The 144,179-nt window shown below is 46.4% G+C and overlaps 2 protein-coding genes across 2 annotated transcripts; one reads left to right on the top strand and one right to left on the bottom strand.

Annotated features, from left to right (window-relative positions):
* Positions 1-24,412: 24,412 nt before the first annotated feature.
* ASCL1 (achaete-scute family bHLH transcription factor 1) lies at positions 24,413-26,881 on the bottom strand. Its single transcript, XM_081130341.1, has 2 exons — positions 25,935-26,881; positions 24,413-25,555 (listed from the first exon to the last, which is right to left on the bottom strand). The coding sequence occupies exon 1, from the start codon at positions 26,641-26,643 to the stop codon at positions 25,981-25,983; it is 663 nt and encodes a 220-aa protein (XP_080986467.1). The 5' UTR covers positions 26,644-26,881; the 3' UTR covers positions 24,413-25,555; positions 25,935-25,980.
* A 15,233-nt stretch (positions 26,882-42,114) lies between these two features.
* PAH (phenylalanine hydroxylase) lies at positions 42,115-96,901 on the top strand. Its single transcript, XM_081130340.1, has 13 exons — positions 42,115-42,362; positions 47,657-47,764; positions 58,352-58,535; positions 74,495-74,583; positions 83,561-83,628; positions 86,439-86,635; positions 88,560-88,695; positions 89,699-89,768; positions 93,304-93,360; positions 94,138-94,233; positions 94,771-94,904; positions 95,487-95,602; positions 96,298-96,901. Exons 1-13 carry the CDS (start codon positions 42,303-42,305, stop codon positions 96,339-96,341), a joined length of 1,359 nt encoding a protein of 452 aa, XP_080986466.1. The 5' UTR covers positions 42,115-42,302; the 3' UTR covers positions 96,342-96,901.
* The last annotated feature ends 47,278 nt before the right edge of the window (positions 96,902-144,179 follow it).

Raw genomic sequence — 144,179 nt, 5'->3', positions numbered from 1 at the left:
GAGCTTCAGAGGATAGGAGTTCGCATTTGGAAGATTAGAAAAACTGGGTTCTTTGGGAGAGAATAAAAACTGACCAGGAGAGCCAACTAAAACCTAGAAATGTGTCTACTTTTTATAGGGATTGGACACCATGTCTAGCAGACAGTGAATGTCAAATAAATAGTTCTTGAATTTACAAAGTGTAGAATTTACTGTTTTATATATGCTTTCCCTTGGACCCTGGAAAAGTCAATTATTGTACTGCTTTTAGATTTTTCCTTTCCAACATTACAGTTTTCTCTAATTACTCATCAACTGTTCATTAAGGGAGTCATCCCTCCTGCAGCTTTGTGTGGAGTGGCTCTGGAAGGTTAGAGGGGCAGGATAGTTAGAGAAGAGAGTGGTCTGCCCTCATCCATTTCTTTGGTGTCCTACAGTAAGCCAAGCAGTGACCAGGGAGTGACAGAGTCCAGGACACTGACAAACGGATTCCAAAGCTCAGTTCCAGGGAAACATCAAAGAAAAACTCCCACTTTTCCAACTATAGACTCAAGGAAGAAAGCCCTAGAAAGGTGGTTTGGGGAAGTGGTAGACGAAACACAATGGGGTATTAGAGTTGGCTGGTACTGACTTAAAAGAACTAATTGCTGAATTTTTCTGAATTTTGTGAGTCAGTCTTTAAATATAGCCATTATTAAAAATTAACTTAAAACAAAATAAATTACATTAAAAACAAAGGTAATAATGTCCAAAACTCATTACTTCTTATTTTACTATACCTTATCCATGCTCTTGAGATTACTTACACCTATTGTACCTGCAGCTGTGTGATGGAAATGCTGTATAATGGTGTGTCACCATTCATCCCCTCCCAACTCTGTGTTCAGTGATGTCGTGTTGATTGCTTGAAATCGGCTGTGGTGGGAGGATCTTCACCCAGATAATGGCAAACACTATAAATCAGGGCATATTTTCCCCTGTACAGAGCCAGTTGTTAAATATTCTCCAGGGTATCACTAGTGAATTCTGAGTCCAGAGCTATAGAAAGATTTACTGGAACACTTACTGTGCATGAGAGAAGGGGTGTCTCATATTTGTTAACAACATAGTGTGTGAAGGCGCCAGAGCATGCTTTAGATAAACTGTGACATTTAACAGTTCTCACAATAATTCAATAATATTATCTCTATTTCTATAGACAAGGCAATAGGAGGGATTCTTGTGGTGATGTAACTGGTCAGTGTCTTGACTGCAGTGTTGGATACAAAACCATATACGTGTGACAAGATCTCACAGAATTAAACGCACACAAAAGTGATACACTGAATAAGAGTAGTGCATTCTGTCAGTGTCAATATCCTGGCTGCGAGATTACACTATAGTTTTGCAAAATGTTACCACTGGGGGGAACTGGGTAAAGTGTACAAGGGACCTCTCTGAATTATCTTTTACAACTGCATGTGAATCTCCCGTTAACTCGTACAAATTTCAATTAAGAATAAAATAGTAGCCCACACCTACCATACAATCCAGCCATTCTACCCTCAGGTATTTGCTTGAGAGACGTTAAAGCTTGTCATAAAAGACATTTACATTAATATTTGCACAGGCTTTATTTGTAATGGTCAAAATTGGTTAAGAATTCAAATGTCCACCAACTGGTTAATGGATAAACACATTGCGTCGCATCCATACAATGAACTACTACTCAGAATTAAAAAGGAATGAACTGTTGTATTGATACACACCACAACATTGATGAATCTCAAAGTAATTGTGCTGAGTAAAGGAATCAAAACAAATAATATGATTATATATTGTATGTGTCCATTTCAATAACATTCCAGAAAAATGCAAGCTAGTCCTCCCTGACAGAGAGGGGATCAGTTGTTACCTGGGGATGGGAGAGAGGCTGAGGGGAAGAAAGGATAAGTTACAAACAGTCACCAAGAAAGTTTTCCAGGGGGTGGATACATTTTTTATCTTAACTGTGATGATGGTCCGTGGCTGCACATGTATGTCAGGCTTATCACATTATACACATTTAACACATGTAATTTATACTATGTCAATTATTCCTCAGTAAACCTGTTTAAAAGGATGCTTTAGGTAAAGGCAAGTGGGAAAAAGATTATTTCCATTAGCCTAATAACTGAGGCTCAAAGAGGTTGTTTCCCCAAAGTCCCAGAGCTAATAAATATTAGATCCAGGATTTCAGACCAAGTCCGTCTTATTCCAAAACCTGTATTATTTCCATTCCATCTTGCTGCACGGCAAGATGGACGTGTCAGCAATTACCATAATAAGACCGTGTAATGAGCCATCCCCAAATCAAACATATTCTTGATCCTTCAGGTGCAGGTCAGCGAGAGGTCTACTGATCTAGGTTTATGTTCAGTTCGGCTTGGTTCCTAGGTATAGGTTACGTCCAGGTGTGTTCCATGGAACTGTCAGTGCCCTGGAACCAAGAGGCTACCTAGAGCATGTTATTCTTTTGGCAATGTCAGAGGTGCCCATGAGCAAAGTCCAGCTGCTTAAGCACAAGTCAATCTCTGCTTCCATCACATCTGCAAATATCCCATTGGCTGAAGCAAGTTAGATGGCTGATCCCAAACTCAAGGGGCAGGAAAGTATACTCAGCCTCTGGTAGGAGGAACTGGAAAGTCACATGGAAATTGTAATAAACACAAAAAGGAGCGATGAAATGGGGTCAATAACACAGTCTCCTAACTATTGATTGATAAAGGAAGAGACAATGAGTACCGTTTCAGAATGGGTAAGGTTTGCAGAATTGGAGACCATAAAGGACTACTTCTGGGAACCTGGCTCAGGCGGCCTCAGGGGATAGGAGGTTGTCAGTGGGAAGAAGAAAGCAGCCCTCAGAGGACAAGATGACGACTTCTCTGGCTCCGCCAGCATCCAGGCCCCATTATTTTGGGTAAAGAAGGCTAATTCCTATCAAACAAGGTTTCCTACGATGCTCTAACCACAAGCAGTCCAGATGAGGCGTTCGGACTATCTCAGTGACTCCCTCTGAGTGAAGCTGGAGCTGAACTTGATCCATTGCAGAGGCAGCACTCAGGAGAGCCTTGCTCCCTGGATCCCCAGCGAAGGCTGCCTTCTGCTCTTTGCCGAGCCTGTTTGTTCTGAGAGCCTTCCCACGTATTTCCAACACACTTCTTTTCCCACCAGCTACCAGGTCTAATTTTTGTTGTGTGCAATCTAAGAACAAAATAATAAAGTCTACATTACTGTTTGGGATGCTTCAAAAACCCAGGTGTCTGGATTAAGTTTCTGGTGACTCAACAAACACAGTCCCCTCAGAGGAGCCTAGTCACAACTTCTCCATGCGCAGGACTCACTCCCTTGCTGTCTACTTCTACTCCACCTTCTCTCTAGACAGGTCCTTTCATCAGCCTCTAACTTTCTGCTTCCTGGTGGCTTCTGTTTACTGCTTTCCCTCAACTGATGCAACTTCTTGAGGCATCCCCAGCCCAACCTCCTCAAGGGAGAAGAGTTGTAAGGGTGCTGTGATCACCGTATGGCATAGAGCTCCCTTGCTAACCAGGAAGCTTACGCTACACTACTTCTTAGACTGTCTGCAGACAGCTTCCTTTCGGGCAGCACTGGTCTAAATAACTGTGATCAAATGTATGTGGATAGAGAGCATGACCATTTATGCATAAAGTTACTTCCCTGAGAGAGGACTGTAGGTACGGCAGGCTCCCTAAACACCAGCCTTTGTGTGAGTGAGAAAGGAGTGAGGGTAAGGTATAGAGAAAGGATGGGAATGGAAGCTAAAAGGTTAAGCTGACAAATAAGGGGTCCTCAGGGGTTTCAGCAGAGGAAGCCAGGCAGACACTTTCAAACCTGATGAGAGAGCCCAGTGACTACCTTGATAGACATTTGTCTTGCCCTGAGTTACTCAAGCTGAAACAAGCCTAGAGAAGCCAGCACTTGGGGATGTGAAACAACCACAGACTGGTGCAGGCTGTACAGGTCAGAGAGTGCACAAGGATGAGTTAATGAGGGACTTGTCAGAGACCTGGGGACCTCACAGAGCCTAAAATGGGCTGACAGCGCTCCCCTCCTCCAGGCAGGGAACATCAGATAGTATGTGGCAAAGGCTTTTGTCTTCCTGTGTGGCAAATCTCCAGACAAGAGAGTCATTCTGCCTTTTAGAGCTGTGCAGCAGTTAGAATTACAGTTGATGGTCAAACCTGGACGGTTATCAGTTAGAAAAAACTAAAATCAGAGAAATTGCCCTGACTTCTAAGAGCACATGATTCCATAAAAACCAAAACAAAATGCAATTTTAATAACTGGTGTTCATTAGAACTTTGCACTAAAATGCTTTTAAATACCTAACTGTAGATCATCTTTAGGACTTACTATGGCCAGATACTGAACTAAGTGTGTTAAATATATAGTCCTAATAATCTTTGTAGTAAACCTTTAAGTAGAAGAGATTATCACTTTCTTATAGATAAAGAAATGTAGGCTAAGGAAGCTTATATGACATTCCTCACATAGAGCTAAGACTCCAACTGAAAGCTGTATAAACCCCAAACCCAGCCCTTACTGCCATATTCAACTTCATCTTTCTAGATACTCATAAAAACCCATGAAGATGACATTTATTAGCTCCATTTTATAGAGAAGGGATTTCAGCAAAATTAAGAGATGAAGAGACTTACTCCACTCAGTAGAAATGGACCAGCACTAGCACCCACATCTTCTGACACTAAAGGTGAGGCACCAGGGTACAGCTGAAAGACGATGTCTTTGAAATCGGACAGATTCGCACTCAAATGCCTGTTGCAGAATGTATATACTGTGTGACTTAGTATATACAACTTTCTCAACCTCTCTGAGTTACAAAATGGGATTTTTACACCTACACAAGGGGAAACAGTAAGAATTCAATGAGACAGCTTGCATACTATCAATATTAGCTTCCTTCTTTCTATTCAAAATTCATTCTCCTTCCGTTAAGCTAGCTAAAATGAAACTCTCCCAGTTCAAACCCATAAATATATGCATAAAGAGAAGAGGCCTGGCTTACCAATGTGCCGTGTTCCAAAGATTCATTTACCAGGTGTTATGTGGAACCTGAATGAATTTTCCAATACAAGTAATTCAACAGTGTGTGCTATGGGTTGAATTGTGTCTCCCAAAAAAGGTATGTTAAAATTCTTAACCCCTGGATCCTGTGAATGTGACCTTATTTGGAAATGGACATTTTGAAGACATAATCAAGTTGAGGTCATACCGGGTTAGGGTGGACCCTAATCCAATGATGTGTGTTCTTATAAGAGGAGGGAAATTTGGACACGGATGCACAGAAAAAAGAACACCATCTGGTGACAGAAACAGACATTGGAGCTAGGAAGAGAGCCTTGGAGCAGGTTCTCCCTCAGAGCCTCCAGAAGGAGCTAACCCTGCGGACACCTTGACTTCAGACTTCTAGTCTCCACAAGTATGAGAGAAAAAGTCTCTATTGTGCTAAGCCACCCTGTATGCAGTACTTTGTCACAGAAGTTGTAGGATAATACACTGTGCTAAGTGGAATGTCAGCTTTTGCTGCCTACAGAATAAAACTAGCCCAAAGCTTAGTGGCTTAGGACAACAGCCATTTATTTGGCTAGTGATTATGTGGGTCAGCAGTTTGGGCTGGGCTCAGCTGAGCAGTTCTTCTGGTCCTGGCGGGCTCATCCTTGCATTTGCTGTCAGCTGCTCAGTCAGCCTGCTGGTCTCTGGAGGCCACAGCTGGAATGGCTAATCTTGGTACCCTGGTCTCTTGTCCCCCCTGTAGGCTTGCCTGGCCTACTTCTGATGGCAGCAGGGCAGGGTTCCAGGGGCACACAGAGCAGAAACAAAGCCTTTGGAGGTCTCAATTTGGAATAGGCACATGATATTCTATTGGCCAAACAAGTCACAAGGCCAATCCATATTCAAACTGGGGGAATAAACTCCATATCTTGATGGGAAGATTTGCAAGGGGTATGTCAGGGGTCTTGGACACAGGGAGGGGAATGATGGTGGCGGTTTTCACCAACAATCCACCGCAAGAGGTACAGAAAGCCACTCTCCCTGCTCAAGAGGGATCTCCAGTGGGTTCTATTCATCCCCTCTACCCCCGAACAAGTTACAGGACAGGAGTTTTTCCTTTGCTTTCATCACAGCCCTGTTTGCCTTCCATACATGCCCCAACCTGGGCCTGAACCCGAAACCCAGGTACATGCCCTGACCAGGAATGGAACCGGCAACCTTTGGGTGCACAGGATGGTGCTCAACCAACTGAGCCACTCCAGCCAGACAAACTGTTTTAATTATTGTAACTTTCTAAGACTCTTTAACTCCTGGAGGTTGCACCCAGATTTTTGATATAATTACTTTGTTAGGACTTCTACGTGTTTTGGTTACACATAAAAATGTCATTAACCATTAACTATTTGAGATATAAGAGCCCTGTATCTTATATATCTCATTAAATCAACAAGGTTATTGCCATCATAAAAGCTGAAGTGACTTGCCTGAGACTTCTCAGCTCACTAGAAACAGGGCCAGAACTTGAACTCAGGCCTCTACACTCAATATGGAGCACCTTCCACCACATCATACTATTTTGTCCTTACAGGTCTCAGCAAAATGCATCACTGGTGGTCTCACTTCAGCAAAGGATGAGCATCGACTAGGACACAAGCCGTGTGTTTACACAGCAGGTACTGCATGCAGTATGGTTCCTGACAGTGGGGACACTAATATGCTACAAATAGCTACCTTTCCATCCTTACTGAATGTTTGGCTTGGTGCCTTGGGGTCCCAGAATGACTGCTTCACCTCCAGATCATGTATGCTTTTCAGGCAAGAAGGGGAAAAACAGGGCGCAGAAAGGTTGTGCCAGCTGAAGCTGCTTGCCTCTAAAGTGCTTTCCTGTAAGTCCCCTGAGTAAGTCCCAGTTGTGTCTCTTTGGTCAGGGCCATATCACTGAATGCTCTTGCTTTTTGCCTTCTTTTTGTAAAAGCTAAAGTCTTCTGATTTCTTTCAATTAGTGAAAACACGTACTCTTTTTTTTTTTTAATTTTATTATTGTTTAAAATATTACAGATGTCCCTTTTTCTCCCCAATGACGCATTCCACCCCGTTACTTCCCCCTCCCTAGTCCCTCTCCCCACCATTGTCCATGTCCTTGGGTTGTGATGAACAGAATAGAATAGATTCAAAACACTCTTGTAGGCCTTTTGTAAAAGTGAAGTGGAGTTAACGCAAACTTTTGAAACGTAGGGGATACCTGTGCTTGGTTTGATGTTGTGAATTATAAGATGGTTTTTCAATGACAAACCGCCCTTGGCAAGGTTACGGTGGAGTCGACCTGCTTGCTCTGTCTAGATCAGCGTTTCTCAGCTTGATGGCATATAAGAAATGCCCTGGAAGCTGTGTAAGCTAGGAATACTCAGCGGCACCCCAGATCAATTAAATCAGAATCTCTGGATGTGGGACCCAGGCCTCTGTATTTTTCCAGTCTCCAGGGTACTTCCAATGTGCAGCCAAAGTTGAAACTGTGAAACAGGGTGATAAAGTTGCCACCAGCCAGCTGAGTAACTGAAAACCAGTCAATCTCAGAGAAAATGACAGCATCGATAGACTCATAGACTGTTATGAACTTTGCAGTAGGGATGTTCTCTCTGCCAGGCTGCTTCCCATTCTGATATAGGCTTGGCTGGCTCTCTCCTCTCCTAAAGATCACTGCCAAGTCCCACTTCTGGCCAGGGCCTACCCTGATCACCATGTTCCATATTGTAATCCGCCTCCACCTCCATGCAAGGCTGTCCTGTCCCCCTTACGCTGCTCTACTCTCTCCTTATCCACAGTGTATACTTATTACCCTCCAGCATACACAATTTACATATTAACTATCTTCATTGTTCATGATGGTCTCACCCCTCTAGAATGTAAGCTTCTTGGGCACAGGGACCTTTGTCTACTTTCTTGCCCAAATATCCCAAGAGCCTGGAGAAGTGCCAAGTACCTGGTGGCCACTAAGATAAATATCTGCTAAATGAATAAAAATTAGAGCCAGAAAACACCTGCTTGATTGTTCGCTAAACCCAACCTTGCTGTTGAACTGATGCAAACATTGCAGCCCAAAGAGGAGAAATGCATCCAGGGTCACAGAGCAATTCAGCTGCTGAACTGGGACCAGCCCCAGGCCCCAGGCCCTGGCTCCCAGTCCAACACGCTTTCATTACAACAGGCAGGTTTCCTGATTAGAAGCATGCTCACAAACAGCTCCAGCCTGCAAACCTGGAGGAGCAGCCTTTGTTCAGCCTAGCGCTTTCCAAATCCCACTCTTTGCTTTCTGGGGGCATTATCAGCTTTAGGCTTGGACGAAGCTGATTCGGAATCTGGGAACAACACCGTATGCTGTCTGTGTAATCACTCAGAGCCTAGAGTCCATACAGAGATCACTTTTTACCAGGCCTTTTTTTTTTTTTTTTTGCAGCAATATTTGTTTTTTGTTTTCCCTAATCTGGGCTGAAATAAAGAAGCAAGCAGTGAGATTGCCCTCCGCTCTGGATTTTGTCAATGAGCCCGCTGTTCACTGTGCCTTTCGGCCTGATAAGGCCCACGTGGCGTCTGCAGCAATGCTTCGCTATCTCTCGAGCAATCCAGCTCCCGTGCAGGCCCCTTGGTAACAGCTTGGCAAATCCGTAAAAGGAATGCGACTATATAGTTTGTGTGTGGACCATGGAGTTATTATGGCTTCCAAATTGCCTAGCAGGTCATTAATCATAGGCCAAGATAGGCCATCATCGCGGCGGTGGAGTGAAAGGCCCACATAATGCCGGGAAAATCATGTTTAACATGCGGGCCTTGCTGGCGTAGATATGGAAGGGGGAGAGGGAAGGGAGAAAACCATTCCCCTTCTAGGAAAGAAAACTTCTACTTATCTCTGATTTGCATTCAGTCCTCCCTCAATAGTCCTTAAGCCTGTTATTTAATTCATTTTGGTGCCAGGGATCATCACAAAGCAAAAACCCTAAGCGAGACCTATGCAGTCGGTGACCTCCAAACCCCCTGTCTTTTCTTGTCAGTTCTATGTCATTTGTGCAGTTGAACTCTACCAATTTGAAATGCTGACCTCTCCCATAGACAACCTTACTCTCCTCCCATGAAAGAAAGGCCGGGCCGAGGGACCACTCAAGCGGGAGATGGCAAAAAAAGAGAAAAGTGGTTGACTCGTAAATCAATTTCCACAGCCCACCCAAAACCCACACACGCATTGAATTTGTATAAATTAAAAATTTTTTTTGCTGAATGGATTTATAAAGAAGAGGGATCCAAGAACAAAATACGAAATTATGCATTGGGGCCAGAGAGAAAGGAAGGTGAAACCGTGCTCCCAGTGGTCTAGAAAAGTGCTGAGCCCTCCCCCTCCCCCCCTCCCCCAACAACCACCTTCTTTTACACCTGGACTCCCTGAGGTTGTTTAAAAAGAAAAGTTGAAAATAAAATGCAGGAGTAAAGTTCCATGTCACTAGCAAAGGCAACAAAAGGGAAGGCAGTGGGGAGACTACCAGAAACACAGTATTTAAGTTATGGAGCCTATGAATTGCTAGGCACAAAAACTGGTATGTATATATGGCCTGCCTGAATTGTGCTATATTTTTGGACATGTTCACCGCAGGTTCCCCATGGCTGGGTTCAGGTCAAGCCTACCCAAAAATACAGAACTAGACGATCCCCTGTGACCTGTGGTTTTGCATAGCCAGCACTTTTTTTATGCCATGTCTATCCTTCCTGTTAGATTTTAGATCTTTTCCCATCAAAACCAGTCATTAACTATATGACAGTTTAATTGAAATCTGCATTTATTGAGCACCTACTGTTTCTGCATGAGGCATTGAGGATATAAAGCACACAGTCCCTTTAACACATACATAACAATCTAGTGTGTAAACAAAATCTAAAAGCCCCCCTCACATGAAAAATAATTATGAGAATAGAAATATGAGTTTTTCCTTCAACACATGAAGCGGTTTAGATTGTCTCTCCACATTCCCATTCTCTTGCTACTTGGATTTTTTTAGGCTGAGAAGAAATGATCCAAGTCAGTTTGCATTTTGCTATGGTCTGTTTTTTTCTGTTCCCTAGAACTTCTGACAGCTAAGTGTAAAAAAAGAATAGTTCTCTTCTTGCATTCTGAAAATTAAAGGTTTCTCCCTATTATGCAGCACGCACTGATGACCTCTTATATTTCAGTTACTTTTGAGACTTGTGAAACATTGTTGGACAACTAATGAGGATTCACAAAGTGTTATAGTTGAGACAGATGGAGCATCACGGAGTTTCCCCCCTCCTATTCTTAAGAGCTGTTGTTCTCAGAGCTACAAAATGCTCATTGTAACTCCTGGTGGCCAATATGAAAATTGTCATTTCTCTTCTTGATACAGTAGTCTACTTCATAAAAGTGAGCTGACAGTTTTTCTGAATTTTAAACACAATTCAAAGTTCTTCTATTTTGATCATTTCTCCACCCTAGGGGAACAAAGGAAGGCCTGTAATCAAATAAATGGAAATCAAATAAATCACATTGCGATAAGGGCAACCCCCCCAAAACCCCCAAAACAGAATATGTAAAAGTTTCAGAGGAAAAGTGATCAATCTGCGTAAGGTGAGGTCAAGGAAGGAAGTGATGGCTGAGCTGGACATTAAAGGGTAAATGAATACATGAAACCAACAGAGAGCATGTGCAAAGGTAGTGAGAGGAGAAAGAGTGGGGTGTGCTCAAGAGACTGCAGTGTTTGGTACTGCTGGGACATAAAGGTCAGCAGGGATGGCTGGAGATCTGGATGGGGCAGCAGACAGAAGCTAGGTTATCAGCGCCCTCATTAACCATTCATTAGCGTGGACGTTCAGCAGCACTTTACCATTGCCTACCACAGTACTGGCACATGGTAGGAGCTCCACGAGTATTTGCAGAATGAATAAAGTAACTACTAGCATGGACAGTGGGGACACCATAGAAATGTTTTAAACAAGAAAGATCTGTGATCACACTTCAGAAAGGTAACTTTGGTGGCAGTGGTGTTGTCTGTGTATTATTTTTAAAGTACTCAGGTAGCCCCAGTGTGGAAGATGGATTAGGGTGACATGAACAAGGAGATTATTTAAGAGGCAGTGGCCCAGAGAGAAATGACAAGGCCTTGAACAAAGGTGGAAGCAATAGGATTGAGGAAGTAAGAGCTGAATCTAAGAGATAAATATAGATTACCAAAAAAGTCTGGAAACAGAGAAAAAAGTATTTTTAAACAATACATTAATTTCATTTTCAAATAGCATGCTCTATGTGTTTCCTTCAACTTCCAGATGCCTTTACAAGCAAAATATCTCTAAATGTAAAGCCTAATTCCCTCCATTTCTTAATCATTAATCTGGGAAAAGAGTTCAATGAATCATTTGAATATTTTCCCTGATTTATAGAATTTTCAAACATTATATAGAATCCTTTGGATTTAGTGGTGCTCGCTGGGTGCTTGAAGAGGGTGAAAAAGGATCAGACATGACTCTTGGGTTTCTTGTTGCAGATGTTGGGTGGGCCACAATGTCTGAAACCAGGATTTGAAAACAAGTTTGACATGTTTTTTCAAACAACATATTCAGAGCCTACTGGACACCTAATGAGGGCTGGATTGAGATCCTTAGAGGCTCTAGGGATGAAAAAAAATAGGAAGCACTGAAAATGTAGCTCAAACACCTTCTTTTTGGCTCACCATGGCAAGTGGGGTTTTCTACACATGCCCTCAAACCTATTTCTGATCAAAGTAATGACCTCCCTCACAGAGTGATGAATAAGCCCATTTCCCTGCAACATTTAGTATGCGTGGGAGCAACAGATATAATAATTGAGTGTTTTCTGAAAAAAAAACCTTGCTCATAAAGACAAACAAAACTGAGTGTCCTCTAAGACAGGGACCATGTTTCATTCATTGTTATAGCCTCCCTGCCCCGTATAGACATGGTGTACTTTAGGATCACAATTCCTGCGCGTTGAATGAATGATGGGAAGAAGGAAACAGTGTTTCCCCATCTGATGATTTCACATTTGATGATCTGTCATTAAGTCCATTGGAAGGACTCTCCTTCGTTCCCAGGTCACACAAACCAATTTATGGCAACATCACATAGGAAAAGTAAGAAGTTACTGGTTAATTTGCTGATGTGACTGACATGCCCTTGGGAAGAAACTCCAGATTCCTGGAGTGAATTTAGTGCCTTTCTGACACCATCCATGGCAGGCAAGGATGACACGTGCCCTAAAAGGAGTAACGGTGCAGCAGAGCTGAGGAGAGGAGCACCTGGGAGACCTGGAGTGATCAGGCAGGAGGGCAGAGATGGAAGAAGGTCCCTCCTCTGCTCCCTCTCCTCTGCCACACTACTCACTGAAGGGGGTTTCAACTAATGCTCAGCTCTGAACTGTAATTCATATAGTTTACCTGCCATTAACCCCCTAACTAGGAAACCACTTTCACAGTGAAACCAGCAGTTACCAGGGGCAATATAACTGAATGAGGGGAGACGTATTGCCAGAGCACAATTTAAGAATTGCTGCTATCTCCACCTGCATCCATTTCCAGCCAGGACTCAAAGGGCAGCTTCTAACATTGCCCTAGTTGTCACCATCATCATCACTTCAGATCAAGGATCTGCAAACTATGACCTGAAGGCCAAATCCTGTTTTTATAAATAAAGTTTTATTGGAAAACAGCCATGCTCTTTAATTTACAGATTGCTCTTACGCTACAGTCACAGGAAAGATTTGCTTGCTACCCTTTACAGAAATAGTTTGCTGATCCCTGCTCTAAATCTTTTTGCCTAATTTTGTTGTTTGAGGTTTTGTTTTGTTTTAGGCTACCCAGCCTCTGATCCACCTTCCCTTGAATGTTCTCAAGCATTTTGTCAGAAAGCAGAACCCATCTCTTAGTATAAAAGTGAACAAAGCTAGACACATCTTTCCTGGCCTCCCTTGAATCTATGTCTGAAGCAATCAGAAGCTCCCACTCTCAGATGTGGACTTGATAGTGAATGGCACAAGGAAGCAAGAGAATTCATCTTCGCCACAGTGGCAGCTGGGGCTGTGGCTACAGCCAACCAGTTTCCAGGCAGTGGCACCACCAGCACTGGCAGGACATCCAGTGTCTAGCCCTGGAGATGGTGGCAGTACAAATGGTGGTGTCCAGAGTTTGGAGGCTGAAGTGCCTGCAGCTTCACCCAACAATGGTTTTAGCCATGATTTGGCTGCTGCTTACCCTCACATTTTCTAGCCTACTTTCTGACCCTGGGATCAGCCTTTCTAGTAATTCTACAAATGGCTCCAAACCTTTCAATAAGTTTCTTTTCATTTAAATCGGTCAGAGTTTATTTCTGTTGCTTGCAACTTAGAACTCTGATAAAACCATCTATTTTTTTGTTACATTTGTAGAGCAGCTAGCGTATTACAAATCGCCATCACATAACCTGTTTTGTTCTTATGACAATCCTGTGATGTGTGCATTTATGCCCACTTTAAAGATGAAGAAACTGAGGCTAAGTGAGGTTAAGCAGTCTCTTTGAGCCAACACTGGAATCCCTATTGATGAAAACACGAAATCTCTTTCTACCATGCCAAGCAGCCAGAACTCTTTTTCTAACACCAGGCACATGCTCATTGCTCTTTACTTACAAATGGAACAAACCCGATCTCTTCTTCAAAGCCAGCAGAGGGTTGAGAGCTCTCTTAATACTTACCAGCATCTTGTCATTTCTCACCTCCTTTATTCCAGTCCAGGTGGCTTTATTTTTTCATTTGAAAATGTCATCACCACGTCATTAGCAGTGTGCTGTTACCTGACAGTAGGCAGAAGCATCCCCCCGGCCATATGGCTGAGTTTAATCTACATGGTCACGGTGTAATCCCGTTGAAATGGCTTCCCTTTGCAATCAAAACCGAATTTCACACTTTACCAAGATGGGGACAGCTCTTGTCTTCCCCGGAGTAATATAGATCTCCCCAGGCAGCCAAGGCCAATGGAAGTGGCTTTCTTCTCTAGGCCAGCAGCAGGTGGGGGGCAGGGCTGGGAGGCCAGCATGAATGGGGAGAAGCTGGAAAAGAGAGGCAGGATCACTTGGGGAATCAGAGTCCAAGGCAATCCACAGTCCCCACCTATGAGGTACCACCAAGGACATTTAACCCCTGGAACCTGGGAAAAGTATATTGAGAATATAAGTTACCTTTCTGAGACTGATGGTTTTCTCTTATCCACAAGTTGCTGCTTCTGAGTTATTGGGCTTATCTCCCCAGAAGGGCTAACATGAAAATCACAGTCCACAAAGTGGCCTTATATCAGAGCCACTTAGTTCATCAGAAATCCCCAGGAATATGTATGTTAAGCAAATATCCCTCCTTCCCCCATTTATTATAACGTAGCTCATCTCAGTCCCCAGTGTAAGAATCACTAGTGTAAATAAATATGAAAAAAAGTGCATGTCACTAGTGACATAGACCAAGCATAATGAAAGAATGAGACATCACTCTTTAAACTTACTGGTTGGTAAAGTTATTTATTTGTATACTAATACCCAATGTTGAGTACAGCGCATCACTACATGTTGGGACTCACATCACCACTGGTGAAATTATGACTTATTCAACATTTCTGAAGGCAATTAGGTAACATGAATCCAAAAACCTTCGCATAGCCCGTCTCTTAGTAAAGCAATTCCTTTTCAGATGTGTCCTGAGGACCTAATCATGCATAATTGTTTGCCTATGAGGATCTATTCGCAATAACAAAAGCTAAAAATAAAGAGAAAGAAACCTCTTTGGGTAAAAGCACACAGATTGGGTAGGAGGTTATTATACATTCAGTCAATATTTAAAATTACGTTGTGAAGACTTTTTGATGATTCACAAATACGTAACTACTAGGTTTTTGCATATTTTTCTTACTCCATAAACTTCAAGGGCTGCAATCGTGTTGTTGTTTTCCATTAGTGTATCCCAAGGGCCTAAGATAGGGCCTGGGAAAGCATGTGCTGGATTAACAACTAAACTGATTAGTGTTCACATTTTAAGTATAAACATGAATTATATGCTGTTTTGTCAACACACACTTAGAGGTTGACTGGTTTTCTCTGGTTAGTAGAATTATAGGTGATGGCTATTTTTTTCATTTATGTGTGACATATCACAGATGTATTCTGTGTTAGTAAACATAAGTCTGTATCACCATCTAAGATTCTTCACAATATATAATACCATTATATGAGTCTGCTGATATTTATTAGACCCAACACTCCAACATTAAAATTTCAGGTTGTTTTATACTTTTCAACATTAATCTTAAAAATCTCAACATCATAACAAACACTCTTTGCTGGCTGATTTTTGTACATGTCTAATCTTTTTCCTTAGCAGAAGTACCTAGAATTAGAATGAGCATGTCTATTTACGTCTGTAGATTATCTCTAGCAACACATTAACTGTTCACTGAAATGTATAAACTATTTAGATGCCACAAAATTAATCCTATATACATATTTCATTTGTGTGTCCACGTAAAGCAGGGTAATGTTCTAGAGAGTGGGGAGGTGGGTGTAAGCAGGCCTCTGCTTGGCTGCTCCAACAGGAAAAGCCTAGAGAAAGAATATGCCGAATGAGGGTGCTGAATTCTCGCCCAAGCCTGAGGTCATTCTCCTCGGGAAGTGGAGACACGACAGACTGTGTGAAGCTGGAGCTGAAGCTGGGCTGGTCCAGCCTGGCCCCTTCCCAGGGCTGTGATGTTCCCTCTTTCTGTTTTTTCATGGAAAAGATAGCATCATTAGTTTGCACAAACCCTCACTGACTGCATCACAGCAGTGGTACGAATGCAGTTCTCACATCAGCGTCTTATATCATGTGCTGAGGGAGGGGGGGAGAGTCCATAAGACTGGCCTGCATGACTGCACTCCCAACATCTTCAGGCAACAGAATATTTGCTAAAATACTCCCCAAAGTAGACCTCATGTTTACACTCCTTTATTTTTGGCCAGCAGTCAGTGAGGAGGAAAAAGGGAAAATGTGGGAAAGATGAAGCGGGAATCATCCTTGTCTGGAAGCCAGAACATTCACACAAGGAACCAGTGGAAGCCCAGGGGCTGAGAGCTGGTCAACTGTTGCAGAGTTGTATTTGCCCGGGTTATGAGCGAGAGCTTTTCTTGTTCGTTCTCTCTCTCTCTCTCTCTCTCTCTCTCCCCTCTCTCCCTCTCTCTCTCTCTCTCTCTCTCTCCCTCTCCTTTCTCTCTCTCTCTCTCCTTTCTCTCTCTCTTTCTCTCTCTCTCTCTCTCCCTCTCTCCTTTCTCTCTCTCTCCTTTCTCTCTCTCTCTCTCTCTCTCTCTTTCTCTCTCTCCCTTCCTTCCTTCCTTCCTTCCTTCCTTCCTTCCTTCCTTCCTTCCTTCCTCCTTCCTTCCTCCTTCCTTCCTCCTTTCTTCCTCCTTTCTTCCTCCTTTCTTCCTCCTTTCTTCCTCCTTTCTTCCTCCTTTCTTCCTCCTTTCTTCCTCCTTTCTTCCTCCTTTCTTCCTCCTTTCTTCCTCCTTTCTTCCTCCTTTCTTCCTCCTTTCTTCCTTTCTTCCTTTCTTCCTTTCTTCCTTTCTTCCTTCCTTTCTTTCTTTCTTTCTTTCTTTCTTTCTTTCTTTCTTTCTTTCTTTCTTTCTTTCTTTCTTTCTTTCTTTCTTTCTTTCTTTCTTTCTTTCTTTCTTTCTTTCTTTCTTCTCTCTCTTTCCCTTCCCCCCTCCCTCCTTCTTTCCTTAATTGGTGTTTTGGCACTCAGAAGAACTGATTGGTGGGTGGAATCCCAATCCTGGAGATTTGGGAGTTGATGCAAATTTAAATAATCTCACCAGGGACAGATGCAATGGAATTGATGGCCAACCCTTGAATTTCTACAAATGGTTTTCTAAAAATTTTCTCTCTAAGGGCTGGGGAAGAGGCCAAGGTTCTGAATCACTCCAGAATGCTGAGAGGATAGGGCCCCAGGAGGGGAGCACAGAGGCCAATTCTAACTTCTGAAGCTTACTGTCTCCCAGCAAAGTAACCTCTTCTTAGTGCTTCTTTTTTGTCTTCCACAAAATGGGCTGAAGATTTCCTACCTGCCTCACCTGCTTTTACCAAAGGATGGCTGCTCACTTCTTGGAGGCCCTGAAACTCTTCCACACCACTAGACGATGTCCCCCAGACCCATGAACACGAGCTCTGCTTCATGTCACAGCATCTTGAAGACATGAACATCATAAAACAACAACACAAAATTCCCTGATGACTTCATTATAGACAGCATTTTTGTCTCATGGGTGTGACTGCATGTGCGGCATATAGTTTCCTGATACACCAAAATAAACAACTAAATACCATTTCATTTTCAACTACATTTTCTTGAGCGTCTGCTGTGTGCTGGGTACCAAGCTAGGCACTTGGGCATATAATTACCCTCGCAGTTAAGTGCTACCTCCACTTACACAGAGGAGGAAACAAAGTTCCAACTTCCCACCTAACCCATGGTGCATGGAGAATTCCAGCCAGGTCTCTCAACCCAAAACCCAAACACCTTTCAAAGCAAAATTATGTTCAAAGAAAATCAAAAGAACCTTTCCTTATGGGGAATCCTTCCATTTCTCCCTCCTTTTGTTTTTCCTTTTCTTCCCTCTTTTTTTCCTTCTACTATTTCTTGAGTTTCAAACGTCTCAGATACAGTTCTAGAAGGAGGGAATAATTTTTGTAATACAAAGAAGATGGCAAAGAGCATGTGCAGATATTGGTAATGTTATCAGTAGCAGACAAGCGTAGAGCTGGTCTCTAGATCTTATTGGAGAAACTACAGGCTGGATTACGGGAAAAAGAATTTGCAATCTGGAGTCAGGCAAACCTGAGTTCAAATCCTGACTCTGCCACTACCTAGCTACGGGATCATGGACAAGTTACACAGCTTCTCTGAGCCCCTCAGGTTTTTCATCTGTAAGGTAAATATAATAATACATCACCTAAGGGGATTGCTCTGATTACCAACAAAATAAGATGCCTGGCACTTGGGAAGTGCTCGGTAAACAGGAGATGAGGGTGTAGCCATGTGCATATATTTTCACCGTGCCCATTGCAGGAAAAGTTCTGCTAGACTGCTCTGCTCTGGGAGGTCTGTCCAGCTGCCCCTCCACAGGGCTGTCTCTGATGACCTCTCCCAGGCATTTCATGCCGACTCTTAGGAAGAAGAAGCTGGGGATAGCTCCTCACATCCTGACACTACAGACACCACCCTTAGGCAGGCTCCAGCTCCTTTGGCTTTCAAATCCCTGCTCCTTTGGCTGGCGGGTGCTTCATGGGGTGGAGAGCCAATTTGCCATGGCGGTTTGTATCTGCAGCAGGCCTGACAGGCTGGGAGAGGAAGGCGTTAATGTTTTCTGACAGGCGACCCTTAATTGTGGGAGCTTTTCTTCTCGGCCTTTCTGTGAAATTCTGACTTAGGCGAGCAGCATAACAAAGTGGTAGGGCATTGATCTGGGGCTTGCACTACACTGAGCTGGGGGCTTGGGGGGACTTGGGGAGGCAGCATTATTCATGAAGACTTTCAGCTGTTTTTGTCTTTTAACTAACCTTTGAGTTTGATCAGAGGGCTGGCGGGCCTCCCTTTCGCCAAAGGCCCTGCTGGCACCTGGACAATGGAGACAGACTGTTTTTCCTAGTGTGGAGCTATAGCTGGGGGAGGCCAAAGGCTGTGTGCTCTGGAGGTGGCAGGGAGGGCTGGGGGTGGAGGGGGGACCAGCTTTACTTCTTTCTTGGTCTTGGGGACAGGGGTGGTTATTGATAGAATTTTCAGCTCCCTAAACCCAAGCAGCTGACTGTGACTGTTGACTCTCTAGGCTCAACAACTTTATCCAGCAAAATGCAGCGGACTGTGTTTCCCATTTGATTTTCAAACGCCACATCCCCTTCCCCTCCAAATATCTTTCTTCTGCTCTTTCTCCCACCCTGTGCCCTCTTCCAAAGGGCCCACTGGCTGGAGTAGGGCTCCAATCTGGAAGTGTTTGGATGTTGCTGTTTTTGTGTGTGTGTGTTTTCAGTTGTCAAAAATGATGGCAAAACCGGAAAGGAACAAATGGGTAAAGAAAGAAGAGGTGGCCCTGCGCAGTGTGTCCAAGTGGTTAGAGCGCGGCCCACGCACCCAAGGGTCCCCGTTGGATTCCTGGTCAAGGGCACTGTACCTGGGTTGCAGGTCCCATCCCCCGCCCCACTCGCTCCTGGGGGAGGCAACCAGGGGGCGTGAGGGGGGCCTCAGCCGCGGTGGGGTCCGGAGGCCGCGCCCAGCCAGCCGAGCGGCAGCTTCCCGGACCCGCAGGCCCGCGGGGAGCGGGGAGCGGGGCCAGCAGGGCGCTGCGTGCTCTCCAAGGCTTCGGGCTTCTTGGCAGGTGCGGAGCTTTTCTCTCCTGCATCCACTTCCTGCGGCGACCGCCCAGACCCGGGCCCAGGCCTCTAAGGCGCACTTCACAGAAAGGGACTCCCTTCAAGGAGTGTGGGTTGGCGCCGTTCCCCCACCGCGTCCCCGAAATAGCCCTGCTGGCCCGCGCGTCAAAGGCGGCTTTGTGAGCGGCCGCCAGCGGGCTGCCTGGAGCGGGCGCGCGCGGGACTTTCTGGACGCTCTTCGCGCTCTCCCTCCAACCTCCGTCTCTAGTCCCGCGTTCATTCTCCTTCTTTGTCACTTTCAACCTCTCGTTTTTTTCTTCCTCTCTCCATCTCTCCTCCTTACGCGATCCGCTACTGTTCCCTTCCTCCCTCCATCCCTTCTGTCTTCTCTGTCCCTCTCCCCAAATCTTTCTACCCTTTCTCTCCCTCTCCTCTCTCTTCCCCCCCCCTCACCTCCTACCTAGTCCTGCTTTTCACACTGCTGTGCTCCGGGGCAAGTGCCCCCCCCCCCCGCCGGCCCCCCTGTGGCCCCTCCCGCGTCCCCCGCCCCGCGCCCCCCCCTGCGGTCAGGTAGCCGCGAGCGCCCGGCGCGAGCTGCTGACAGCGGACGCCCGCCCGCAGCCAACCACGGCGCGGATGCGCTGCCGCCTGAATAAATCATTAAACCTGACACGCGCTCCGGCCGCGTCTGCGCCGCTACTCTCTTCCTGCCATTAACCTACACACCCTCTTTTGTAACAACCTAATCTTGCACACAAAAGAAGGAATATAACTTCGACCTGCGCGAGAGCCCAGCCCTTTGCATTAGGGGCGGCACAAGGACCGTAATGTCCAGGAATCCGCTTCCCTCCCTACCTTGGACTTCGGATAACCTGGAGTTTCTGGGGAAATCCGAAAGTGAATCGTTTCTTGGTCCAGGAGTGAGGGGAGGGAGAAAAAAGTTCAGACTTCTCAACAGTAGGAAAAGGGAAATGGGATTGAGGACATTGGTGCATCAGAGAAGCATCCGTAGTGTTCTTAAAAGGGATCGCAATAAAACAAGCTTCTCGGAGCTTGCTCTAGAAGATACAAATTAGGACAATTGGCTCCTAGGAATGTTGACTAAACTTCATCACATCCCCTCCCTTTTTAAATGAGTGCACACGTGGCTGAGTGAATGAATGGGTGGGTGAAGGCATGGCTGACTTCTCAACAGCAGCATGGTCTTTATCTTGGTGGCAAGTCCCCAGCACCGCCTCCTATCTGGTTCTGGAAGATTCTGAGCAGCAGTTATCTCTTGCACTGATATAGTCATTGACAGCTCTAAAACCCTTTCCTTTTCAATTCATCAGTTGCCCTATAAAAGGGAAGATACAGCTATTTTCCAGAAGAGAAAACTGTAACTGACTTGTTTTGCAAAGTGCAGGTAAGCCATTCCCTGCTGGAAGAGATGAAGTCATTTTCCAGTGTTAGGTTTTGAACAGAGCTCGGTGCACCTCTGCCCTAGGAAGTTTTTGATGACCACCATGCATCCCTGAAAATCTGAGGCAAAACTAGGACACCCCTGAGCCCCTGTGGGAGAATAGCCTGTGTGCCAGCCAGGGTTGTAAGAGCAGATGGCACACTTGAAAGCGTTAGAGAAAAGATGTTAATGGAGAGACAGAGATGTTCATGGGGCAAAGGGAACTAGAATGATGCAGCAGCAGGAGGCTACTAACAAGGCGGAGCCCTTCCCGCCTCTGGGACTAAAAGAGCAAGAGGAGGAAGTTACTACTGCATCTGCTACAGCTGCAGGAAAAAGAGCTGGTGCTGTGGAAGGGAAGCCTCCTGACTGAGTTGTGTGTGGCCTTAGACTAAGGAACAGAGCCACTGCCAAAGCAACTGAGCCCACACAGTGAAGAGCAGGGATATAAAGGTCTGATCTATCTCCCCTCCTACCTCACAATCTTATATTGGTGCCTCGCAGTGGCCAAGCCCAACAGGAAGCCAGAGGGCAAGGGAGCCCTAGTAAGGAAGTGCAGAGAGATCAGCCTTTGGACAGTCCATTCAGTCAACAAATACCTCTCTCTCCAGGGGCTGGGGAGATACCAGTGAACAAGACAGGTAAGGCCCCTGTCCTCATATATTTTACCATCTAGTCAGGGGCCATTGACAGCAATTGTATAAACAAACACAAATACAGTTTTGTTTTGATTTCAGATGGTGGTAAATTCCAAGGAGAAACCACGTAATGGATGGAGAGTGACTGTGGCCTATAGAGGGCTGCTTTAGAGAGCTTGGACAGGGAAGGCTTCTTAGAGGAGGTGGCATTTGAAGTAAGGCAACTTGGGCTTCCCAGGAAAGCCTACCTGGACTCCACATCTACTACTATGTGGTTTGTGGGTGAGCCTCAAAGTTAGCCTCTGATTTAAAGGCATCAACTGACCAGTCCGGGGAAATGAGAGACAGGACAGAAAGATAAGAAAAGCAATACAGACGCATGTTTACATTTAGCTCCTAAGCCCGCCCCCCCCCCCTCCGCCCCAGCCATCCTCTAACTCCTTTACATTGTCTCCTCTGGGTGCTGTGGGTACCATCAAGCCCAGGTTACAAACAAGGATATTGAAGCTCAGAAAGAACTGGGCTGTTGATTTTGTGGTCTAAAACCCCCAGCCCTACAGGAGTAGCAAAGTGGAAAAACACATTTTACTCCCTCTTTCTTACTACGTCTGAGTCCAATGCCTTTGAAGCCCTATGCAGAGAGCAGATCTCCCCGCTCTCTCTCTTCCACGGTGGGCTGGCCTGATGTGAATTTGAGATACATTCTTTAGATAGATCCTTCTACACACACACTCTCTTACTTTCAATTAAAGATAAAATTAAAGGCTGTGTCAGGGAGGTGAAATGTGTGTCCCAGGAGCTCCAGCCCAGCCTCTGATAATACTCGAATTCAACAGTTCTGAAATCTTTTTCTTTCCTTCCTGCACTCCCTGCCCCTCCTCATCAATTTTAGGCGGGCCTCCAGCCTTAGCTCGGTGGTCTTCGGGTCATTTGTTGAATAGGTTAGATTTCTCAGGCAATAAAGTTGAGGCAGTTTTCTTCCCCAGCACCCCACCACCACCACCACCACGGCCACCACCACCACCACCAAAGAAAGCAGGCTGGGGTCTAGGACCGAGGGGCGGCTGCGATTGCTAGCCTCTGGGGTCTGCGTTTTGCATTTCGCTGACAGCCAAGGCCGCTCCAAAGCCCCCGCGCAGCCAATGGGCAGCGGTGATTTATGGAGCTGACTAATGCGGGCTGAATGCGGCCTGTCACCGCGCCCTGAATGGCTTCCCTCCGCCGCACAAGCCCCGGCTTTGTGTTGCTAAGCGATTAGAGCAGATGTAATGAGATTTTGCCCAATCCCCCGCTTTGCCCTTTCCTAGCTTCGGCAAAATTGTGTGTGTGTTGTGTTGTTTTGTGTGTGTGTGTGAATTTTTAGAGTTTGCCTTCGCATTGTGGCAAACGACGGCTAACTTTGCCTGGAGTTTAACGAGACTGGATATTTCCCGTTCAGAAGTGAGTAAAAGAACACCTGTCTTCACAAGGGGAAGGGGGGTAAAAATCCCCTTTGTGGGGGCTGAGACATTATCCTAATGTTATATTCATAGCGATAAATGACTTGCTACACTTTCTTTGCCTACCTTATCTGAAAACTTGCAAAGGAGCTAAATTAGAACAAAAAGAAATGGGGGGTGGGAGTTGGGGGCAGGGCGGGGAGCCCAACTCTGCTCCACCAAATGAGGAGATAAAAATAAAAGCGGGGCATCACAAAAGCATTACTTCCCTCAAGTAAGCTCTAAATTGGCCCACTGCTGGCAGAAAGTCCGATTATTTATGGCGATGAGGAATTTACTGATTTTTTTCCCCTTAATTACGCTCGTCTCTTTGAAAGGGGCTGGAGCCTCAGCGCGCATTCTATGGAGGGTCATTTAGCAAAATGACATCAGACGCTGCGGCGTGCTCCGCGCATCGCAGCTTTAAAAAATGATTATTCTGTGCCACTAAATGGTATAGATGTACCAACACAGACTGGATTTTTAACTCTGGAAGACGTGCTGGCTCCCCGTTCTTTGTTGGGTTTTGTAAGACGCATTTTGCGCTCGGCTTTCCGCTTGGCTGGAGACACGCACGCTGAATGTGCGAGTAACGCAGGAGGCGAGCGAGGCGCCGGGAGAGGCGCAGTGGGATTCCGATCACGTCCCTGCTAACTGACAAGAAGCGAGCCAGCCAAAAACCCCACCAATTTCTTTTTGAATCTTGGTAATTGGGTACTTTTACACGCAGCTCACGCTACGCGGATAGAGTCACCAGCTTAGATAGGCCAGTGTCTCAGAGCGACCACACATTTCTAAGGCTTTTATTTCTTTAAATGTAATTCCTTCCGCAAGGAATTCATATCATACGCGCCCTTTACTTAAACATCGATGTGGAAAGTGAGCATCCTCGGGAAAAGAAGTAGAAAACGTGTGCCTGGGAGTGAAGTGAGAACACACCCACCACCGGGCCTGTGGAGAGGGCTACCTCCGCGCCAGCCCTGCCTGGCCTCCTACCACCATCCTTCCTCCCACCCCAGCGCCTGTGATCTCATCCAGCCTTTCCAGTTTCACAATTAGGAACTCAGAGCTCGGGTAAGGGTTAGAAAGTGGGGTGAGGACCCTTTCCTTCCAGTTCACTTTTTGGGGCATTTTAAGTCCTTTTATCAAAAGACAATACAGCCATCAATCACCACCTATTCTCTTGGTGTATGAGTACATCTGCAGCATACAAGGGGAAGAAAACCCTTTTTATCTATATGTCTACACTCAGCGTAAAGCCACCCCAGGTAGGACTGGGCTTAGCACTTTGTCTTTCCTTCCAGGCACCATGCTTTGCACCTCCCGCTTCTCCCTCGCCCACCCCTTCCTTTTGGAATTTCGATAACTTGGACAGGGCAGTGGAGTCAAAGACTTTTTCACTTGAAAAAAAAAAAAAAGAAAAACGTTTTATTACGAAACTACTTTGTATAAAACAGGGTTATACATGGTTTTTGTGGGGTTTTTTTGTAAGTTTGTAATAAAACAGTAAGAAAAAAAAAGGCAGTGATAGGAATTTCCCAAAAAGGCAACCTATCAAAAGCACTGGCTGCCACTTTGCGTTTGGACAGTAGCTGCATAAACTTTGTTCTGGAACAGTATTTAATAACATCATTAATACATTAACAAAGTTTCTATAAAGTAAGACACATTGGTGCTTAAGTACATCTGGTGGCCTTTTGACCTCACCTATGAGGAGAGTTCTTTACAAAACCACACAGGGAACATGGCAGTTGTAAGGTGAACTACACATCTAGAATATGCAGAGGTAATAGCATTACATGTTAAAGTATCAAGATATACACATTTTAAACCATTTGTACAAAACTCTATAAATTTTTTCTCTTTCTCTCTTATGTACAAAAATATCTTAATATATCCCCAAAGTGGTTAGGATAGATACAAATAGATTTTTCTTATAATAAAAAAAAAATCACAAAAGATTGGAAGCATCCTATGATGAAAACGGTGGAAAAGATGGTGTGAGGGAGTGGGGCTCGGGGAGGGGCCCGAGGATGGGGTGTCAAAGGACTGAGTATAGCATAGTTTCACTGCAGACAAATGTCCACAGCTTATTGGGATGGGGGATACTGAGACGACGAAAGACACCAACCCCTGGCTAGAGGGTTAAGAACTGAGCTCTCACAGAGGGCGGGGAGGTGAAAACGCCCTGCGAGCGCCGCCAGCCCCGCCTGTCAGCGGTGGGTGGGAGTTGCTATAGGGCGTGTGCGGCTCTCTTCCCCTCGAGCTCCAGGCGTTTGCACACAAGCAGCATTTTGCACTTTGACTCGGGTCCTAGTCACCCTTCATGCCTCCGTGAATGATTGGAGTGCAAAGATGCAGTTCTGAGCGCATCGCATCCCTGTTTTGTGAGAGCCGCGCTCCGCAGGCCTGCCTCCGCTTGGTTGGCGTTGGGGTTGGGGTTGGTTGCCTGTTTTATTTTTTTCCTTCTCTTGTTTTTTTCCTTCTGTTTTCTCCCTTCCAGCATCACTGACGAGAAAGCACTAAAAATGCAGGTCGTGCAGTCGGCCTATAACATAAGAAGAACGGGAGAGGTTAATGTGAATTTGGAGGGCAGCCTTGGGGGGAAACGGAGGTTTGGGGACCGGAGATTCTGCCGGGTAGAGCGCCTCTTTTGACAGGTCCCGGGACTCGGTTCTCCAGAGTCTCTCGGTCTCACTCCTCCCAGTCCCGGAGACCTGGGCAAAGCCACTCTCAGAGGCCACTGGTGAAACTAACAAGCCAGGATTTCAGATCCACTCACTTTGACAAATCCTTGAGATCGATCCCCCACCCGCACCCCTCGTCTCCGTGGAGACAGTCCCCCTCCTACACATACTAAGGCCAAGGGAAAAGGCTGAGGGCGACTAGCCGCCTCTCACCCCCGTTCACCCCCAAACGCTACCCACCTGCTTCGAAGGCCCATTCGCACAGGGCCTGAGCAGGCCGAGCCCCTCAGAACCAGTTGGTGAAGTCGAGCAGCTCTTGCTCCTCGGGGCTGAGGGGGTCGTAGGAGCCCTCGTCCGACGAGTAGGACGAGACGGGCGAGCCCGCCATGGAGTTCATGTCGTTGGAGTAGCCGGGGGAGATGGTGGGCGACAGGACGCCCGCCTGGAAGGCGGCGCTCACGGCGTCGTGCTCGTCCAGCAGCTGCTGCAGCGCGCGGATGTACTCGACCGCGGAGCGCAGCGTCTCCACCTTGCTCATCTTCTTGTTGGCCGCGCCGTTGGGGACGTGCTCGCGGAGGGTGGCGAAGCCCAGGTTGACGAGCTTGACGCGGTTGCGCTCGCGCTCGTTGCGGCGCGCCACGGCGGCCGGCTGCTGCTGCGGCAGGCTGTAGCCGAAGCCGCTGAAGTTGAGCCGGCGTTTGCAGCGCATCAGTTCGGGCGAGGACGAGCGCTGCCGCTTGACTTGCTTGGGCGCTGACTTGTGACCGCCCCCTGAGGGCTGGCCGTCGGCCGCGGGGCTCAGCGGCGGCGCCTGCTGCTGCTGCTGCGCGCTCTGCGCCGCCGCCGCCGTGGCGAAGAAGCAGGCTGCGGGCGGCAGGAAGGGCTGCGGGGGCTGCGTGGCGGGCTGCTGCCCGGCGCCGCCGCTCTCCATCTTGGCAGAGCTCTCCATGCGCGCCGGCTGCCAAGGAGTCGCGGGATCGCAGCGAGCGGGGACGCGGGGCGCGCGAGGGAGACGCGGACAGGACTGGGGTGCACGAACAGAGAGGGAAAGGAAGGGAGAGAGAAAGAGGGAGCCCGCAGGGAAGTTTAAAAAATTACAGAATCCCCGAGAGACTTCTTAAGATGGGCGCAGAGACGGTGCAAAGGCTTTTCCTCCTCCCTCCGCGCCTCCTGCGCCTCCTTCCCTCCTCCCTGCGCGGGTTGGCTTCGGGAGCCTCGCGTGGCGCTCGCGTGTGAGGCTGCTGCTCGCGCCTTCTCGTTAAAAAAAAGGGGGGGGGCAGAAGCAGCAAAAGTCAGTGGTGAGTGCGCTCTGCTGAGCCTCCCGCTCCTCGGCCCTGGGGCTGCGCTCTCTTGCGCCGGGTCTCGGTCTCTCCAGCCGCGGCTCAGGCTGTTTTAATTATTTTGTTAACCTCCTTTCTTTCTTATTTCCCTCTTTCCCTCGCCCTCCCTCGCCGGCTCCCTGTCGGTGCGCCTTCCACGTTCCCTGGCCAGAAGTGAGAGTGCTGGGCGGCCGGAGCGCGGCTGCCTTTTCAATGGGACACCCAGCCCCACGCGCAGCCCTGGCCCCGCCTCGCCCCCCACTCCCCGCTGCTGCGGCGGGCGGCTGCAGCCCCCACTCCCCCTCCTCTCGCCTCCTCCTCCCACCCGCTCCCTAAACTCCCCTGCCTCCGGGGCCCCCGCCCGCTCCGCGCGCCCGCTCCTTGCAAACTCTCCATTCAGCGGGGTTTGTTGTTGCAGTGCGTGCGCCTGGCGCGTGCCGGACTCCCGGCTGAACAAACAGGCGGCGCGCTCGGGGCGGGCTGCAGCCGGGGGTGGCTTTGGAAAGGGGGGGCTGGCGTCGCAGGAGGGGCGAATGGCTCTGGGAGTTGGGGTGTAAGTGCTGGCAGTTTTGGGGTGAAGCGCCCCGGGATTCTCCGGAGAACTTGGAGCAAAGCACAGGGGAAGGTTTGGGCAGAAAAAGCGGCGAGGGCGCTGTGGAGGTTGGAGGGGAGTGGGGCTCCATGTTTCCTGTTTTCTTCTACGCCCCGCTGTCATTCTCTTTGGGGGAGGGGTGTCCTCGGCGTCTACGGGAGCTAATGCAAATTTGCGATTGAAGTTCAGAAAGATGGGGGTAACTCCGACCGAAGTACTGGACTGTTAAACTAAAAATACTGCTGACTCCGGTTCTAGTCCCAAGGCGTCCTTTCGCGAGCTCGGTGGCCCTCGGGAAGCGGCATCCTCTCTGAGTTTCAGATTTCTTGTCTGTAAGCAGAGGTTGGATTAGATGGTCTCTAATATCCCACCCAGGTCTAAAAACTGGGAGGTGGTCCCCACAACTGAGCAAGCGTGGAGGGTGCCCAGGAGAAGGGAGGCGATCAGCGCCCGTAGGTAGGTGTGTGCGTCAGGGAGGCCCCCCCAGGACCAACTCCGGCTGCCTGTAGCTTTGCCCCCACCCACCCAAAGGGTAATTTCCGATCCCGTTGCGGGGAGGGGAGATGCGTAAAGAAAGGAGTTTTCTGGGATATTCGGGGCTGAGTCTGAGAAAAAAGATGTGGGGCGCAGGGGGGAGGGTGTTGGAGTTTGAGGGGCTAGAGGCCCGTCCCCGGTGTTTGGCGCCGCCGCAGGAACCTCGGCGGCCTTGGCGCAGCCTCCATCCCGCCCCAGGCGTGTGCCCGGCGGGCCGGTGGCAGGCGACTGGGAGCGGAGCCCGGCGGGGCCGCGTGCTGGCGCCGCGAGGGAGGGGGCGGCGCTTGCGGCGGTCGCCCGGCCGCTTGGACAGCGCCCGCCCAGGAGCCCTGCTCGGCCCGGGCCCTGGCGCGCTCCGGCCTGCGCCTGGTCCTGCTCGGGCGCCTTGGGACCAGGCGCCGCGGGGAAAGCGGACCGAGCAGCGGGTCCCGTCGCGGTACCGCTCTGGTGGAGGCAGGGGCAGGCGGCGGGGGCGCGTCTCCAGTCGCCTCTACTTAGGCAGAAGGAAGCGGAGGGTAGCCATCCAGTTGATTGGAGGCCTGGGTGCAGGGATGATTGCGGTGAATTACCCGGATAATGACTTCTCATTGGACTTTCCTTTGTGGAGTTGCATCTTTCTAAAGGACCCCTGGGGGTGGACTCAGGTTGCCGCCCTTGCTACGTGTGGCCGGCTGTGAGGGTTGTCGGAACAACAGTGGTGGTAAGGGCTACTAAGGACCCCACGGGACTTTGCAGAACCGGTGTGGTTTACACCTCCAGCTTCCTGCCCCACCCCAGGAAAGGAGCTGAGAGGTCTCCAAATCCACATTTGTCCCCATTTCTGGAAAATGTAGGAGGTGGTGAGGCTTAAAGCACTGCCACACCACCAGCTTCCAACCACGGGATCTCACCACCTGGCGAAATAGGTTCTTCAGGCACCCGGTGCAGGTGGCTACCCGTTGTCTAGGAAAGTCCTCCTGTGTCCCATCCACTCCTCTCTAGCAAAATAGTGTGTGGGGGGGAGGGGGAGGGGCGTTGGGGGGGGGGAGTCAGCATCATAGGGGCATCTCAATGTGTTTTCTTCCACTTTAGGCTGAGCTCTCTTCCAGCTCAGACACTAAGCATTCCACACTTAAAGTCCATAGTTCTGGCTCTACCCCTGGTTTCTGTTGTAACCTTGAACAAGACCCTCTTCCTCTGCCACACTCAGTTTCCTGATCTGTGCCTGGTTTCAAAATGTATCTAGGAGCAAGGAAAAGCTTTGGATAGCCAGCAGGTGTTCTCAGTTAGGCTTTGTGCATGCATGGAGATCCTAATTATCAAGGACTCCAAGGCCAGAGCCTACTCTCAACCACCTCCACCACTACCACCACACACACAGACGGGGGGGGGGGGGGGGGGGGGGGGACGACGACTCTCTGAGGCCCAGGGAACCCCACGTCTTGGGAGAAGGGGCAGGTAAAGCAGGTGGACTTGATTTGACATCCAGGCTCTGTTACTGAAACAGCAGTGTGACCTTGAGCAGACAGTCTGTACTTGGAGTCTCAGTTTCCTCATCTGCCATGCCCACAGTTAGAGCATCTACTTACAGCTTCTGTGAGATTTCAAGGAGATACCTGTGGAACATTCCGAATCAGGTCTAGATAGGAAGGGATTGATGAGAAGCGCCTTTCTAAGCAACAACTAAGTATTGCTGCTCCCACAGCCCATCCAGGGAAGGTTTATAGGAGGTGGAGGCCCAGCTCTGGGATTCCTGGAATCACACCCTGATAGTTGCTACAGCCTTTGGAGATCCATTGCCACTTGTCTCACTGTCCCAGCACCTGGGAGTGGGTAATTCCTGTCATTTTTGAGGAATGGTGGTGATGCTTGCAAGTCGAGGTGATAGGAGATAGCAGCCAAGTTTTGAACATGAGCAGGAGAAAGTGAGATGAAACACAGACATGCTCTGTGGCTGGCACATGGCAGGGGCTTCAGCAGAGCCACTGGTTCTGTGCCCCCCCCCCCCGCCGCCCCATGCCACCAATGGGCCTGACTCCAAGCAAGACCCCAGGATTTACTTGACCAGGTCACTCAAGGTTCCATTTATCTATATGTGGAGGGGAAACTCACAAAAGGAGTGTTGGATGCCTTCATCCCTAATGGAGGAGTTGTGGGCCCTCTGCTCACCTGCCAAGGCTGTTGGGAGAATGAAGTCTGATGTTGTTTGTGAATTCACATTGCAAATCCCTCCGTATATATCATGGACTGTCATTCTAGTGATGGGGAGGCAGGACACTGACCCCCTTCCGTATGTGCTACCCAGAATATAGACATCCTAGAGAAAATGGGAATTTTCCCATTTTCCTGCAATACAATAAGGGCCTTAATTTCTGTACTTCCAGGCCCCTCTTCTGTTTAGGAAATCCCGGAGATGGACCATACCTGAGATTAAACCTTTTCCACATTCAGCGTCAGGATCTCCATGGTCAGATGGCTTTCCTAGTGATGAATAGGGATCGTTGCCCTGGAAACCCGAGACTCTGGTGTCCAGTCTCCTGCCACCTTAATTTCCACTCACAGTCCAAGGTCAGGCCAGTGCCTCCTCTGCTCACACACTATCCTGATGCTCCAGGATTGTGACACTTCTCTCTGGAGAAAGGAGCTATGCCTCATCTCTTTTAAAAAGTTGCTCTGTGCTTTTTCTTTGGGGGGAGGGGAGTTAATATTCAAAGTGAAACTAGGGTTTCCATTGAAGGAATCATTTAGTAAAATTACATTTATAGCGGATCCTGAATTAGATTCAGGGACAGTACAAAGATGAACGTGGGCCTTAGATTTTTGAGTGGACACGAGTTTTCATGCTAAGCCCCAGAATCCACGCCGCTGCTTTGAGAAAAGTGTGCACTGGGCATTCAGGTATTTGGGTCCCAGCAGCTATAACACAGGCCCTCTGCCCTGGGGTGAATGCTGCTCTAAGTCTGTGCTTGACATCGTCCTGCCCAGGGAAATGAGTATATTACCGAACAATCTACTGTCTCCAGCACATCCTTCCCAAGGTAACATCAGAAACAGCTGCTGCCAACCTGAGTGAAGTCTGGCCAGGCTGGGGTGGCCTGTTCAGGGGGCAGAACAGCACCAACTACAGATCTGGCTAAGCTTCTTGGTCACGGCAGCCAGGCCTGCACCTGCATCAAGGAATCCAGGCTTCTAACAAATCTGTGTGCTTTTTCAATACGCCTGGGGTGGGGTGGGGTGGGGTGGGGAGCTGGAAAACAAAACAAAAAAAAGCACAAGCTATTATTTTACCGTGGCTTTTTGGTTAGGGAGGGGAGTTTAGGGTGGAGGGAGGAGGTAATTTGCAGCCACCCTCACAAGTCCCTTTTGAAGTTCTCCAAATAAGGAGAAGTAACGCGAAGTCTTTATTTACTTTTTTTTTCTAAAGCCCCATTTACATTATGATTAAATACCTTCCTCGGATAAGCATAAAGAAAGTCGTTAATCTATATAGCTCTCCAAAGAATCAATACATTCTAAACTTTTGTAGGATTTGTTACACTCTGTTTTGTTACAGTAGGCCAGCTCCTCTCTGTCTAGGCACATGGCTCTCTTTCCCTCCCTCCTCCAAGAATGAAAATAAAGTAAAGGTCTTTCACGGTAAACAAAACCAGCTGATTCTTCACAGAGAACCCATGAATAGCTGGAGAAGGGGGAAAAAAAAAAACAACTTACAATAAACGGTGCATTTTTTTCTCTGCTGGGTATAGTATTCAAGGATCAGGGCAGTATTCAAACAGAGGCCCATTTTTTTGCTCACAAGAGAGTTTAGAAAAGAAGCATGGGGTCCATTCAGCGCTTTCTCCCCTTCACAATCGCAGGGCTCCATGAAACCTATCTTCCATGCCTTGTCCGAGTGTTTCTGGGGACCAATTAGTGCTTTGTTGCACGGCTTCTTTGCTGAATCTTTGAGCAGCGAGAAAAAGCGCTCTCGAGTTTCCCCTTATTTTGACCATTTCAGTCATTACTCAGTGTAATAATTAATATGACAACTGGACGCTCGGGTTTGTATAGAAACACCTCAGCCACAGGAGCGAGCGTGCAGTGGGTGGTAACCAGCCGCACATCAGCCGGAGGAGCCACACACACAAAAAAAGCGATGAATGGCCGGAGAGAAAGAGCAGGAATAAAGATGAAATAGTTGGCACAACGCGGAGGGACAGAAAGCGGGCTCGGATGGGGAGAGGAGGGGCGGGGGCACAATTAGAAGGGGAGGGGGGAACACCCTACGGAGGTTAACTTATTTGGAAACTGTTTTCTGAATAGAAGCGCGGCCGTGAGTGGCCGGCTCGCAGCCAGCTCGGTGCCCCGCAACTTTTTGAACCGCTCGGAGCGTGGCTGGGGGCGGGGGCGGGCAACCTCTAGGCCCTCGCGGGGCCTTCCGGGGCGGCGCTCAGCTTTCCACCCGCCCCGGCTCCCCGCTCCTCGTGAGGCTTCATGTTTACTTTTTTTTTTTTTTTTGCAAAATACCCTGCTCCAACTTCGGAGCTGGCAATACAGAAGATCCACCCAAAAGCCCGCGACGGGAGTACTGCACCACCCCCCTCGGGGCTAATTTGGGGGAGAGGGCATTTCGGAGGCACCCCAACAACTCTGCATCTTTGCCTCGGGGAACAGCGTACTGGGGGGCTCCTGGCGGAAGGGACTCTCCCCGGCAGCGCGCAGCCAGCCTGGGCGCAGCGCCCGGGCCCCCGCGCGGTGCCCGCCGCCGCCAGGCCCCGCAAGTGCGCCCCGCGGTTGCGCCTCGCTCCTCGGCGGCATAATAAATAATTAAGAGGGTTTAAGCGCGTTAGCCACAGCTCATGCTAATGAGCCAGATGAGGGCTCGCGCTAACCCGAAGTGACAGTTTGCATATAGCAGGGAAGGAAAAAAAAAGCCCTGCACTTTCCCCCCAACTTGATTGCCCGTTCTCAAATTCATGGGTCCCCAGTTCCCTCCCCCCGTGCCCCCGCATTTCCCTCTCTTCAAGTCCCTCCACCTCCCTCCACACACACTCACTCCCTCCACACCTTTCTGACCCTTCCTCAGTCTATCCCTCTGCCCCGCCGCATTGTGACCTCACGGAGTCCCCGGGTGCCAACAAGTGACCGGCGCGTCCTGGCCGGTCTCAGCGCCCAGGCGGTTCAGTGCCTTTCTTTACACGGGGTGGAACAATGCACCAAGGCTCCCATTCCCCGGAAATAACTTTGAAGCTCAGGGTCAAGGCCCTCTGAACTCCGGGACCCTTGCGCGCCCTTGGGTGCTCTCTGCGCTCCGCAAGGCAAACGGAGCTACCCGCTGGGGAGAGGAACGCAGGAGCCGGAGCCCTGGAGCTCCCGAAACGCTCCTGCCGCCTCCGGAAAGCAGGGGCAGTTTGCCGAAGCGACTGAGGTCAGTCGTGTGTCCCCATTGTGTGGCCACGTGTCCTGTGTCCATCATCACCTCCCCAAAGTCCGAGCTCAGCCCGACTCCTGGCGGCGCGGCCCGGGAATGCCCGGCCCATAAATCAGCCCCGGCTGGGCTGCGAGCTCTCCCCCGCCCCGGTGCAGGCCTGGACGCCGCCCCGCCGGCCGGGCAGTGTTTGCTCCAACCAGGTTAGGAAGCAGCCGGCCGCTGCACCCCGTCGGCCTCGGAAACTGCGCGCCCCCAGTTTCCCTTTCCCCCCACTCTCTTCCCCGGGCCCAAGCACAACTGTCAGGCCTTTTTTGGAGTGGAGGAGAGGAAGAAGGTGATTGCTAATACATGTGTTCATTGACATGGAATCTTTAGGAAACAGCAACAAAACCAAAATTAAATGAGCTAATATTTGTAGGATGCTGAGAACAGTGGCTGGCACACAGTAAACTGTATACACGTTATTCAAGAAATGAAAGCCTACTGAATACATGAAAGGAGCTGTGGGCTATGACAGCCATTTCAACCGGTGTGCCCAAGAAGTCTTAAAACATGCGCTACCTGACTATTTAGTCTGGAGCACTGACCTCTTTTCCTTCAGACTGTCAAACCAAAAAATGACAGCCGCCGACACAGTAGCTCTCCTGTGTGAATGAATTAAAAAAAGGTACCTATTTTTTGGTCAGACTGGCAACAAATATATTTTTTGGTGCGCTGCAGGATTTTAGTAATTAGTTTAGGTGTGTCATGAGATGAAAAAGGGTGAAAATCGCCGATCTACGATGTCAGAAAATACAGCTTAAATGTAAAATGATCAAGGTTGATACACGCATTGATTCACCAAAAACTGTTGAACATGATCTGAGAGAAACAGGACAGTAATTGCCTTTGATAAGCTTGAGTTTAGTGAGCAAAAGAAGTGTACAAGGAAAGACGCCCCATTAACCCAAGTGGGGCAAGATAAGAGCCCTCCTCCCTCATGCTCCATGAGTCCTGCAGCTCTCCCCTCCCCATCCATCAGGTTACCCCCAAATAAATACACAACCTATGTTAAAGGTGGACTTGTTATGCAAACACATCCTAAAGTCATCCAGCCCCTCTTTCCCAACTAGATGGTCATCCCTAAGCTTCTCCTTGAACTAACACACACACACACACACACACACACTTTTAGCACCCCTTAGTGTTAGGTGCAGTAAAAAGGCAGGTCACTTGAAGTTAAGACAGACTATGTTCTGGAACTCTGTAGCAATGCGTCTCCAGACAAATGCTCACCCTGTTCCAGGGTCTCTGTCTACAAAACAAGGGCCTGAGTAAGAAGCCTCTCTCCAGCTCTCACTGTATAAGCAACATGGACACAACCTTAAGACCCTCTAGTGGCAAGGGCTCCCCTCTTTGAGTAAACATCTATTCTCGGCCCTTCCTGACGCCCCCACCCCCCCAATAACCTTTAGGAGGTAAATGACTCCATCTACAGCTTCATGAGGAAGACCAGTCCTTGCTGGTGCCAGGATTTTGGCTGCTGGTGGCCAGAAGGTGGCAGCCTCAGGAGTCAGCGTGGCTTTAGCCTCAGGAGACGGGGGTGAGAGGTGGGCTTTTGGCTCATCGGAATTCACGTGCAAAGGGAAGAAATTCACTACTTTCGTTCACAGCTTTGCTTGGGAAACCAGACTCCCCATTACTTGCCCGAACCACTTTTAATTTGAGATTTGGGGGCTGGAAATGCGCCTTTGCGGGCTGTGTGAGTCGCTCGCCACCTGCCGGTATTTTGTAGAACGGCAGCGGGAGTTGTGTGAAAATCTAATACTACAAGTTAGCTGATTTCTACTAATTCTACTCCACACAATTCAGTGCAACCGTTGTAGAGCACCGTGCTACGTGTATCACGTCCCCCCAAATGTCCACATTAGGAATACACGAGGTGCCTGTTAGTATTCAGATCTGAAGCTTCATCCCAGACCCACCAAATCAGAATCTGGCCAATCTGCCTTTTTAACAAGCTATAGAATAGTTCTTTTGTGCACTGAAGATGAAGAACTAGTATTCCAGAGGTGTCGGGATGACAAGACACACTCTCCATTATTCAGACCTGGGGAGAACAAATCTCTTCTGATACAGAAGTCACACTAGTCCTATAAATATACTTTCTTTGGGTAAAGGGATGATGCCCTGGTGACTTCTAAAGGGGGTCCAGGGACTTGATAAGTTATTATAGAGATGGTGTTTCAAGGTGGATGGTTAGAAATTTGCAGTGGAAAGAAAGGGGCCTTGGGAACAACTTACCCAGCGCAAAGCCTTTTGCTTCCTTGACTTTGAGACTCCAGCAACCTTAACCTCACTTCCCTTTGACCACCCCTTTCGAGGCTGCATCTTGGGCTTTTTTTCTGCACCCAGAACAGCTCCACCTTGGAAATCTTAACTTTCCACTCTCCACTGTGATTCCATCTCATTCTCAGTTCTGCTGAACCTTCCTCTAACCTTTTCCCCCAAGTTCCATTTCTTTCCAACCTTGTCTCTCCCCAAAACTCAGACTGGAATGTGTGATTATTCCATGAACCTATAACCTATAAAATGCTTACCTTCCCAACCTAAAAAACAGCCAACTCTTCCTTGATCTTATGACCATCTGCACCCAGTCACATGTCTAACCCCCACCCACTCCTCTGAGGTTCATCACTGCTGGATTTCCTCACTGTGACGGTTAATTTTTTGTGCCATCTCTACTGGGCACAACATGCTTATTTGGTTAAACAGCTTTCTGAGTGTGTCTCTGAGGGTGTTCTGGGTGAGTTAACATTCAAATTGTAGACTGTGTAGGGCAAATTGACATCCCCAATGAGGGTTGGCCTCATTCAACCCACTGAAGGCCAGAAAATAACCCAAAAGATGAATAAAGGAGAATTCACACACTCTTTCTCTTTGAATGATGTTGCCCTGAACACTTTTGTGCATATTTTCTATGATTAAAGTAATATGAATTGAGTACTTGCTATATATCAGGGGCACAGTTTAGTTCTGGAATTTAGAAAGACTAAGATTTAGTCTCTGGTCTGAGGCAGGAAGCACCATCTGAAACAACTGCTCTGCTTTTATTTTATGAATATTATTAGTCTTGGCATTGACTTCTTAGAGGCTTAAATTTGCAACGTGCCCTAACTTTCACTGGTATGCATTTTTTTAGTCTTGTTTTAGACTTACTTTATAAGGCATTCGAAGTCCTTTAGGATATGAAGTATAGTATGAATGAATAAATGAAAAAAAATAAAAGCTAAAGAAAAAAACTGAGGACAGAATATTTGACATAAGGGCTGCCCTCAACAAATATTTGTTGAATGAATGAGAATATGAGTGACAGTACTCAGTGACCTCACTCTGATATTGTCAAGAAGAGATGATAATGTAATAGCTCCAGGGTCTTGAGATTTTATGTGTATATTTCATTTAATAAACCTGTGATCAAATGCACTTCATTTATCAACTGATTTTATTATGACCCAAAAAAATGTCTAAGTTCTGCTAAGAATTCCTGGAATAGCCTGCTATAAATCTTTTGATACAAACCATGACTTCATAGATCAATTGCATTTCGTTTGTGTGGGCATTTGTTGGTAGTGGTAGGGAGAAGTTAGACTGAAAAGAGATATAACAGAAATGAGGTTCTGGGGAAGCTCACAGCCAGCTGACTTTGCGGGTGGGGATTTTCCAAGTTTTTGCAAAGAGATATGCATTGTTCTCTGAATTCTGATGAGAAAAGTATAGTTTTTGGACAGATAAACCCATCTTTAATACCATTCCCATGTGTTCTCAAATTGTTAGAACTAGATTTGGCTGAGAGTGACAGAAATTTCAAAATCACAGGGATTTAAGCAAATGTTTCTCCTAAATCTACCTCTAAGCAGCCCAAGGCTACTGGAGTGCGGCTCCATGGTGTCAAGAACCTGGCTCCTTCTATCTTGATTCTTTTTGCTCTGAAAAGCATGCCTCTCATTCCTAAATTTACCTCATAACCCAATATGGCTGCTCCAGCTCCAGTCTCATTATTTCTGTCTTCTGACCTGCAAGAAGGAGACTGTAGAAGGACAAGGGCGTGCTTCCTTGAAGGACACTTCTTAGATGTTGCACAGACTACTTCTTGCATTTCTTGGGTCAAATGGTAGACCTGTAGCTATACCTAGCTGCAAGGAATGCTGGGAAATGTAGTTTTTCTTTCAGAAGGTCTTGGGGCTGGGTAGCTGACATTCAGAATGTTTATTTTCCGGAGAGAGGAGGAAAGAAACAGGGCGAGGAGCCATACATGCCACATCCATTTCTTCTTTATCAAGTGGGTCAAGTAGCTCCTAAACAGCAATGTAACAACCAGGCCAGCTTCCATGAAACACTTCCATGAAATGGGCCAGTATGGAAAAGCCAAGCTCAAAGGGATGTAGAGTTTCATGTTTACGTTGGTTCTCCTTGACCACCAAGTCCCATGAGTGATCAATGCCAGCTGACTTTGCAGGGTGGGAAAGAGTGAATCCAGGTAGATGCTGAGGACACACTGGATCTGTGTCCCAGCTGAGGAACACTGGGCTTAGGAAACACTGATCTTATATAGGGGACTTATCACAACTTCTCCACCCTCTTCTCCAAAAGAGAGGCATTATTTTTAACCTGGAATGTAAGCAATCTTTGGGGAGAGAAGGAAGACCTTAGTATCACGGAATCTCTTCAGGGATGGAGAAGTTCTCTATTATATTGGTCAGGAAACGAATCTGACCTTTGACCAAGGTTGTTTGCTGTCAAAATCCCCCCAAATTCTTGAAAAAATAGTCCAAGAAATGTGGAAACACCAAGGAAATTGCCTCCCCACATTCACCATTTCTAAATTCTGCATAAATGCATGGACCTTGTTAAATATTTAAGGGAATATCTCTATTTTTTTGAAACCCATAGGTTTAGTTGCTACTCTCATAGTATGTTAAATTCTCACACAGGTTTATAAAGGGTCAAAGTGGAGATGTTTATCTCAGCACTGTTTTCAGGTGGTAAAAAGTTAGAGACAGCCTAGGTGTCCGTCACTGGGGAATGGAGACTTCAAATGTGATGGATACACACTGTGGAATACTCTACACTGGTGGGAAAAAAAAAAAAAAAAGCAAAAAAAAACTGATGAAATCTGTCGAAGCTCTATATGCTATAATAAACCTACTCTACAACATCACTCAGGTCCATGAAAATACATCCATGCACCACAATATCCAGGCATTTAAGAAATCCAAGGCTAAACAGTAAACATATTAGGGACGTTGCCTCTGGGGGAAGGGAATGGGAGTGGGAATGAAGATAAAAGAGAATAAATAAATACAACAGGAGATTTTACGTGCCATGAGCTCATAGGTTATGATTAACGCAACCTCTTAGAGATGAAGTGAAATGAAAAGGTACCGATAACCAGCAGTGGTTGGGAAATCTTCAGCTTCCAAAGCAGTGAAGGTCAGCTTCAAGTTTACCAGGTTCACAGCCGCACCTCTTGCGACATGGCATCCACCTCGTCATGGCCATCGACACTCCCTCGGTGCTCGGATGCTGCTTCAAGACCTACACTGTCAGTACAGTTTTCTTAGGAGCCAGCAGCACCCTCAGTAACTGCAACACATGGTATTCCATCCAAATTAAATAAAAAGAGTTTAAAAATCATCTACAGAATTCATGTCACAAGAATCTCATTGTAAGTGAGGTTTTATCTCAGTGTATGGATACATTTCACCTTTTTTTTCTTTACCAGAATAAAAAAATTTTGAAAGAAGCTAGTTAGTGTTTTTCTCTGAGATAGCAGACAATTAAGCAAGCTTTCCTCCCAACCCAGGCCTGGGGCATTGTTTTATGTGAGATGGGATTAAAGTTTTTATTTTTCACTGGTGTGAGGAGAAAAGAGAAATATTATTATTATTATTATTAATAATCCTCACCGAAAGATATGTTTTTTTTTAATTGATTTTAGAGAGAGAGGAAGGGGGAGAGAGAGGTCTGAGAGAGAAACACTGATCAATTGGCTGCTTCCCATACATGCTTCGAACAGGGATTGAACCCCAAACCTAGGTATGTGCCCTGACTGGGAATCAAACCTGCAACCTTTTGGTGTACAGGATAGCGCTCCGATGAACTGAGCCACCAGCCAGGGAGAGAAGTGCTATTATTTTGTCCTAAGAAAAATCACTATTTCAGAAAGAAAAGTATTTGAGAGCCAACACCTTGGAATCCAGTGAAATGTAGTGTGACTTTGGACTAATTTAAACTTTCTGGGCCTCAGTTTCCTTATCTATAAAGTGGAGATGCAGAGTTCATAGGGCCGTTGAGCGGAAAAAATGAAATCATGCTTACGGAGAGCTAGGCACAGTGTCTAACACAAGTGTGCATGGAAATAAGCAGCTGATTTTGCTCGCTTGTTTATTGGATGCCTCTTATATTGCTGCTGGCCACAATCCTGTCTTCCCTTAGTGTGCCAGCAGCAGCAAGGGAAGAAATGATGTTTGTAAGGCAACGTGAGAGAGGAAACCTCCTCATTGTGTGTCTACCACACTAGAAAAAGACTGGAGTCAGAGAAAGGATACAGATTCTCCTGAGGGTGGAAGTCAAGGCCTTGCCCTTCATGTTCAACATCACTGAGCATCCAATTTACCATAAGAAACATTAATCAGACACCCAAGGACTCTTGGGCAGAAATTATACTTAATTATGTCTGTATTTTTAGCAGGCAGTAGAAAACCTGGCACATTAGAGGGGCTCAAGAAATCCTAAACAACAACCCTTAAAACCCCCATTTTAAAGATAAGCTGAGGCATGGACTTGAACAAAGCTACGCAGCTAATCAGTGGTGGAATCTGTTTGTTTAGAATCTCAAATCTGAGTTTTTTCTGATTTTGTTTTTTCAGATGTTGGTCATTCCATCAAAGAATTGTGGGAGGGGAGGGGGTGGATTTCTAGCAACCTCTATTATTGGCTTGTTTTCTGGGTCCATTACCCCCTCCCGGGTAAATATTGGGCAGCCACTCAAGGCCTTGATGCCGCTGATTTTTCACATCCTTTCTGAACCTCTGAGTTTTCGGCGTTCTTTCATATTTTGTTTTGCTCCCAGGGGCAAGGAATGCCTCATCTCAGTTTCCTGATCTGAAAAAGTGGGGTGAATGACATCTTCCTGCCCACTTGAAACAGTCCACTCTCCAACACCTGCCAGCTCACTCCTAGCCCATCCCCTTATTTTCTTTAGTAGGCTTAGCTCTGCCTAAGCTTATTTATTTATTTTCTGTCTCCCCCTCCCCCAGTGGCAGCCCAGTGGGGGAGGCAGGATCCTCGGCTCACTGGCTGTACATTCACTGCTGTACCCCCAATACCTACTGGAATACAGGTCCTCAATAATTAGTTGTGGCCACACAGTATGTATTTATTTATTTTAATTGAATTATTGGAGTAACACCGGTTAATAAAGTTACACAGGTTTCAGGTGTACAATTCCGTAGTAATCATGTGTATATTGTGTTGCGTGCTCACCACCCCACCTCAAATCCCTTCCACCACCCTTACCTCCCCATTTACTCTCTTCTACCTCCCCCACCCCACGCCTTCCTCTGCTGTCTGTGTCTGCGAGTTTGTTATTTTTTACTTAATCCCTTCACCTTTTTCACCCAGCTCCACAACCCCCTTCCCTCTGACAAGCTGTCAATCTCTTCTCTGTATCTGAGTCTGTTTCTATTTTGTTAGATGATTTTGTTCAGTGGATTCCACATGTAAGTGAAATCATATGTTACTTGTCTTTCTCCGACTGGCTGATTTCACTTAGCAGTATGGAGGGTCCTCAAAAAATTAAAAGTGGGAGCTGCCTTATGACCCAGTGATGCCACTCCTGGGAACACAGCTGAAGGACGCCAGAACTCGCATCGGAAGGAATCTGTCCCCCCGCGTCCAGCAGCCAGGGCCTGGGGGCAGCCCCGGCGCCCACCGGGGTGAGCGGATGAGACAGCGGCGGGACTGTCACCCGCGGAACGCGACGCGCTGTCAAAGCGAGGAGATGGCACCCTTTGCGGCAGCGCGGAGGGGCCCGCGGAGCACGCTGCCCAGTGACATACTTTGAAACAATAGTATCTTCCACTTAGGAAGTGTTTAATTGTATGGCGAGAACTGCACCAGGTGTTCAATGCGCGACCCCACTGATGTCATTCGGGCTCCTAGAAGCCCGGCGAGGGGCTCTGCCACCCTCTGGGCAGGGCGGCTTGGGTGGGCGCCCCGGGCAGCGGCTGGGCCTCGGTCGGCGCAGCTCCGTCTTGCCTTCGCTCTGCAGGCGCTGCGCCAGTGTCTCCAGGGTCACCTTGCGTGCAGTTTTCTGAAGCCCAAGCCCAGAAGGGCAGTGCGTTTAGTGATGAATGGAAAAGAAAAGGGAAGAAAGCCTGAGTGAGGGCCGGCTCGGCGGCGGCGGGAGCAAGGGCCGTGTCGCTGCCGTCCGGGACTCGCCGCGCGGCCCCGCGTGGTCCCCGCAGAGGGCGCGCCCGTGCGTGGCGGAGCCCTGCGGGCGGCGGGCTCCGGGCGGCGGGCTCCGGGCGGCTCCCCGGCCCCGGGCGGGCGCACAGCCAGCGGGGGCCTCGGCCACACCTCCCGGCCCCGCGCCCGGAGCCGCCGCGTCAGGACGACGCCCCCGGGCGGCCCGCCCTCCACCCCGAGGCGGGTTAAAACCCTCGCACGTGCCGCGCGCTGACGGACCCGCGGGGACTGGCCGCCCGGAGCCCAGCCGTCCGTCGCGAGCCATGTCGGCTGTGGCCCTGGAGAGCGGGCGCCTGAGCAGGAAGCTCTCGGACTTCGGCCAGGTGCGCGGGGCGCGGGCGCGGGGCGCGGGCGGGCGACTCCCACCCGCAAGCTCGCCGCGGGGAACCCACGGGAGGCGACGGAGGGAGTGGCCCAGGGCGCCCTCAACAACCGTCTCCCGGGGAGGACGTCTGTCCCCGTGACTTTCAGGGGACGGGGCACTGCCTGGGGAGCCGGGGAGCTCGCTGCCGGAGCTGCCACCGGGGAGCTCGCTGTGCGTCCTTAGGCAGGTCGCCCCCCCTCTCTGTTGCCCGCTCTCTCTTCTGTACTTTGAAAGGGCTGCTCCTTAAGCACCTGGAATGGGAGACGGGATCCTTCTCCCTCTGCTCTTCTGCGATGTTTCTAAAACGCTCCCAGCCTTGTATTGAAATTGTGAGAAATGGCATCTCTTTTTCCCCCCCCTTTGGGAGAAAATGAGGCGTGAAGAGCGTCTCAGGCTTCCTCAGACCTGGGGAAGAACGTTAAACGAGAGGAAAATGAACCAGTTAGCGCTGGACTTGGAACGTGGGGGCCCTGAGTGGGGCTTGGGGATAGTGACAGTGCCCACGGTGTGTCCCGTGCTCCGGGTGTGCCGCCTTTCTCTTGAGGTGGACAACTGCAGGATAGATCCTTCCTGGGCTCTGCCCTTCAGGACTTGCGCCCGCCCAGGGGACAAGCGGCCTCCGCAGGCCCCTGCCATCTGCAGGGTTGGTGAGAACCTTAGAGAGCAGGAGGGCTGAGGGCAGGGGCGGCTGATGTTTTAGTGTAACTAGGGGAACTGCAGACCTTTGCGCCGACTTTCGTTTTTGGAGTCCTGAGAGGAAGACTTCCTTTGAAAGTGTATGTGATGCTGGGAGACGGGAGGACTTGGGGTCGAAGAGGGACAGTGTGGGGGTGAGACAGATCTTGACTTTGTCATCATTTAGTTTCTGCGGTGCTGGCCACGGGCCCTCACAACCCTGGGAGGAAGTTAGGGACAGCGATCTGGTTGGGGAGCCCTGGAGAGCAAAACTTTGTTTATGAAGCACTTAGAAGATGACTGGGAGCCACAAGCTGTCACTCGTGATGACTAGGGGTGAAGCAGGGCTCAGAGCATGGCCTGGCACCTGCTGTGTGTGGAAAGCAAGGTATTTAACTTGCAGAGCCTCAGCTTTATTCATTTGAAAAGTTGGAATAAAAATACCCACGTCCTAGGGGTGGTATGAAAAATAAATGAAATAATGCCTGTAAAGCTTTTAGCACAGTTCCTGGAGCATAGGAAAGTGCCAGTGGTGTGTAGCTGGAATTGACTTAATTGTTCAGCAAAATGTGTCTGGAACATTGGCAGGAGGGACGAGCACTGAGTCAGGCTCAGTGACTGGTGAAGCTTCGCCATGGAACGATGCTGGGCATGAAGTCAGGAGACCTGGGCTCTCATCTTTGGGTTAGTGAAGCTGTGTATTGGGAAAGCAACCTAACTGTGGGTGAGGAGAGGCTCCGTTTGATATCTGTAAAATTGGGGGTGGATTGAAGTAGAATAAACTTAAGGATTCCTTCCAGGTCTGCCAGTCTGCAAAAAAGACATGGTGTACGCCTTCGTGAAGCTCCCAGCTCAGATAGAGAGCACACACTGGGAGTAATTCTGTCACAAGGCTGGAAGACATACGGTACAGCAAGTGCTCTATACATGCAACAAGCATAACAATCCTGCAAGAGACGTTGAGTGACTCATTTATTCACCCAACAAAGACTATTGAGCACCTACTATGTGCCAGGCACAGCAGAATTTCTGCCCTGAAGAAACTTACATTCTAGTGTAGGAGACAGAAATAAAAATATTAACCAAATGAACATATTATTTCATGTAGAGATAAGTGCTGTGAAGAAAAATAGAGCAGAGAATGGAACTCAGAAATCACAACTACGAATGGCAAAGCCAGTGTTCAAAAGCAGACCTGATTCCGACCCCCTGCACGCTCCTCCCCCTCACTGCTTCCTCCTGTAGATAAATGCTGGAATATAGAGGCGTGTCCATGGCAGGATGTTTGCCTATTGTTTTCAGTTGCCTTGCACTGTAGATACATGTGTGCTTAACCACACAGGTAAATATGCACCTCCTACTACGGCCCCCCCAAAGCACTAAGGTGGAAAGGCATTGCCCTTGGAATATCTTTGCCAAAGAATATTATTGCTTGTAATTTGGAAAAGTGTTCTTTTCTGAAGATAATGAATGTATTTGTTAGACACAGCCAAACACGATGTATTTCTATTGTTAAATGTGTTGCTCAGTGATCAAAATCCTTTCTTCCTGGTTCCTAGTAAAGTGCTTTCTCCCAGCCCTATTTCTTCCTGCTTAGTTTCTAAGCTACTCTTCTCTGCCTTTACCAATCCTGGAGGTACCTGTGTGTCTAAGTCAACTCACGTGTCTATTGGAAACAAATAAGGTATAGACTATGAGCCAATAAAAGTATATTCTGCAAGAGATTTGGCCAAGGTTCCATGCTGGGTCAACACAGCAATGTTGAAATCAGTATCTACCCAAGACCACACCATTTCACAAACTTCTAGGCGCTTCCTTTCATTTAAAGTCTCGCAGGCTTTGAAAAGGGGAGCCATAATCCCAGTTGAGTCTGCCACTGGAAGGCAGAATAAGGACTTTGGAGTTGCTGGACCTGAGTTCAAGGCCAGACTTTGCCACTTATGAGCTGGGTGTTCTTGGACTTAACTTTGCTGAGTCTGTTTCCTCATTTGCAAAAGTACAGCACCCACTTCACGGGGCTATTCTGAAGACATGCAAACTCTTAGAACAGTGCTAGTTGCTGCCAATGATGATGTTTATTAACTGTGAAAAGTACCAAGTGTGGCTCCTGGCACAGACTGGGTACTCAGTCAATATTAATATTACGAGCACTAAAGAGTAGGACTTATCATATGGTAAATGTGAATTTGTAGACACATTTGAGAAAAGCCATAATTAAAAAAAAATAGGCTGTATATTTTTATCAGTGGTTTTAAATATTCCATGGTTAAGAATAATCTGGGATGCTTTTGAAAATGTGGATTCAAAGATACAACCCCAGATATTCTGATTTGATTGGTTTGAGAGGAATCTGCATTTGAACAAGGAATCACCAGGTAATTTTGGATTGGAGATCCAAGGGACACTCACTGAGAAATCCTGATTTAGAAAGTCTGTAGGGAGGGTGGAGAAAGTAAAAATGCACAGGTAAGGAGTGGTATTGAGTATCTAGTGATTAGACCAGAGAAAAGCCCTTACTTTGTAAAAAACCAAGTCCTTAATATGGACCTTATGTTCATAGCAGAGGGAATTGTACAGAAAGACTGATATTTAGGAGCCTGAGTTCTTGACCTGGGACCACTACCTGTGTGACCTCAGGCAAGTCACTTTCTTTCGCTCATAGTTTCTTTATCTGGAAAGTGAAGTTTGAACTAGATGAACTCTAAAGCCAAGTGTAGCTCTGTGAGTCCATTACTATCAAGTTCCATGTGGGCATCAGAAGCCAAAGGAATGCACAGACTGAAGAGGGATTTTTCTGAGAGAAGTGAGACCCAAGAAGGCTTTTGAGGAAGGGTGAGCTATTCAAAAGAGTGAGAGAGAGGGGTACAGTGCATTTACCCCAATGAGGAGTTGAAAGGGCAAGGAGGATACCAGTTGGCTGGCTGGGCAGGGTTCTTGTGGGTGGGCCTCAGGAGACTCTTGACTATCAGAAGGAGGTATTTGATCCTGCTGGCCATGGGGAGACTCTAAAGAACTCTGAGTAGAAAAAAAGACATGAGCAAAATTCTGTTAGGGCTGGATCAGTGAGGATCACTAACAGCTGGATTAGTGTGGTGCCAGTAGGAACAAAAGAAGGATCTGACCCTGAGAGGTATGTCTGCAGAAGGTCAGATTGGTCTTGGTGGTTCACTGGACATGCACAGGAGTGGAAACGGGGTGGTGATGGTGTTTCGAGCATGGTGCATTCACATCTGAATTGAGAGGGGACATCTATGGAGATGTATCAGGAATATGTTACTTTTCTTGGAGACCAATAGGATAAGAGAATATTGCCAAGGAAACTAGGAACAGGGAAATCCTTTCTCATTTCAAGGAAGCCAGAATGAACTAAGGGCTCAGTGTTCTCTGGTAGGAAGAAGACTGATGTCAGAAACTCATCTGCATATCTTTGGCAGGGCTTAAAAGAGGGAGAAGGCAGTGTGGAGTCTGTAATAAGTCCTGGCTCATAGACAGTATTCTGGGTTCCATAACTATGAGTAAGCTACTTAACTTCTCTAAGCCTTAATTTTGTCATCAGTAAAAGGAGGCACTTGGAAATTAATAAAACCTACCTTCTAGATTGTTACAAAAACTAAATGAGATTATCCGAATCAAGCACTTATAGTGCCAGTGACATTATAGGCTCTTAGTAAATGATGGATTAAAAAATTTTAGAAAGATTACACCATGGTCCATATAGGGATATATAACAGTTCTGTCTTCTAATTCATTAGAAAGTCCTAATGGGTAACATAACACCCATTCCACTAATTTCTTTAACTTGCTTATAAGAGAGTATTTTTCTGCACATTTTTCTTCCTAGTTTTAGGTACATGCTGTTTATTTGTAGTCACACATGGAACTTCATGTATTATTATAAAACTTAAATTTAAAACATTTAAAAGATTTCAGCAACCTCTGGAATGCCAACCCTAATCCCACCTTAATTTGCTGTCACATGCGTGTAGAAAGTGCTAGATCCTTGACATGCTTTGCTGTTTCGTTTAAGACACCCACCTTACAATGGGTTATTTGTGTACTTTTACATATTTTGTAACTATTTTTCTACAACTGGATGTCCAAGATCCCAGTGTACTAGCTAGTGCTGCCCTGAGAGCTTTGCCAAAGGCATGAAGTCATTCTTGTGTATTTAAAATATTGCCATTATTTGTATGACTCCTCTTAATATTCTATTTAAAATATTTTATCTTTTTAAATTTTGAGCTTCTTCATCTTTATATCTTTTAGAGCCCGATTACCTGGCATTTGGTAGGTACTCATTGAAAGATATTGGATCTATAGGGTGACTGGTGACACCAGTGAATAATTGAAACTTCCTAAAGTTAAAATCTGACCTAGGAGCACTACTGAAAATATCACTGCCCTTGACTTACTTTTCCCCCACCATGCTATATACTTCTATATAGAGTACATGTAGCTCACTATATTCCAAGGCTTAACTAGAAGAAAGAGTTCATGATGGCCTCTTCCCTGGAGGTCCACAGGAATAAATTGCTAAACCATGGAAAGTGTTTTAACCAAGTGTGTTTAATCCTGTAGGAAACAAGCTATATTGAAGACAACTCCAATCAGAATGGTGCCATATCACTGATTTTCTCACTCAAAGAAGAAGTTGGTGCATTGGCCAAAGTCTTACGCTTATTTGAGGTAAGAGCTTTATTAATTTTTTTTTTTTAATCCTCACTTGAGGATATTTTTTCCATTGCTTTTCAGAGAGAGTGGAAGGGAGGGGGGGGAGAGAAAAAGAGAGAGAGAGAAAGAAACATTGATGTGAGAGACACATCGATCGGTCGCCTCCTGCATGTGCCCCAACTGGGGCCGGGGATCGAGCCTGCAATGGAGATACGTGCCCTTGGTCAGAATCGAACCCGAGACTCTTCAGGCCACTGGCCGATGCTCTAACCACTGGGCAAAACTGGCTAGGGCAACTTTATCCATTTTTGCCTTGGATCGTGGCCCAGCTGACTTCTGTCTCATGTTCTAGTCGGATGCAGTGAACAGAGGATCTGGAACTGGAAGACTTGATTGTCAGCTTAGGCTCTTGCGTTAACCAACTGGGTGACTTTAATTAAGAGTTTCATTCTCTCTGAGCTTCAGTTTCTGCATTCATCCTGAGAGCCATTCAGAATCACTGGTTGCACACCCAGGAAACCAGCCCTGGCCTCAGACTTGTTTTATCAAACTTTTCTCAAATTAATTCCTGTCTTCTCAGTGTTCTCAAAACACTTTTTACTTTTAACTGTAGCACTTATTTTGCCTTAAGGGTATACATTTCTCTCTGGCCCTGAGGATGGTTTCTTCAGGCAGGGCACCTTGTCTCAGTCATCTGATATCCTTTACAGACCCAGATTTTTATATTTTAAGTGTTCAATTAAGAATGAAATTGAATTTAAATACAAGCAAAGGAAATTAGACTTTAGTTTTACTATTTTGCTCTGGATTTTAAGAGGGAATATTTTTGAATCAATTAATTTTTACCCTGAGTTCTTTAATAAAATGAAATATGATGACTGACTACATAAATAAATGGAGAAGAGACAAAACACCCATGGAGATGAATTCCAAATAATTTAAGTAGATACTCTGTGCTCAGAGACCGAGAGCATAACTCCCCTCTTCCTGAGTGTGGGCGGCACAGAGTGACTTTCTTCCAAAGAAAACATTATGAAAAGGAGAGGATGGAGTAACTTTCCAGTGGAGAACACAACAAACAGTAGCTCAGCCAGTGATCAAGGTCAACATCAATAGTGATAAGTCATGTCAATAGTATATCCCCTTGATGATGTGATAAGAATGGCACCTTACCTCTGTGGTCTTCCTGCCCCAAGCCCATAACCTCAGTCTAACCATGAGAAAAACATCTGACAAATTCCAATTAAGGGATATTATACCAAATACCTGACCCATACTCCTTAAAACTATCAAGGTCATCAAAAACAAGGAATATCTGAGAAATTGTCAGGAAACCAGCCAAGAGGAGCCTTAAGGGACATAATCACTAAATGTAATATGGTGATCTGAATGGGAACATAGAACAGAAAAAAAGATATTATATATAAACTAAGGAAATTTGAATGCAGTAATTTCTTTAGTTCCTGATAATGCATTAATATTGGTTCATTAGTGTTTCACCATCAATATAAGATGTTAATAATAGGGGAAACTGGGTGCAGAGTATATTGGAATTTTCTGTAGTATCTTCTCAATACTTCTGTCAATATAAAATTGATCTAAAAATAGTTTATTAAAAAATTAAATTTGGCTATCCAAAAAGGGGAGTTGGGGTGTGTGGAAATGCCCGCTTTCAAGCAATGATTGGAGAAGACAGGCAGGGCACTTTTTGAATGACAACCGTTTATTAGAAGTAATATATCTGTAAAGTGCTCTTCCGTAACAATTTAGCTTTTGTATTACTCAGTTAATCAGCATTTTCCCCTTGAGAGGTCAGGCCTTAGAGTTAATAAATTAAATAATAGTAAATTAATAGGATGTTTTCAACTTAATATATAAACCACAAGTAACTAAATTACCTGGACTGGATGAAATGTACCCAAGGAGTGTGTGTGTGTGTGTGTGTGTGTGTGTGTGTGTGTGTACTCTGGGTAAACTTTTTAAAATAAAATGTATTGGGGTGACATCGGTTACCAACATTACGTAAGTTTCAAGTACACAATTTCATCATACATCATCTGTATATTGCATCGTGCACTCACCATCTGGATGAACTTTTTGAAGCATCCAAAGTCTCAGTTGCCCTGGTCAGTAAGTGGCGTCATTATGTACCCATTGCAGAGGAGGAAAGAGGCCGCTGTACTGGGAGACTGGTGAGCGGGTTGGGGTTAGTATGCATGGCCCCCCCGCCCCCAGACCTGTTTCAGAAGCTGCCCTAAACATTGCATAGGTCAGCATGCTGGCTTCCCCGCTCACCAGCCTGGCAAGACGCAGTAAAGTTACAACTATTCAAAGTGCCAAGGCAAGGAGGAAAACCTCGTTCCGCTATCTGCGGAACCGCGAGCCAGGCAGGGGTGATGCTTGGTTTCAGACCCACCCCGCTTGGCGAAGAAGGGACCCCTCGGCTTTATGAACGAGGCGCCCGGCAGCCTGCGCGGCGCCCAGGCCGCTGCCCTGTGGCCGACGGGGTTGAACCGTCTGGGCCACGGGTTCCAAAGCCCAGGAGCCCTCTCCCAGCCCACGCCCCTGCCGAATATGGCTCTCCCTGCACATCGGAAGCACTTCTGGAGTTTTTCAAACGTGCAAATGTTCTGGCCCCATCCTCCCATCCACTGGGTGAGGAGGATCTGTTACCAGATATTCTTTCTTTCTTTCTTTTTTCCAAATTGAAAAATGTGTCGAAATACAAAAAAAAATGACGGCCCAGAATCCCACCGTCCACAATAAACCCGTCAGCGCTTTGACACATCCACTCTCATTTTTCCATGTATGATTATGGTTTCCAGAGTTAGAAGTTAACATGTTCTTCCTTAACAAATATAGAATATTCAATAGTCCTCTCCGATGTCCCCTCAATCCTGTCATCCGGCAAACTTCCTGGCCAAGGCAACATCACTCTGTTTAGTACACTTCCTCCCAGTCCTTTCCAAAGCTTGGATATTGGCAGGTGCCGTGCTAGGCGCATTGCTCTGCAGTGTCTTTGAGCCAGTTCAGTAGAGTGGTCAAGAGCCCGGGCTTTGAGAGAGATGCTTGATTTCTCTGTGCTTTAGTTCCTTATCTGTAAAATGGGAATAGTAATAGTGTCTGCTTCCAAGGGTAGTTCTGAGGATTAAATGACTTAATGCATGTAAAATCCTCAGAGTAGTTGCATATCAAGTGTTCAGTAAGAATTGCTACATTTTTTTCCCCCTGAAGGCTATGTTTTTGAGATATATACTTGTTGATAGAAATTGATCAAGTTCATGACCTTTCAGTTCTGAAGAGCAGCTCTTAAAATGTGTACTCCACGTGGTGGAAGCTTTCTTAGCCCCTCTGCACCAGGAGCACATATGAAGCGTCCTAGCTCCTCAGAGAAAAACCGAGGTCTGCAGGTGAGGGCAGGCTTCTCCCAGCGTGGCTCGGGTTCGTTCCCTTCCTGAGATCCCATCTTTTCCGTACATGATTAGCACCAAGTCACCAGCCCATTAAGAGATGGTGTTGCTTGCCAATGGGCCTGTGGCTTTATGCACCTCAGCTCGTAACAATATCCGAATGCAACTCAAAGGGTTTGATGTTCATAACAGAAATACAGTGTTGCTGTGCTTGCATGTGTTGGGTGGATGATGGGGCGAAGACGCAGATGTTTTAGTGAATTGGGGCCAAAAGATTAGGCATATACCAAAACCTGTGCCTGCTAACCTGCAAACTCCCCACTGTCCTCAGTAATTTCTCCTGCCAATTCTTTATGCAGTTATTTAAACATTTTCCGAAGCTCTCTAGTTTTTAGCCTCTACTACTTCATGTTTCATGCCTTCTTAAAAAAAAAACACCAAAAGTCTCCTGTGAGTTTTTACAGCAAGTGGTTAATGGGCTATGAAATTGGAAGCGGGCTCCTTGGGGAAGTTGCGCAGAAGCCGCCCCTCCCTCCACCGGCCCCTGCTAATCACCTTACTGTGAGCTCTCCAGGGACGGGACCCGCAGTCAGCAGATGCACAGAGCTCTAAGCGACAGCATGCTCCATTAGCATCACCTAACCGATGGAGACAGGGGCTCCCACGAAGCAAGCTGCCCAAGGCTAGACACTTGGAGCTAAAAATTGCTTCAGACTTCACCCTCCTTTTTCTCAGTAGGCTGGCCTTTTGGAAACATGGAAAAGGCACAATCTATGCTTGTCGCACTCACTTCCTGCACTCTAGCTACCTCTGCCCAGATGACCCACACCTTCCCCTCATCAGATATTCAGGGGGCTCATACTCTCTCATGTATGCATTCAGCTTATATTTTTTGAGGATCTACTGTTTTCAGACCCTGTATCGGTGCTGGGGAGACTGGGATGAGCCAGGCAGACATTCTCTATCCCCATAGACCTTAGAAGAGCTCAGGGTTCCATGAGCTTCCTTAACCCAGACTTGAGACAGAGTTGGGCAGGGGAGATTTCTTGCAGGCATAATGTTTAAGCTGAAACCTGAAGGGATGGGCCAGGAGAGAGGCAGGGGGAAGTAAATTCCAGAACAAAGAAACTTGAAGTAAGAGAACAAACAAGTGATCGGGTCATGAAATCCTCAAATCCTTGACCGTCTGCCCACCTAGTGTTCCTGGGGACAGAGGCTGGGTTACAGAGGGGGCATGCAGGCAGGTAGGTGTTGATTGCTCTAAAGTTTGGACTTTGAGGCCTGCCCCTGACCCCTGGGCCTGGTGAGCAGGACAGGATCAAGGGTAAATCACGAGGGTTGCTTTTGCCCCGCTGCGGCCTTAGGTCCAGGACAGTCGTGAGCAGCAAAATGCTTACAGGAGACATTTCTTCTTAATAAAAATAAGAAGAGTTTGGAGTCCCACCAGAGGAAAAAAATTCTTAGACTTCAGATGACTTTTCCATTTTATTTAGATCCCCAAATATAGGTAATGATATAAAAAGCACCCATGTAACTCACTTGCTGCTTAAGAAAGAAAACACTGTATAAATGGCTAATGGCCTTGTGTACCCCTTCCCCTTCCCCTCCCTCCTTAGAGGTAGCAATGAATCTGAATTTTATAGATGCGATTCCCGTGCGTGCTTTTATGCTTTGTTCTGTATGGATAACCATTAGTGATGCATGGCACAGTTTTGCAAGCTTTGAATCTTCGAAACAGCATTGTTTTGAGATTTGTTCCCACGGTTCTCGCTCATTCTTTTCCCCCAGTCTGTGTTCCACTGCGTGGCTGTCCTTTACTCATTTCCTGTTGGTGGGTGCGTGGGGGGCTTCCACTGTTTGTCCATACAAATGGAGCTGCACTAAATGTTTCGTGCAGGTCTGAGGCCCTGTTTATTGAAGAGAAGGACCTCAGGGGGAACCTGGCACTGTTTTTAGCCATTGAACAGTTCAGAGCTGGACACGCTTGAGAAATGGCAACACAGAGCTTACTTTTCACACGTTGGTTCTGAGGTTAGGTCTCGCATGGTGACCTTTTAGACAGTGCTCTGGCCCACTGATGGTGCACACGATGCGACTGTTATTTGGTAGCCTGGACTGGAACAGACCACAGCGCCTTTTTGATCTTATCTCTCTGGTGGCAAGAAAGGTGTGGAAAGAGGAATGTAAGAAAAAGGATGTCCTTTTTCTCTAAAGCCCTGAAAAGATCCTGGGTGAAGCTGCTACTCCTAACTCTCCCCAGGGAGGGGTCTCCTCTGGGTTGGACACAACCCCAACTACGTGGAAGGGAGGGGAGGGAAGAAATAATCTAACAAAGAGGGAGGAGACTCAGGGAAGAAAAGACCAAAAGATTGTAAGAGAAACTTCCAGAGGAAGCAAGAGTAGAATCCCAAAAATGGTGTCCAGGGTGTGAATCCTACTGAAAGTCCAACATGAACCAGTTCAAGAACCTTCCTCCAAGGTAGAGTGTGTGTGGGGGGGGGGGCGGGGCTGTGTGTGTGTGTCGGGGGGGTGGTGAGTAATCTTGCCCTCCCTCTAGAAATCAATTGTGCTGCTCATACTTCACTGAATGTTTTTGATTTCCTGTTAATCCCAGTGGGTGTAATTTCCACTCTTGATCAATCGAGGCTGCTGCTGGCCCTCTCACAAGAGGAGACCAGTGAAATATAGAAGAAACCCTGCCTGCACCTCCATGCAACTTCTTCCCAATCTTTGCAACTGTCATTTCTCACCCCAAATATTGTAGGAGCCTCCGGACTGTTTCTGGCCTTGCCCCCCTACACTCTATGCGTAAAACAGTTGCCAGAGTGTTCCTTTGATAACATGAGTCAATGGATGTCTCCTCTTCCTAATTACCTCCCTTAGCTTCTCCCGTCTCTTGGAGTGAAAACCGAGCTTCAGATAATGGCCAACTATGCCTACGTGGTCTCTTCCCAGCCCCTTCTCTGCCTGTGCCCTGTCGCCCTCTCCCTTTCTCACTCTGCCCTGGTCACACTGGCCTCCTTGGTGGCTCTCAGTCACATTGGGCACTGTCTTACCCTAGAGCCCTTCCACTTACTGTCCCTCATGCCTTGCTCCCTCACTGAATTCGGGTCGATGCTTAAGTGTCACCTGTTTATTTTTCAAGGCCTTCCTGACCACACCGCCTAAGGTGGCACCTCCATTGCACCCCTGGATTCACTGATCCCTCTTTCCTGCTTTATTTTTCTCTATCTCCTCCGAAGACTACCTTTCACTCATTAATCACAGTTATCGTTCGTCTCCTCCTTTGAGAATGGAAGCTCCAGGAGGGCAGGGATTCTCCCTGCTTTCCTCCCTGTCGTACCCCAGCGTTTGGCACGTCGGAAGCACCCACCTGGGTGAGCAGCTGGAAGCTCCTGTTGGTTTGCTCCAGACCAATGATTCTGGACATTTTTTGTGAATGTCTTTGATGTTACTCTAAGGCAGCAGCATGTAGTGGTCTAAGAAGCTCTCCTTTTTCTGGCCTAGTCTCATCTGAAATATGTTCAGCTTTTCCTTCTCCGTTTAGAGACATGCGCTTAGGAAAGGAGCTGAGGAACGTCTGGGGTTAAGCAAATACTGAGGGTGAAATGACTCCTGAAACAATGTGTTGCGATGTCCAAGGAGATGTGTTTCTGCACCACGTTGAGAGAGGCAGGGTACACATGAGTTCTTACTCAATACCCAAGAAGGAAGCCAAAACCCTGCCTTTTTTCTTTCGAATTCTCACAAAGCTGTCAGCTAATATTATTATCTTTATTTTAAACATGAACAAACGAGAGTTCACGGCCAACTGACGTACCCAAAGGTAGTGAGCAGCAGAACCAGAAACTGAACTCCGATTGTTCCTAAGGCCACACCCTTTGCCCTATACCTGTTCTGGAGAAATGACGTAGAGGAGAAGAAGGGGCCCTAAGCTTGAAGTCAGGGAATCCAGAAGGACAAGTCCCTTTCACTGTGTGAATCCTGGGTATTGCATTTTATCCACTCGTGACCAGTTCCCCTTTGGAAAGATTTTCTTCAAGGTTGGGAACATAAAGGGGTCTGTAGTCAATCTTAATTAAAATAGGCTATTCATTTCACTTAGCTCTTCTCTGGTCCCCACACTCTCTGCTCAAGGGTCCCGATTACTCAGGCACCACACTGCTGTCTTTTATGTGTAAATTAACTATTGGACAGATTATTAAATTGTCTTTGAAATGTTTGACTCTAAACCTTTCTTGCCTCCACCCGGGTGTCCATGTAGAGTAACAGAAAGAGTTCTTCCTTTATCCCTCACCCAAAGATGTGGTGAGTGTGTGGCGGTCAGTTTGTAAACCTGTACAGAGCCCCTGTTTAAAAATAAAAATGTATTTACTACAAGGTAACTATGATCACAATCAGGTTTGGAGGTTCATTTCTAAAGCCACGTTTAGCCAAAATTATTGGTACTTAAGTATCCACACTGATAAGCTGGAAAAACTCCAATACAGAAATTGCATGTCAAACTAGAGAGTTAATTATTAGCAAACTGATTCAAATGGGAAAGAGTTCAAAGAATCTGGCTGGGTCTTCTCAGCCAGAGACTTCCCTCACATTTAAAAGGTATACTTTTCTTTTCATTATATGGGTGATACTGTAAGACTTTTGGCAAATAAATAGAAGTTATGCATAATCTCATCATAACTCTTTTGATGCATTTCACTCTAGTCTTTTTCTTTCTTTCTTTTTTTTTTTGGCCTGGGCATAATGTTTTAAAACATTTTTTAATTACCACATACCTATATGCATCATAAGTATTTTCACAGGGGGTTGTCTTGTAACCTTGTAAAGAGATAAAGTGAGCTTTTCATTATAAAAGCAATAAATGTTGTTTAGAAAAGTTGCTCTATGATAAAAATAAAAATAGAAAGAAGGAAAATCACTCCTGGGCCCATTACCTGGAGACCACCACTGTTCACGTCACGCAATAGCCACTGACACTTTATTTTCCCTAAGGTGGTGGTGTCACTTGCTTTTAAATAGCTGTATCACCTCCACTGAGTGGTTATACTAGTCCGCCTAACCATTCCCCTATTGTGCAAATTTAGTTTGTTTACACATTTTGGTAAAAAATTTCCCCATAAGTTAGGTCTCTAGAATAGTAAAAGTTGTTTGGGGTACAGATTGTCTTATGGCTGTTGCCAGGGGTGCTGTGGGTGGTGAGCCCCAACAGCCTATGGTCAGCCTCCCAGCCCGCCCTGCCCCTTCCACCCTCTCGCCCCCACACCTCTGCCCTCCCTTAGTCAGCAGGTGAGCTTGCCAGAGGCGTGGCCCGTCCTGGCTATTGGCCCCCTGTGCTCTCTGCTCTCCATGAGTAAATAGCAGGTGGAACTCACCCCCTCTCTTCCTTTCTGAACCAAGAAGGATCACTGTGTTCTTTTCTGTGTTTAGGAAGTTACCTCTGTTTGCCTAGAAAGCTTCAAAGCAACTGCTCTCCCTCTGCCTTCCCTCCTCCCCGCTCTCTCTCTCTGGCCCATGTCCTCACGTTGGGTAACCTGGCGTCACCGGCAGGGCTGTGTTCTCTGTAGCTGGTGTCCTCAGATCATCGCCGTGACTCTAAGTTAGAAAAAAATGGGCCCCTGTCTCCCACCGTTTTTGGCGAAGCCCCTTCATCTCTGATCTCATTCTTTCCAGCTCCTTTAACCTTCTCAAAGGATTGTGGGGAAGATCACAGAAAATAATTCTAAACTGTGCATTACTTTCAAAGTGAACATGTATTGATATGGTTATGATTCATGGTCTCGTGACCCACGTGCCGCGCACCATCCAGGGGAAAAATGCACTTCTTGAATGACAAAGTTGATGAATTTTGTTTTTTAAAGTTGTTGAGTTTATTCAAGTGAAATATTATTTTTTCTGTCTATTTAAGTGTTTGGGGTAACCCCAGTTATGTGTGTATTTTAATATAGGGCAGAGGCGTCCCCTTGGTTGTCCCCACAATGAGTGGCAGCATCAGTGAAACCGCAGACTTTCTAAATAAGTAGCAGGTGACTTGTCACGCATTAAAATTTGAGGGCCAATTTAAGCAAATGAATCTTTTTTTAAATGACAATACCGTAATAGCTAAAATTTCACCAGCCAAAGACCTTGAATATGAGTAGGTATAGCAAGTAATTATTACTTTTTGGCATTTAATAAAAGCAGCTGGTACATGACTCCCCCCTTCTCGACGAGCCTCATGTGTCCACCCTGTGACACACTGCCATCTGCCCTGACTCGACCCCAGGACCGCCTGTCCCCTTCGCCCTGCTCTGCTCGTATTTTTTCCCTTAGTTGTTATCATTATAAAATAATATATAAATTAGTTCTTTTTTATGTTTGTCATTTATCTCCCTATAACTTGAATGGTTGCTTTTATAAAGGGAAGTGTCTTTGTTTCCCTTCGCTGATGTATCCCAACCACCTAGAAGAGTATCTGTGCCTGGCAGATGCTACACACACATTTATTGCATATTTAAATAAAAAGCAATTACACAAAAACATGAGCAGTAATTATACTAAATCACTGTTACCAAGCATTTACCAGGTACCTGGCGGTGTACATATACCATTTCATCCAATGTTCCCAACACAGTTATGAAGCAGGTGTCCCTTGATATCATCAACTACAGATGTGGAAACTGAGGTTAGAGACAAATTGTTTCGGGTCTCATCGCCAATATAATCGAGGACTTGGATTTAAACCCAATAAGCCTGACTCCTGTGGGCCCTGTTCAAGAAGAAAAATGTTGCCTCTATATTATCTATCTACTGAGATATTATTATTGCAATTCTTTGGGATTTCATTTGAGAAAGGGGCTTTTTCCTATGGAAGTATTTTTGGCAAACACTCTCCTAGACATTTGAACCAAATCAACAGCGTATGGTTGCAAACCCTAGGCCTTCAGCAGATTTCCACGTGGTTAAATTCTGCCCCATTGGAACTGTATCCCCACCTTTTGCCATTTGTTATTGAGTTTTGCAAAAAAAAAAAAAAAAAAAAAAGGTAAACAACTTGTGTAACTTTAAGGACTTTGTTCGACTCCAATTTAAAAAACTCTACTCCCCATCCATCTGCATTTCGCTGTGTTGTGTGTTTTGCTCTGATTTTGTGTGTTTGGTCCACGTGAATGCCAGTGACTGTCCCCCTCACATGCCCAATCCTGTTTTCTAGGAGAATGACATAAACCTGACCCACATTGAGTCCAGACCCTCACGTTTAAAGAAGGATGAATATGAAATCTTCACCAGTCTGGATAAGAGCAGCATGCCCACCCTGGCCAACATCATTAAGATCTTGAAGTACGAGGTCGGTGCCACCGTGCATGAGCTCTCCCGGGAGAAGAAGAAAGACGCAGGTGAGAAAGGGAGGAATTTTGCCACCCCAGCGACTCTCCATCTGTTGGTAAAATAATGGCAAAAAAATAATATCTACCCTGGAAGACCATCAGGGGATTAGCAAGAGGATGTAGGTTAGGGGCCTAGATGAGTGTCTAGCATAGGTTAGACGTTTAATGAATGTGAGTTACTTCCCTCCTTCCTCAGGATAGCGATTTCTTATATTAGTTGTTTTCTTTCTGTTGCTGCAGTCTTTATATATGTTTCATTCTTGCATTGTCATGCTCTCGATCTCCCGTCTCCAGAGGTGGGATGGTTGGGGTGTCCAGGGTGCTTTCTTTGTAAACACAGTTTCAAGACAAATTCCATGGTTCTCTCCATTCCAACCAGAGGGCTGTCCCCATGTTCCTCTCATAGTATTGATTCTGTAGCTGGGGACTGCCTGCCCCCTTGTCCTAGGGCTTTCAGTTGTTATTGTCACCTCTTTATCTGTCTCTTCCATGAGATTACAAGCTTCCTATAGGTAAGGGGAGTCTTTTATATTTATGTCCTACGAGGTTAGCCCAGTGCTTAGAACACAGGTGCTGAGCAAATATTTGGGAGCGAATGATTAAATCGAGGCGTTGTCAAGACTTGACCTGCCTCCCTGTTGACTTGCTGAAGTGCTGTCCATTGATGTCCCCTGAACAATAAGGCAAAAAAGTGGGGCAGTGAAGTGTAGGTGTCACAAGTATAGGTTGGGGTTGAACAAACTTCAGTTCAAGACTGACCTCTTCCCCTTAATGACTTTGAGACCCCTGACAAGTCCCTTTCACTTCACTGCTCTGACCTCAGTTTTTCATAGGGCTTTTGTGAGGGGTAAATGAGATCATACATATACACAGCTTAGACTGCCTGTCTGGATAAATGATAGTCTGTGGTTGTTGTTACCATTACAATTTTCCTTAATAGAATACACAGGAACAGTGTGATTGCTTTTTAGGATACAAAGCATGTGCAGATAAACTATTTTAAATAAACTTTTAATTTTTTAAAGCAGTTTCAGGCTTACAGAAAAATTGTCTGAAAGTACAGAGTTCACACACGCTCTCTTTTCCCTCCCCCTACCCCACCCCAGTTTCTTTTTTTAAAAATTATTTATTTATCATTTATTTATTAAAATTTCTCTTTATTGTTGAAAGTATTGCAAATGTCCCCCTTTTTCCATTCATTCCCCTCCCTCCTGAACCCCCCCCCCCCCAGGCCTTCACCACACTATTGTCTCTGTCCATGGGTTATGCATATATGCATATAAATTCTTAGGTTAATCTCTCCCCACCCACCCACCTATCCCTGCCTTCCCTCCAAGAATCGTCACTCTGTTTCATGCTGCTATGTCTCTGGATCTATTTTGTTCTTTGGTTTATTTTGTTCATTAGATTCCACATATGAGTAAGATCATGAGATACTTGTCTGACTGGCTTGTTTCACTTAGCATAATACTCTCCAGGTCCCACCATGCTGTCTCAAAGGGAAAAGGATCCTTCTTTTTTACAGCTGGTGTAAATGTGCTAGAAGATGCTTGATATGATTCCAATCTTCTTGAACTTGTAGAGACTTGTTTTGTGTCCTAACGTGTGGTCTGTCTTTAAGAATGTCCCATGTGCACTTGAGGAGAATGTATATTCTGCAGCTTTGGGGTGAACTTTTCTGTAATGTCAATTAAATCCATCTGATCTAGTGTGTCATTTAGAGTCACTGTTTCCTTGTTGATTTTTTTGTCTGGAAGATCTATCCAGTAAAGTAATTGGGGTGTTAAAGTCCCCTACTGTGACTGTATTGCTGTCGATTGCCCCCTTAAAGTCTTCCAGAAGTTTTTTGTTTTTTTTTAGCCTGTGTGAGTCTTTTGTTCTGAGGTGGGTCTCTTGTAGACAGCATATATTTAAGTCTTGTTTTCTTATCCATTCAGCTACCCTATGTCCTTTGATTGGAGTATTTAATCCATTTGTATTTAAGGTTATTACTGATAGGTACTTATCTATTGCCATTTTATTTCTATATGCCTATGTGTCTCATTCTCTCTATTTCAACTTCTTATTACAGCAGCCCCTTTAACATTTCTTGCAATGCTTGTTTGGTGGGGATAAACTTCTTTAGTCTTTTTGGCTGGGAAGCTCTTTATTTCACCATCTATTTTGAATGATAGCCTTGTTAGGTAGAGTATTCTTGGTTTCAGATCCTTGCTTTTCATTATCTTGGTTACTTCATGCCATTCCCTTTTGACCTGTAGAGTTTCTGATGAGAAATCATCTGACAGCCTTATGGGAGCTCCTTTGTAGGTAACAGGTTGCTTTTCTCTTGCTGCCCTTAAGATTCTCTCTTTATCTTGAATTTTTGGCATTTTAATTATGATGTGTCTGGGTGTAGGCCTCTTTGGTTCTTCTTTCTTGGGACAAACTGTGCCTCCTGAACTTGTATGATTTTTCCTTGACTAGTTTAGGGAAGTTTTCTTCCATTATTTCTTCAGAAAGGTTCCCTAACCCTTGCTTACTTTCTACATTTTCTGGCTATCCTATGATGCGAATATTGTTACATTTCATGTTGTCCCACAGCTCCCTTAAACTGTCCTCTTTTTTAAAATTGTTTTTTCTTTTCCGTTCTCTGATTGAGTTATTTTTTCTACCCTTTTTACTAATTCGATGATCCAATTCTCAGCTTGTCCTAATCTGCTGTTTATTCCTTCCAATGTTGTTTTAATTTTTATTATGTCATTCTTAATTTCCTTCATAGTTTTCATTTCTTTTCTCATGCTGTTGAGCATCCTTATGATCAGCATTCTGAACTCTATATCTGATAGAATTCTTATCTTCATTTCATTTAGCTCTTCTTCTGGAGAATTCTTTTGTTCTTTCACTTAAGGCTTGTTTTTTGTCTCCTTATTTTGGCTGCCTGGTTGTATTTGTTTTTATGTATTAGGTAGATCTGCTAGGATTCCCAGTCTTTTGGACTGGGAGTCCCAGTCTCTGGTGCAGGCCAATGTCAGACCCTGTTTGTGACTAGCCTTGAGTACCCTGTTTGAAGTTTTTTTACTCCACAGCTTGTGGTTTCCTCTGCTGGGGTTGGGTGTGTTTGGACAGGACCAAGATGTGCACCAAAGTCTGCTTTTCCAAGCTCTGGGTCCAGAAGCAAACCAGGCAAAGACTGAAAGCACCCAGAGGCTGATTGTTATTCAGTTTTTTAATGAGCCTCAGGCTGTGGAAACTCCACAAGGTAGGGCAGCTGATTTTTATCAGTCTCTTAATGAACCTCAGGCTGTAGAAACTCCACAAGGTGGGGCAAGAGGTTTTCCAGCAGGCAATTGGGGCAATTGCTTCCCCCCAACCCCAGGCAAAAGCTGCTTGGAAGGTAAATGTCTGTCTGAGAAAGAGGTCCTCTGCTGTATGGGGGAATGACTCAGCACAGGAATCCAGATGGCCACCCTCTGAGCCCCACTCCTCCTGCCATCACCCCTAGATTCTCCTCACACAGCTCTAGTCCACTCTGCCCTCCAACTGCCGGGGCTCAAGGTGAGTGGCTGCACATGAAACTTTGTGTGTTGGCTCTTTAAGAGGGTGCCTGCATTTCCAGACATCTCTCCCTGGCAGACAGAAACCCCGTTGCTTTTCACAGCCAGATGTCATATGGGCACCTTTCTCAGTTCTGGTGCTCTGGGATGGGGAACTCAGCTAGGGGTTTAGACCCCAGAGTTCTCAGTGGGAACCTCCCACAGCTGAGATCTCCCTCTGGAACTTCAGCTGCTGCCTGTGGGAGCCCTGTTGCACCTCCACACTTCCTATTGTATCACTATACAATAGTCTCAATGTGATCTCCACTTTAGGTCCTTGGTTATGAGGGTGCTGTCCAGCTCGTCTTCAGTTGCAGTTGATTATTCAGGATGGTTTTTCTATATTTTAGTTGTAATTCCAGTTTGGTCCTGGGAGAGTGTCAGTGTAGCTTCCATTCAGTCCACCACCATCTTGGAAATTCCCTGTTGTCTTCTTAACATCTTGCATTAGTGTGCTACGTTTTTAATAATTGATGAGCCGTCGTGATACAATATTATTCACTGATGTCCATAGTTTACATTAGAGATCATGCTTTGTATTGTCCAGGTCTTTGGGTTTTGACAAATGCTGACACAGTAATTGATAGTGGTGGATAATGTTATGTATCTATCATTAAAGTCTCATGCAGAGGGGTTAACTGCCCTCCAAATGCCCTGTGCTCCACTGATTCATCTTTCATTCCTTACTTGGTCCCTCTGAAAACGACTGATCTTTTTACTGTCTCCATAGTTTTGACTTTTCCAGAATATCATATAGTTAGCGTCAGAGCATGTAGCCTTTTTAGACTAGTTTCTTTCACTTAACAGCATACATTTAATTTCTTCATGTCTTTTTGTGACTCAATGGCTTATTTCCTTTTAGTGTTGAATAAAGTCCCATTGTATGGATATACCACATTTAGTTTATCCATTCATCTACCAAAGGACATTTTGACTGCTTCCAAATCATGGTGATTATGAATAAAGGTGTTATAAACTTTCATGCGTAGATTTTCGTGTGGACCTGAGTTTTCAGCTCATTTGGATAAATACTTAAGAGTACAATTGATGAGATGAACTATTTTTTCCTAAATAATTAAAAATTTTTCTATTGTAAAATCAGAAGTTTTTTTGTAAAAACACTGAAGACTTTAAGTCAAGAGGATTTCAGGCTCTGCGGCTGAAAATAGCATTTTCACAGGCAAAGATGCTTTAAAATGAGACAAGATCCACCTCTTAGCACAGGCCGCTGACACAGTTTCTGAAAGATACCTCCAAGGCCTTGCTAGGAGATCTCTCTTCTTTCTTTGCCCTTCTCCTCCTGTGGCTACCATGCAGACAAGGAAGGCCATCCAGGGCTCTTCCCTTTCCCAGGGTCAACAGCCAGCTCATGGGCTCAGGTCTCTGGGGGTAGGCACTTAGAATTTCTCCTCTGATCAACCCTGTCTGCCTCCCTCCCCCTTCCACCTTCCAAGCTGCTTCCCTGATGATCATCTTCTTTTGCTTTTCCGGCCACCTGCTCTCAACAGGAGCTGTAGGCTCTCAGTACAAAGGCCCTGCTGGACCCAGGGCCAAGCCCTGCCTCTGCTTGGAGCAGGTGGAGGCCTGGCCAGCTGGGGCCCTGGGGTCGGAAATCAAAGCAATTGACAGGCAGGCACAAGGCCCCTTGGGGAGCCAAGGAAGATGTATGTAGATCAGATGAAGGGCTGGCAGCCTGAACTGGAGGCTCAGAAAGGAGGTTCTTATGGGCCTTGGAAGAATAGCTAGGAGCCCAGACTTTGAAAGCAGGGCTCACCATGCTGACTGTAACTTTGGGCAAATCGCTGGCCTTTTCAGCCTCCCACTATAGCGCATGGGAGTAACAAGAACCTGTGTTTTGTAGGACTAATGAAATAACACCGGTGGGGCAATGAGAGCAGTGCAGAATGTGTTGAAGGGCATAATAGATGTTTCTCTCTTTTTACCATGATCACGGTTGCTATAAATAATGGCCCGAGCCCAGGAGTCACGAAAAGCCAGCCCACACACAACTCCTTTTTCAGAGATTCTGAGAACTAGCAAGTGACCTCAGAGGTCATGCAGCCAACAGATTTCTTAATTTTTCATTGTGAACAACAGAGGCCGTGACTTGCCTTCGGGCAGAGTGGATCCTGTGCAGTTGTGGGTACCCATGTGCCAAGTGATGCTCTGTGCCAGGCACTGTGCTAGGAGCTGGGGTGAGAGAGGCACTGCCCATCCTTAAGGAGCCTGCAGGCCGACCTGGGTGACGAGACACCCAGGGGGATACAGTAGAGGGACGGGGGCTGTGATGGAGACAAGGCTGATGGCATTGGGCTTCTCCACTGTTTCCCTTGAGGACCCAGCAAGTGTGAAAGTGAAAAGCCAATGTTTCCACACACAGGCATCACATCGTCCGTGTTGGGCTGGTCAGAGGCTGACTGTGGCACAGGTTTGATTCCCTAGTGGGGCGTTGAGATTTGAAGTTGGGTTGGAGTTCTACCTGGTAGAAAAATAACTGCTAAGACGAACCCTTTAAAACAGTACAGCATTTGTGACCTTTATTTCTTAGGACGCTTGGTAGCCCGATCCCATAATTGCTGCCCCTCTGTGACTCGGTTTCCTGACTTTCATGTCCTCATAACAGATCAGCTGCTAAGGATGCAGGTGACCCTGAAACAGCACAACCTTGCGCCTGCAGAGACAGATGGGCCCGTCAGGTGTCTGGGGTAGTTTTTGCCTAGTGAAGTCTGGGCACAGAAATATATTTTTTTAGGGGAAACACCCACCACTTTGCAGAGTTGCTCTCTCTGCGGAACTCAGTGGGAGGGTGATTAAGAGGAAGAAAAGCATCATGGTGGGTCCGAGCCTTCGATTCTTTCCATGCAACAGAATGTCGTGTCCGGTTAGGGGCTCAGACCTCAGGGGCGAGTCTGACAGCAGGTTGAAGTGGGAGATCTGAACCCCTCAAGTCAATTAGGCTAAAGCACTTTTCAGTCCAGTGTTGAAACCATTTGAAAGGCCACGCGGGTGATAGAAAATGAAACTTTTCAGTTTCTTAATTGCCAAAAGTTCCCCACCCAAAAGAGCTTAAGGGAAGGTTAATTATGGCGACAAGTTAAAGAAACCCCAACCTTCTAAAATGCCTCCTGGAAAAGCTGATGTGAGTTTAATAGGATTTTAATCCAGAGAGTCTTTTGAATAACTTGAGATCTATTCTCCTGCTACTCTCTCTCCTGATGACCTCAAATCCTTCTTCAACCCAACATAAAAGAGCATTAATATCTCCCATCGATCCATCTCCTAATCCTCTTACCTTTCCCTTTGAGTCTTCTGCATGACATTGCAGTTGGAGGGGGGTGGAAAATTCCTCCGTGGAGACAGATTGCAGCCAGGAGAAGCAGACTGACCAAATGTCTTGGCTAGACGGAAGTAGAGGATCATCGCCTTTGGGGAAAGTTGAATGTTGGGAGTTATTTTCCTAAAGCAAATGGACATTTAATGGATTTTGTTCAAGTTGTGGTGATTATAAGGGTCCTGGTGTGGAAGCAAACAGAGTCCAGATTGCTCTGTGCGTGTGGGGGGGGGGGAAGGGCTATTTATTTATTTTATCTCTCTGGCCTGGGGGCAATTAGGATTTTGTCTTTTTTATTTGGATCAATTCATGAAGCAGTGATTTAAAGGGAAAAGTCATTGTGTGAAGACATAAGCAGCATTAGCATGCTCACTCCCTCCCTGCACGCACCTCTCCCTGCAGCGCTCTGGAGCAGGGCCTGATGAGGCTGAAGCTTCAGGTCAGTCGTCGGGAGAGGAAGGCTAGGGTTCCTTGGAGGAATCTGAAAAGACCCTGGATTTGGGGCCAACTGGTACACATGTGTGCGCATGCATATTTTTTAAAAGAGAAGATTTTTTTCAAAGGTATCTTGATTCCCAAAGAGATGACGAGAATCTTTAGAGAGAAGCTGCCTAAGGCTGGAGGGGGTCCCCACTCCCACCCCTGTGCCTGCCTTTCTTCTCTGCCTTCATCTGCTTCTCTGTTCTGGGCTCCCTTCTTCCCTTGGTCCCCCTTCTCGGTTCCAAACCTCCCGTGCATTTCACGTGGCCCATGGGTGCCTCTCAGGGCTGTAGGTGCTGTGGTCCCGGGTGTGCAAGAGACTGTGCATTTGTGCGTTTGTAGGAGCTCGCAGGGTGATGGCCGTTTGCAGGTTACCTGGGGCTTGCTGGATGTGTTGATGCTGTAAGTCCCGGCGGCTGGGAATGGGACTTTTGTTTCAACAAATCCCATCTCCCCCAGGACCCAGAACTTGCCTCTCCCTGGTCTCATTTTCTTAAGCTTTGTCCTTGATCTCCAAAGTGACAGTGATAAAGTCCTTGTCCAAATCTGTAGGCTTGGCCTGAGCCCTCTGAAGCCAGTGCGGCCAGGGCAGGGCTCCTGGAGGGAGACAGACATTCTACAGAGGCTTCCCGTGTCTTCCTTTTGACCCAATGTAGCTTGGCCATACTTCCTGTCGTAAGTGGCAGGAAATCAGATCTCGGGACAATGCGAGTGCTCAGAAAACAGAATTCGGTATTTGGGGATAGAGTGGGCAACCTGCCGAAAAATACATTTATAGACAGTGACATCTTCCAAAAGGATATTGGGAGGACAGTTCCAGTTTAGATTGGTGATTGGAATAAATGACCTTGCAGGTCATTTTAAAAATGTATCCATTAGGTCATTCATAGCCATGTCCTCATTCTGTGCACTGATTCATTTCAGCACATTTTACTCTTTGCTCCATGGCTAAGACCCTTTTATACATCTGGTTCTCAGTCTCATTTTAACATGTGGACAGAGAGAGACCAAATGCTCTTCTTGTCACATCAGTGAGAAGCAGGCCCCGCACCCAGCAGGCCCCGCACCCAGCAGACCCACCACCGCCCTGTCTGGGAGGGGGAGGGAAAGAGCTTGGCACTGTCTGCCAGCATTTGCCTCACTCATTGTTGCCAAGACTTTCCTAAAGATTGTCTCTTCTCTAGAAAGAAAGTAGACGCCCCTTAAAAGAGAAAAACACAGCCATCGAAAGTCTTCATCCTGCAGGATGGTGGCAAGCCCCCCTTCTCTCTCAGGGGGGGTATGTTTCGAGTAGCACAGCAACTGCTTTTCCTGGGGGCAGGAGGCCATTGCCTCGGAGGAGAGACGCCCAGGAGCCAGGGAGGCCCGGGTGAAAGCATCCTTCTATTTTGGGCCTGAGAAATGGCCCTCCATGAGACAGGCTGGAGGCAGAAGTCTGGGGCAAGCCCGGTGCCTTGTCGGCTAACCCCTGGGGCTGGTGAAAGTCTGGTGGAGGGAGGGGGTTAGATGGGACTCAGCCTGCACCTTGAACTGCTATAAATTTAAGTGGCCTGCTCTGACCCGGTGGCTGGGAAGCAGGCTCCAGCCGGGCCTGTGGGGCCCTTTGGCTTAGGCGCACTCCCAAGCCAGCCGCCCCTTGGTGTCTGAGCTGAGCAGTTGACCCCAACTTAATGAGACCACGACGTGGGTGTCCAGGGCCAGCTCTCCCGCGGGCTGCTTCCTTGGATCCATATCAATATTCATTAATGATCTGCCCCCCCACCCCAGTGTCCCTGGCTTCACAGAGGGCCTCTGTTGCACCAGGCTGCCCAAGTCATTCATTAACCACCAAGCCCAGTGGCCCGCGAGGCCATGGAGGGGCTCGCAGAGGCCAGCCCACCACCGGGGTATTTGCAAAGGTCATTAATGAACTAATCTGATTTAACTTTTCAAAACAGAGCCTGGGTCACTGGGGTCAGTCTCTAGTCCCAGCATTGTGAGTGAGACCGGGTGGGGGGGGGGCGGGGGGAGAGGCTGTGACCTTCACTGAAGAAGAGAAAATGTGAAGGTGTGTGGGAGGCCCTGAGAACTTAGGTATTAAAAAGTCACTGCCCCTAAATCCAGGGAGCTTGGGATGAAAGGTGGGAGGACCCCAGGATGTCCTAGGGATTATCTTTAAGGGCCTTCAGATTCTTGTTTAGGTTCTTCACCTCCTTTCCCTCTCCTGGTGGGAGGACAGGAACCTAAAACCAAGCCCCCCCACCTCTACCTATTCTGAACTGCCCAGCACAGCAGTTAAGTCCACAAGCTGCAGAGTTCTGATTCCAGCCCGGGGAGCCCAGTGCGCTCAAGCAAGACCTCGCATCTCTCGGAGCCTCAGCCTGCTCATCAGTGAAGCAGAAAAGATAAGCCTAGGATGGTGCCCAGGATTTAAGCAGACAATGGAAGGAAAGTGCTTAGCACAGACCTTGTGCACTGAAAGCTCCCCAAAAAATGTAGCTATAGCTATAGGCTGGGAAACTTGGAAGAGCCTAGTTATAGAGGATGGAGACACAGGTATGGATTCCAGCCCTGCCACCAGTGGCCTGCGTGACTTGGCACAGATTGACCTACTGTGGGTCCGCTGCTTCTCACCCCAACCCTGGAGGCCAGCGAGGGATTGGCTGCCTCACCCATTTCCTAGATGAGAAGCCAGAGGCGCAGGCATCAAGTGACATGCTCATAGTCACATGGTTTGGGGCGGGAGAGAGGAAACTTGAACGCAGATCTGCTGGCTTTCGTTCCGGGGTGCGCACCCCCGTGGAGCAGTGTGAAGCGCAGGCCCAAATGCAAAAGCTCAGGCCTCACTTTGCGCGGGGCTCTCTGCAGCCCCTCTCCCTGGAGCGCTTGGTGTCCTCCGAAGGGAAACTGCTTGCTTCCCAGCCCTGCCCAGGCTGGCCTCTTCCCCACAAACGGAGGCACCGAGACCCCGAGAGCATATTCCCACCGCCCAGAACTTGCCTCGCTTGGATCTCCCTCCCTTAAACCCCGTCTCTGCTCCCCAAGGGGACACCTGCTGAACTCTCCAGCGTGAGGCCTGGCTGGGGCCTCCTTCTACCCAGATGATACGTGGGCTGTACTCAGCTTTGCCAGAACTTGAATCCTTTGAGTCTTTGCAAACTTCCCAAATTCACCATCCCCCCCCCCCCCCCCCCCCCCCCAAGAGGTCTGACGGCCCAACTAGTGTTTCCCCGTTTGGAGGAGAGAAAACACGCTGGGTCTGCTGCCCTCTGGCGGTCAGTTGAGAAATACCAGCAGCACAGTTTTGAATCAAGGTGGGGGCCCAGAGGCTTCTCCCTGCGGAGAGCCTTGTTTCTTTGGTGCGGGGAGAAAGGGAAATGGTAGGGGCAGTGCATCTTGGAAGCTAAACAAATGTAGTGGCTGTACTTCCAGAGACTTTCTGTTCCCTGATCGAACAGGAAGCGTATTTTCGGGTGTCTTGGCCAGCCTCAGCCCTCACAGGCATTCCCCAGGTCTCGGAACATGAAACCCCAAGCAAGAGAGTCCCACACCCCCCATTTTATGGAGAGGGAAACTGAGGCCCAAGATTAGAAAGTCTGTTGATATCAGAGCTGGACTGACCACCAGCTTTCTGACTGTAGTCTCAATTCTCCACCTCCCCCATTATTCCCCTCCCACTCTTTTTTCTTTTTTTATATCATCATCATTAAAACTTTGATCACAGTAATGGTTAACCCTGAGCACTTACTGTTGGTCAGTCACTGCGCTGAGATGTGACACATTTGCTAATTGAATTGATGCAGTAATGCAATAATACAGATAGTTTTTGTCCATTTTGTGAATAAAGAAACTGAGGCTCTGAGAGATAAAATACTTGCTCAATTATACAAAAAAAAAAAAAAGTGGCAGCCCTCCTTGCCCTGCTGGAAAACTTTCTATCCTGTTCTCTGTGCTATGTCAAGCTAAGGACGGAGTAAAAAAAAATTCCCCAGAGCTTGCAGCTGAACAATAATAGTACTGTTGACCCTTGAACAACGTGAGGGTGAGGGGCACCCACCCCTGCATAGTCGAAAATTCATGCATAACTTAACTCCCCCAAAACTTAACCACTAATAGCCTACTGTTGACCAGAAGCCTCACCAATAACATAAGCAATTAATGAACACATATTCTGTATGTTATATGTATTATATACTGTATTCTTAGAATAAAGTAAGCGAGAGAAAAGAAACTGTTATTAAGAAAATCATAAGGAAGAAAAAATACATTTATAGTATTTATTGAAAAACTCCACGTGTAAGTGGACCCATGCAGTTCAAACCCATGCTGTTTAAGGGTCAACTGTATTTACTCTGCGCTGGTACTGTTCTCAGCAAATCACATAGATGAACTCATTTACCCTCATTTTGTTCCTGTAAAGCAGTACTTTCTAACACTATTATTCGCCCCATTCTACTGCTAGGAAGACCGAGGCACAAAGGTTTAATAATTCATTGTGGGTGCCCCAGGTCGTAAGCGCAGAGACGGCATTCCGGCCCAGGCTGGCCAACCCTGCTGCCCAGGCCCTTAATGTTACTAGACTGACTCTCCTGAAATGAACAGGGGACCGACTCTGGACTAAGTGGACCCGGCTACCCCAGATGCCCTTGAGCTATGGCAGGCAGTGTCACATCTCCAAGACCCTCGCCCTGGGGCTGGAGCCATAGGATGTCACATAAAGTAGCATCCCCATTCCTCTCCGTCCCCTTAGGCTGCTTTCCTCTTCAAGAACTTCCTGGCATTGTTACATATTTAAATTTCTTTATTGCCATTTCTTGGGACCCCCTCTTGAACATAAGCACCACAGGGTGACGACTCCATTGTATTCACCTCCCAATGTCCAGTGCCCGGTAGTAGTAGCCGCTCAGTACATATTTGTGGAGTGTCCTTTGGCAAGTCTAAGGGTCCCGTGAGTCAGATGTGGTAGAGCAAGAAAGGGCTGGCTTGTCCTGTCCCAGAGGGAAGCTGTTACTGTGGGAATTATGGATGCTTCCCGGGCAAAAGGGAGACGATGCATGAGTGGGGAGGGGATGCTTTGGAAGCAAAGTGATGGGGAAACAGGAGTGAATCCTGAGGAGATCTCCCAAGGAGATCCAGAGCCCAGCTGACTACAGTGGGTAGGGAGTAGACCCCATTTCCAGGGCTGACAACAGAGGCCCATTGTACAAGGCAAAGTGCTGGACTCAAGAAGAAAGGAGAGCTGGGGGAGCTTCGGGCGATGAGTGGGAATCCAGGCTCCACGCTAGGTGAGCAGAGCGCGGGGCTGAGCCACCCCAGACTCCAGAGCCCAGCAGCTGGGTCCAAGGAGGTCTGTGAAGAGACTGACACTCTCTGTTCCTCAGTTCACCTGTAAAATGGTGGTAATAGCGTCACCTATATCGAGATGTTGCATATGGAAGTGTTCAGGGCAGCCTGGCCGGGCGTGGCTCAGTGGTTGAACGTGGACCTGGGATCCAGGCAATTGGGGTTCGATTCCTGGTCAGGGCACATGCCCAGGTTGTAGGCTCGATCAATGACTCTCTCATCATTGATGTTTCTATCTCTCTCTCTCTCTCTCTCTCCCTCTCCTTTCCTCTCTCTGAAATCAATAAAGATATATTTAAAAAAAAGAAAAAGAAAAGAAAGTGTTCAGGGCAATGCCTGGCACACAGCAAGTGGTGCATAAGCATGAGCCAGGATGACTGTCAACACGCCTTTTCCTGTTATTATCACAGGGAGCCCACCTGGAGACACGGGCTCGGCGTTAGGGGCATGGACACCCCCAGGCAGGAAGCTGCAAGGACAGTCAGGCAGCCAGCTGTCCACACCAGTGTGCTCTGCCCCATCCCATAGCGGTGGGACGGATTCATGGTCAAGACTTGAGAACATGGAGAAGCCAGGCCTGAGTTAGAATCCTGGCTGTTGTTTTCTAGCGGTGTGTGTTGGGGTTTTCCACCCAACCTCTCTGTACCTTCGCTTCCTCATTGGCAATGTGGGGAGACCAAATGCACCCACCTCATAGGTAAAATATTTAAAATAGCACCCAGGGTTAGTTTTTATTACTCACGTAGGCAGTAGAAAGCTTAGCACTTCAGACCTATGGAAACAAGGCTCTAGACCAGGGCTGGGGGAATCTTTTTTCTGCCAAGGGCTATTTGGATTATTTATAACATCATGCACGGGCCATACAAAATTATCAACTTAAAAATTAGCGATGAAAAAAGCCCCTAGATTTATTGAGTTTCGAGTCCCACCTGTGGTTGCCTGGGCAGGGCCAGACCAAATGATTTCTTGGGCTGTATATGGCCCTCAGCCTGGATATTTCCCACCCCTTCTCTGGATGAACCTTTGTTTTCTATTTTTTAAAATGAACCTTTGTTGATGCTGTCGAGAAAGCATCTTGTTTTGGTGGGCTGTCTAGATCACGGGCGGCATTTCCCCAGCGTGGCCACTAGATGGCACACATGTTCTTTCCTGCCCGTGAGGCCCGCGCTGGGAAGCGGTCACCCGCCAGCCCGGCCTACATTCTCATTTACTCCTCACAGCGATCCTCCTAGGAAAGAGGCATCCCCCCGAAACGCTGAGCCTCGCCTGGCCCACGGCAAGGCCTCAAAAAGGGTTTGCTGTTCTTCCTATTATGGTGCTGCTGGTCCCACTTCTACAGTTAGGACGGAGGCAGGGGCAGGGTAAGGGGCTAGGTGGAGACTGGATGCGAAGCCAGACCTGATCCACTGCAGGTTCAGCATCTTTCCCCCTAACTCTCATTTCAGGGGAATGAGGGGTGCCTTGGGCTCGCTTCATGCACCCCCACCATGTCCCCTTATGCTCTCTGACATTTTCTGGGGCTACTAGATTCTTACTTCCTGTGTGATCCTAAATTAGTTATTTAGACTTTCAGACCCTCAGTTTCTCGTCTGTACAGTAGGAGTCATTACACCTTCCTAATGTTGGAGATACTTCAGAAACGGCAATTAAACCAGCGCTGACACCGCATGCCTCATGGTCACTTATTAATGCCTCACGTGTTAACATGGCCAGGCTCCCTCCCTCCCTCCTTTTTTTTCCTTCCTTCCCTCCCTCCCTCCTTTCCTCCTTCTCTGCACCTGGAACTACAGTGTACTCATGGTTCCTGACCTCATGGTTCCTGCCCTTATGGACCTTACAGTCCAAATGTCCTGGTCTCTGTTCATTCCTGGGACAATTCCACCCCCAGGGTGTCTTCTTTCCTTTAGGCCACAGGGATTTGGGCACCACCACCTACTCTCTCCCCTGGGGTCCCTCTTTCTGCAGGACCCCATCTGTGCAGGCCACGCAGCTCAGGCCCCATCTCCCCCCAACTACACTGCTCCAAATATGTGCAAGCCCACAGATTCCTTGGGTTCTGCTGGGCACCCTCAAATCCTGCTACCTGACTCCTTTCATTCTGCTTCATCATTGATTTTCTTTCTTTTTTTTTTTTTTTTAAAAAAAAAATATCTTTATTGATTTCAGAGAGAGGAAGGGAGAGGGAGAGAGATAGAAACAGCAATGATGAGAGAGTCATCATTGATCAGCTGCCTCCTGCACGCCCCCGACTGGGGATCGACCCCGCAACCCAGGCATGTGCTCTGACTGGGAATCGAACCTCGATCTCCTGGCTCCTAGGTCGATGCTCAACCGCTGAGCCAAGCCCGGGCACCATTGGCTTTCAGATTGGCTTTGGCATCCAAGGATTCTGCTAGGATGCCTATAGGCCTTTGGGAGGGAGACACATGATAGGAAGATGGGCCCTCATGGCTCATCCTTGCTGACAGTAGAACAAACAGCTCCAGTTTAATCTGATTTATATTCTGGGGTTACAGGTAATATTGTACTGCTAAAGAAAAACATCAAAATCTAGTCCACTCTACCATGATGGATGGGAGGGAGATGAATTTTGAGATAATTCAGAGAAAATCTCCAGGAAAGAGAACATTTTTGGGACTGCGTTTTAAAATTAATTTCCAAGGTGCCAAGTGAAATAAGCCAGCCAAAGAAAGACAAATACTGCACGGTATCACTTATATATGAAACCTAAAAAAAAAAATTAAGCTCATAGAAACAGAGAGTAGATAAGTAGTTGCCAGGGGCTGAGGGTGGGGGATGGGGAGACGGTGAAAGGGCACCGATTTCAGCTGTAAGGCGAATGAGGTTTGAGGATCGAATGCATGACATGGTGAGTAGAGGTGGTAACTGTCTTATATAATTGGAACTAGCTAAGAGTGTAGAACGCACATGTTCTTTCTCCTCCAGACGATAAATCCATGTGAAGTGATGAGTGTGTTAATTTACACGTGGGGGACACCCTTTCAACGTATACGTATATCAAATCACAACCATGTACACTTTAAATATCTTACCATTTTGTCAATTATACTTCAATGAAGCTGAAATAAAATTAGTTTTTCAAGAAAAATGGGGGTTAACATTTGAGTCATAGCAGTCTGTTAGTTATCTGGAACCCCACTTTCACCACCATTGACTGGACTAATTGGGGCTGACTGCACGCTTCTGACCTTGGTCGTGTCCTGCCAACCTGCCTCTCAGGACTTTGCCTTTCTGTGTTGCAGTGCCCTGGTTCCCAAGGACCATTCAAGATCTGGACAGATTTGCCAACCAGATCCTCAGCTATGGAGCGGAGCTGGATGCAGACCACCCCGTGAGTCCATGGCCCTGCCCAGAAAATTATTTCAGCTCCTCCCCTCCCCCATCCTACTCTGGAGCAATGTAATGTGCCTTTATTTGTTTGTTTGAACAGCAATCATTTATTGAGTGCCTACTCACACATCATCATCATCATGGTCATTATCATTGCTGGCGCAAATATCCAGAAACTATTATTTATGTATAATACATACACATGTGTGCACACACACACAGACACACTCAGATATGTAAATCATCTTTATTTCTCTGACTTTGTACAGTCACAGGGGATTAAACCTGTGCTTGGGAAACAGTCAACTCTACTAACAACTCTTCCAGGTCCAGGGAAGCGTGGGGGTGGCGACATTGACCTGGATCTTGAAAGGAGTGGAAGATGCTAGTCAAATAAGGAGACAGGAGGCGTCATGGTGGAGGGAACAGTGCGTGCGAGGCGCAGGGTCCTGAAGGTGCCCAGAGTATTTTAGAAGGGCTGGTCGGTGTGACCGGTATGAGGACCAGGTTTCAAAAGTTCTGGTACCAGACGGAGAACTCAGACTGTCTTGCGTCCTACGGCGGGGAGGGCGCCCTGTACCGGTTTCTGGGTAGAGGACCAGGGTGGGGAGATTTGACCCAACCTCTCCCCTGGGGTGGAGGGTCCTGGAGAGGAGCAGCCCAGCCTGGGCTCGGAGCCGGTTCTGGCAGCCTCCTTAGGCAAGAGATGCCACCGCCATCACGTTCACTGGCCTTTACTGTCCTCCCAGGCCAATGGCCCCCATTAGTCTTTAAGTGACTTTAAGGCTGTTCCCATTTGCAGGGGGTTAGGGAGCATCTGCATTTCCCCCCGAGTCTGATTTCTCCTCACATCACGTGGGCCCTTACAGTTGAGTAAGCTGTGAATGATCCCCTTTGACACGTCTCTGTCTGGGGCCTCTTGGCCATGGGCCCTGAGAGCAAAGCATCTCCAAAGATACCGTTTCTTTGCAAAGATGTCTGGTCGCCTTTGACCCAGTCCATGGGGTCGGCCCATCTTGGCTTTTCTCCTCTTACCAACCTCCAGTCCCCCTGCCCTGACCCGCGTCCCTCCCGTTGGCCACACCCCCTGTCATCTGGGGATGGGGGGGAAAAGGCCAGTCCAGGGACGTGGCCACCTCCCCACCTCTGTCCTGGTGTGTCTCCTCGGAGGCAGATGGGGCCGATCTTAAAACCCTGGAATTTATTCCTTCTTACAGACCCAGCCCACATTTTTGGCTCCCTGGCCTCTCAGTGTCATGAATTTTATCATAAAAATGCACTTTATCAGGTACATAGTCCTCCTGAGGAGGAGCCAGGCTCTCTCTGTTCCTTCCTGCGGCTTCTCGTCATATCTGGGAGCTGACGGGCCAAGGACAGCGCAGGCCCTCCAGGGTGCGAGCAGAGGTGCGTGTTCCTCGGACAGGACCCTCTGTTCCGCCCCGTCCCATGGCACTCGGGGAGCTCGCCTCTCCCTGACCCTGCTCTTGGCAGTGGCACCGGTGTTTGACCCAATAGCCCACGCCAGGGCCTCCAGAACAGCCGCTCTGAGAAATGAGGCCGGGGAAGGACTGTTCCCGAAACAGAGGCGAAGGGCTTCTGCGGTGGGGGAAGGAAACAGGGCAGCTGTGCTCCCCTCCGGCCATCGCCTTCCCTCCGTCCCTGTCCCCTTTCTTCCTTCTACCGCGTTGATTAAGTGAATGACACTCAGAGCTAACGTTTCTTGAGCTTGGATTGTATGCCAGGCCCTGTGCTAAATGCTTTACCTGCATTTTCAAAACTTAAATGACCTAACCCATGGGACAGTTGTACTTTCTCGTTTTCAGATGAGAAATCTCAGCAGAGGGGGCAGTGTCCTCAGTGTCTGTGAACTGTGTCCCAGACCACATGCAAGGAAGGGGGTTGAAATGATTAAATAGGACATGGTCCCGGCCCCCAGGAGCCTCCCGTTGTAGGGTTGAGGGAGGAGGGCTGACTACTCTCCCCAAAAGGGTGGCCGAGGGGGAGGTTTGCAACCGTAAGCCTGGCAAGCAGGATCCAAGTGGGTCTGTTCAGTTTCCATTTCTAAAAGCGACTCTCCTTTCTCCAGCCACGCTCAGCCTCTGCTCCCGTCCACGTTGCTTCTTTTGCCGGGGATGCTTTTCCTTCTGCCCCCCAGCTGCTCTCTCCCTGCCGGAAGACCTCTATTTGCTTCTAAGGCCCAACTCATATACCTTGGCCTCCCTAGCGCCTTCCACCTGCCTGTTGCCCAGGCCCAGTGGCTCTCACACTCAATGCTGTGGAGCCATAGGCACGGCGATTTAGACTTTGATCAGGTCAGAATAAATTCACTACTTGATGACCCATAATAACCTCATAGGAGGCATAAGCTAGAAATGCAAGTGAGAGGGTCATAAGCATGTGTCCTGAGCTACAGTCTATGAAAAAATCACATGATCAAAGGGAGGAACAGTTTCTGAAACTCCGTCTTCAGCATGTACAAGTTTCACGGTCTCATTACAGGCTTTGGAAAGTCCTGCAAAAATGAAACCCATGTAACCTAATGTTTCTCAAACTTATTTACCCATGGAACCCCCTTTAAGCCCCTAGCAACATTATCTTGAATGGTAGGGTTCCCTGGAATACAGTTTGGGTAATATTTGGTTAAATCATAAAGCAAAGACGTACATGATTAAACACCAGGTTTAATGAGTCATACGGTCTGTGCTGTCAATTCTAATGTCACTGTGGGCGGAATGGTTAGGGAGGACTTCAGAAACAGGGAGATCTGAGTTAAGCCCTCTAACAACCAGAGTAGCTGACTGCTTAGCAAACAACCCCCAAATCCATGGCTTAACCCAAGGAAAGTTTATTCCCAGTGCAGTCAATTGGGAAATTGCTCCACACAGTCCTGCAGAGACCAAGCCCCCTTCCCCCCACGGGCTGCACCCTCCTCCAGGTCCTCGGAGCCCTCCGCGTTCTGCCCCTGCATGTAGAAGCCCCTGAGAATTGCTCTTGGGAGGTTTGTATGGGCCGGGACTGAAGGCGACTCACATCTCTTCACTCGGACTCCACTGACTACAGCTCAGTCACAGGCCACAACTAACTGCAAAGGAGACGGAGAAAAGTACTTTAACAATATTCTCAGAAAGGAGGGGGCACCAGCGGCCCCCGCCACCCAGTCCCAACCCCAGAGCTGTCTTTCAGTTTCCCTAACACCCGCACCTGTGTCTAGATGAAGACCCGCACTGCGGGGAGCCTTCTGGTGGGGAAATGTCAGTCAACACCACTGTTCCGTGTTCATTTCTATTCTTGATCCAAGTCTCTCAAACTGCTTTTCGGTCTTTCGGTTGTAGGTATTAAGCTTTCCTACTCACCAGCAAGAGCCTGCTCTTTCCTAAGACCAGTACTTCTCTCCTTTCCTCTCCCTCCACCCACCCAACCTTCTTCACCTAAGGGCCTGTCAGAATCCATTCTGAGGGTCAGCCAGTCAGTTGAGTGGTCATCAGTGACTGTCACACGCCTACTAAGTTGCTCTGTCAAAGTTATTTATTTATTTATTTATTTATTTATTTATTTATTTATTTATTATTGTTCAAAATATTACAGATGTCCCTTTTTCTCCCCATGGACCCCTCCATCCCCCCACCTCCCTCCCTGGTCCGGTCCCTCTCCCCACCATTGTCTGTGTCCTTGGGTTGTGCATAGATGCATATAAATTCTTTGGTTAATCTCTCCCCCCTCCACTCACCCCTTCTTTTCCTCTGAGATTCACCAGTCTGATCCATGCCTCCATGTCACTGAATCATTTCTGTTCATCAGTTTATTAAGTCCTTTAGATTCCACATATAAGCAAGATCATGTGATATTTGTCTTTCTCTGCCTGGCTTATTTCACTTAGCATAATATTCTCCAGGTCCCTCCATGCTGTCCCAAAGGATAAGAGATCCTTCTTCTCTACAGCTGCATAGTTTTCCATGGTGTGAATGTCCCACAGCTTTTTAATCCACTCATCTACTGATGGGCACTTGGGCTGTTTCCAGATCTTAGCTATTGTAAACTGCGCTGCTATGAACATAGGGGTGCATATATTCTTTCTGATTAGTGTTTCAGGATTCTTAGGATATATTCCTAGAAGTGGGATCGCTGGGTCAAAAGGCAGCTCCATTTTTAATCTTTTGAGGAACGTCCATCCTGTTTTCCATAGTGGCTGCACCAGAAAAGTAATTTTTTAAAAGTTAGGAACAACTGTCATATGGGTATATATAGTGAACATCTGTCAAAGATCCGTGGACTCAGGAGTGAGGGACCCAGCAAGATGACAAAGGTGGTGCAAAGGAAGATACCAGAGACCAAAGTCCATATGGTCGTTGGAAAAGCAAATGCTGGGAGAAGATCACAAAGATGGCCACACAAATCACCAAGGCCCCAGAAGGCAATAAAGTCATAACTGTGAGTGTTCTCCTTTCTGCTGGACCGAAATCATTTGTGCCTGGACCATAAAATAAATATTTGGCAACTTATCCCTCTTCTGTAAGTCAGCATCCAACTTTGAAGAGTTGGGGCCTTACTACGTAGCAAATTGCACATCAAACAAACGTACGTGCCCCTGGAGCACACAGTGAGCTTGTTAAATAGCGATCTGATAGGATTTGAAAAGGCACCCTGTGACATTTGTTTTGCTTAAGGTTTGCATAATTTTTTTAATAGCTCTTCGGAGTGTGCCGAGTATGCCAGGCACAGAAAATCCAGTGATAAGTAAGACAAACACATTCTTGAATTTAATAATTATTAACAAGTATGATGATTATATGAAAGGAAAAACACCCAGGTTGCCGAGGGGGTTTATTGTAGAGGAAAACCAATAAACTGGAAAAGCAAGGAAGGACTTTAAAAGTGTGATTCAAACCAAGATAGAAAGACTGAGTAGTAGCTTATTGGTCCGAGAAAGTGAGGAATAGTAATCCAACCAGAGGGAACAGGCCTGTGAGGGCTGCAATATGGGGGGGAAAGCGTGGTGCATTTAAAGAATTAAAATAAGACCAATCTGGATTAATTTGGAGACATAATTTGTGGGCAACTATAGTTCAGCATGGAGTTGGAAATGTAGGCAGGACAAGCTCACATAAAGTCTTGTGGACTATCTTAAGGATTTTGGATGGTACCCTAAAAGCGATGAGAAAGTTTTCAAGGAGGGGAGTGACCCCTCCAGCTTTGCATTTTGTGGGTCTTCGTGCGCCCAAGTGAAGGGCGGTGGTTTTGGAGAGGAGACAGAGGAAGTAGTTACAGGGTCCCGGCAGGAATGGTGGAGGCCTGAACTGAGCTTAACAGCGAGAATAAACCCGTAAAGGACAGACTCAAGGTATTTGAAAGGGAAAATGGTCAAAAATTGATTATTGGATGTGAAGGAAGAGGGGAGGAGAGAAGTAAAACAGTAACTCCCGGGTCACTGGCCTGGGCAGCCAGATATCCAAATCCTTTCTAGAACGGGCTTCTTGGCATCATGGGTGGTGACCATGGCTAACAGCACGGAGTGAGCAAGCGCAGTGGGCATGGGCAGCTCTGCCTCTGTCTCTTTGGCCCGTGTCTACAGGATGGCAATGGTAGATACTTAAAAAACCCGCTTTGCACCTCTTGTCTCCTGTGTGCCTTCCTCCTCCCTCCAGTTGCTGTGGGATCCACAGGATGCAAAAAGCCTCTCATTACTGCCTAAAATGTAAATAGCGAGGTAAGAGTTCTGTGGATGCTGTTTAAGAAGCCCAAGGACGGGCGATGGGGCTGAGCGACCACTCTAGAGTGTATTCTTTTTAGGTTCTGAACCAAATTTCTCAGCTTTGGGTTTTCCCGCCGTTGCGCACAAATGCATCACTGTCTGAGCGTCTCCTTGTACTCAGAAGTTTACTTGATCTTGTCCGCCCAGCACTGGGAGGGGCCTGCACTGACCGTCCCGTGCACCGCTGAAGAAACTAGGGCTGCGAGAGGAGAACTGACCCACCCCAGGCCGTGCTCCTCGTGATCGAACGGGTTAATAATCTAACCCAGCCTGCCTGCCTTTCTTTTAGGTTAAAATTCCCCTTTAGTCATTCTATTTTTTTAATATTATTTTTCAATTACAGTTGACATTCAATGGTATTTTGTATTAGTTCCAACCTGCCTGACTACAGATGGCATTTCTGAGGCTTAACCTTAGCCATGAGGTCAAGAAATGATAACATAAAAACTTCCGTCTAGGATTCTCGGGAGGCTCTTCCACGTAGCTCCCCTCCCCCCCAGAGCCTCTCATAAGCAAAATCACACGCTTCAACACCCTCAGGCCACAGCAAGTCTGAGGGCAAGGCGAGTGGTCCTGTGTAGGCTTTGCATCCTGTGGCACCCTCTCTACTTTCTTCCACCTCTCCTCCCCCCCCCCATCCCTTCTTTAGCAGCAATATATTTTCCTGTCAAAACATACTTGGTTACACGCAGCGCAGCCAAAATTGCTGCTATTAGCCTAATTGAGACAGGGTGATTATAAGTAAATTACCCGCAGAGCTCTGACACTGTGCTATTAGTCTAAATCGAGACGGCGCGATCAGTCATCGCCAGCCGGAGCTTCATTCAGGGCGAATTCCACGAGGCGCGGAGGCCCGTGGTCCCCCGGCAGCCCTAAGGATGCGAGGCCAGCTCCCTGAGAGGCGGCCTTCAAGGGTGCGGCTCCTTTCACTGGGAAGGGAGAGAGCAAAAGCCCGAAGCCCATGCAGCCCAGTTGCTGGGGGCCCCTTGCAGGCTAATGATGAACTTTCAGTGCCTTTGAGCTGAACAGACCATGGTTAGAAACCACCCCATGGACAGAATCTGTGTACATGTGCGTGTTGATGTATCTCAATGGATGAATCTGCTGCCACTTTCCATAATGACTTGAGATGGAATTTTACTATTGTTCTTCTTTTTTCTAGCTATAAAAAACCCACACACAGTGGAAAACTTCAAAAACATAAATAGCGCGTGAGAATAAAACAGTTACTGTTTCTCATTTTCATCACATTTGTTGGGCTTTGGTGTATTTCTTCCATCATTTCATTCATTTATATATTTACATATTCCCTCTGACATGCTTGACACCTACCGGATACACAATTTTATTGTAAGCTTTTTATCACTGATGGAAAAATATTTAAGCTACCTAGACAAAGTACATCACAGATTGAAGGTAAAGAGAAATCGTCATGGGCCCCCCATTTCTGGAGGCGGCCTGATGAGGTGGAGATCCACAGTTGAAGGGAATTCTTCTCTTGTCTCTCTGGGTTTCAACCCTGAAACCTCCACTCACCAGCCTGGGCAGGACCAGAGAACCCGAGTGGAGGTCCTGGTTCTGCAGTTGAGAGTTCTTGGGCACCCTGAGCTTCACCTTTCTCAGACCTAGTTCAAAATATAGAAATAGATGTTCCCCAAGACACCTTGTAAGTGCAAAAGTCTACACTTCATACTTAGGGCCTGTTTAAGCCATTTACTACTGACTGTTAAATAACACTGGGGGGTGAGGGTGCCTGTCACAGTCAAGCTGTAACGATTGACAACCATGAAATTTATACTTTGAGTTCTCAGTATGGAGATGTGTTCTTCATTTAGCCCAAAAGATGGGTTCATAAAAAGGTATGTTAGTCCTGCTTGGAAATCAAATCGTGGTGCCCAGTTTTTTTTCTTTGTTTCTTTAAAAAAAAAAAAAAATCTTTATTGATTTCAGAGAGATGAAGGGAGAAGGAGAGAGAGAGTTGAAACCTCAGTGATGAGAGTCACTGATCGGCTGCCTCCTGCGCGCCCCCCGACTGGGGATCGAGCCCACAGCCCGGGCATGTGCCCTGACCGGGAATCGAACTGTGACCTCCTGGATCCTCAGTTGATGCTCAACTGCTGAACCACGCCCGGCTGGCCCTAGTTTTCTTATCACATCATCTCAAAGCAAATTATCATCTCCCAGAAGATACAGACCCAATGGTAGTTTTAACTTTTCAGATCCCTGAGCTTTTCTACCTGCAATAAATGATTCAAAACCATGCAGTGCTCTAGGGAAAACAGGAGTTATACTTTGCAATGATCATGTCATAGAATATTTTCTAAACTAATAATTACTTAACTTATCTGGAATTTAGGTTTTGAATGAAAAAATGTATGGTAATTTTATTTTTCCAGTGTGAAACATTTGGATTTCTCTATTTCTCAAAACATATACACATAAGTGAGATCATACAGTATTTGTTTTCACTCTCTGACTTATTTCACTTAGCATAATACGATCAAAGACCATCCATATTGTCAGAAGGTTTTCTCTTCTGTTTTATGGCTGAATAAATACATATAAACAATGGAATATTATTCATTCACCTATCATGAACCTTCCTTAGGTTGTTCCCATGTCTTGGTTGTTGTGAATGATACTGCAATTAACATGGGGTGCAGATAGCTCTCCAAAATAGTCTACCTTACAAATTTGTTGTGAGAGTTATAAATAAAATACGTTTCTAGCACACACAGACTGGCACATAATAGGCACTCAATAAATGGTATTTTAAAAAATTGCAGTGGCAGTAAGCGTGTACTGTTTGTCTAGCAAGAAGTTAGGAGGCAGTGCCAGACACTTTCCATCAGTCAGTCATTTAGTGGGTGTTGTATATCTTCCATTTAGATGTCCACCCTACTGGCTTGGCCTAACGTAGCAAGTTTACAAGTTAGAAATGCTATGGATCAGATTTCTTTAAAACCTGCACACTGTTTGCACTTTCGGATCCCACGGCACAGGGGCTCACACTGAATTGAAGGTGTTGCTAATGGTGTCCCTCATCATATTGGTGGGAGAGCCTACCCTTGGTTTAACGGAGACTTTATTTTCAGGGTACAATCAAGGGAAGGAGCGGTGCACTGTCCGAGCTCAAGGGCTCCCATCCAAAGCGTGCATGGATGTGCCAGGCCTAGTCCTCCCACCCCCCTCCAAAGCCTCGAGATAACAAGGGCCTCCTTTCTCCTAGGGTTTTAAAGACCCCGTGTACCGTGCAAGACGCAAGTACTTTGCTGACATAGCCTACAACTACCGCCAGTAAGTCTGGGCCGATTGCTGGGGGGGGGGGGGGGGGGGCCTCCCCTAGCCTGCCTCTCCCTTCCCAAGGTTGGAAAATACCAGCATGGAGAGTCCTACCGTGCGTGTGTGTGTGCATGTGTGTGTGTGTGTGTGTGTCCCTTTAATAACACCTGTTAAAAAATGCCGCTAGACAAAACAAAATTCCCCGCTGCTGGGGCCCAGCTCCCTCCCAGGCTGTGCTGTGTAATTAGGCAGTGACGTCTGAAATCATTATGACCGGCCTCGGTGCTGAACAGAAGAGCCTCTGGTATTCTCCACACTGGCCGTGGAAGGAGGGGAGAGAATCATTTACAGGCAGGGGCCGGCCGCTGTGCTGAAATGAGGCATCTCGGAGGGCCCGCGCCGGCCTCCCGCCTTCTTCCATCCGCCTGACCCCGCTGCGGGGCAGTTTTCTCAGGAGCCTTTTTCCCGGTCTGGGATGCCATGCTCCTCCTCTGCTTTCTTTTAGCCAAAGGAATATGCAGATATTACATGAGTTATTTGCAAGAGAGCTGGGTGCTATTTTGAGTCCTCAGGAACCTCAGAGGGGCCCCATGGGAAGCTTAGTGTCTGGGGGCTGAGCTCCATTCCCGAGTTGAGGGCGTGAGGAAAGGTGAACACAGGGAGAAACCTAGCAGCGGACCGGACCACCGAGCAGCGGTTCTTTAACACCTGGATAGGATAGAGGGAGGTAAAGGAGATGGCAGGGCTCTGCACACTGGGGACAAAGTCACCTTCCAAATGGGAAAACTTCCTCCTCTGAATGACTCCTTGTAACGGAAGGATCCAGAACCATGCTGACCTTGGCCTAGCACACATGGGTTTTGGCTTGTGGCGGCAGGAATCACAGACCATGGCGACCTCTCTCTCCTGTTCTTACCTTTGCCCCAGCATGGTCAGGTGGGTGGGCACCGTCAAATCAGGTATAGATAAGAGCCCTTCTTCAGCTGATCAATAATAATAGATCACATTTACCTGGATTAGCTCCCTGCTATATCTGGGAATTCGCTAAATGTCTGTGTACATTATTTCATTTTGTCTTAATAGTAACTCCCCATTTTCCCAGTGGGAAAACTACAGCTTAAAACAGTTAAGTAACTTGGCAAAGTCATATACCAGTAGGCGGCATGCTCTGGTTTTGAACTCAGACTTGTTTAACTCCAAAGTCATTCTCAGTCACTTCCCTGGGTGTCTGGGGACAATCAGAGTCAGCAGACTGCATTTCTCCATAGATTTCACTCTATGCCGGTTCCTCTCTTTCCTTTCTGTGGTTCCTTCTCGGTCTCTTCTGGCCAATTCCCCCCCACGCCAGAAACAGTAACATCTTCCAGGACTCAACTTTGGCCCTTTTCTTCATCTTCCACCAGCCTCCATGCCAACAGCCCCCACACTGGGGTCTCTAGCTTCTTCCCAATAATTGCTCCACATGGGGATCAAACTTATGCACCATGAACCATAGAATCCCAGCATATTGATCGGTTGAGAAAGCGTATCTCCGAATAGTTAGCCCATGTAAGAGTGACACAGGCTAGGCGCAGAGAGGTTTACTAACTTGCCCAAGGCCATCCGGCTATGACCTGGCACAGCCAAAAGTTGAACCCAACTCTCTTTGTTTCCAAAGCCTGTCTAATGGTGCATCCTTAGGCAGGGGTTTACCTGATGCCCCTTTCCAGTCCCTGCTGGCATCACAGGACCTTCTGAGCTTGTCTTGCTTTTAATACTTAAGCAAAACTCTGTCTCTTCCCCCTGATCCCTGCCCAACTTCCTACAGACCATCGCAGTGACTTTGCTTTCCTGACCTTGGATGAGCTGCAGTTCTGAAAAGGCAGGAGTGACCTAGTTTGGAGCCAGATGACTATAAGCCATGATTCTGAGATAAACAGTCTCTCCTGGTCCCAGATGCTGAATATCCTGTTAGGAAACAGGCCTGCAGCCCACAGAACAGTCACTGGTCTTCAAAGTCAGGCTTTCTTGGCTTTTATTTCACTGTTCAGAACACAGCTCATTCTTAGATAGTTTTCCAAAGCACCTTTCAACCTAAGGACTCTGAAACTATTATATCATGTTGCCTGGGAGCTTATTGGAATCTAGATGCCTGGGCTCTCCCCACCCCCACAGATTCAGGATCTACGGGGCAAGTCCAACATATGTACTTTACCAAGCTCCCTGCAGTTCTGTTATGTCATAGTGGAAGACACCAAGTAAGCAGATCTGATACCTCGCATGTGTTTAAACACTTTTATAACTTCCCAGGGGCCGAAATATCAATTCTAGCAAGTACATCCCACTACACTAGGGTCTCCAACTCATGGTGCACATGTCCAATCCTCTCTAGCCCACAAATCATTGCTTTAGTTCACATAATACAGAACTGTACCTGAAATTCGATGCTTTTGTTTCAAAAGAGGATGCACTCTTCAGTTGTCTCAACCCCACCCTCCTATTGCCTCTACCTACTACTTTACACATTTACTTTCCCTCCCTGGCCCCAAGGTAAGTGGATTTCCACCTTCCCTAAACAATTAGGCAGATGAGAGAGCAGAAAGGCCTAGTGGTTTCCCCCTGTGACAGCAGATCCTTGGTACAGCTGATGAGGTGAGACCTTGCGTTGCTGCTTAACCAAATCAGTTGACTATTTCCTACATCAAGAAGTGGAATTTTCCCCTTTCAAACAACTTGTGAAAACCGCGGGAGTCCGGGTGGTGGCAGCTCACAGAGTCTGGACCCATGTCCCTCTGCTAACGCTCCTTCACCGGGCCCGAGGCAAACACCTCATGTGTGTGTTCCAGTGGGCAGCCCATCCCGCGAGTGGAGTACACGGAGGAAGAAAAGAAGACCTGGGGCACGGTGTTCAGGACTCTGAAGTCCTTGTATAAAACCCACGCTTGCTACGAGCACAACCACATCTTCCCGCTTCTGGAGAAGTACTGTGGCTTCCGCGAGGACAACATTCCCCAGCTGGAGGAGGTCTCCCAGTTCCTGCAGAGTAAGTCACGTCGGGGCCAGAGGTAAAGGGGCGGGGGGGCAGCGAATGGAGGCCCGTGTGACTGCGGGTGGCAGTGCTCGCGGGGTGACGCTCCCAGGAAAAAGGCCGTGTCGCTGCTCAGCTCTCCCCCCCTTCCAGCCTCCACGGTAAATCCGCGCTCATCGCCACCCCCCATCTAAAGGCACCAGGCATGGATTTTGCCTTTTCGATGCCCCTGAAACGTTTTTTGTTTTTTCCACACTCAAAGCCCAGGTTGCCCAGTCACTGTGCTCTTTGTAACCCTGCTCTGTCATGAGATGGCTGCAGTGTGCCTTGCGTAAGAAATGTGTTAGTTGTGGGCAGTGCTAAGAGCCCCGAGCGCTACGTCTATACACCCATCCGGTGTGAATTTTGCTTTGACTTTCTCTGGTTGGGCAAACCTGCCTCACTTTTGTCACCTGACCCATGGACTCTGAGCCGGCCTTTCAGCCTTTCTCACAGGGCAGTTATGAGAATGAAATGAGATGTTGGGTGTGAAAGCACCCAGCATAGGGATGCATATACAGTAGGTGCTCAGGGCATTTGGGCGAACTTGGCCTCTGAGTACCTCAGTGGGGAACTGCATCATCGGGGTGACTGGCCTCTCACGTCACTTCCAGGGAGATAAGTGTTTTCTCTGCCAGGTGTTGTTCATTCAGCAAAACCAAGTTATAACAATCAACTAACCCAGAGTAAACACCTACTATGTGCCAGGTAGAATGAGGGAAAGTGGGAAGACAGACCACGCAGGTTTATAAAAATGAACTTTCCATGCCTCTGAGCTATGTGGAGATGGTATGGTCAGCCCTGGGGCAGGGAGCCAGGGAAACTGTGTGGCCAGAAGGGAAGTGGCAGCTGGGACTGATTGGGGGGGGGGGGGCTATAGGACCTTTTGGGCTTCTCTCATTTAGAGAGTCTTTGCTTCTCAGATAAATAGGGGAAGGAGTGCTCAAGCGGAGTGAACTTCACCCTGAAGCTCCAGAAAACCTACGTGGAAGGATAAAGGGTCCTAAGGACATTCTTTAGCTGATTACCCATGTTGCCGTGGCCAATAGTCGTAATAATAATAATAAAACTGTAATGCTAGCCACTGGGGAGTTATAAGTGGCAATTAAGAGAACAGCCCCTGAAGCCAGGCTGTCTGTAGCTGTGACCTTGGACAGGAACTTGAACATCTGTGGGGTTCAGCTTCCCCATCTGTGAAACGGGGAGAGAAGAAGCATGTACCTCGTAGGGTTACCCTGAGCAGTAGTTGGCCTGTACGTGCTTAGAGCAGCCTCTGATAATAGCATTAGCTGTTATCACCGTGCTCACGGTCCTTACCTTCCTGAGGCTGAAACAAATTGAGACAAATGGAGGAACCAGAGAGATGGGAACAAACGGCAGCTTTATGATGATAAAAGCAGCCGAGGGAAGGTGGTAGAGATGTGCAGCCACCATGGATCCCTGTTCCTTCGTCCTAGATTAGGCGGACTCCTTGCCCATTCCTTGGCACGGCGGGTAGTCCATGGCATGGCTCCAGCCGGAGGAGCCACTGCTCCTCGGGGCGGACGGTGTGAGGTGCGATGGAGCAGCCGGGGCTCCTAACGTCCTTTCCCTTCCTGGGAAGTGCAGTGAAAATTTCCGCGGTTGCAATTTAACAAACAAAAATGGAAGCTAAATTTGTTGGATGTTTCCAAAATGCGAAGCTCTGTGAAAGTACTTTACTAGCTCTTTTGATTCTCAGAGTGACCCTAAGAAATATTCATCCACATGTTGCGGATGAGGGAACTTGCTCGGCTCACATCACCCAACTAGAAAGTGCCGGGCAGGTATTTGAGGCCAGCTCTGCCCGGCGTCAGCCCCCCTCCCGGCCAGCGGTGCCCGGCCCCGGCCCCGCTGAGCCGCCCCCTCCCCTCGCTTCCAGGCTGCACCGGTTTCCGCCTCCGGCCCGTGGCCGGCCTGCTCTCCTCTCGGGACTTCCTGGGCGGCCTGGCCTTCCGAGTCTTCCACTGCACCCAGTACATCCGACACGGGTCCAAGCCCATGTACACACCCGAACCGTGAGTATCGCCTGCCGCCCCCAGGGCCCGCCACGGCGCCTGCCCCTCTCCCTGACCCAGGAACGAGGTCTGAGTGCCTTGTGGACCGGCTCGCAGAACAAGTGGCCTGGGTTGTTTGATGCTGAGAGAAAAACTCATCTCTTACGGGGACCTTCTCTGTTCAAACAGACCGCTGATTGGAGATTGGGGTATCTTGTGAGCCAGAGATTCGGACCTCCCGTGGCCATGGGAATGCGAGGTCACATTCAAATGCCAAATGGGAGCAGGAAAAGGAGCTGGCAGGCTATCCACGCACCTCCTGAATACACACCTAGATGCTTCTGAGCTTTCTTTGCCTAGATTGTGTTTTGACTGGAGGCAGAGAGAGGCTGGCTGCTATGCCGCTTACTTTTGCATTTAGCTACCGTCTTAGACAATTTAAGCAATTTATATAAAGTCAGCAAGACACCCCAAATGCCTACAAAGTTCATTGCTATAAATCAGATAAGACCTCTTCCTAATGGGCCTGGCACATAACGTGTTAAATCAATGTAAGTTTTCTTCCCTGACTGACCGCTGCCCACTCTAGAATAAGAGAGGAATGGTAATATTAAAAAAAAAATTTTTTTTTAATTTCCCGTGGGGTATAACTGAGCACATTGTATCTGCCGAGGAATGTCAATGCCAAGGTAAAGACTTGGGATATGCAGTGTTCGTGATCCACAGCTCACTCAGGGGTGTGGGAGGATGCCCACGGGAACATTGGCTCTTCTGCAGCCCACTGGGCGCACACCTGACTCCCTCCTGCTGTGCCCTGCCCTGTCCCCTTCTTTTCTTTCCTCTTCGTCTCCTTCCCTTGTGCCCTGCCTCATCTGATTCTAAGGTTTGCACACCACTAATTCTTGGAAGTGAGGTCATAAGGCTGAATGAATTACTCCCCCCCCATTACTCCTCTAGAAAGACTGAGTCTGGCTTGCCTTGTAACCCTTCTTCACCTCCAAGCTCTGTGCTTTCTGTCTTTCAGTGACATCTGCCATGAGCTGTTGGGACACGTGCCCTTGTTTTCAGATCGCAGCTTTGCCCAGTTTTCCCAGGTGAGGAATGAAGCTCTTTAGCCTTCTAGCTACAGGGGTGAGACCTGGATTGTTCAAATAGATTGATCGCATGGAGGCACCCTCATGTCTTCTGGAAGGTACAGTTCTGCACTCCCACCTGAGATGGGTGTGTGGTCCCATGGAGATGGATAAATTCCCATTCTAGAGATCACAGCATGGGATTGGTGAATCCCTCATCCTCTGAATTATATTGTTGACTTTGCTAATCTTACTTGTCCTTCCAGGTTTGGTTTAATAGCCTTTTCATCCACGAAAACCTCCCTGATTCCCATGTAGAAGTCAAGTAGTCATTTGGTATATGCTTTCATTAAGTAAGATGACATTTACCAAGAATCCAATGCCAATAGCTCTACTCAGAGTTAGCAAAAAATAATAAGCCAAACGTCTTACCACTATCAGCAAAACAACAGGTCAGATCTTGATTCATCTATCACAGTGGTGACCACATTCAAAAAATGTTTTTGGGATCAGTGAAAGAATCCTACTAATGCTCTCTAGGCTCCGAGAGAGAGAGCCTAGAGCCATGGTTGGGTAGATGGGATCATAAGATTGTTGAACGACCATACTCGCATAGGCCCCACCATGCCACAAATCAGCTGTGTGACCTGAGAAAAGCTGCCTTGCCAGGGCACCCTGTGCCTCAGTCTCTACAGATATAGATCAATAAAAAGCAATCCTGCCACATAAAAAGAAAAGAAAAAAAAAAAATAGGATGACCCATGAGCAAATGCTGGACCAAGTATGAATCTCAGAGTAATGGGATTGTGTGTGAATTTTATAAGCAGCTGGAAGAAATAAATATTTCTACTGTTGAATGAAGATGCTACCACTTAATATCCAAAACAAATAAACAAACAAAAAAGCTGAATTAATTGCTTGCTAAGTAAGGGAGAACTGTACTTGGAAGACACAGCCTTCTCCAAACGAAGAAATCTGTTGCTTTTATGTAGGGTTTTGGGAATTGTGGACTCAGAGATTGTTGGACTTTTAGAGGTGGGGGTGTTTAAGGATGAGCTGAACCTTAACTGGGAAGCATTACCACTGGGCTGAAGTTACTGCTGACGTGCTGACTTTCAGAAGTGTAGTTCTTGCTGCCAGGATGTCATTGATTGTTTGGGAAGCTTTAAAACTGGGATTTGTTACTATGGCCAAAGATAAATTAGTTTTCTTCTCAGAGAATAGAACTTTTTGTTCTCACCATCAGAAGCTCTTCTGCCCAATCAGAGGCTAAGTAACAATCCTCCTTCAGCCATTTCCATTTTGGGGAGCCCCACAGGGAGTGGACAGTTACCTGAGTCAAGAGACAGGAGCTGTGGGCCATGAGGGTCACGTGGTTTCAACTTTGACCAAGACAGTCCCAAGGCAGAGAACCATTCTGAAGCTTCCCTGAGCACATTCCTTTTTGATCTAAAGCAGGACTTGCTTTCCTCTAGAGTAAAAGATGGGGTGGGGACGGAACACAGGGAAATCTTGAGTCCCCTGTTCTAGGCAGGCTGTGGACTCACAAAGAATGGTGACTACTAGAAGAGGGCACCGTTCTGATCTTGGATTTATCAATGGCTTCTGGTAGACTTAGGACTGGGCATGTCTGGAACAGAGATGGGGAAGGGGCAGGAGAGTAGAGCCAGGCTAAGCCAGAATCTAAATTTGGTTCATTCTAACTAGACAGCATTTTCTCAGCATGTAATCTGGGCCAGGCTCTGGGTTTGGCCCAGGCAGGAATAAAGAGATGAAGACCGTGTAACCTCTTGCTTCATCATGGCCCAGTTCTTAGTTCTTCTATCTTCATTAATTCCTTGGTGATATCACCCAATTTCATGGCTTTAAATACCATCTCTATCCTGATGATGAACACATTTATACCTCCACCGCAGACTTGAATCCTGAAACCTACACTTACATATCCGACCGCCTAGTCTATATCCGCCCTTGGAGGTCTAATAGGTATCTTTATTCATCCTGTCCAGGTCCGAATTCCTGGTTTTCCTGTTCAAACCTTCTCCTCCCACATTCCTCCCTATATAGTTCATATCAACTCCATCCTTCCAGTTTCTCAAACCAAAAGCACTTGGGACATCATTGACTCCTTTCTCTCTTACATACCTACATCCAATTTTTTAGAAAATTCTAAGAGTTTTACCTTCAAAATATGTGTAGAATCTGATGATTGCCCATCGCAGTCACTGCTGCCAACCTGGTCTCAGCCGCTAGCATTTCTCACCTTGGTGACTGCAGTAGCCTCCTGGCTGGTCTCCCTGTCTCTACCCTTGACCCCCTACAGTCTGTTCTCACAGAGCCACCAGAGTGAGTCTTTGATGACATAAATCAGATCTTGCCACTTTAGCTCCCCATTTCACTGAGAGGACAATCTTAAGCCCTAAATAGCTAAAAAGGTCCCACTTGATTGGGCTCCAGATTTCTCTTTGATATCACCTGCCACTCCCCCCACTCTCTTACTCTGGGGGCGGGGGTGGCAGGTGGTATCCCCTCACCCACACTGGTTCCTCTCTGCGCCTTGAACCACCTGAAATTCCCCTCCTTAGAGAGCTTTGCACTGGCCGTACACTTGGCCTATGCAGTGCCCTTCCCTCAGATGTCAGAAGGGCCAACAACCTCACTTTCATCAAGCGTTTGCTCAAGTGTCATCTCAACAGTGCTTACCCTGGGACGCTAATTAAAATTACTCCTGACACCTCCCCCACTCCTGGCACTCTAAATCCCCCTCAACCCTCTCTTTTTTTCCTTTCCTCCTAAAGAACTTACAACCTTCTAACATTCTCATGTATAATCTTATTATTTATTGTCTGTTTCTACCCACTTAAATGTAAACACCATGAGATAAAGGTTGTTTATCAATTTTGTATGCCTCCAGCTGCACTCAGTGTTTTTGCAGTTAATGAATGCATACTGCAGGGAAGACGTGCGTATGGGCATACATGCAAACATGCAAACATGCACACGCTGATACAAGGCAGGCCGAAGCAAATGCTGTACCAGAGACAAAGAGGCCACTAGAGAAATTTTGCAGTTAGAGCTGTGATGAGAGGTGGTCCATGACATTTCAGACTCTCCAACTATATATACCTGGACGGATGTCCAGCACTTCTGTGGTTTCTTCAGGGTATAGGATTCAGTCTCACTTCACACTGCGGGAATGTCCCACTCCTGCCGTGGGAGAAGAAACACTGAGCTGGAATTGAGATGACGCTTTAGACACAAAGTACTGTGTAACCTTGAGGTCATCTCCATTTTCTGTGCCACAGTTTTCTCATCTGTAAAATGAGTGCAAAGGACCAACTGCTAGGGAACGGTTTCCCCCACTCTCGAGATCTGTGACTCTGTGACGTGTGGTTAGGGAAGACCTGACAGAACACTCAGGGTCTCTCTGGGTTCTTCTGAAGGCCTCTAGCCAGCCATCACCTTCCTGTGGTCAAGTACAAGGTTGAAACTGAGGATAAGGGTTGCAGATAGGCAGACACCAGTTGTGCCAATGACTGTTCCTCCACAATTGCAGGAAATTGGCCTCGCCTCTTTGGGTGCACCTGATGAGTATATTGAGAAACTCGCCACGGTAAGTTCCCTCTTTCCCTGGTGGGCAGTGAGAGCGTTATGGGCTATAGCCCTCTGGTCTTTGAAGCTTCGGTCGTCCCCTGAAAGCCAGGTCACTTGGCGAGCAAATCAGAATGCTCTGGGTTACATTTGCACAAGCGAAGTTTTACATTTGCATTTCTCCTTATGGTTGGATTTTGAAATCAGCTGCATGCAGATGTTTACATGTGATTCTAAGCAGAGTGCCTTGAAAACATCAATAGGCCGTAAAAATTGCCCTTGAGATTTCTTGGGCATAAAGTGTGTGTGCGGAAGCAGTGATTAACGGGGGGTAATTCAGAAACCCCAAGTTTAGCACAGATGAGGGGATGACCCTTCATTGATTCTGTCACCACCCAGTCCCCTGCCTCCCACTGCTGAGCCTGATGGGACTACCTGGTAAGTTCAACCAACATAAAGGGAACATCTCACTCTAGTTGATTCCATGAGGGAGAAAGCAAAGTGGGAGAGGAGTTCTTGTCTGAGAGGGAGGAATTTTGAGGGGCATACTTTTGGAGCTGCCTCAATACTCTCCCCCACTATCACTGCTTCCTGTCACATCTTGCATTCAGCCAACTCTTGGTTCAGCAGGTGATTGGTTAGGGTGAGACCCAGGGGACAGAGAGGCGACCCCATGTCATGCTGATTGAGAGAACAGACCTGCATAAGCTGTCACCTGGGCAGGCCTGTCCTCGATCCTGGGGCATCTGCTGCCTTCACCTTCCGTGGCGTGTGCTCTCAACTTGACTTTCCATTCCAGATCTACTGGTTTACTGTGGAGTTCGGGCTCTGCAAGCAAGGGGACTCCATAAAGGCATATGGCGCTGGGCTCCTGTCGTCCTTCGGCGAATTACAGGTATGACCCTAACAGGAACCAACGATGGATTTGAAAGTGGTGGAAACATCTGAACATTCTTTTTTTCTTGGTGCTATGGAAACCTCATTTACATCCATTTTGTGAGTCAACCCAGGGGACTAGCCTTAAGGGATTGGTACCTGAGCAGCTCTGATCTGATCATGAGTGTGGGTGTTAGACATTGAACTGTAAGTTCACAGGTCCCTGGGACAGAGGGCCCTCCTGGTTCCAAGGCTGAACTGTGCATACAGGTGTGTGCAAACACTCAGGGACTGCGCTTGGCTCCCATATCACCTGTTGATCCCCTTACTTGAAAATGGTTGACGTTAATTTCTCCTTTCTATCTTGACTGTAGGTTTTAGGTGAGCTACAAAGGGTGGAATATCATCGATGCGAAATAATTTAGCTTACTGCATTTGGCTGGGGTGTGGAAGGAATCCGGGTGAGATAGGCGAAGGTGCACAGATGGCCTGTGGGATGCAGCAGGGACCACTGGCCCTGACTTAACTGTGAAAATTTTCCGCTTGGTGTTTGCAGTACTGCTTGTCGGACAAACCGATGCTCCTGCCCCTGGACCTGGAGAAGACAGCCATCCAGGAGTACACGATCACGGAGTTCCAGCCCCTGTACTATGTGGCTGAGAGTTTTAACGATGCCAAGGAGAAAGTGAGGTGAGGTGGCAACTGGGGCTGGTCAGCAACTCTTGGGACCTCCCGACTTGGTCTGGTGCCACTGATTTGTGGGTGGTTGGCCAGGAGGTGGACTCCAGTGCTCACAGCAACAGTGTGCAGCAGATAGAGCCTCCCACCCTTGCCCCTTCCCACCTTCTGTTGGGAAGTTTTCCTTCGTGACACCCTGTTTCACAGCTTATTGTCCGGATATGCTTATTTTTTTCTATAACATTCTTTAGCTGGATTCTATTTACTCTTTTAATTTTATTTTATTTAATGAGATTTTGGGCCTATTGTAACCTGGGCTTTTACTGTAAGCTGCCTCTGTCCTTTTGGAGGTAGGTGGCCAAATAAATATGTGCATACCTGAGTTTGTATATTCACATAGACATACAAACAGCAAAGGGTTCCCAAGAGGACCTTGCTAAAAATTCCACGTCACTTCTCAGCTGCCTTCCAATCCCCTTGTTCTAGTGAGTTTTCGGTGCTGCTAACAGCCAGGTGAAAAGCCATGGAGAACCCTTTCAGAATTACCTTTTCCCCAAATGGCGCCTTCACTCAGACCTGTGGCCTTGGTTTCAGGAACTTTGCTGCTACGATCCCACGGCCCTTCTCAGTTCGCTATGACCCATACACCCAAAGGATCGAGGTCCTGGACAGCACCCAGCAACTTACGATTTTGGCAGACTCCATCAACAGTGAGTAACATAGCTTTTCAGGTCACTCTCTTTCCCAGAAATAGAGGGTTGTGTTTTCTTACCTTCACAGTAGAAACAGTAAAAAATGTATTAGATACTGAATTAAGGAGAAGGGCATCCCCCGGTAAGACCATGGCATGAGTGGGAGTGGCTCCCCCATACCTTAGTGCGTGGTCGAGGCTGAGTTATCTGTCTAGACTGCGCATGCTATCACTGGGGTGATAGTTAAAAATGAATAGTCATTTAGCCCCAAACTAAATTCATTAAGTCTGTGGTGTGGCTGGGAGTTTGTACTTGTAATAAGGTCCCAGGTGATTCTGACAAAGGAGGTTGGTACGAAGCACACTTTTAGGTTCAATGGCTTGGCTCCTTGCAAGCACCAATGGACGGTCACATAAAGGAGAAACAGAATGGCTGGTGACTTCCCTGGGGGAGAAAACTGACCACTCCTTTCCTGAGAAAGAGCCTATGGAAAGAGGAAGCTAATTACATTAATAGCTCTAGCGCTTCTTAAGACTCGTAAGGACCTAAGGCGTGACTGCCCAGATTCTATCACCGCAGCTGAGCCGTGAGCGCCGTGAGGGCTGGGGTGGTGCCTGGCATCTCCATGCATCCCCTCCATTTCCCACCGTGGACACGTGAAGGGTGTTTGTTCAGAGTATGAGTGGCTCATCTGTTTTGTTTTGTGTTTGTAGGTGAAGTTGGAATCCTTTGCAGTGCCCTCCAGAAAATAAAGTGAAGCCCTGGACAGAACCGGGTCTGTCAACTGAGAATCTGTTGATGGAAATCCAACTACTTCTTTTATTTTATCTGAGAAAAGTCTGAAAATCAAACCTTAATTTGAAATGACAGCCTTAAATCATTTTTTGAACAAGAAGGGAGATCAACAAATAAATCTAAATAATCTTAAGTGACAGCATACTAATATGTGCCCAGGAGCATGATGGTGGATCTTTGGGGGTCATCTTTGATTTAGAGGTGATAATCACATACTCTCAATTGCGTTAAAATGAATGTCACATTTCATCAAAGTTAATCAACTTGTAACCTGCTTCGTTCAAGCTTCATATTTACCATAGAGAATGCCGAAAGGAGTATGTATCGCTCAATGTAAAACGCAAGCCTGGGGTTAGAATTGAATTTTTGGATTTAATATCAGTCTTAGCCTACAAAGGCCATTTTCTATTTCAGTAAACTATGATTCTAACTGCTTTGTTGTGTTCCCTATGAAGATTTTCTTTAATTCAGGACCTTATTGAAATAGTTGTAACCATTAAAGTTCATAGTATAATATCAAGACATTTCCGTATGTTTTATTGTGACCATAAACACTGCTGTGGGAGAGAATAGAAATCCCCACCGGACTCCTACAACTTGCAGTGTCATGTTCCGGTAATTCTAAAGTTTGTTTTGGGAGACATTTTAAAAACACTTAAGATTCATTAGATGTTAACTGAAAGCCTGGCTGGTAGATATTCAGTAAATATTCATTGAATGAACAAGAAAATACATTATTAAATAGCAAGTGAGATTTTTAATTAGGAAAATCTTGAGTGGTTACAAAATTTTGCATTTTCAAATGTTTCTTGGAATGAAATATTACTCTCATTGCCTTAGAAGTATGTTAGTTGGCTAATCTTGTGACATGAAAGAATGGCCACAGTCTGCTGTCCAGCCCATTGCAGGGGCTCATGGTGATCATCTGAGTCACGTCTGGATGGATGCTCAACAGACTTCGGTTTCATTGGTTGTGCGTTTTATGTGAACACTGGATACGTGAGAAAGAGCGGGGGCGATAGCAATGTCTTAAAACTGTGCTTTGAAATAATTCTCACACAACTTCACCATTTTATTTTGGAAATAGTTAAATCTTCAAGGATTTTTGTAGCATTTCTTTAAGTGTGATCTTCAGACCAGCGGTGTCATCACCCACAGTTGATCCTGGGCACCATCCCAGCTCTACCCAGCTGGGATATCTGAGGATGGGGCACAGGGACCTGCATTTTTAAGTACTCCAGGTGATTTTTTTTTTTATGCCCAGCCAAATCTACTGGGGACATTAGGTTTGAGAAAACTGACTTCTGGTGGTCAGTTCTGCCACTTGCCAATTATGTCACCTTGTAAGAAAAAGTTGAGAAACAACTAAAGTTGCAATTTACTCTTTTAAAACCCACTGATGAGTTTGTATCTTAGTTTAAGTTATGATTTTTAAAAGAAACTTATCCCTTGCACCCAGCTTGGACCAGATTGTGCCTAGGTAGTTTGTATTGACGCAGCTTCAATAATAACTGGCACATGGGAGTGCTTGATAAAGGTTTGTTAACTGATAAAGAGAAAATGCATAAATGACACTTCTTTGTTAACCACAGTGGGGCTGAAATGGTCAGAAAGTAATGAGCGACTTGACTAAAAATTGCAAAAAATCACAGAGGAGACAAAAATAAGAAAGCCTATAAAAATGGACTTTGCAAAGGAAAGAGAAAAAAATGTGACCAAAGCTTCCTCTTGCCAATGGAGTCCCCCCCCACCCACACACACCCCTTTCCTTTGACCCCTAGGAGGCCACTGGATGAGTTAGGATTGAGCCCAGGACCCAGTCAGTGAAGGGACACAGTGGCTGGCCCCTCCCTTAAGTCTCCACTTTCTGTGTCTGGGGAAGGAACATTTTCAAGCTGTTCCCTAGAGGGCCTCCCCCCACTGGCACCCCCAGAAGTAAAGGCTTAGCCTGGAAACGGCGTTACTCGCAAAGGGCAGCTGCCAGCCTGGGGAGGTTTGCAAGCTCCTCGGCTGTCCAGACTCCTGGTGGCCGCGGGCCCTGAAGCTGCCGAGCCCAGGAGCTCCCTGTCCCCTGCGCAACCCAAATGGCCTGAGGCGCGGTGAGGAAGGAGAGCTGCCCAAGCCTCCGTCCCCAGGATGTCCTGGGGAAGCCGGGTGGCAAGGGGCTCCCTGCAGAGCCCCCCTTGGGGGAGGAATTTATTTCCCAGCGCAGAGGGCAGCCTGGGATGACAAAGTAGCGGCCTTATGACCGCGACGTGGCTCCTAAAGGGGCGCTCGAGGCTGGAGATGAGGGAGAATGGCCCGGACCACCCGCACCACCCCCCAGCGGGCTCCTCAGCACCGAGGACAGCACCCCCCCCCCCCCCCCCCGGGACCGCCGCCCCGAGGGGTGCTCAAGGCCCAGCGCCTGTCCTTCTACGGAGCAACAGTCAGGAGCGGGGCAGAGACCAGAAGACACGACTCTGCCAATTGCCTCGCTCCGCAGACTTTGAAGGAATGTTGACTGAGCGGAGAAAAGACAGAATGGACAAGTGCCACCTTGACCCCGTGGTGACAAGGCCTGGGGTTTACAGGGCCGAGAGCCAGGTACCCTGTGTGTCAGTGCTGGGGGCCCGCATCACACCATCTGAGATGGCCGATGTCACCTTTCAATAGCACTGCTCTGAGGGTCCCGACATCGAGCCCAACCTTACGTCAATAAGGCTTCTCAGCACCTTCCACTATAAAAAAAATTTTAAAACACACAAATAGAATAAATGCTGGTTTCTGACTCATTCTAGCAGTAAGTAAACTCTATATGAACTCATAGAGGTAAAAAACATCCCCATCTAACTAATTCATAAATGCACTTGCAATTAGCATGAACTCTTTCGGTTAATAACTTGTAAATGGTGTACTAATAATATTTGTACATTTTACTAAATCCACAGAAACATTTTAACCTTTAAGGGCTTATGGTCACAGGAAATTTTTAAAAACCAGACTTATTTTTAATTTACATTCATATTTTTATTGCAAAGATAAATAAAATGCTTTTAGGAATAAAATATATTGCATTGGGATACAATTCTGTGTGCAATACGGAATGGAAATAGGATTTAAGAAAAAAAACCATAAAATTTTGACTATTAGCTAGATGCTTATTCACAGATTTTGAGTGGATAATGGTGCCTCTCAAGTTGGAATGAAATTCAGCTTTCATTGGATACCTGTGGAAGAATGAGCTACAGTTTTATTTTAAATGTCAATATTTTAGTACACCAGAAAATATATTCTTTGCAACATGTGATAAGAATTTTTATATTACAACTTACAAGTATATGAGGGGTATATCGTTTTATAAATTTCTTTTAGGTGTATGAGATGGAAGTTTGGATGCTCTGTGTATAATCTATAGGCTGCAGTGTATTTAGTGGCCCCTAAAGGGAGTCTCTTCTCACACGTAGCTCCAGTTCCACTTCCAGGGCAATCTGGAGAGGTGGGGAGAGTTCTCATTTGCACTGACTACTCCATAAAGTATTAGGATGGAAAGCTCACTGGGAGGGAAATGCAGCCTGGTGGAAATAGCACTAGATCTTGAGTTTCCTCCAAACTTGCTCTCTGAACCATAGTTGCCCCATTTGAAACATGGGCCTAAGAAAACCTGCCCTCCCCAATCCACAGTGTGGTAGAATATAGTGATAAAGAACATGGATCCTGGAATGGATAATTCCAGCTTTGCCACTTACCAGCTGGGTGGCCTGATGTTTCTGATTTCTCTGTGCCTTCTGTTTGACATCTAATACTAACCATAATAGGAATAATAGTACTTACTTAATAGAGTTGTTGTGATGATTAACCAGGTTAATATTTACAGATAAAGTACTTTCAGTAGTGCCTGGCACATAGCTAGTATTATTACTTACTACCTTAGCTATTACTATTGTTATAATCATTCACTTGGCTGTTGAGAAAATCAAATGCATTCAAAATGCTTTAAACTGTCTGGTTGCTACACAAATAAAAGACATACTGATAAAATTATATTAGTTATGGTACTTTCAGCAGAAAATTACCAAAAAAAAAAAAAAAACCCCACCCAAAATAAACCCACAGAAAAACTTCACTAAAACTAGCTAACCTATAAAGAGATTTATTATTGCCCATTATAGTAAGTCCATAGATGTCATATTCAGGGCTCCAGGGCCATTACTCCGGGCTGTGCCCCATGCATGTGCTGACTTTGTCTTCACAGTGACTTCCTTTTCCTCAAGCTCACGGGATGGCCCCTGGCAGGAGCTGAAGCCAGGTGTTGCCCTTTTGCTATAGTCTGAATGCTGTGTCCCCCTAAAATTCACATGTTGAAACCCTCACCTTCAAAGGTGATAGTATTAGGAGCTTTGGGAAGTACTTGGGTCTAGAAACTGGGCTATCCCAGAACTCGACCATGCTGATGCCTTGACCTTGACCTTCCCAGCCTCCATCACTGTTGCTTACAAGCCACCCAGTCTGTAGTATTATGTTATAGCGGCCCAATTTGCTTAAGATATCCTCCACCTAATAGGTCATCTTAAGCCAGGTGCCCATCTCTGGATCAAAAACACGGCTTAAGGAAATACCATGCAGATTGCCTTCACCCTGGGTGTCTGAACTGATGGTTGGCAAGTGCAAGATTGTGACTAGTTTAATCAGGATCCAGCTCCTAAAACTGGGGATGTGAGTCACGTGCCGTCTTAGGGTCCCAACAAGAAGTAGATGACATATTAAAACCAGTTAAATGAAGAGAATTTAATAAAGTGACTATAAAGCTGTGGGCAAATTTGGGCAACTCACCAAGGCAGGGTGCAGTCCAGGGGTGGCAACAGCAAAGGGCCACTATCAACACTCCTCACCTAGAGGATGGGGAGCTTCTCCTAACACATGTGCACAGAGAATCAGATGGAGAGGGCTGCCCACGGCCATCTCTGTCCATCCCAGAGAGATGCGGTCAACCCCAACTGCTGAGCAACAGGGGAGCTAGCAAAATAAATGCCTCGGCCTCACTTTTCTACCACTCACTGAAAAACACTGGGCCAGGGAGTCGTTAACGCCATCCGTGTACCCCCCGCAGCAGGGCAGACGCCCAGGCCCGAGGTCAGAGTGGGGAAAAATAAATGCACTTGGCGGAGCAAATGGATTAGTGCGCTCCAGGGGGTCTTGTCGCACCTGGGCCACACGGGGAGGGGAACGATGCCCACGCAAGATCGCGTTGGTAGGAGAGGAAGGGAAGGCTGGATAGGTGTCTAAGGAGATTCACTCTGCGTTTCCTTGTTCAAAATAAAAGTGTTCTGTTTCTTTTTCAAAGATAAATGACCCAAAGTTGCAGACATCTCTTATTTGTCAGTAAAATCCATCCTCAAGGGAGCTGCACAAGAAAATGACAAAAGGCTGAGCGGCCACCGCTTGATGAGGGATTCAGGGAAAGGGGGATGTCCTGAGCTTTCAGGGAAAAGTGAAGAAATCCATCCCCATGAGGGATGCAGGGGGAAGTGGCTGTTCCCTTGACAAAGCCAACGAGGCCGGAGCCGGCTCTGCGGTGTAATTTACTGAATCGCATTGGCTGCCCTGCAATGTTTCAAGGCAATTTTTTTTTTTTTTGTAATACATGATTAGTAGGAAAAGATTTGGATGTTGCCATTTTCCAAAGAAAACTTGACTACATTTAGTAATTGAGAAAAATGTTCTCCTTGGAAAGTCTCATATTTCTATGCAAAGTGGTATTCTAAGTCAGAGTTTACACAATGTAGTATTGCCTAATGGACTACGATCAGCTAATTAATTCTGAGCTAAATGTCAAGATAAACAAACCCAGTCCCTAAAGGACTTCAAGAAGCTCTCTGACTAAGTGGCACCATCGAGGGCAAAGAGAGTCTCTATCCCCTTGGTTCTCAACACTGGCTGCACATGAAAACTATGTGGGGAGATTTTTAAAAAATCTCGACACCCAGACTCCACTCCAGAACAATTAGAAAAATTTTCAGTGAGGTCGAGGCATGGGTACTTTTTGAAAAGCTCCCTAAGCAACTTTAATATTCCACCAGGGTTGAGCACCTCTGGCTTGTAAGACACATCCCTGATGGATGCAGCATGCCCAAATCAAGCGCATCATTCGCTTTGCTGATTAGCTCATCAGTTCCATCCAAACAGCCATCCTGACCTGTGGAGCCTGTGACTTCGTTTTACAGCGTCTTTCAGCCAAATATCGAGGCAGCACGGTAGAAGGGTTAGGAATGGGAGCTCTGAGGTCAGGCTGCCGGGGTCAAGTTCAGAGTCCACTCACGGGCTACCCTTTTGATGAACAGTTTCATGATCTGTAAAATGGGGGCAACAGTAGGACTTACAGCACAGATTGTATTGAAGATTCACTGAGAGTTAACTTTCTGCTTATAAAGTTCTTAATGCAATGCCCGGCACAGAATGAACTCTCAGTAAATGCGAACTCTTATTATGTGTCTAGATTTCAGCCAGCTGGAAATCTCCGAAGGAGCCCTACATACTGCTCACTTGGCTGTGCAGAGTTCCTTTGACACGGGCATGAGGTGGGGTGTTTAAGTAGCTGGGTCTTTTGGCCCCTTCCAACTCAGATTCTATGGATCTATGAGATGCTTTGGAGTCACCCTACAAGTAGAAAACTACTACTGTTCAGCCAATAATAGCCACTATTTATTGAGTGTGCCAGGCACAGTGTTAGGCACCTTACAGCTTCTCTAAATCCCCGTAAGAATCAAGCGGATCATTTGCTTTGCTGATGAAAATAGGAAGCATTCCCACTTTCATGATGAGGATCCTTTGGCCCAGAAAGGATGAATAATTTTCCTAAGATATTCCAGCTAATATCTGACCGAGTTAGGGTTCAAACTGGGTCTCCCTGGCTTCAGAGCTCACGCCTGGTGGACTGAGCCACGCTGCCTGTCTTGAATGACACTCCTCAGGGTTAGGGCTGACGTAACTGCTTCTCTTGGAGAAAGCAAAACACTTGCTGAACAAATGGGGCCATGTCCCAGGGATGGATCCTCCGTAACTAATTTCTTTTTTTCTAGGACAACACAAATTTAGAGCACAAAAGTTAAGGGAAAATTCATATTGGCCCAAAGTCCCCACCTGGGGCTGGGGCAAGTGGGACCCCAATGGCTTTGCTGCCCTGCCTGGTGGCTGGTGGCAGGGAAGTAGCAGGTTGCTAGTGGCTATAAATGGACTCACATTAGCATCCTAAATATGGAGTGTGAACAGCTCTTCGCGGCTAATCACCTCCCACTGCTGAACACAGAGACTGGGTCCTCAGAAGAGCACCCAAGGCAGATCCTGCTCTCCCCCCACAGAACATGACCTGCTCGCCCATTTTGCAGGATAAAAAGATATTTCCATCGGGGAGACAATTCTCTTTCCTAGGAATGCTGTGGACCCGGGAACACCGCCCCAGGGGTTTGCTTACTCTGCAGCCCAAAGCCAGCACGGACCCCTGCACTCCAGGCCTGTGTGCCTCGCAGGTGGTGTCGTGGCTACCTGCACAGGGCTCCCATCAAGGCACATACACTGAAAAGACAGCGTCTTTTCTTGGGGACAATGTGAAGCCTTAGCTCTTCACTCTCTCTCGTAATATCTCTTTTTATACTTAGTATCTTAATAGGGATCTCCTTCAAATCATTTTAAAATATATTAACATAATGCACTCTAGGTCCATCCATGTTGTTGCAAATGGTAAGACTTTATTCTGTTTATGGCTGAGGGATATTCCATTGTACATGTACCACATCTTCTTTATCCAGTCATCTATTGATGGGCACTCGGGTTGCTTCCATATCTTGGTTAGTGTAAATGATGCTAATGCAAAATAATATTGCATGGAAACTGTCATTGAAAAATAAAAGCTAAAAAAAGAAAAAACATTTGCACCCCCTCCCAAAATAAAACACATTTTAACAGTAAAAATGTTTATTTGTTCATTTACTCTTTTTTGCACTTCAATAAGATTTTTACTTGTGCTTTTGTAAATGATGTGCTATAACAGTAATCTAAAATCATTTCTCATAACTTTTATTAAAGCAAGAGACATGAAATTTTCTTCCACATTAGATTAGAAATCCAATTAATAGAGATTTAAATTAAGGAAATTTAAATTAATAAAAGTTACTGTATTTTTCTGGTATTTTTGCGTAAAGAAGGCAACCATTAGGTTTGAAATAACCAAAGAAACAATTGCCTTGACCTTATTTGTGAGTTGCTCACTCACTTCACATGAGCTTATTAGGCTAATATGTTCACTTTCCTTTAACTGCCCCTCTGGAGAGCTTGGCTCTTCAGATTCTAGGTTTGTGGCCAAGACCCTCCTGTCCACCTGGGGGCAGCAGATCCTCGTCTAGAGAAGCACCCCGAGGAAACAACGGGCTTTTGGAGCCCCTGACTTTCAGACATAAGCAGTTGGAGTAGTGTTTCCCAAATGATTGACTCCATAAACATTAATTCTAAAGAATTACATTTGAAGAAAGGATTCCACATTCAAATACGTTTGGGGAACTCTGGCTTAAGGTTAAAAGTGTCCACGTGGCAGGACTTCTCAGAATCTGTAATATGCTTTCGTGGTACAAAATCGACACGAGGGCAAGCTCACGCTGCACCCGGCACTGCGCTGCGTGCTTTACCTGCTCAGTTGACCTTCACAGTAACCCCATGAGGGGGCCTGGTACTATCCTCCAGCTCACAAACGAAGGGACAGGCGCAGAGCTCAGCTCCAAAGGCAGGCCGTGCAGCGACGGAACTTACACACTTGACCCGTACACTGTCACGCTTCGCCACGTGAGACTCCAGGAGGGGGAATTTAATAGTCAGTGTTTCCCAAATATATCTGGCTTCGGCGCTCTTTCTTCTTCTGGCTGACATAGAAGACCAGTGTTTAATAGAGCACACTCTGAGAAATATTTCCATTATGTCATGACAAATGCTATCCCTTGTTAAAATTTAACTGAAAATAGAAGTCCACAGGCCCATCATGTCATTGGATGGTTGACATTCAGTTGAATTCTGACTTGATGGGAAGTGAGGCTCCTGTCATGCTAGTCTCTGTTCTCAAAGTCACTGTAATGTCACTGTATGTAAAGTATGTCCAACACCCGTCCGAACTGGGTCTTCTCAGAAAGAAAGAAGAAAACGCATGTGCGGTAGGGAAGTAAGACTAGAAATCCACAGGTTTCCACAGGGAAGCTGAATATAGTGTGGAATGTTCTGGAAAAATAGGGCCATGCTCGCCTCTTCATGAGAGTCCAAAAATAAGACTGAGGTTCTAAATAACGTTGGAGAGTTAGAGCTGAAACGAGAGTGGTGCCTCTGACCAACTCGAGGATGTTTTAAAGTTCAAACAGCTAAGGGAGCTCTCATTCGGTAGCAGTAAGACAATTGCAAAAACAACTCAAATTCATTCTTTTGAAAAATATTTTGCAAGCCTACTCTTGGCTGGATCCTGGAGATGCTGCACGAAGCGAGACAGACATGGTCCCTGCCTTCGCGGAGCTGCGCCTCCAGCTGGGTAACGCTTGTGGGTGTCGTGAAGCTCCGCCAGGGAAACGGCCTTGGGAGAGCCCTGCCCAGACAGCCCAGGACCAGGGCGCACGGAGACCCTCAGGCACGGGCGCCTGACTAGTACCACGTGGGGGGCAACCCATCTAAATCAGGAAACGGGAGCCTGCTCACAAGGTGTGTTTCTTCTGCTTTCCAAGTAAGGACCCCTTTCGAAGAGTGGATTATATACCCAGGTTTCAGCTTGGTGAACTAATTTCTTCCCTCCCTCCCTCCCTCCCTCCCTCCCTCCCTCCCTCCCTCCCTCCAAATTTGTGAAGAGACTTTTAAAATCATCATGAATGTATTTTTTTGTATAACTTTTTGTTGATGGCCCTGCCATGCGGGTTTAGGGAATTTGTTGCTCTATATATCAATGCCCTTGGTGTTTTTAAGCAACTGAATGGGTAAGCTAAGGCTTGAATCTGATCAAACATGTATCACAAATGGGTACTCTTCAATGATCAAATAGAGCCAGCTGTACACCTCAGATATACTGGACAATTTGATGGGCTAGACCAGCGATTTTCAACCTTTTTCATCTCATGGCACATAAACTAATTACTACAATTCTGTAGCACACCAAAAGTATTATATTTTTTGCAGATCTGACCAAAAAATAGGTATAATTTAATTCACTCACGTGGAGGGCTATTGTTGTGTTGGTTGTCATTTTTTTTTTTTTTTGACAATCTAAGGGAAGAGAGGTCAGTGTCCCTGATTAAACAGTCAGGTACTGCATGTTCTAAAAATTCTTGGGCACATCAGTTGAAAATCACTGTGCTAGACCTATGCTTTGTAGGCAGGTTAGTTATAATTTGTAAAATAATCAGACTTAGGGCTGGAAAGCATCTTAAAAATTTTCTCATGAAAGACAAATGGGTAAAATTCCAGGGCCAGGTAGGTAATATGAATGAGTGAAACAGACAGTGTATAGGACCTCAAAGGCTAAACTGCTTATATTCCTATCAAGCTAACTCCTGGCTAGTTTTATTGCCTGCAAAAAACTCTGTTGGTCAAACAAAACTAGGGTAGTTTCCTCTATTAGCTACTAAGGATGTATGTAGTATCTAGAACCTAAAAAATTTTAGAGTCTACAAACATGTTTGAGACCTGGTAAAAATGTTTTGGCTCTAAAACATAAAAATAAAATTATAAAATGAAATTAATATTTAATTAGATGCCTACAAAAGGTAACTAACATACCAACCAATCAACCACAATTTGCTATATTGTAGCTAATTGAAATTATATTTAACTTGGAATGTGGAATATGGTTGTTTTTAACGTGCTTGGTAGGTTTGATGGGTGTGCAAGAGAAGGGGTGCCTATCGATCTGAAACAATGGCAACACCAAACTTTTCTGGATGCTGTATCGAGTCACCAAGCTGCCAGCTTGCAAGCCCTGAAGTATGTGCCCATTGTCTAGATAAGAAAAGTCACGTCCACGGAGTTCAAATGAAACGGATAAGTTCCCATCGCTCCACAGAGGCACGTCCCCAACGAGAACTCGCATCTCCTGAGTCCTGCAGGAGGCCTTCTGCACCCGACTCCTCAGGATGCATTCTCATGGGCCATGCCACAGCTCTACTGACTTAGAACCTTTGGGGCTCCAGCTCAGGAGTCTGCATTTTGCCCCCCACTGTTGCATATGATTTTACATATTATGCTCTTCCAGGGACATAATTAGCTAGTCAGCTCTGGTCAGTTCATCGAGCTGGTTGGTTTCCAGTGAGTGGATGAATTGGATTCAGTTGACCTGTTGGTTTAATTAATGTGGGCATTATAAATCTAACAGTGGTTTCCTTTCTTTCTTTCTTTTTTAATGACCCTAGAATGGAGGAAATAATGCTTAGATTCTTTTCTCAGTGGTGCATTAAATAAAACATTTCAAACTTCTCTTGAAAGAAAACCCTTGGACCTGCTGGTCAAAATGCCAGCAGACAACTGTGGTGGAGGGAAACTGAGGACAGAGAGGGAGATGCTGACCTGCAAAGGCTCAGGGGTAACCACTGCAGCCACCCAGCTGTCCATGTAAGAAACACCCAAACCTATAGAGAATTTGCATAAGAGTTTATCTGAGCCACTCTGACAACATATGCTGGGGAGCAAGATCCCAAATGCTCCAGAGAATAACAGTTTTGCAGCTTCTTTTGTCCTTTGAAATTAAGGCGGGAATTAAAGGAGATGACACGGGGGTGAGAGAAAGCAAGGCAGGGGCTTGGGTTACAGGACAGTTAACAAGATTATGTGCTCTCTTGAGGGTGGTTATAGTTTATTTTAAAGGTGCGTTGACCTAGATGCATAGAAATAATGGACAGGGCTTGCTTAAGGCAAAGATAAACCTCTTATTAGTTATAGCCTGGGATGTGACTACCCACCGGGACCTGCGGGGTTAGGAATTTATGATCAGATCACCCTATGAGGTTACTTTCCTCTTTTTTCATCCACACAGCCTTTTGGTTTCTCTGTCTTTTAAACTTCTTTTTCCTAAATACATTTGTTCAAAATAGTGAGTGTAAGGATATACAGTGTGTTCCAAATGCGTAAGTTCCAGGCACTGTCCTAGGTGCTGAGGAATCCATGGTGAGCAAGTCGGACAGTCCCTGTCCTAAATTTGCTCACTGCCTAGCTCAGAATGGGGCAAACAAGAATTTAATTCCAGCTCTGCCACTAACAAGCTGTGTGACTTTGGGTGAGGCGGTCCTCCTCTCTGGATTTCTATTTTCTTATTTTAACCACTAGTTCAGATAGTCCCTCGAGAAGCACCACTGGTCCCAGAGAGTGGGGGGTACCCTTTACACTTATATTGCATTGGTGCTTGTGCCCCTGTATTTCTACCAGCCAATTCTTGTTTAATTCAGAGCTGGGCTATGCCAGACCAAAGAAAAGTTTGTCTTCTTCGAATGGCCCCACCCTAGGACCCCTGGGGCCAATGACATCAACCCTTTCTCCAAATTTGCTCTCCAAATTAGCTCTTGTGTGATCTGGCTATGTCAGAGGGTCACATCCATGACCTCATGGATGTGATGGCTCCAGCAGAGCCCCCAGGGAGCTGGGCAGCCCACTGCAACTTTTTTTAAGGGCTTTAAATGAGTGGGCCTAGGCAGGGTGCTCCCCTCTGCAGCACTACCAGCCCATAAAAAGAAAAACATAATCCAAGAGTCAAAACATTCACTTCCAAATCTGCCCAAGGGCTAAAACAAACTGGTGGTACAGTAGTGGGAAGAGGGAGACAGAATGGTGCCCGTGGAAAGCAGGGGTGTCTGTGGATGGTGAGGGAGAATATGCATCCTCCTAGTCACCTGCCTACCCCAGTCTGGCAGACTTGGGTGGGAGCATTTCTATGAACATTTATTTAACCAGGGATCCCCCATTACTCAATTAGTCCAGAACACACAGCCTGGACTACATATAGGGAATGATCATAATACTCACTCATGGTTGATATAACTAATATGTATTGAGCAACTATTATGTGCTTGGCATCATTGTGGACATTCGGGATACAGTGATGAACAAAACAGTGTTGCCCTTATGGTGCATATATTCTAGTTAGGGGAGACAGAAAATAAGAACGAGCTAATTAAATAAAACGATATATATGGCAGAATTAAGTGGCAGAGCTGGAGGATGACTGTACCTTGATGGTCTCCATCTCTGCAGTTCTGGGGATTCGTCATTCCTAAGCCTCGCTTGAACCTGATCCTCTGCTTCCCCCACGTAGGGCGCACTCCCCCACCATCCTAAGCTTCTACCAACTCTGAGTTCTGGAATGCGATGGAAATCTCTAGAGGCAGAGCTTGGTATTAAGAACTGATTCCCATAAAATTAGATGAAGAACCCCTGAGACATGGGCCCAAGACGTCCAGGTCTGAAAGCGTGTGGAGGCATGGACAGAATTTGTTCTCACTGTGCTGTGGGGAGGTGAGCCTCTCCGGGGCGTGCAGCCTGCTGACCCCATTTCTCTCCGGGGAGAGCTGGATGGGAAGCGGGTGGCTGTCAGTTTCACCCACCCTGACTAAAAAAATGCGCAGAATAGAAAGACAGCCATTACCCCAGGCTGGCCATCACCTCCTTAGCAACGATAGCCGTGTACACACTTTCACACAAACACTGCACCAAAACAGGCAAAGGTCACTCTCTCTGGGTACTTCCAAGAATGATCTCAATTTTTCATAAAACAATGTTTATAAATTAGATAGAACCCTGGAGCAGTCCGGGAATAGAAATCACCATTTTATGAGGCTTCCTGCCATTACATTATTGCTTGTTTGCCTTAAATGAGCAAAATACTACGTGCAGCCCACCCCTTCCAGAGCCAAGCAGAGACCTCTATGCAAAGGCTCCAGCCAAGCATGTCTGAGTGGAGAAGTATCCTTGGTACCAGCAGGGACTTCCATTCAGGGCCCTTTAAAGGCAGGGGATAGACCAGCTGGCGTGGCTCAGTGGTTGAGTGTCGACCTATGAACCAGGAGGTCATAGTTCAATTCCAGGTCAGGGCACATGCCCAGGTTTCGGGCTCAATCCCAGCAGGGGGCGTGCAGGAGGCAGCCGATCAATGACTCTCTCATCATTGATGTTTCTATCTCTCTCTCTGAAATCAATAAAAACATATTTAAAAAAAATAAAGCCAGGGGATATGCCCTATTCATCTTTTATCCCAGCACTTAGCACAGTTCCTAGCACAACAGAAGCATTTAAGAAATTGTTTTGATTATTGAATGAATGAACATGTGACTGAGTCAATGAATGAAAAAATGAATGAGTGACCCGATCCCCAGGGCTAGTACTAAAGAAAACGAAGATAACGGGGATGACAAACACTTTCCAGCCCTCGTTACATGTCAGAGCTTTAGGTCGACGGCGCTGAAGAAGAGCCCCAAGTTCTTCAACCCTTTTCCAGCTCTTGCCAACTTTTCCTTGGTCCCCGAGGGCCTCTGTGCTGCTTGCGATAGCCCCGGACACAGGCTGCTCGCCAACCCTCACTCCAGAACCTACCTTCCCTCTCTACCTATAGAAGTTCCCACTATCTCAGCCCCCTGGAATGTCACTGGCTGGCATGAAGAAAAGCATTTGATAAACTAAGAGCCTTAGTTGAGTTCACTCAGAAGTAGACCCCAGGGCAAGGACTGGAGTTCATGTGGTGTATTTGGAAAGAGGCTGGAAGGGAAGACAGCCAATAAAGGGTGCGTTATTAAGCGAGTTCCCACTGTGGGCAGTTGGACTTAGCCCCATGTGGAAACTCTGAAAAATGGTGTGGGGAATATGCCATCTGACGCCAAGTCGTCCCACCCAGGGGCAAGGGAGCTGGGGTCTCTACACACCGTCTCGTCAGCCGTTGGTTGAGGGGTGTTGATTCTCAGGCTCCTCAAGGCTCCTTGCACTTGGGCAGATCGGCCTTTCTCAGTTTTGGAGGAAGCACTCAGGCAAAGCAAGGCTGATGCCTATGGGTGGAAGTACTTGGGCCACACTGAAATGGTCAAGCTGAAGGAGTGTGGGTGGGCCACCCTCAGATGGGCCACCCTAACTCTTACAGGGTGAAATGCTGATCACATGGACCACAAACGCCCTCCTAGAGGGATCTGACTTTCTCGAGAAGAGCTTGGGTGGACAATGCCTTAACTCAAGTGAATGCCTCTCATATGAGGGTCAGGAGAGGAGGGAGGGAGTTGAAATTTGGTTGTGGGAGAGGGCAAGCGAGTCTCCACTTAGATACGGCGGATGCATGAGCTCTTCTTGGGACTCTGGGTGAGGTGAGCTCCAGCCTCATGAAGGAGTGATGATAGTACAGCTGGCATTCTCTCCAGGAGAGGAGTCTACCAGAACCTGAGCAGCCTCTGCCAAACCCACACCGCAAGCAGGACCTGGATGCCTTCAGCTCCTGGTGAATTCTGTGGCTGCTCAGAGGACCACATCCATCACCGGGACATATCTGAATTCTTAAAAGGCAAGCTTCCCTCTCCTTCTCCCCTTTGCTTGCTCACAAACCTATGAGAGAGAACGTACGGTTTCGTGGAGTTTTACTGATGTTAAAATCAGAAGGAAGCTTAGAGGTCATTTCCTCAAAACTCTGCATTTTTACAGAAGAGAAACTGGGGCCCTCAATGGGGATGTCACTTGCTCCAAATCATACAATGATGAGAGGCTCATTTTATCAGGCGGAGTTCAGAAAATAAAAGACACTCTAGGTTTATCAAGGAAAAGGGGATTTACCATGGGGCAAATAGGTACTTACAAAACCGCTGGAAATACCAAAAGGGAAACAGGAGGACTGCCACCCAGCTTTTAAGCTGTGGTTTCAAGAGTCATAGAATTTTTGAAACTGTCCAGAGCTTGGAAACCAGTTCCTCCCGCAGACCCGAGGCGCGTCAATTTCAGATGCCCACTGCAAATCCTCCTGTGCATGGCATCCCGTACTCCACTCACAGGCTGACTGCACACCATCTTTAGACTGCAAGTCACATTCAGAAAACCCTGCAGGCAAAGGGGTCTGGGAAATGTCGTTCTCTGCCTTCAAGGCTCAGGAGAGAACATAAGACGGGTAACCATGAACGCTGATGGTCACAAACAAAATGAAACAGTATCTAGCACTGTGGTGAGCCCCAGTTTGTGGGAACGTGTGGGAACACAGAAAGCAGAGGGGCCATCTGCTCGGTGGTCTGTGCTCCTCCCAAAGACTAAGTGGGGAAGAGGGAGAGAAAAGAGGGCAGCACTGGCCAGAATTCTGTACCTGCTCCCACCCTTGGAGGCAATTCTAGAGGCCCTGATGCAGGAGTATTTCCAACATCATTCACCATCACGTCAGCCTATAAAGCTGAATCATGGGCATGTAGTGACAGACCTCGGGGAAAACCCATGGTCTTTAGGACCTGTGGTGGCTCCAAGTGGAACAAGTGGATAAGGGCACTGGTGGTGCCTGCAGACGCTCATCAGAAGCTCTTGCCAGTGCCACATTGGTGTAAGGGCACTTGGAGAAATGTGGCTTGTTGCAATCCATAGATTTGGGATAACTTGGTTGGGGTTATGGCTCTTCCACTGATCTGATGCATGACCGTGGACAAGTTACCTCAGTTTCCTCATCTCTAGGGGGAATGTTGTTGGCTACATCATCTGGGTTCCAAGTCCTGGGGTTCAAGTATCTTGACATCAAAGCATCTTAATTGCAAGGTTGCCACTTTGCCTTGAACCCCAAAGTATGCCAAAGCTTTACTAGGATTTGGAACTTCCTATCTTAAGGGGAAATGTTCTGTCTAGATATTTCCCTTTCAATCCCTTTTCCCTTAATCAGAGCTAATACTGACCCTCTGAGGCCAATAGGGTCACTATAGCATTTGGTTCATAAACAAATATGTGACTTATAGTGCACAGTGTAATTCTGAGTTAATTGTCAGACGCCAACTCAGGGCCCTAAATCCTGTGCTCAGAGCAAACCTAGTGCCAAACTTGCAGACAGGCTTTTGGGATAACAAGATTTTTACTTTCTTTTGGGCATATTATGCTTTTTTGTTGGTTCCCTGCTTCAAACTCTTGTGGTATGGAGTTATCTCATATTCTTAATCTCTTTCTCATGATTCAAGACATATCAGGTGTCCCTCCTTCTTAGGTAATTGCTCTCTGTTCTCTATCAGGGTGGCATCAGTCAGATAATGAAATGCGTATCTTATTACTGAACTAATGTGCTATCTCATTTAACTTATAGAATATTCAAATCAATTTAAAATGTGGCATTTGTGTTGGGTTTACTAGTAGTACTATTATTGTTATTGTTACTAAAAAATAAATTATTTTTGATGATTATGATAATGATAGCACTTAATCTTTGCAGAAAGTTTTGTGGTCTTCAAGTTGTCTTATCATTAATTTTCTAAGGAGGGAACTAAGACTCAGATTAATTAAGAGATTTGTCCAAGATCCCTCAACCAGTTAGTGGTAGAGCTGGAAATAAAACCCAAGTCTCTTGACTTTCAGTTCATGCTTCTTTCACAGCTGGGAGGAAAACCCTACAAAAGTCCCAGAGTAAGAACGACTGAGGAAGATGGATGAAACAAGTAAAAGGACCGATGCCATGGTATGTCCCATTGTGGCATCAGACAGACTTTCAGTCCTTCACAGCAAAACATCCATTCAAGAAGACCAAGTGGCTGGTTCACATTTGGTCTGATTTCTGAGTTTTAGAGAAACTCAGAAAAATAAGTATTTATTTATTTCCAAATGAGCCACTGTGGTTTCACAGCCAGAACTGCTGTCTCTGTGTACGTTTGACCCTGCACAGCCCCATGTGGTAGTGGTCACATGATTGGCACCGTAAATTTATATATTTATTATTAAAACTTCCTGGCAGATGACAGCAAAATTTCTTGCTCTAACAAAACCAATGTATCATGATAATTTTCTGAAAGATGTAAGTGAAGAGCCTTGAGGAGAAGGGATCTTTTTGCTAATTCACTCAAAGCCAGCTAGGTGACTATCACGGACACAGTCTAGAGTGGGTCACGGACATAGTCTAGGGCCTAGACAAATGGAAGGTATAGAATAGAAATTTGGCTTTCATTTGTTTACTTACTGATTTATTCATAGTTCATTCATTCATACATTATGCACTCATTTAAAACCAAGATTTTGGAAGATAGTCTGTGCTGGACATTGAGCCGGACACTGGGTTGCTTAAGACCAAATTCCTGCTCTCAGAGGACTCAGTCTAATGCGAGAATCAGACAAGTAAATAAAATACCTTATAGTAGAGTCGGGTTTCATGGGAATCCAGAGACAGGAGACATAACCCAGCCTTACCCAGGAGCAGACATACAGACAGGATCGGGAGAGCCAGCGAAAGCCATTTTCCTACTTAAGTGTGTTCAAGGCTGAAGGAGCAGCTTGTGCAAAACCCTGGAGGTGATGACTGTGCCCTCAGCGCCTGACGTTGGCTAATGAAACCTCAGAACCACCCTACTAGGCAGGCACCACTATTATTCCCATTCAACAGATGAGGGAACAAAGGCACAGAGAGATTACGTAACTTGCTCAAGGTTACACACTGATAAAGAACAAACCTAGCACTTGAATCCAAAGAATCCAGCTACTGAGTTCACCTACTTCCCCTCTGCCCATCGAGAGCGAGCGAGGTGCTTGGGAGAACCTGGTTTGGTCCCTGGGTATGAGCTCAGGGAGGCCTTCGTGCCTGGGGTGGTCTGGTTCAGGGCCGGTTGTGAGAACATGAGCCCCGTCTCTTCTTTCGCTCTAGCTGGTGACTCCACCTTTCCCTCTGGCTGCTTCCCGAAATCCATTGCCCGGGCCCCCATGGGGCATATACCTAACAAACTGTGGGGATCCCAGGAAGTTACTCACCTTCCCCACTCCAGGTCTGTACTGATTCCACAGACATTTTCCAGAAGTTGCTTTGTCAATTTTTAAACTCAGTTTCCATCGACTTTTGTTGCCATGAGGCTCTTTTCCCTCAGTGTTGAGTGATGGGAAGGGTGTACCCGAAAACCGAATTCCAGTTATTCGAGGGCTCTGGTTTAGGTTGATTACCATCAATTGTGAGCTTACCCTACTGTGTTATTGTCTTATTAAAGTTCCAGAACAGCTGGGAGGGATGCATACCCTTCAAAAAATCTGTTATGTGCTCTCTCAGAACTTCTGGTCTATTTGGTCAGAGTCACAATTTATCCTTGAGAGATTATTAGGAGAAATTAAATTAAAACTTAGCTGGAAAAGTAACTTATTCTGTATGTGTCATAAGTGTAGCAGCCTGTTAAAATCACTGTGCTAATTCTTGCCACTGTTCATAGCATTTAATTGAATGAGCAGAGAGCACACTATTTTTTTTTAATTTTTTTTTTGGCTTTATCCTGGGTTCAACAATTATTTAACCATTAGATACAAATACTCAACCATTAAAATACCAGATCATTGCACACACAAGTTACAAACCAGGTCCTAGCAAACACTACAGTATTTCCACGAAAAACATAGAAAGAAGATCTTAATAAAATGTCCCTTCTGAAAACCAGCTCATGTGGGTATTTTGCTATTGACCTTGGAGGGCAAAGGCCTGTCTGTTACTCTGGTTCATTTGCTGTGCGGATGGGCTCCCTTCTGGGGGGGCAGCTGGCCTGGGAGGCAGGAGGGTGAGGAGGGAACCCCAGGACTACTACTACCTAACCCTGGATGGGACCTCTATTTTGGGAACCTCAGTTTCTTTTCTACAATAGATTGTGCTCTATGATGTCTGAAGACACCGGTTCCAGGGTGAAACACGAACAAAGCTTTGGCATATACTGGCTATGCTGGTCCAGGCAGGCAAGCCTCGGGGAGCCCTACATTTTATTTAACTGGCGCTTTAAAACCTTTTTGTGGAGGAGAAACCAGATGGAGGCGCAGTAACCGCTGTCCCCGCCGCCTCCCGCAACCACATCAAAATCACAACTAAAATACAGAACCACCGTCGCTCAGAGCCTCCTGACACCTGGCTGCACAGAAGCCCCACAACCAGGGACCTGAAGCAGCACCGAGACCGGAGGAGGGGGGAGACGCGGGCGGGTCGGGGCTGGATCGCGGAGACATGGCCACGAGCCCACCCCCGGTGCCGCGGGTAAACCCGGGAGGACATCTCAGCAGTGGGGGTTTCCCAGAGGAGGGAGGGGTCCCAGCCCCACAGCAGCCCCCAGCCCAGGGCTCCAGGGCTGGGAAGAGACGTCCCCACAACTCCGGGCTGTGAAACCAGCGGGGACTGTGCCTGAGGGTCGCGGAGGCTGCGGGAGCCCCAGCAGCTCCTCTAAAGGGCCCGGCACGGACTCACTCGGACGCTCCCTCTGAGCCCAGCGCCGGGCAGCGGCCTGAAAGGACCCGGGACACTCGGGGAGGAACTGACCTGCCTGAAGTCGGGGCGAGAGCTGGAGGGGCTGCTTCCTCCCGGGCAGAAGGGCTGGCGGAGGCCGTTGCTCCTTTGGCGAGTCCTCCCCGCACACAGCCGGCAGGCGGGCGCCATGTTTGAGTCGCCAGCACCTGACTGACGCCTTTGGCCCCGCCCCGTGATTCCCGGAGGCCCCGCCCCTCCCCGCCTGCAGCTCATCCAGGCCATTTCCAGGGGCTTTTCTATGTAAGTGGCCTCTCGAGCCTCATGCTTAGGACTTTCCTAAAATCTCTCAAACAAGCAGCAGTGGGCCCCATACGGCTTGATAAGTGGCCCCAGGCCTGGCACTAGCGGCAGCTGCAGTGGCTCATAGCTGGGCCTCTCCTGGGCTCCTCCAAGCCCAGCACAAGCAGCAGCCAACTACAGTTTGCTGTGTAGCTCATGCTGGGTGGCCCTGGGCAAGGCACTGGCACAGGCTGACTTTGCATCTCCTGGGAGGCCCCAGAGACTATGCACCTGGTGGTCAGACTCAAGCACACTGGATTACAACCCTACCACATCCACGAGTGATACTCAAGGGGCGCACTTCGTGAACACCAAAGCCCCACTGAAGTAAATCCTGCTCCATAGGGGTGTCTCCAGCACAGCAACTCTTTGGCTGTAGTTGCAGCAGGTCCTCACAGCAAACACCTGGAAGCATCCAAAATTTGGAGGCAAAGAAACATCGCAAATGAAAGAACAGAAGAAACCTCCAGAAAAGGAACTAAATGAAATAGAACTAAGCAAGCTACTAGATACAGAGTTTAGAATTATGGTTGTAAGGATGCTCAGGCATATTAGTAAGACTATTAGGAAAACAAGTGAGACCACTGATGACATAATAAAGTACCAATCAGAAATGAAGGCTACATGAACTGAAATGAGTAGTTTACAAGGAATCAACAGTAGAGGACGCTGAGAATCAAATCAGCAATTTGGAACATGAAGAAACAAAAAACACCCAACCAGAAGAGCAAAAAGAATCCAGAAATATGAAGATAGTATAAGGAGCCGACAACTTCGAGAGGCCCAACATTTGTATTATTGGGCTGCCAGAAGGAGAAGAAAGAGAGCAAGAAATTGAAAACCTATTTGAAAAAAAATGATGGAAAACTTCCCCTACCAGGGAAAGAAATAGACTTACAAGTCCAGGAAGCACAGAGGGTCCCAAACAAGAGGAACCCAAAGAGGCCCACAGCAAGACACATCATAATTAAAATGCCAAAGGGTAAAGACAAAAAAAGAATCTTAAAAGCAGCAAGAGAAAAGCAATTATTTACCTACACGGGGGCACCCATACAACTGTCAGCTGATTTCTCAACAGAAACCTTGCAGGCCAGAAGGGAGTGGCAAGAAATATTCAAAGTGATGAAAAACAAGAACCTACAACCAAGATTGCTCTACCCAGCAAAGCTATCATTTAGAACTGAGGGTCAGAGAAAGAGCTTCTCAGGCAAGGAAAAGCTAAAGGAGTTCATCACCACCAGACCAGCACTACAGGAAATGTTGAAGGGTCTTCTTTAAGAAGAAGCTAATGAACAAAAAAATCTGATGAACTAAATAGATCCAGAGACATTGACGCATGCAACAGACGATCATATCTCAGAGGAAAGAGGGAAGGGGGGTGGAGGGTGGGAAGAGATTAACCAAAGAAGTTATATGCATATATGCATAACCCATGGGACAGACAATAATGGGGTAAAGGCCTGGGGAGGGGGTGGAAGCGAGGTGGAGGGGGTTAATTGGGGGAAAAATGGGCACCTGTAATATTTTCAACAATAAAGATAAACTAAAAATTAAAAAACAAACAAACAAACAACACCTTTTTGTGTAAAGGACCAGGTGATGAGTATCTGGGCTTTGCAGGCCATATTTTCCTTGTCACACATTCAACTCTAAAGTAGCAGAAAAGCAGCTGTAGATAGTCCATAGGTGAATAAGTGAGCTGTGTCCCCATAACACTGTTTACAAAAATGGGTGAAGAGCAGGATTGGAGCAGTGGACTCCAGTTTGCAGCCCCTGATCGAGATGATGGCTGTAATACAGGGTTGGGGTGAGCAGTGGCCACAGAGCCTTGGCCTAGCTCAAGGATCTGATGGATTGAAACGGGAAAGGCCACCTGAATCTGCTCCAGGCCCACCTTGCAAAGGCCACCAAAGCCACTCCCCCCATTCTACCTCTGAGGGACCACAGAACAGGCACATGTGTGCTTCTCCCTTGGGGATGAAAGAGTTAAGGAGGCAGGGGCCAACACGATTGTTTCTTTCTAGGGAAACTATTTGGACTTGGGAATTTGCTCTGCCACACAGCTGGAACTCATTACTGCTGAAGTTTTTTAAGTTAAAAAGTTTTATTTAGGTCCCTGTGAGGGTTTTCTTAGGCCAGGAGTGAAAGCCCCAGCTCACCCTGCTGCGGCTGCAGCCAGGAGCTCTGGTCAGCCTGCCCTCGGGCCACCGCTCCCTGGCCCTCCTGGCACTCCTGGCACTCCTGGCCCTCCTGATGACCCTCTGCCACCTTGCCGGGTCCTTCCTTTCCATCTTCTAGCCTCTTTCATAAATGATCCACCCACACAGATCCTTTCTGGCACACAGGGCCAGCCTGTGTCAGCAATATGGAAAATTTCATAACTGAACAATAGGAACATCCACCTTTGTGTTAGCTGGGATCCAAAAATGCTAATATTTTAGGTGGACTCTAGAATCGGTCACCCAGAGCCTTGGGTACAGACACAGAGGGTGGGGTTTTCAGATCCACGAGAATCAGGTCAACCTACATACTGAAAATCAAGTGGAAAAAATAGGCTCTTTTCTTATTTCAGGTCACTTCAGACAAAGGAGGCAGAACAGTGGTTTCCCTGATGTAAATGACGGGAAACCTCGTAGTTAACTAAACCCAATGAGCAATCGCCCTTAGTTGACTAGGCACCTTCTCTCCTGTTTTTGTTTCCTTTGGGGCTAAAGGAATAAGGGTAGCCCTGGCAGGTGTGTCTCGGTTGGGTGTCGTCCCATGCACCGAAAGGCTGCTGTTTGGATTCGGGGTCAGAATACTTGCCTGGGTTGTGGGCTTGATCCCTACTAGGAGACGTGCAGGAGGCAGCCGATCGATGTTTCCTCTCACATAGATGTTTCTCTTTCTCTCCTTTCCTTTCTAAAAATCAATAAAATAATCCTTTAAAAAAGTGAAGAAATAAGAGTAAGGAAGCAGCGGGCGCCAGGGCTTGGTACACAGCACCATTACAGTTAACCTCCTGGCGTCATTGTTTCTGGGACCCGTTTGCAGGCCCTGCTCAGTGCCGGTTGGGTGGAATGGCAGTAATTTAGGTTCAAGAGTGACTCCCTTTAGCACTGCAAGTTCAGAATCATCACAGTTCAGTTGAAGCCCCCATCCTGTGTGTCACCAATGCAGGCAGGGTCCCCCCACACTCCTGGTCAGATCGTGCATAGGACTGGAGAGAGGCTTTTTCTGGTGAACCTCCTAATTCATCGAGTAACTGCTAAGAGGAGCAGCCCTCTCTCCGAGCACTGTATCAACAATGTACTAACTTCAGGTAACATGGGTAAGCCTGGCCAGGCCGGCTGTCCTTTCAGTTCAGTGGCAAGGCTGCATGCGACTGGAGTAGAAACAGCAGATCGAGAGGCAAAGGTTTGGGTCTAAGCTCTCACCAAATACATCCAGCCTTCAGTATGTAAGTTTGGAGTCAGCCAACCCCAACATTCCAGAGTTAGAAAGGAGACCATAGCAGCCATATTAGTGATAACTTAACATTCCCCAAGTCCTTACAACGTGTCAGGCACCGTGCTAAGTGCTTTCCAAATATTATGTGAGGCCGATACAGCTGCTCCACTTTACAGATGAGGAAACTGAGGCTCAGAGGGATGGAGCTGGAGCAGCTGGCTCAGTGGCACATGGTTACCACGCATCAGAACTAGGGTCAGGGCCAGGAGCTGGCTGGTTGCAAAGTCCGTGCTCCTGATCTCCATGCTCTTGGGGGACAGGGGAAAGGAAGCCTGAGTTTCAGCCGGAACCTGGTTCTACCTGACGCTCTGCCACCCAGGAGCCAGGTAGCAGGCTATGCTCTAGGTGCCCGAGAAACTGCAGTGAATGAGAGGAGGTCCCCCCACTGGGGCTTCTTTACTTGTGGGGGGAGACAGACAGTGAACAGGAAACACCTGTGTGAATGCAATAACCGCAAACGGTGGGTGGAGTGAAAACTTAAGAGGGTTAGGGTCAGGGAACGACTTGAAGTTCAGGCTGTTCGGGGACGGCCTCTCTGAAGGGGTGATGTTTGGAATGAAGGCTCATTAGGAGACAGCCAGGTGAGGGCCTGTGGGTGTCAGGGGAGCAGGGGGACACTTGGAATGTCCCTAAATGCTGTCAGAGCCCAGTGGAGCAGGAAATAACCCTGCCCCGGTGCAGGAGCCGTGAAGCCCGCACAGGAGAGGTGGCACTGACTTGGGCTCTGTCTCAGAGGATGGATCGACTTCCCTGGGAAGAGGGCCTGAGGGGTTTGGGGTCTCGGCGAGGGGCAGCGGGGAAAAGAATAGGTAGGCACAGAAGCCTGGAAGCGTATTACCACATGGGGTGGTGTCGGGGGTCAGGGGGAGCCCCAGCCCTCCTTAGGAGTGCGAATATCTGGCTTAAATTCACACCGAAGGACACCCTGGTGGTACTAGCTGAACCGAAAGCACTTTTTGATACAGGAGAGCATCTTGAGTATTTTGTGATGTTTGGGAGGGAGAGGGGAGTGGGAGAAGGTACTGAGGTGTTAGAGAAGAAAGGGGACCCTTGAGGCGACATAACCAAGAGACCGTTCTCCCTGGTCGTCCTGCTGCGCCCGGTGCGGCCCTTGTCTGGGAGGCCATTCTGCACACAGCTGGGGCTTGTCTGGCGCACTTGGGGGCTGTGAGGGGACCCACCCTCATGGGCCTAGGCATTGAAGAGGTCACAGTTTTTCCCTCTGCAAGGTCTCCTAAAAATCACCCACCTATCTCTTTCCACAGAAGGGAAACTGAAGCTCAGAGAGGCGAAGCAACTCGCCCAAGATCACAGAGCCAAGCTCCGGGTCTCTTCCCAACTTCACCCCGCCCCAGGCCTCAGACCCCTCCAAGCTGCTTATTACCCAGACTACAGGTTCATAGTTGAAAGCAGTTGTTTTTAGTCTTTTTCCAGCCAGAGCACACGCGGTGAGTGTCACTTACATTTCTGACAGATGCCCTGGGACATGCCACGATCACGCACTGAGAGACAGACAGTCCATTGTGGGTTATGTATATATTTGTGCAATTCTCGGCGAAGACCCAGACCCCACCCCTTCCACACCCCAGTAAGCACAGCGCTGTGCAAATGAGCGAGAGGGAGGCTATTGAAAGGGGGGCCAATTTTGAAAACTATTGATGCGCTTTTTCTTTGCATTCTAATTGCAGCCTTCCTAATTTCTCCCATCGGCAGATGGATATGCTGAGCCATGTACTGGGGAAGACAAGAGTAAAGCACATTTTTACTTTCAACATAATAAATACCCTCATCTCACTGGCTCCTTGGTCAAGTTTTGCAGACCCGTGAATAACTTTCTCTTACATTCAGGTTGGCTGGGCTCAGGGTTTTCTCTCCGCCCTCCAAGCGCTTCGACCCTGCCAGCATGTTGCCAGCTCCTAACGCTAACCAGTCTTTGGCCTGGGCAGTGCCCTGGGGGAGAATGGCTCATTCCCTTCTTTGCTAACCTGGCTTCCTCTTGTTTCCTGGTGAAAAGGCCCACCCAGCTTCTGCTACAGGATCACTATGCCCACCAACCATAGAAAAGACCCAACCGCAGGCCTGTTGGCTCTCAACTCCACATTTTCCCCAAATGGGAACAGAAGGGAGCTTCAGAAGGATCTCAACTCCAAGCCACCTTCAGCCTGGCCACAGTGGCCTGGCTTGCCAACTTTGATATGGACTTGCCTCAGGAGGGCAGGGGGAAGTCTGTGACTTGGCGCCTTCCCAGAACCTCAAATGGGCAGTTAGGGACGGGAGACCCCCTCTGTCCCTGCTATCCCTTTTCCCTGAGACTGGTGTGTAGGTATACGGGGAGAGAGAGAGGGCTTCTAATTTGATTGTATCCTATTACTATGAATTGCCAAGCTCCTGTCACATGTAGGAGCGTATATTCACCGCCCTCCAGGGCAAGTCAGAGCTGGGCATGCCAGGAAAGGCCCATGCTAAAAGGGAGACAAAGGGATTAGAAAGCCCGCTAAATAAAAACTCCAATGTAATGTTTTTCTAGCTTTGAAATCTCATTTTGAATGAACATAACCCTCCTCTTTAACTGAAGACTCCTTTGTAATATCCCCACTTCTCTGCAAATGGATGGCCAGTTCAAGCAGAGGGGAGGTCAAGTATGTAGAAGGAAAAGAGTGAAACACATTAAAATTTAAAAAATTATTCTCTCCTCTGTTATTATAAAGATGATCTCTCTCCACCTTCAGTATTTTAGCTGTTATTGGTAACAAACTACCTGTTAACTGACAGCGTGTAGCAATGTGGCTGCCACGCCAGGGGAACGTGTCACAACAATTTGCAATCTAATCTTGCAAAATCTCATAGACTTCCTAGTTAGCTCGAGACATGATGCAAAGTTTTCAATAATAAATAATGTCTATGAACTTTCTAAAAAGCACAGGAGTTGGTGAGGGCCTGTATCCCTGACGCCTCAGAATCAACATTCGGAGCCATAGTTGCTATTGTGTCAATTGCTCTGGCCGCTGAAAGACTGAGCTGCAAGGGCGCCTGACCCTGGACACTCCCTGCAAGGAGTCCTTCCCCGCTTATGAAATTATTTATGTCACTTTTTGTTTCGTATCACTTCAGTTTTTGTTTTGTTTTTAATGCAGGGTGAAAAGTGTCTAATTGAAAGGTCTTGTTACTGTGGTTCTAGTTAATCAACATGATGCTGAAAGTCAGATATAAGCAATCTTCTTGTTCCAGAATTTTGAAGTGAACCTCCTGTGCTTTGCTCATGAAAGCTGGTTGGGACTATTGCTCAAAATCTGGCCATACAATAAGCCTGCATTAAAACTGCTGGAAGTCCCAGGGCAGGCTCCAGACAATGCTGGGCAGGAAGCCCCACTGTCATCTTGGAGTCTCAGGATTCGTAATGCTCACTTCAGTGCTGCTTAATTTTAATTTTCATAACATGGGCGCTCCAAAGAGTCCCCAGTTCCATTGATAATCTTAGGGGCTGTTTTTTGTTTCCTTCCCTCTGGTTAACCTGCCCAGATTTGAGAGGGGAGCTTGAGGAAAAGGGGCAGCTGGGTGCTCCGACTGTGATTTTCATTTGATCATTTCTATTAAAGACAGACTTCAAGTGTCTGGGTTTCCAAAGCGGATTTCCTGTTCCAACAGCATTTTCCTCCATGTCTTTGGGCGATCTGACGGGTAGAGCAGAGCTACAAACCCATTAGGCATCTGGGACTGTGCTGAATCTTCCCTTTAGTAAATGTTCCTTGGCTACAGGTAAAGAACACTACCCGTCAAGGCAAGGCCTCTGAGAACAGATTTCAAGCCGACAGACCTCCCGCATTCTAAAAACGCCCGAGGTTTTGGCTGCCTGTAGGAAATGGAGAAGCCCCTTCAAGACCATCAGACTGGGGATGAATGTTGCCTTTCTTGACAGCTGCCTACTATGAGCCACCAGGAAAGTGTACTCATTACTCGGATGGATACAATATTCTATTTTTGTAATGTGCAGAGATACGATCTATAATCCACCTGGGAGTGCATTTTTATTATCTATCTGTTTCCTCATATAAATATTGGAATTATTCAATAAATAGCTCTTGAATGCTAACTCTATGCCAGTGCTTAGTCTAGGCCAAAGGTTCTCAAACTCTTTAGTCTCAGGATCCCCTTACACCCTTAAAAATTATTGAGGACCCCAAAGAGCTTTTGTGTATGTGGGTTATATCTAGCAATATTTATCCAATTATAAATTAAAACTAAGAAATTAAAAAAATGTTGATCGATTGATTTTAAATTGACAATAGTAAATCCATTACATAGTAACACAAATAACATTTATAAATGTTATAAAGTAGCTTTATTTTTTTAAAAAAATTAGTGAGAAAAGTGACATTGTTTTACATTTTTGTTTTGTTTTGTTTTGTTTTTTTAGTATCTGGATTCCGATACCCTGCATTCAATCTGTTGTGATATATGTTTTGATTAAGTATATAAAGAAAAATCTGTTTTTCATACAGTTATATAAATGGAAAAGGGGAATTATTTTAATAGCCTTTTAGATAGTGCAGATAATATTCTTTGATGCTTACCTAAAACTCAATTAGCAGTAAGTTCTTAAAAGTTAGTTGCAATTAGAACTTAGAAACCATATCAATTAACTCTGTTACATTAAAATCTATTGGTCTATCTTGCACTCAGAATAGATCCATTAACCATGCATAATTTTATAACTTCATGCACTGTTCACTTGGAAAATGGTAGTTCACTGAGTTATTCGGATAGTCTAAAGGTTGACACATTACGTTATAGGTTATATACTATATTTTTAAAAATCACACATTTGTTGCTATTATGATCAATTTCATCAGAAAAGTCTTTAAGAATTGGGGAGCTGTCAAAATGGTGGTGGCAGATGCAAGTTTTCCAAAATTCTAATTTTCACAAGAAATTTTGAATTTTATCAGGGGCAGCTATGCTGTCAGCTATTTTCCTCAAAGTGGCATTTTTGAGAAAATGCCTGCCACATACCCAAATATAGATAACCCTTTCCTTAACAGATCAGCAGATGTGAGCTATCCCAGGACAGGGAGCCGACTTTGTGCAAGGCAACTCCCTTTCCTGGGGAGGGACGTGGCTGTAATCCATCAGCAGCCTACAGTTTTGGCTGGAGGAAAGGGCGCCTTGGTGCTAACTGGGTTCTGGGTGCCACACCACAGCACCCACTACACTTAGTCTCTCTGAATTTTCTTTTCCTGATCTATAAACTGGAGATAAAAATCAGAATAGTTGAGTAACTCAGATATGATAATATACAAGAAAGGACTCTATTGACAACATGGTTATGCAAATGGTGACTGTTGCTCTTCCAGGGAATTTACATGACTTTAGTTCATCTGCCATGAATCCTGTTATAATATCTCAACCTAAATGAAAAAATGCAGTAATATTTATGTTTTATAGGAATTTATCTTCAGAATAGCTGAACGTTCTGAGATAACATTTTTTTTTTAAACAAGCTAGTAGATGAGCTACCCTGGAGTCATTTCTGAATGTCAAAGCATAAGTGATGTTTAGTTTTTTCCATAGCTTCCCCTCCATACAGCCTCTCCTACGTGACTATAAATCATACTTATCACCTCCCGTCTTTCCCCTCCAGAGGCTGCTGTCAGGCATTATTGAATCATGTCCCATGTTAGCAGATAAGGAATTAGCCTCACTCTCTCTTTTTTAAAAATAAATATGTTTTTATTGATTTCAGAGAGAGGAAGGGGGAGAGAGAGAGATAGAAACATCAATAATGAGAGAGTCATTGATCGGCTTCCTCCTGCACCCCCCCCCCAATTGGGAATCAAGCCCCAAACCCAGGCATCGATGCCCTGACCAGGAATCGAACCATGAATACCTGAATGGTGGGTCCATGTTCAACCACTGAGCCACACCTGCCGGACTCGCTTCATTCTTATAGTTAATTATTCTTTTGCTTTTCATTCATTGTTGTCTGGTTTATTTGTTTAGAAAACTAGCCTAGGAAATTCTTGGGAGAAAAGAGACAATTCCATAATAGAATAACTTTGGGCAACAGCTACTTAAACAAAGTTTATTTACTACAAGATTTCTTGGAACCTTTAATAAGCTAATATATTGTGATCTCTAAGGATGGGTTATGCTATGAGGCATAAGACCATGGATAATACAAGAATGCATAGACTATTCCCCCCTAGTGACTAGAATTCTGAGAAGCTGACTTTGAGTTATTTTGGCTAAAATTGAAGGAAGCGATTCTAGGGCTTCGATGTATCTCAAAGTTCATCCTGTCATCGAGCTCACTGCACGTATTTACCCAGCCTCATGTTATAGATGGACAAATGGAGGTATACCCAGGAGTTTAATAGAGTGAGGTCATTCTGTTTCCAGGAAATCATTTCTGGAAGAACGTATCTGGTGTCCTAGACTGAGCACCATCAGCATCCAGCCCAGCACAGTCAGGCCCATCATCGCCTCCTGGTCCAGGAAACTCACACTCCCATGTGGTTCCCGGGCTGTATGGAGGGACAACAATTTCACTATCAATTTATTATTTGGCTCCTCTCAATACACCAAGCAGAAGTTTAAATTGTATTTCAAGATGTGAGTTGTAAAAACAAAGTTGATTCCAATCAGGGCCTAATCAATTCTGGTTTCTTGAGAAAACGCGTGGCTGTTGGCAAGCCAGGACCTACCCAGTCGCAGGGCTCAGGCATGGTGTGAACAGGGCCCAGGACCGAGACCTCTGATTGAATAATGAACCAGGGAGAGAAGAGGAATTTAAAGGGTAAGTAGGGCAAGTGTGAAGAAAGGAAGCAGGCTTCATATAATTTCAGGCTATTAGAAAATCTGTCTTTTGCTCACTAGAATCCTGGGCCGCATTCCCTCAGATCATCTAATGCTGATACTAAAACTTAGCAACAGTAAGTCTACACTGCACATTCGTGGTTAATGCACACGGAAGGAGATGGGATCAAAGATGTAAGACATTTTTGGTTTTATGACCCATAAAATTAGTCATGGGTCTGCTGTCCTTTTATGAAGATGACATCATAGAGGGTCTTGGTTTTGTCATGGTGGACCAATCTCTTGGGCAAGTCCTTTCCTCTCTCTGGACCTCTGTTTCCGCCTGAGTCCCAGGTGGAGGCTGGTACCTTCCAGCCCCGACAGTCCAGGTTCTCTGATTCCATGTCATTCTTATGTTCTTGAACACTGACCCACTTCTTGCAGGATCAAGGCCAAAGTTCTTCACCTGTTGCTCAAGGCCTTCTACTTTCTGACTCTGTCCATCCTTTCAGCCACCTTTTAAGCCCACCCACTTCTCCAATGAAAGGTCTGTTTATTTACATCCAGCTCACATGTGAGGCCACCCCAAGTATCAGCTCCCTCAGAGTCCTTCTTGATTACCTTTCTGGGAAATATTTCTCCTCTAATGCTTATGGCCTTTGCTGTGTGTTGAGCTCTTCCCACTCACTGTAGACTACTCTTAGTTTTCCTTTCCCCTGAGAATGTTTATCTCTACAAATATACTAATACACTGGTAAGGTACATGGAAACTTTTGATTCTTATTTTTAAACATCTCAGGACATGGTAAATGAAAAGAACATGGTGGAAGTTTGTTAACTAGTGTTTTTGATTAAACATTGGACCTCTCCCACCATTTTCATGGACACATAAGTGATCCAGCTCCTTTCCCTTCGATTGCTGATTTCTGTTTGTCTGTAGCCACAGTGATAAATTCATTCTCACATTCTAACTTGGGGCCAATGTGTCAACAGTGGATCTGTTCATTAGATAGGTTTTCTGGCATCAAGAGTGAGGTTGTGGCTATGGAATGGTGACAAGTCACTCAGTCCCTGAGACCTCTTTAGATGTCGACTCTCAACAATCACGCTAACATCTTATTACATCTAAGTGGCCTATGCATTCCCACCACACTCACCAATGCTCCATGAACATAACCTCATTCACTCCTTACAGTCACCCCCTGCGGTAGGGACTATTTTATAAATTAGGAAATTTTGTCAAAGAGATATTTAATTAGCTTGCCCTTGGTCACACAGAGAGCACACAGCGGAGTTGGTATTTAAACCAAGACTTTCTGAGTAAGGGGTTAAAATTTTTACCTGGAGTGGTCAGAAAGAACACATAGTAAGAAAGCTTTGCAAAGTACATTTCATATCCAATATGCTATAGACATTCTACTTAAAATGTTCTAATTAGTAGGATTTCTTTTCAGTGCTTACTAGACTGGATTAAAGAAGACCTCCCTATCTCATGGGTCCACTCTGGGCAGAGAGTGAGTTAGAACATGGCGAAGCGTGGCTCTCTACTTCGGAAGTCATAAGAGAAATAATGCTGATAACTTCACTCTGTAGGAATTGATGTGGAAGAGATTAGAGATTATCAGAGGTGGTAGGACTACATCTGAAGGCTACTTATTTAAGGAGATGCAGTATTACAGCAGGAGAAACATTATAACGGTGCTCTGCACTAACTGGTCAGGCCAAAGAAACAGCAGGTGGTGGCCATCACCTTGAGCAAGTGTGACCTTGAGCAAGTTACCTGGCCCCTCTCACCCTTAGTTTCTTCACCTCTGAAATGGACAGAGAAGAATCTGCTTCACAAGTGGTTGAGGATTGAATGATAGGATTCACTTACTGAACACGTTTGCCGAGTGCTTATCATATATCAAACACACTTTAGATCCTGGGCACTCCACAGGGGACAAACCCTTGCTCCCAGAGATTGTCTATCCAGAAGAGAGAAACAACAAATGACATAAACAAGTAAACCCTATGGTCTGTTTGACGTGGATAAATGCCAAGGAGAAAAATTAGGCAAGGAAGTGGAGGAAGGGGTGCTAGTAGGTTAGGAGGGGTCAAGAAGATCCCATTGAAGCAAATCTAGGGGCTATGAGGGAGTGGGCCATGGAGTGAGGAACAGTAAAAGCAGGAATGTGCCCAGGAAAGAGCTAGGAGGCCAGTGTGGCTGAGCAGCGTGGAGAAAAGAGCAAAGGACTAGTAAGTGAAGTTAGAATCAGTAAGGTGCTGTAGGTTGTCATAAAGACGGCTTTTAATTTACTGAGCGAGGCGTGAAGCCTTTGGAAGGTTCTGAGCAGAGCAGTGACATGATGTGACTTAGCTCTGAATAGCAGGACTTGGGCTGCTGTATTGGGAGCAGACCGAGGAGGGACCGCTAGGAGGCCATGGCAATAATCCAAGCCAGAGGCAGGGGAGGGCGTCAAAGCAGCTGCTCCACAAAATCACAGCATTTCTCCCACTGTCTTGTGTGAACGTCTTCTGAGTCCACCCTAATTCCCACGTGCATTAGGGCACACTGGGCAGCTATGGAGACAGACTTCCCTCACTGTTTGATTGGGTCCAGACATGGAACCCCAAATGCTCCCCCTCACTGGCCAAATAAAGAAAGTTCTCTGAGCCACATAGCCACTGTCAAGACATGTTGGTGGCTTCAGAGGCAAGGAAGGTTTACTTCACTGAGTGGAGGGCCCACACCCAAAGGGATGCCAACCCAAGCCTTTCTCACACCAGGAGAAGGGGAGGGCCTTCTGCTTGCTCTAGCAATCAAGCAGATCACATTATAGATGAAATCAGGTTTTGGATTCTCTGGGGACCCAGGTTGGCACTGGCACCATTGATGTAGTTCATCCTGGGATGGCTCAGCCTGAATCTCTCTGAAGCATAGTCACCTAGACCACAGAACGTGTGTGAGACAGCATCCACTGTAATGAATTCTCCCTAGTTCATAGACTTGGCTTCTCTGCTATTTAGAAGCAGGTGGCAAGTTTTTAAAAAAAGAAATTATTATTTAAAAGTGCTTCAGATTACCTAAAGCAAGCATTGGTTGGTGCCTGGCCCCTGCCCCCACTGGCCAGCCATCTGCTCTGACCCAGCCATTCCATGCTTTCAGCTGGACATACCTCACATGAGGTCTTTGACATGGCAGCTCCGTGGTTGGCTTTGCCAATCCTGACAGAAAAGCTAGGCAAGCTTGCCCTGTGACTTTCTGCTGAAGCACTTTATTTAAGAAGTTGGTGAGCCTGCCCCAGGTTATCCCAGACCTAGCAACCCACAACCATGCAAAAACACAGAGGTTCCCCCAGAGGCTTTCTGCAACAGTTCCATGGCCAAGTGCATTTTTGGCACCTGGAGACACAGCCTTCTACTGGAAAAGTTTGCTTGCTGCTCACCCTCTAAGAGCCTGGAAATAGGGCCAAGGTTGCAGAGAGGCTGTACCCATTGAAAAGCAGCCATCTCAGCTTTCTCCCAAAGGGGTGAATGTCCAGGAACTGAAGTTCATATGGCACAGCCACTGGTCTGTCTTTCCACTGGGAGCCAACAGTCTCATACGTCACTTTGAAACGGTTCCCATGTTGCTTGGCCCTCTGTAGCCTCTGTAGGATCGGCTGAAGAATGCAGCCCCGTTTCTAGGAGAGCAACTCTTAAGGGCAAGGAGCTGGATTGCTCATGAGCCCATGAATACAGCTGAAGAAGTCCAGTGGTTAAGGAGAGGGCACTACTGTGTGGCTCCTCCAGTAGCAGCCACAGTGGCACCACTACAGGCCTGAGAGATCCATCTAGACAACATTTATTTCTTTTTCCTATGGAATTGGGCCACAATTAAAGACCACTGATAAGCTAATTTTAAATTCTGCTTTCTGGCCTGGCACACCAGCCTTTACAATTATCACTCTAAGGTGCAAAACCAAAGCATGCACCCCTCCTAATCATTGCTGTCTGCTCCTAGCGTCCACACTGAGACTCCTCAGTGTCACAGGGTCAAAGTCGGCCTCATCTTCACTTCTATGTGAGCCTCTCTTCCGTGCAGATTATGTGATAAGCTTTACAATGTTTCCAAATGAAAGCCCTCAGCAGAGGATTCCATATTTTCCCAGGATGGCTGTTAGATATTAGCTTTGCAAATGCCACCACTCTGCCCAGCAAACTCCAAAGCAGTCATGTCCATCTGTTCAAGACCATTTTCCATTCCTACCATCTTAGAGCAGAAACGGCTTGTGCTGTGATGTCAGACAGAGCTGAGTTTGAATCTTAGCTTCTCCGCTACTACTAGCTGGATTACTTTGATGGCTTTATGACCTTTCAAGAACTTCTCCTCTGTATTTTAAGGACATAAGACCTACCATTATGGTTGATTGTATTAAAAATGCTCACTATATCTCAAGTGTTTGATACTATGAATGGATAACTAGGTTTTCAATAAGCCTCATTATAACTTCCAGAGGTGAGTAATCTTTAAAGAATTCTTTTTTTCTCTTTCTTTGTTTCTTTCTTTTATTGTTGACACTATTACAGATGTCCCCCATCTTTCCCCTTTGCCTCCAAAGAATTATTTAATAATCTTATAAAAATCAAAACTGTCCACATGGAGCAGCATTTAAGTGTGTCAAAAATAATTACCAGAGTATTACATAGGCCATAATTCGCAGAAGACATGATATTGTATATACATAGAAAACCCGAAAAACTCCACAAAAAAACTACTAAATCTAATAAATGAATTTGGCAAAGTGGCAGGATACAAAATTAATATTCAGAAATTGGTGGCATTTTTATATAACAATAATGAACTATCAGATAGAGAAAGTAAGAAAACAATCCTATTTACTGTTATAACAACAATAAAATAAGATACCTAGGAATAAATTTAACCAGGGAGGTAAAAGACCTCTACTCAAAAAACTATAGGACATAGAACAAAGAAATTGAGGAAGATACAAGCAAGTGGAAGCATATACCGTGTTCATGGATTGGAAGAATTAGCATCATTAAAATTAAAATGCCTATACTACCCAAAGCAATCTATAGATTCAACACAATTCCTATTAAGATACCAATGGCATATTTCACAGATCTAGAACAAATATTCCAAAAACTTAAATGAAACCAAAAAAATAAAATAAAATAAATACCCCAGCACCATTTATTGAAGAGATTCTCTTTTCCCCACTGAATATTCTTGACTTCCTTGCTAAATACTAGTTGACTGTATATGCAAGTTTTACTTCTGGGCTCTCATTGGTTTGTGTGTCTATTTTTATGCCAGTATCATATTGTTTTGATGATCATAGCTTTGTTGTATAGTTTGAAATCAGGAAGTCTGATGACTCCAGCTTTGTTCTTCTTTCTCACAATTGCTTTGGCCATTCAGGGTCTTTTATGGTCCATACACATTTTAGGATTGGTTTTCTATTTCTGTAAAAAATTCCATTGAGATTTTGATAGGAATTGCATTGAATCTATAGATGGCTTTGGGAAATGTGGACATTTTAACATCAATTCTTTCAACACATGAACATGGGCTATCTCTGTGCTTATTTGTGTTTCCTTCAACTTGGCATTACGCTAAGTGAAATAAGTCAGATAGAGAAAGGCAAATGATGTTTGATTTCACTTATGTGTGGAATCTAAACAACAACAACAACAACCAAATTCATAGGAACAAAGTATAGAATGGTGGTTGCCAGGAGCTGGAGGTGGGAAAAGGGAAATGTTGGTCATAAGGTACAAACTTCCAACATAAGATGAATAAGTCCTGGGGATCTAATGTACAACGTAATGATTATAGTTAACAATACTGCTATACCCAAAAGTAGCTAAGACACTAGATCTTAAATGTTCTCACCACAGAAAGAACGTGTAATTATGTGAGATGGTTGGAGGTATTAACTAACACTACTGCAGTAATTATTTTGCAATATATAAGTGTATCAAATCAGCATGTTGTTCACCTTAAACTTACACTATGCTATGTGTCAAATATATCTCAATAAATTTGCAAAAAAAAGAACACTGCCTTTTGGAGAAAAAAGAATGAACAAGATGGGAAAGGATGGTATAACACTGGTGCTGATAAAAAAAAATAAAGACTTAAGGAGGTTAGGAACAGTGAAGTCTTTAGAAAGCTGATGAAAATACAGATTGTATTCATAAAATCAGAGCATGTATAATGAGAGAATTATACTTGAGACTGTCCTCACAACCTAAATCACCATGTAGAAAAATTGAAGGCAAATAACCAGAGTAGTAAATTAATTTTGCATAATGTAATATGACTGAAAGTACTGAGTATATTTGTTCTAATGAAGTTAGCTGTGGTTGTTCATTTCAAATACTGTATGTAGAAAAGGGACATATATGGTGTTTCCCAAAATGGGGTAGCCATACCATCATTGATAAATTAATAGTACATTAATAATAATGTTAATTAATATATTAATACAAATAATACATGCAATTAATAACACATTAATAATAGAATTAATAATTATTAGAAAAATATAAAACAAACACACACATCAAACCTATGAGTTCACACATATTATTGCTCAGTTTTGAGATTAACATTGGCATTTAAGTTACAATGAGTTGAAAGGAAAAAACATGAAGTGTACCATGGTATAAGTGTGTGGTCTTACAGTACCATGTGAGCAGTATGGAAACAGTAACCATGTGGACAGCAGATCAGATTTCTGGGAGAAAACTAAAACCAATGAGTAGAAGTTCCTGAAGCAGGTTTCAGCTCAACATAGAGCAGACTTCCCAATCAGCTCATTCCAATATCAACCAGGCCGCCCAAGCCTGAAGGAGTCCTCCAGCCCCAGGGGCACGAGAAACAGCCGGAGGGCGCCTGGAGGGGGGGGTGGAGGAGACTCGGGCGTGGCATCAAGCGAGCAGCTGGACTAGGTGCCTTTCAGGCGCCCTCTGACCCTGTTGCTGTGGGACTGAGCTCTGCATCTTCCCTCTCCTGGCCTTTCCATGTGAAGAAAATCTGTTGTTTATTTCCCTTTATTGGAAAATGTTGGGAGGAAATCAGCACTGCATTATCAGAGATGCCCTGGGCTCCTGTCAGGCTGGGGCTGGTAATGATTGCCTCCAAGGCACTAATTTCAGCTAATAGCCGTGGTCCCATCTCCAGCTGTGACACATTAGGTAGAACTCATCACCTCATCCATTCTCACTTAGTGTGTCTGTAAAAGAAGACCATGTTCCCCAATAATAGAAATTGGATCTGGGGAAGGAACGAAACTTCCCCTTAAAGGAGAGAGAAGATGTAAGTGTGTCCTCAGGTCACTGGTGCCTTTACTATATATATATATATATATATATTTTTTAATCCTCACTTGGGGGTCTGTTGGTGTATGGGTCGATGCTACAACCAACTGAGCCACCCGGCCAGGGTTATGTGCTTATAGTTTTGAAGCCCTGGGCAAGTTACTTAATATCCCTGAGCTTTTTCTCATCTCTAAAATGGGAATATAATCCTGATGTCATGGTTGCTAGGAGGACAGTGATGGTAAAGTACATAATGTCATATTTATCATATAACAGGAGCTCAAGAAGTCATATGTATTCTTATTTGACCTCTTTCTTTCCTTCACGATTACTATTCATGTAGCAAATGGAATTTCCGTGACAATGCCTCTAATTAATTCTCCACTCACACCAACTCGTTCAGCAGACATGTCTGAAAGCGCCTATGAAACCAGACGCAGTGCCAAGTAAGCACATGACAGTCTCCATTCCAGAGGCCGGAGGCCAAGCTTGACAAAGTGCTTAAATTATAATAATACTGTACATTCACCAGCCCTGCATGTCACAAAATACATTCACGTAACATAATACCACTGAAATCATCTCCCAAATCCTGAGATACAGGGAGGTCCAGGGGGGCAGAGACCACATCTGTCTGGTTTATTACTAGGTCCCCCCTCCCTAGCACAGAGTCTGGCACATAACGGGGGACCCATCAGTATTAGTTGAAAGAATGAAGGAAGAAATTGATGAGTCAATGAAGTTAGCCAAAAGGAGAGTTATCGATAGCATCATGGCACAGGTAGAGAAATAAAGTGTCATTGGCTTCGGTAGTCACCAGTCGCCGAGTAAAGAAATCCTTTGACCAACTGACCCACTTGTGGGGGAGATGGCATCCTACCCGTCTATTTTCTTGGACCGTAAAGTGAGAATAAAGCAGTGCCACATAAATGTGGTAGATAACAGCAACAGCAGTAAAACAGGAACAACAAAAGCTGGTCTCTCTGGAGTGCTCGCCGTGATCCAGGCCTTGTCCTAGGCGCTCCGTGTGGTCACGGCGGGAACGCGGGGTGTGCTCTACGGGAAAACGTATTTGTGACTTGCTGTCCCTTCGGCAGCGCCGTCTTCCTTGGAGCGGAGCCTGCGCCGGTTCCTCACACCCTCCTCGGCTGGTGGAAGCTGCGAGCCCCTGAGAGCGGGCTCTGGGTCTTTCCCAGGCCTGTATTCCCCGCACCGCATGGTGCTAGCAGGTATCACTGTACCTCTGATGAATAAGAAGATGACCCAACTGAAGGTCAGAAGAGGAAATGCTCAGTGGAGCCTAGGGTCATGAGGAATCTGAAGAAGGGGACACTGGAACAGGGCCTGGGCTCGAGTTTGACAGACATAGAGCGGCTATGACACATCAGGGCCGTAAGAAGGCCTGTGTCCTGTATAAAGCCTGGGCTGGCTGTGGGGTGGCGCAGAACTGGGTTAGCTCTCAGCCTCTTGTGGGGTCTTCCCTTCCTTGGCACCCTGGGCCAGATATTTGGCATCGGTCATCACCCTCTTGCCTCGGTCAGCTCGATCTTTGCAAGAAAGTGGGGCCACCTACGCCTATGGGACAGGCCTTTTTTCAACACGCAGGGAGCTTAAGGTAAGACCCTTGTGTTTTTCCCACTAGCACGGTCCAAACTATGCTCCACGAGCAGTCGTCCCAGGGCAATGGCATGGATTTATGAGAAAACAAATCAGAAAAAGCTTCAGTGGTCAAAAATGTATGGGCAATGGAGTTTCCTGACTGCGTAACTCCCTAGAGCCTTTACAGTTCTAGCCTTTACCGAGGCTAGAGTCTAATTTGGTAACAGGGGCTTGGGGAACATGGTGTGCAGAGGACTCCTAACTTATTTAACCCCGGCTCTCAGAGGGGCTGTGGGAATATATCGCGCGGGACTGACGCTTTATAGCACATTCTATTCTATGGGAAGCACTGTCTTGGAACTTTCTACCATGGAAGCATTTGTCTATTTCCTGGGCACTTAAATATTTATTAATACACGGACCTTCTGCTGATGTAAGGACGTTTCTTTCCTGTCACCTCCTCCGGTCTACCCCACTGGCTGTGTCACCAAGGCTCTCCGAGCCCCACCTCTGCCCATTTCGCACACTAGAGGGTAGTGTTGAGCCTGTTTAGAGCTGTTCAGAATTTCCTGCACTTGAGAAAAAGTAAGATGAAATCGACCTTTTATTCACATAAGTCAGGTGGCCTAGGTACCCAGTAGCTGTTGCTCTTACTGTCAAAACCATTGTGATGGGCAGCATTTTGTTGAAAACTCCTAAATTCAGAAGTTCTCAAAAACCACAGGGCCACTCTCAGAAACTCCTCTGTCTGTACTCCCAGCGCCTAGAGGTTCAAGTCCTCGCCCGGGGCCTCTAGGGGCGTGTGAGTGGGTGCAGAATCAGGACAGCGAATACAAAACTTCAAACAAAAGGGACGTTGTCCTGTCCAGAGTGTTACAAAGGTTGGAATGGAGCTGAAACATCAAGGTCAGTCACAGAGACCCTCCTGAGTCTTTCTTCAGCTTCTGAGTAAACGCTTGGTCTCTCCCCGGCTTCCTCAGTTCCAGCCTTGCCATCTTGTGCTCAATCCTCAGGACTGAGCCTGAACCCTACTCACCCTCAGAAATGTTTTTTAATTGAAATATATTTGAAATATAACATTGTATATCTCTGAGGTGTGAGACGTGGGTTTCGTATGTGAATATATTGTAATGTGATTGGCATTGTAGTGACAGTTAGCATCTCTATCACATCACACAGAATTATCATGCTTTTATACCAAACTTTTAAAAACAGAGAGCAAAGTGGTGACGGCCAGGAGATGGGGGGGGGGGGGCGCAAATGTTGTTTGAGGGTACACCCTGGAGGGCTAATGCACAGAACACTGAATATAGATGACAATATTGGATTATAATCATCAAACTGGCTAAGAGGCTAGATCTTAATGATTCCAGTAAAAAGTCGAGTTTTAACCCATAAAATGCAAATGCCCCTGAGCCAGACAGACTTGCCTTTGACGGAAAGGAAAAGTGTGACTGGCAGGAAAAACCAACCAACCAGAGGGGCGCGGTTCCACGGTGAGGGCGGGCAATGAGTTACCAGGGCTGAAGGGTGAGACCAAAAATGTTCACTTTATGCCTCCTGTGGGGCTTAATAGAAGTACTAGGTAAGGACCTTTGAAGGATCTGTTGACCATCCTTGAGTCTAAAGAACCAAAATGAAGGGGGAACTCAGCCTGGGGCCCCTCACCCTCCATCCTGATGTCCCACTCTTTTCCCTACTGTTCTCTGCTCTTTCCCACCTAGTGACAATCATGTAACTCTTTTCTCTTTCTCTCCCCCTCTCTGCCTCTTTGTCTCTGTCTCTTTCTCTCTGCTCTATTTCTCTATTCCCTTCTCTCTCTTGACCCCCTCCCAATATGTAACTCACAAACCACACAAGTAATCATAGCATCAAAAAATATTCGGGGAAAAGCCATCCATCACCACGTGAGAAGAATCCAGGGGAAGGAACCAAAGCCCTGGAAAAAGGTCCTAAAGTAATAAGTCCTTGTCAGCTTCCAACCAGCCCGGCCTCCCAGTGGAGAGGCGGAGATATTCTCTCCCCGTTCCAGAGGCCTGAGCAGCGGCCCCCAGAGCAGCTCCGCTCCCCCTGTGCCTCTGCCTTTGACCATTACTGTCAACTGTGCTTTATCATGTCATTTTCGCACCAGGCCTGGCGCGTTTCTCTGTACAGTAAAAGCTAATGACCCGTATGGTTTTTGGCAGCGTTGGGCAATGTACATGCTCCATTTGGAGCAGAGCAAGTCCTTGGGGTCTATAGCTGTGTGAGCAACCTCAGGCTGTGCTCTGTGCTTCCTGGGCCTGTAAATATCAGAGCTGTGGTCACTGCTCAGCATTATTAATATTCCAGAGGCCTGCTTTGACCCGACCCCTTACCAAGCAGGCTTCGGTAACACTCAGCTTCACATTGGACCCAGTCCAACTGGGATTTATGACTGGAAGTGGCAGAAGGCCTGCATTATAGCAATGTCTCACCTTCAGCTGGCTCCCCAGCTTGGACCCTAAGGACATCATGGCATTTATTCAATTCAGAATCCATTTATTGTGCTCCTGATGTGCTGAGCACTGCATTTAGATGCTAGAGATGGAGAGATGACGGAGTCCCAATGCCTGTCCTGAAGAAAGTGATCTGGCCAGGGAACAGGGCATGTCAGTAAGGTTCCTGCATATGAACAGATTTCAGGCACAACCCTTGGCAGATTTTAGAGAACAGTCCCCCATTCTTTCATTTGCATCCCCTGAACACTTGCTCCTGGACATGTTGCCCTCAGACAGCAATGGCACCTTGGAACTTGTTAAGAAATGCAGAATCTCAGGCCCCACTCCCGACTGAAGCAGACTTAAAGTCTGGGATGCCTTTGATAGGTCCAGAAATCACCTGGTGCTACCATTTTTGTTTGCAAGTGCCGGAGAATTTGTCTCAACACCCATTCTTGGGCCTCACCCTTAGGAACCCTGACACACCAGGTCCGATGTAGGGCTGGAGATGTCCTCATAAGTCCTCCGGGTCCTTATGATACAGCTGATCTGTGGTCTGGCATTTGGGAACTAGCCTCTTAACACTGTGGTTCTCGAACTTGGTTGAACATTAGAATAACTTTGAAAGCTTTGCAAAATCTTGATGCTCAGTCTATACTCTGAGCAATTAGATCAGAGGCCATGGGTGTGGGGCCGAGGCAGCAGGATTTTAAAGCTCCTCCAGGTTACTCTCATGTGCAGCTAAGGCTGAAGACCACAGCTCTAAACCAGTGCTGCAAATATCTTTAACCTGCATAAGATCCACCCGACACGCAGTTCTACGGGGCCAGCAGAGCCTCATTGGCTCCTAACAAAAAAGAAGGTAGAACTAGGGCTGAAACCCAGTTTCCCTGGCTCCTCACCAGGGTACTTGTCACCTGCAATCCTGCCAGGCAGAATAGTGAGGGCTCCGTTGGGACGACCTGCACCCTTAGTGAAGGTCAAGCAAAGGAAGCTCAATAGTCTTCACCCTGGTCTTAGCTTAGAGTTAAGTTCCAATGGCTCGTTCCCTGTCATGTTGTCCAGGGTAGAAGCCTCTACCCATAATTCCTGCCCAGAGCCCTAGTTATTCCTAGAGGTATTTTTCTCAGCACAATGGGCTCTCTATATTGTCTTTCTTTCATTTTCTCCAATGTTTCCTCTTCCTTCCACCTCAGGGCCTTTGCACAAGCTGTTTCTTTTGTCCTGAATGTTCACTCTCTTTCCCTCTCCCAGGTATCCTCCCAGACAAGATCAGATTCCCCTATTGTATCCTTGTGTAGCACCTTGTACCTTTCCTTTATCACGCTTGCCACAGTTTTAAGTTGTGTATTATGTTAATATTTGAGTAATTTCCCTAAACAATTCAGTTAAGACAGACACCACATCTCTTTGGCTCAGAACCGTATTCTAGCTGCTTTTGTTGGTCCGAGAACACAGCAGGAACTCAACGAGCACTTCAGGAATCACGAACTGCTCCTTTCAGGCACTGAGGGCCCAGGTCCCTGACAGAGTCTTCTCACCCCGTCCAAGGTGATCGCCATTTGCCTCAAACTGACAGGCACCATACTCATTCCATTTGCCAAGACAAACACTTTAGCTCCTGCTGATCTTCTGGGCTTGAACCTCACGCTTCTCGGATCTCCGCCCACTCCCAAATTCTAGCACTGTCAGTCTATCTGAGACCCCTTCCCCTCATCCAGATAAGAGTATCAGCTTTCCCCTCACCTCCACCCCAGTGTTCTGAGCCTCCCTGGCTCCTAATTTTGGTGCCATTCTAGCACTGGCCCGACAGAACCCTACCTCCACCCTGGTGTTCAGTCTGCACCACAGTATTAAGCAGAAAATATTATCAGTGTTCTAGGACATCTTGTGCCCCCTCATGTATAAAATGAGAATAATAGTACCTACCCCAAAAGGTCGGTGGTGAATTAAATGAGACCATCTGCATCCATAGTGCACTGCTCAGTCAATAAATGGTTAGAATTTTTATTACTATTAATAATTTGAAAACCCCCCACGGGACCCCACAAAATGTACCAGTGCCACTGTTTATACTTACTGAATAATATGATGGGAAGATAATATGGATTTGATAAAAACTTGAAGCTCCTGTTCTATTAGTTCCAATAGCATCACCACCCAACAGTACATCTGGGGGTGAGGAGGAATGCTTGTGTCCGTTTTCAGAAAATGCATGACATGTGGAAGGATTTGAGGGTCCTTTTCAACAGTCCCATGCCCTCCCCCCTCCCGCTCACACTGGGTCCTTGGCCCTCAGGTTGGGAAACAGCTTGGTACTGTAACCTAAAAGTACACACCTGGGGAAACCTGACACATATAGTCTCTCCCCTCTTATTTTATTTCACTTTGAATTTGAAGCACTTCTTCATGTGCTTATTGGCCATTTGTATGTCTTCCTTGGAAAATGTCTATCCAGTCCCTTTGCCCATTTTAAAATCAGATTATTATTATTATTTGCTATTGAGTTGTGTAAGTTCCTTGTACATTTTGAATATTAACCCCTTATCAGATATATGATTTGCAAATATTATCTCCCATTCCATAGGGTGCCTTTACATTTGGTTGATTGTTTCTTTTGCTGTGCAGAAGCTTTTCAGTTTTATGTAGTCTCATTGGTTGATTTTTGCTTTTGTCTCTTGTGCTTTTGGTGTCAAATTTAAAAAAATCATTGCCAATATCAATGTCAAGAAGTTTTTCCCTTGTTCTTGTCTATGAGTTTTATGATTTTTAGTTCTTGCCTTTAAGATCTTAACCCACTTCAAGTTAATTTTTGTGAGTGTTGTAAAATAGGGTACAATTTTATTCTTTTTCATGTGAATATTCAGTTCTCTCAACACCATTATTGAAGAGCCTATTCTTTCCCATTGAGTTAAATATTTGTTAACTTTATATTCATGGGTTTATTTCTGGGCTCTCAATTCTGTGCCACTGGCCCATGTCTGTTTTTATGCCAGTACCATACTGTTTTGATTAGGATAGACTTATAGTATTGTTTGAAATCAGAAAGTATTATGCCTCCAGCTTTGTTCTTTCTCAAGATATCTTCATGGGATTTATCCTTAGGGGGCAAGGGTGGTTCAAAGTATTTAAATCAATAAATGTAACACCCCATATAAACAGAATGAAAGATAAAAGTCATAGGATTATATCAGTAAGTACAGAAAAAGCACTTACAAATTCAATATCTTTCAATAATAATAATAAACTCTCAACAAGTTGGGTATAGAAGAAACATACTTCGACACAATAAAGGCCATAATGACAAGCTCACAGCTAGCAACCTACTCCATGGTTAAAAGTTGAAAGCTTTCCCCTTAAAATCAGGAACCAGACAAGGGTGTTCATTCTCAGCTCTCCTCAACATTGTACTGAAAGTCCTAGCCAGACTAATACAGTAAAAGGAGAAATAAAAGGCATCCAAATATGAAAAAAAAAGTAAAATTATCTCTGCGAATGGCATGATCATATAGAAAGTGCTAAAGGCTCCATTAAAAACTGTTAGAACTAATAAATATATTCAGTGAAGTTCCAGGATTCAAAAATCAACATACAAAAATCAGCTATGTTTCTATACACTGATCCTGCACTATCTGAAAAACAAATAAAGAAAACAATCCCATTTACAATAGCATCAAAACAATAAGGTACACTGGAATAAATTTAAGAAGGGAAGTGAAAGGTCTCTGTAACAAAAACTGTAAGACATTGATGAGAAAAATTGAAGACAAAAATAAAATGGAAGATATCCCATGTTCATGAATCAGAAGTTAATCTTATCAAAATGTCCATATTACCCAGAGTCATTTATAGATTCCATTGAAATCCTAGCAAAACTTCAATGGCTTTTTTTTTACAGAAATAGAAAAGATAATCCTAAAATTTATACGAAACCAAAAACGACCCTGAATAGATCTAGTGTTTTTAGAAACTCCCCAGGTGACCCTATTGCAATGAGGACTGTGAATCCCTAGGTCTTTTCACAGCTAGGATGGAACCTTTCCCCCTAGCATATCAAACTTTTATCAGCTTGACTCTCATTACCTCCTAACCAGTGGTACCAAATTATTCTCACTCTTGGGGAGTCAATGATACTTATACTGTAGTGGCAGAGTCTGTGCTTCTCAGACTTTAAAGTGTATAGGAATCGCCTGGCCATCTTGTTAAAATGCAGATTCTGACTCAGTAGTTCTGGGCAGGGCCTGAGATTCTTCATGTCTAACAAACTCCCAGATGATGTTGATGCTACTGGACCTTGGAGTGCAATTTGAGTAGCAACAACATATGTCTAAAGGTTTTCTAGTTTTTACAAATATGAAACAATGTGTTTTTAATTACATAGAAAGCATAATTAAGGTAGAAAATTTCTAAAGAGTGCTGGAAATACAAAGACCATAGAGTATGGCATGGCTATCCCTGGTCAAATAATATGCTTCATTTTACCGAGGCCAGCTACTAGTAAGTTGGTTGTAAAATGAACAGCTATACAAAGAACTAAGTTTAGGCTATGGGTGTTCTATAGAAATGTGGAAACTTACCTCCTCAGGTTACAGTTCCCCATAGAATGCCTTGAAAACTACGGAGGAGAGCAACATGGCATAGTTATTATTACAAGTTTTTGTCTCTGGATTCAAACTCCCTGGATTTAAAACCTCTTTCTACCATTTTTTTTTTTTTAAGCTGTATCCTGGACAAGAGACTAAACCTCCCTGTGCTTATGAAACAAAGGGGAGACCTTATTTCTTGGAGTTCTTGTGATGATTGATAACATAAATGTTGGCAGGGAGCTGAGCAGAGTGTGTCCCTGGCACATAACGAGTAATCAGTGAAAGTCAGAGGATCACCTGGCTCACCCTGGGTTGTATTTACACTTGGGTAACTTAGTGAGGCTGTGATTTTTGTGAGTTCCCTGCTGGTTGACCCCATCTTTGAGCACCACTCTGCCCAAACTCCCCTGTATTGTGGCTGCTCCACTATCTCTCTTATGCTTGGGTTAGTCAACATTTTGCCACATAGCTCCTCACTCAGCTATTATTAGGCGCCTGCTCTGTGCCATTCATTGCGAAGAATCAGCCTGCAAAAGCCACATCTGCTTTCAAGAAAGGCAGGAAAGGTGAAACAAGAGGAATCATGATGATGGCTTGTGATTAGAGCTACCAGACAGGAATGGGATTTGGAGGGTCACAGGGCAGCTAGTCATTCTACGCTACTCAAGGATTGCCTTGGGCTTTCAAAGTCAGAACTGCAACAACGTTTTATCGTGTTTGGCAATATAACCAGTGAACTCCCCTTATTTGCAGTTCTTGGTTCTATAAAACCAAACGATGTCAAATTTTATTAACAATGTATCACTAAAGTCCTACATTTCCAGTCTCCTGAAAATGACGGATATAGGTTTAGA

The sequence above is a fragment of the Miniopterus schreibersii genome, assembly GCF_964146895.1.
Source record: "Miniopterus schreibersii genome assembly, chromosome: 2".
Taxonomy (NCBI): Eukaryota; Metazoa; Chordata; class Mammalia; order Chiroptera; family Miniopteridae; genus Miniopterus; species Miniopterus schreibersii.
Note: the sequence above shows the minus strand (reverse complement) of the source record. Positions and strands in the feature narration are given on the sequence as shown.

What these genes read in the sequence shown, in the direction of transcription:
- ASCL1 (XM_081130341.1), bottom strand. Translation starts at nt 26,643, where the DNA reads ATGGAGAGCTCTGCCAAGATGGAGAGCGGCGGCGCCGGGCAGCAGCCC.
- PAH (XM_081130340.1), top strand. Translation starts at nt 42,303, where the DNA reads ATGTCGGCTGTGGCCCTGGAGAGCGGGCGCCTGAGCAGGAAGCTCTCG. An exon ending in AAGTCTTACGCTTATTTGAG is followed by an intron (nt 47,765 to 58,351) that starts GTAAGAGCTTTA and finishes CCTGTTTTCTAG; the next exon opens with GAGAATGACATAAACCTGAC. An exon ending in TTTGGCAGACTCCATCAACA is followed by an intron (nt 95,603 to 96,297) that starts GTGAGTAACATA and finishes TTGTGTTTGTAG; the next exon opens with GTGAAGTTGGAATCCTTTGC.